General features: G+C 37.3%; 33 protein-coding genes across 33 annotated transcripts; 15 read left to right on the forward strand and 18 right to left on the reverse strand.

Moving 5' to 3' along the window:
• Window positions 1-15833: 15833 nt before the first annotated feature.
• GCK72_013317 (uncharacterized protein) lies at window positions 15834-18703 on the reverse strand (the record flags this gene model as incomplete). The annotated part of the gene is made up of 4 exons (XM_053729793.1): window positions 15834-15962; window positions 16284-16461; window positions 18287-18557; window positions 18607-18703. 4 exons carry the CDS (start codon window positions 18701-18703, stop codon window positions 15834-15836), a joined length of 675 nt encoding a protein of 224 aa, XP_053584565.1.
• Window positions 18704-19506: 803 nt separating this feature from the next.
• GCK72_013318 (uncharacterized protein) lies at window positions 19507-25365 on the forward strand (the record flags this gene model as incomplete). Its single annotated transcript, XM_053729794.1, has 11 exons — window positions 19507-19895; window positions 20192-20427; window positions 20480-20721; window positions 20961-21141; window positions 21363-22263; window positions 22435-23172; window positions 23266-23377; window positions 23847-24057; window positions 24479-24659; window positions 24876-25197; window positions 25243-25365. 11 exons carry the CDS (start codon window positions 19507-19509, stop codon window positions 25363-25365), a joined length of 3636 nt encoding a protein of 1211 aa, XP_053584566.1.
• Window positions 25366-26392: 1027 nt separating this feature from the next.
• Window positions 26393-27118, reverse strand: GCK72_013319 (uncharacterized protein; the record flags this gene model as incomplete). Its single annotated transcript, XM_053729795.1, has 3 exons — window positions 26393-26578; window positions 26771-26830; window positions 26879-27118. 3 exons carry the CDS (start codon window positions 27116-27118, stop codon window positions 26393-26395), a joined length of 486 nt encoding a protein of 161 aa, XP_053584567.1.
• Window positions 27119-28150: 1032 nt separating this feature from the next.
• On the forward strand, window positions 28151-28674 carry GCK72_013320 (uncharacterized protein; the record flags this gene model as incomplete). Its single annotated transcript, XM_003101242.2, has 2 exons — window positions 28151-28311; window positions 28365-28674. 2 exons carry the CDS (start codon window positions 28151-28153, stop codon window positions 28672-28674), a joined length of 471 nt encoding a protein of 156 aa, XP_003101290.2.
• Window positions 28675-28900: 226 nt separating this feature from the next.
• On the forward strand, window positions 28901-29419 carry GCK72_013321 (uncharacterized protein; the record flags this gene model as incomplete). Its single annotated transcript, XM_003101245.2, has 2 exons — window positions 28901-29061; window positions 29113-29419. The coding sequence occupies 2 exons, from the start codon at window positions 28901-28903 to the stop codon at window positions 29417-29419; spliced, it is 468 nt and encodes a 155-aa protein (XP_003101293.2).
• A 280-nt stretch (window positions 29420-29699) lies between these two features.
• Window positions 29700-30222, forward strand: GCK72_013322 (uncharacterized protein; the record flags this gene model as incomplete). The annotated part of the gene is made up of 2 exons (XM_003101173.2): window positions 29700-29860; window positions 29904-30222. The coding sequence occupies 2 exons, from the start codon at window positions 29700-29702 to the stop codon at window positions 30220-30222; spliced, it is 480 nt and encodes a 159-aa protein (XP_003101221.2).
• A 549-nt stretch (window positions 30223-30771) lies between these two features.
• GCK72_013323 (uncharacterized protein) lies at window positions 30772-31167 on the forward strand (the record flags this gene model as incomplete). The annotated part of the gene is made up of 1 exon (XM_053729796.1): window positions 30772-31167. One exon carries the CDS (start codon window positions 30772-30774, stop codon window positions 31165-31167), a length of 396 nt encoding a protein of 131 aa, XP_053584568.1.
• A 604-nt stretch (window positions 31168-31771) lies between these two features.
• On the forward strand, window positions 31772-32340 carry GCK72_013324 (uncharacterized protein; the record flags this gene model as incomplete). Its single annotated transcript, XM_003101180.2, has 3 exons — window positions 31772-31932; window positions 31983-32091; window positions 32143-32340. 3 exons carry the CDS (start codon window positions 31772-31774, stop codon window positions 32338-32340), a joined length of 468 nt encoding a protein of 155 aa, XP_003101228.2.
• Window positions 32341-32571: 231 nt separating this feature from the next.
• On the forward strand, window positions 32572-33130 carry GCK72_013325 (uncharacterized protein; the record flags this gene model as incomplete). Its single annotated transcript, XM_003101162.2, has 3 exons — window positions 32572-32732; window positions 32779-32887; window positions 32933-33130. The coding sequence occupies 3 exons, from the start codon at window positions 32572-32574 to the stop codon at window positions 33128-33130; spliced, it is 468 nt and encodes a 155-aa protein (XP_003101210.2).
• Window positions 33131-35327: 2197 nt separating this feature from the next.
• On the reverse strand, window positions 35328-36537 carry GCK72_013326 (uncharacterized protein; the record flags this gene model as incomplete). The annotated part of the gene is made up of 3 exons (XM_003101225.2): window positions 35328-36185; window positions 36231-36439; window positions 36489-36537. 3 exons carry the CDS (start codon window positions 36535-36537, stop codon window positions 35328-35330), a joined length of 1116 nt encoding a protein of 371 aa, XP_003101273.2.
• Window positions 36538-37468: 931 nt separating this feature from the next.
• On the reverse strand, window positions 37469-38833 carry GCK72_013327 (uncharacterized protein; the record flags this gene model as incomplete). The annotated part of the gene is made up of 3 exons (XM_053729797.1): window positions 37469-38407; window positions 38458-38669; window positions 38785-38833. The coding sequence occupies 3 exons, from the start codon at window positions 38831-38833 to the stop codon at window positions 37469-37471; spliced, it is 1200 nt and encodes a 399-aa protein (XP_053584569.1).
• A 326-nt stretch (window positions 38834-39159) lies between these two features.
• On the reverse strand, window positions 39160-49493 carry GCK72_013328 (uncharacterized protein; the record flags this gene model as incomplete). The annotated part of the gene is made up of 19 exons (XM_053729798.1): window positions 39160-39321; window positions 39370-39730; window positions 40170-40364; window positions 40410-40501; window positions 40697-40835; window positions 41716-41912; window positions 42094-42265; window positions 42464-42630; window positions 42822-42980; window positions 43027-43180; window positions 43234-43694; window positions 43857-43970; window positions 44034-44268; window positions 44511-44676; window positions 44850-45144; window positions 45575-45794; window positions 45850-45970; window positions 46744-46859; window positions 49438-49493. 19 exons carry the CDS (start codon window positions 49491-49493, stop codon window positions 39160-39162), a joined length of 3582 nt encoding a protein of 1193 aa, XP_053584570.1.
• GCK72_013329 (uncharacterized protein) lies at window positions 47247-49253 on the forward strand (the record flags this gene model as incomplete). Its single annotated transcript, XM_003089495.2, has 6 exons — window positions 47247-47300; window positions 47351-47450; window positions 48642-48728; window positions 48774-48893; window positions 49031-49127; window positions 49184-49253. 6 exons carry the CDS (start codon window positions 47247-47249, stop codon window positions 49251-49253), a joined length of 528 nt encoding a protein of 175 aa, XP_003089543.2.
• Window positions 49494-51228: 1735 nt separating the features above from the next.
• Window positions 51229-52092, forward strand: GCK72_013330 (uncharacterized protein; the record flags this gene model as incomplete). Its single annotated transcript, XM_053729799.1, has 3 exons — window positions 51229-51445; window positions 51494-51705; window positions 51841-52092. The coding sequence occupies 3 exons, from the start codon at window positions 51229-51231 to the stop codon at window positions 52090-52092; spliced, it is 681 nt and encodes a 226-aa protein (XP_053584571.1).
• A 583-nt stretch (window positions 52093-52675) lies between these two features.
• GCK72_013331 (uncharacterized protein) lies at window positions 52676-63797 on the reverse strand (the record flags this gene model as incomplete). The annotated part of the gene is made up of 8 exons (XM_053729800.1): window positions 52676-52724; window positions 52901-52982; window positions 53035-53176; window positions 53880-54095; window positions 54513-54608; window positions 55226-55609; window positions 55661-55741; window positions 63012-63797. 8 exons carry the CDS (start codon window positions 63795-63797, stop codon window positions 52676-52678), a joined length of 1836 nt encoding a protein of 611 aa, XP_053584572.1.
• A 1975-nt stretch (window positions 63798-65772) lies between these two features.
• On the reverse strand, window positions 65773-67012 carry GCK72_013332 (uncharacterized protein; the record flags this gene model as incomplete). The annotated part of the gene is made up of 3 exons (XM_003101151.2): window positions 65773-65992; window positions 66110-66189; window positions 66944-67012. The coding sequence occupies 3 exons, from the start codon at window positions 67010-67012 to the stop codon at window positions 65773-65775; spliced, it is 369 nt and encodes a 122-aa protein (XP_003101199.2).
• A 17299-nt stretch (window positions 67013-84311) lies between these two features.
• On the reverse strand, window positions 84312-84963 carry GCK72_013333 (uncharacterized protein; the record flags this gene model as incomplete). Its single annotated transcript, XM_003089111.2, has 2 exons — window positions 84312-84736; window positions 84846-84963. 2 exons carry the CDS (start codon window positions 84961-84963, stop codon window positions 84312-84314), a joined length of 543 nt encoding a protein of 180 aa, XP_003089159.2.
• A 995-nt stretch (window positions 84964-85958) lies between these two features.
• On the forward strand, window positions 85959-87355 carry GCK72_013334 (uncharacterized protein; the record flags this gene model as incomplete). Its single annotated transcript, XM_003089110.2, has 6 exons — window positions 85959-86174; window positions 86234-86364; window positions 86412-86871; window positions 86922-87041; window positions 87088-87162; window positions 87212-87355. 6 exons carry the CDS (start codon window positions 85959-85961, stop codon window positions 87353-87355), a joined length of 1146 nt encoding a protein of 381 aa, XP_003089158.2.
• Window positions 87356-87546: 191 nt separating this feature from the next.
• GCK72_013335 (uncharacterized protein) lies at window positions 87547-89427 on the reverse strand (the record flags this gene model as incomplete). Its single annotated transcript, XM_053729801.1, has 4 exons — window positions 87547-87767; window positions 87846-88016; window positions 88855-89211; window positions 89295-89427. 4 exons carry the CDS (start codon window positions 89425-89427, stop codon window positions 87547-87549), a joined length of 882 nt encoding a protein of 293 aa, XP_053584573.1.
• A 1724-nt stretch (window positions 89428-91151) lies between these two features.
• On the reverse strand, window positions 91152-91908 carry GCK72_013336 (uncharacterized protein; the record flags this gene model as incomplete). The annotated part of the gene is made up of 2 exons (XM_003101160.2): window positions 91152-91642; window positions 91692-91908. The coding sequence occupies 2 exons, from the start codon at window positions 91906-91908 to the stop codon at window positions 91152-91154; spliced, it is 708 nt and encodes a 235-aa protein (XP_003101208.2).
• A 5372-nt stretch (window positions 91909-97280) lies between these two features.
• On the reverse strand, window positions 97281-98942 carry GCK72_013337 (uncharacterized protein; the record flags this gene model as incomplete). The annotated part of the gene is made up of 5 exons (XM_003090392.2): window positions 97281-97534; window positions 97589-98076; window positions 98121-98567; window positions 98739-98828; window positions 98872-98942. The coding sequence occupies 5 exons, from the start codon at window positions 98940-98942 to the stop codon at window positions 97281-97283; spliced, it is 1350 nt and encodes a 449-aa protein (XP_003090440.2).
• A 307-nt stretch (window positions 98943-99249) lies between these two features.
• Window positions 99250-100672, reverse strand: GCK72_013338 (uncharacterized protein; the record flags this gene model as incomplete). Its single annotated transcript, XM_053729802.1, has 4 exons — window positions 99250-99598; window positions 99644-99771; window positions 99823-100069; window positions 100116-100672. The coding sequence occupies 4 exons, from the start codon at window positions 100670-100672 to the stop codon at window positions 99250-99252; spliced, it is 1281 nt and encodes a 426-aa protein (XP_053584574.1).
• Window positions 100673-100747: 75 nt separating this feature from the next.
• GCK72_013339 (uncharacterized protein) lies at window positions 100748-101047 on the reverse strand (the record flags this gene model as incomplete). The annotated part of the gene is made up of 2 exons (XM_053729803.1): window positions 100748-100937; window positions 100986-101047. 2 exons carry the CDS (start codon window positions 101045-101047, stop codon window positions 100748-100750), a joined length of 252 nt encoding a protein of 83 aa, XP_053584575.1.
• Window positions 101048-101715: 668 nt separating this feature from the next.
• GCK72_013340 (uncharacterized protein) lies at window positions 101716-102042 on the forward strand (the record flags this gene model as incomplete). Its single annotated transcript, XM_003090395.2, has 3 exons — window positions 101716-101817; window positions 101868-101944; window positions 101994-102042. 3 exons carry the CDS (start codon window positions 101716-101718, stop codon window positions 102040-102042), a joined length of 228 nt encoding a protein of 75 aa, XP_003090443.1.
• Window positions 102043-102302: 260 nt separating this feature from the next.
• Window positions 102303-103257, forward strand: GCK72_013341 (uncharacterized protein; the record flags this gene model as incomplete). Its single annotated transcript, XM_003101256.2, has 6 exons — window positions 102303-102421; window positions 102473-102612; window positions 102674-102733; window positions 102787-102888; window positions 102935-103098; window positions 103150-103257. The coding sequence occupies 6 exons, from the start codon at window positions 102303-102305 to the stop codon at window positions 103255-103257; spliced, it is 693 nt and encodes a 230-aa protein (XP_003101304.2).
• Window positions 103258-103525: 268 nt separating this feature from the next.
• GCK72_013342 (uncharacterized protein) lies at window positions 103526-103858 on the forward strand (the record flags this gene model as incomplete). Its single annotated transcript, XM_053729804.1, has 2 exons — window positions 103526-103581; window positions 103636-103858. 2 exons carry the CDS (start codon window positions 103526-103528, stop codon window positions 103856-103858), a joined length of 279 nt encoding a protein of 92 aa, XP_053584576.1.
• Window positions 103859-103955: 97 nt separating this feature from the next.
• Window positions 103956-105341, forward strand: GCK72_013343 (uncharacterized protein; the record flags this gene model as incomplete). The annotated part of the gene is made up of 4 exons (XM_053729805.1): window positions 103956-104098; window positions 104148-104452; window positions 104505-104620; window positions 105144-105341. 4 exons carry the CDS (start codon window positions 103956-103958, stop codon window positions 105339-105341), a joined length of 762 nt encoding a protein of 253 aa, XP_053584577.1.
• Window positions 105342-105729: 388 nt separating this feature from the next.
• On the reverse strand, window positions 105730-110791 carry GCK72_013344 (uncharacterized protein; the record flags this gene model as incomplete). The annotated part of the gene is made up of 3 exons (XM_003090397.2): window positions 105730-105915; window positions 108119-108348; window positions 110716-110791. 3 exons carry the CDS (start codon window positions 110789-110791, stop codon window positions 105730-105732), a joined length of 492 nt encoding a protein of 163 aa, XP_003090445.2.
• A 3293-nt stretch (window positions 110792-114084) lies between these two features.
• GCK72_013345 (uncharacterized protein) lies at window positions 114085-115700 on the reverse strand (the record flags this gene model as incomplete). The annotated part of the gene is made up of 4 exons (XM_003089212.2): window positions 114085-114223; window positions 114273-114550; window positions 114676-115362; window positions 115446-115700. The coding sequence occupies 4 exons, from the start codon at window positions 115698-115700 to the stop codon at window positions 114085-114087; spliced, it is 1359 nt and encodes a 452-aa protein (XP_003089260.2).
• A 3073-nt stretch (window positions 115701-118773) lies between these two features.
• On the reverse strand, window positions 118774-124749 carry GCK72_013346 (uncharacterized protein; the record flags this gene model as incomplete). Its single annotated transcript, XM_003101224.2, has 12 exons — window positions 118774-119064; window positions 119878-120042; window positions 120108-120218; window positions 120457-120535; window positions 120599-120708; window positions 121182-121423; window positions 121592-121737; window positions 122020-122739; window positions 123410-123525; window positions 123571-123660; window positions 123939-124037; window positions 124675-124749. 12 exons carry the CDS (start codon window positions 124747-124749, stop codon window positions 118774-118776), a joined length of 2244 nt encoding a protein of 747 aa, XP_003101272.2.
• Window positions 124750-131571: 6822 nt separating this feature from the next.
• GCK72_013347 (uncharacterized protein) lies at window positions 131572-133375 on the forward strand (the record flags this gene model as incomplete). Its single annotated transcript, XM_053729806.1, has 6 exons — window positions 131572-131764; window positions 131820-132005; window positions 132052-132182; window positions 132227-132539; window positions 132587-133187; window positions 133237-133375. The coding sequence occupies 6 exons, from the start codon at window positions 131572-131574 to the stop codon at window positions 133373-133375; spliced, it is 1563 nt and encodes a 520-aa protein (XP_053584578.1).
• A 197-nt stretch (window positions 133376-133572) lies between these two features.
• Window positions 133573-135184, reverse strand: GCK72_013348 (uncharacterized protein; the record flags this gene model as incomplete). Its single annotated transcript, XM_003101202.2, has 6 exons — window positions 133573-133871; window positions 133916-134132; window positions 134179-134799; window positions 134846-134932; window positions 134983-135105; window positions 135152-135184. The coding sequence occupies 6 exons, from the start codon at window positions 135182-135184 to the stop codon at window positions 133573-133575; spliced, it is 1380 nt and encodes a 459-aa protein (XP_003101250.2).
• Window positions 135185-135819: 635 nt separating this feature from the next.
• On the reverse strand, window positions 135820-139866 carry GCK72_013349 (uncharacterized protein; the record flags this gene model as incomplete). The annotated part of the gene is made up of 12 exons (XM_053729807.1): window positions 135820-136056; window positions 136102-136553; window positions 136601-136844; window positions 136890-137072; window positions 137115-137396; window positions 137439-137804; window positions 137849-138178; window positions 138379-138477; window positions 138526-138834; window positions 138885-139094; window positions 139140-139724; window positions 139777-139866. 12 exons carry the CDS (start codon window positions 139864-139866, stop codon window positions 135820-135822), a joined length of 3387 nt encoding a protein of 1128 aa, XP_053584579.1.
• Between the last annotated feature and the right edge of the window lie 225 nt (window positions 139867-140091).

The raw sequence follows: 140091 nt of genomic DNA on the forward strand, positions 1-140091 counted from the left end.
GATTGAATGCGTGCACTTGATCTTTTCACTACTTATATAGATATTTATTGCCTTCTGATCACCTACAGTACACCTTCATATTTTTAGATTTTTTTTCTCATTTTCACCGATCACAGACTACTTGACACAATGAACAAACAACCCACCTGGTTGCTGTTTTGTTGAAAATAGAAATACTACAAATAATCCGATCCGATTCGTTTTCAGTACTTTTCGGGATAATCTGAGACTGAGTCGAAAGACGTCAATGTGTCCGTGGGGGTATTAAAATGCAAAAAGAATTTTGGAATTTGGGGAAAGTGCTCTCAAAAGATCAGTGCGATGTTGGAGAACGGTCTTTGATTCGTTGAAATATTGGATGATGGATTGGAGAACTAGGAGAGAACATTAGTTAAAACCTTATCTATTGCGTGAAACTGAAAGTTTAGAAACTGCTCGCGAGTAAGAATATTCCGACATCATTTAAATTTATTAGACTAAAACTATTCTTTTGTTTTCTGGTTATTGCCCATATTGCTATACATCAGTCAATTAAAAACACAGATCTGGAGTGCAAATTTAAAAGTTATCTAGAACCGTGTAAAAGCTTTTAAAATTTCGAAATAGTTGCAGGTCTAATTATGAGTGACATAAAACTTTACTGTGGTGGCAAAATTTCAAGGATCGAAAAATTGATCATTTCCGTTCATAATAAAATCAGACTTAATTCATAAACACATTGCATCAACTAGAACTACTGAAACTTGAAAAAGGAAACAAATGGCGTTTCAGAAACTGCAAATATTTTTCTTGTTACCGCGTTACTGTGGCTACAGTAGTAGAGTGGTATGAAATATTACAAAGAGGACAGAACAATCCAACCTGTTCCATGCAATTGAAACCATGGCAAGAATAATTCTACATGTTTCTTGAGTTGAAAAGAAACTACCATCAATTTGGAGAAAGTAATCTGAGAAATGGGAATCAAAAAATTTGACATGAAGTCCTGTGTAATGGAAGAAGAAGTTAACTATAGTAGATGAAACTGAAAAATTTTAGCTCTCGCCCGGTCTCAACAACTTTTTATGTATTTGTTGGACGTTAGTGTTTCTCCGATCAGAAAATCGACGGTTTCTGCCTTTTGTGCAAGAAATTGCACCATCAGTATGAAGGGCAAAAAAACCCTCAACTAGGATTCACTTACTCTGTTATTTCTGAAAAAAATACCTTATCTACATAATTCCTCAGTACCGTTCCCATAATGGACACTAAAAAATTGTGCCGTTTCAAAATGTTGTCATCACTAGTCAAGACAACTTTTCGCAATTATAGTTGCCCATGTGTGAAAACCATCAAAATATCAACCGACTACAGTAGGAACTCTCTAAACCCCCAACTACCACAAGACCAAAAACCATGTCATTTTCTTATTCTTGTTCAGAATGACAGATGTTGCGAAGAAGTGAAAAAGAAGAAGAAGAAGTGGAATGCACAACTCCTATGAATACAGGAAACACTATGGGTGAGTATGTCAGAATCCGTTAATCTCGTCATTTCAAATATAAGGCGGAAATCAAAAATAAAAGTCAAGATTTCGGGAACACATCCAGATTAGTCGCCTCAATTTTTCGTCGTCCTAGTTTCTTCGTTTCGCAGAAAAATTGACCTGTCTGCTCAGGGGCGGGAAGTTTTGGAAAAGATGATGAATGGAATGCATATTTTTGGTTAATCCAGTTTCCGAGTCATCTTTAAATTTAGGCCAGGTTATTTATGGAAGATCAAAAAACAAGGAAGACATTTAAAATTTCAATCGCATGTTCAGGAGTAGTAGGAAAAAACTAAGAGATGAAGGGAGCAATAGAGTAGGTTTTGAAACAAAAGCACTTCGCCAATTAGGGAATATGAGTTATTAGGAAGTTATTGAAGTATTGAAACATTGAAGTCCATAATTGGGTATTTGAAATGAAATAAACTTGTAAATTAGCTTTACCGGGCTGAGCTCGGTTTTTTGAGTTTGGATCACAAAGCCAGAATACATTCAAACCATCGCAACTAGACTATGCGAAACGAGTGATCCCGGAATTTCTGATATTCAGGACTAAAACCTCTACCTGGTCAACGATTTTAGAGAAACGGAGCAGCGTTTATTCCAAGAGTCGTTATCTCCGTACAGTACACAAAAAATTTAGAACTTTCAAGGCGTCTAAGAATGCGGGAAACAATATGATGATGATTATCAAGAAAAATTTCGAAAAACATCGGAATTTTTTCAGTACTGAACTTCCGGCATCTCCCGTTGCAACTCCGCTTAAAAGTTACAGAAGTGAATAGCACAATCAAAGGCGATAGTGGAGTAAGTAAAATAGACTCTATATTATCTTGTCTTCACTTTGCAACCGGAGAAAAATATGGAAAGTACTTGATTCATTTTCAGCACGAGACTCACGTCTCAGAAACAGATCATTCACGAAAAATACAGGATGTTCTTGATCTACTGGAATTATCCCGACTGCAGAAAACTATAATCCACTTATTAAAAATGATGAAAAAGAGAAAACAAGGAAATAGAAGAAGAGAAGAAAGCAAAGATCTTTTGAACTCTGTCAAAAAAGGTGTTCCAAAATATGAAATATATAAATAACTTGTTTTCTTCCAACGAGACAAATTTGTATGCAGGGATAACTCAATCATCAAAGATTTGATATCATAGTTATCAGCTCAGGAATCAGTATGTTCTAGGGCTCAGAGATACTTTTCTCAAAATGTGGAAAACTTTTGGAATCCAGATCAAAGTGATCTCTGAAATCGTTTGCAAGAAAACATCGAAACGTTATTTCAACTAATCTGAAAACATTTTTTGAGAACAAAGATGCAATACGGAAATCGAGAGAAATAAGGATTCTCCCTAACACATTTTAATCTTGACGTGAGTGTCTGAAATGAGTGGGAGGTGTGTCGAAAAGGGAGAGAAAACATGAACACGAAAAGAATTTTAGAAAATAAACTACTTGAAAAAATAGAAACAAGTGTCGAAAAATAGACTGGGAGTTTGTTTTTTTTTAGAAGCGGAGAAGGTGATCTGAATGAGATTACCCATTGAAATGACGAGAGAAAAAGAAGGGATTGATCAATGAAAATGTCAAAAAAATATACGATTGGGATAAGAAAACAAAGTGATTGAGTCGAAAAAACGTAGTGAGTTGTTGTTGGAATATTGAATTAAAAAGGAAAAAGAAGCGTTTCACAAGTATACTGTAGTTATAGAAGCAGTGTTCTTGTTACTTTTATCTCAAAATGAGACTTCTCAACTTCATGTGTAAATTTATTTCTAAAACACTGATTGTTGGAAAACACTATTACTCAAATTAGGGGACTCTAGATTTGATAAAAATCGTGAAACATTGTTTTTTTCCAACGTACTGAAATGTTGTCCCTGTGAGAAGAGTGAAATTTCAGTAAAGCTAAAAATGAAATGACGAATTTTATGTTTCAGCAGGTCTTGAAACTACGTTTCACTGATTATTTGCAATAAAATGTGAGCTAATCATCATAAATTCGTCAAGTAATATTACTGAACTATGTTTTTCCATTAAAACATTGAAACTCATAATTCTACGGCATGATTGGAAAAAAATCTACGATGCAGGAATTAACCATGAAGCGACACGATTGGGTCAAACGATGTGATAAAAATCAAATTATACAGATGAAACTGAGAAAAAATGAAAAAAACCTCTCGGGGAGGTGGAATCATTTTCTTATCTTTATGGTGACACTGCATTTAGGATTAATGATTTTATGTTTCACACTCTCGAAATGAAGATGGGAAGTGTGAGGGCTACAGTATGCATTCTTGGCGAAGTAAATATATTTTGGACTATTTTTCTTCATGAAATTGAGGAAATATGTATGTTATTTTTAGAATTTCATGTGATATCCATGTTTTGTATCGATTCAGAAACTAAATTATTATTTCTCAATTCCTAGTTTCTTTGATGTCATGTTTCAGAATCTTTTAAATTTCTAGTTTTTTCAAACTCATAATGCTGAACTGAAAAGCCGTTATAAATTGCTCTATTTCAGCTAATGATACAACTATTCAAAAAGATCTAACTAGGACCAAAATCGACCACACACTTTACTCTTAAAGAATTCCAAATGGCTTTGAGAAAGTTAGGAAACAGGGAAATGATTCAGATGATCGATAAATAATATTTAAGGATCAAATAGTGTTTGAATGATCAAACCTTAACGGTGTGATCAAAATAATTAAGGAAAACAATTAATTTGCGAGGGTGTTACTCGGACTTAGTTGATTGCATTTTGAAACCTTTTCCGGTTTCAAAAGATTTGTGAAACAGGTCTTGTTTGAAATCCACTGATTTTACGATTGTAGTAACAAAGAAATCACACGACGAATTTTATACTTCCAAAATTCTGTTTAAAAACTTTGTTTTCCCAATTCCGGCTGTAAATTTCATAAATTGGTTACATAAAACTACTATTCTAATCATCATAAATTCGTCATGAGTCAGGTCATACTGCTAACTAAACTGTTTTTTTCAGGTTTCCAGTTCGGCGAATTCCTATTTTCGGATTATACAACTATGATGTCATCGACTTTCGAAAATTAAACTTGATCTGAAGAACCGGATATGGATATTTTTGTTAAGGGCAATAGACGCTTTCACTGTTTTGAGGTGATCTGATTAGTTTTAAAGTGGCGGCCAGGGAATTCGATAGAATGGGTGGCAGATCGAGTTCGCTTAAAGTAATGTGACTTGCAGTTTCAAACACAACATATATCCAGAAGAAAAATACAACAAAAAAATTATTCAACAGTCAAACCAGTCTAAAGGAAATAATTCTTCATGCATTCGCGGAAACAGTAATTTTCGTGAATTGTTCAGTGATCCCAGAAAAGCTCAGCGGTCGGGTTACTGTACTGAGTTACAGCCCGTAAAATTGTTTTAGGTCAACGAATAATTTCAAAAAACTTCAATTTTTCTAAATTTGGACTGGAGATCATTTTATTTCAAATAGTTTTTGAGTACGATGATCGATCGTAAACTAACACTGAAAAGATCCAGATTACGGCTTCTCTCAGCAGTCGTAAATGTTTAGAGAACTAGCTCAGAAAATTAATCATATTATTCAGGGGAAAAATGCTTTTAAAAAACATATTGTTGAATAAAAGTGAACTGATTGTGAGCTTGTATCTATATACTGAACTTCGAGAAGACATAAACTTGATATACAGTTTCAAAGAGTGATTGAAGGTGTTATCTGAGAAAAATCGGCTTGGTATAAAAACGTTGTTATTTTCGTTTCACAGTTTTTTCATGAATTCAATACGAGAAACCAAAAATTCACTAGTTATCCGATTTTGTGTTATACTGTCGAATCAACCTTTTTTAGACGCCCACAGCTTTTTTCCTTAACTTTTTCTCCCTATATCAGGTCTAATAGTTATCTAAATGAGTTACAGTTTCAACGAATAAATGAAACTGTACTAGAGAATAACTGAATAATAACTTTGTTAAATTTCTTTTTAAAAAAGACAATGAATTCAAATCGTTCTCTAGATTTCAGGAACATTGCTCCGCCCCCTTCCCCTTCCAAAACATATTTTGTCTCCGTGAACCCAGAACTTGCATCAGTGGGTGTGAATCTCTTTGTCTTTGTCCTCTTCCAAACCTGCGCTTTGAACACTTTCAAGAGGGTCCGACGTCTTCTTTTTCTTATTTTTTTCTTTTTTTGTGGTTATGGTGCACCTCTTTTCCTACTTTCTGTCACTTCTCACCCACACGACACTATCAGAATATGCACACGCACACGCATTTTGTGACGTGCAACACTTGAAAAGTTTCAGGAAGACCAGAAAAAGAAGAAGAAGAAGGAGGAAGAATTGTTGGAAGAAGAAGAAGAGAAAAGCACGGCGAGAAATGGAAAAAGAACGAAAAAACAAGGGAGTGTTGGAGACGAAGAGACGCAGAATTCATTCTGGGGGAAGTCCTTTTTTCGACTTTTTGACTCAAGTCAAGAGCTGTTTAAATAGTGAAAATTGTTATCACTTAGACTATTTATTCTATTTTTCTTCCTGGAAATTTTATCAAAAAATAGAAATTGTTTTGAAAATAACAGAAAAAAAGTTATTTTGCTTAAATTGAACTGAAATTGTCTGGAAAGTTCGGAATCGTATGGCTTGAATATCACATCACTTCATTCTGAGATGGAAATAGGAACACATAAAAACGGGAGATCAGAAAAGTGTTATGGATGGAATATTTCATATGTCGAACAAAGCTTTGAAATATTAGCTGATTTCAAAACTCCAGGAAACATTAAATTTTCAATTTTCGGAAGATGAAAGTTTCAGTGATTGATCTTAAAAAAAAGTGTATCACTGTTACGCGTATAGTACTGAAGGTGACCACATGTTGTTCCATTATTACACTTGTTAAATACTCAATAATGAGAATTTTTCCATCAATAAAAGCTATCTAAGGTTGCGAACCAACTCTGCAACAAAACAGATATCATCGCTTTGATTTCAGTCAAGTAGAACTCAAAAATCGTGCCAAGAAAGAAAATGATCTTTAGTTCTGATAGAAAAAGAATTGAAACGAACGTAGTTATAATAACTTTATGAGTGCGTTGGAACCGATTTTTTTGACAGAAAGCCGTTAGGTTGTTGGTGAAGTTCTCTAAATTCTGATGGTTTCCAGCTTTTTTTGTTTAGGTTTACAAAAATCCAGATTTCCGACTAACTGGCTGTCAGATATCTTATTTTTACCTCTAAGATGAACCTCAGATCATTAACGAAACTGTTGAAACTAGGAATCAATCCAATTTTCACTGAAATTTAAACTTCTTAGTTAATGTCACAAATCAAACAGTTGTTTTTTCCGAAATTGTTTATAAGCTACTTGAAACAGAAATTCACAGAAACTAATAACACAACAATCATCGTCTATAATAAATTGTGAAAACAGATTCTGGCCGTTAACCTAATCTCAAAAACTGAAGAATGAGGAAAATGAAGCACACAGGATTACGGTAGTCTCAATTTTTGACCCGGATGTAGAAAATTGTATATTGCTGCAATCGATGTATTAAACGTTAACCGTTTCTTGATTAAATTGTAACACTATTCGAAAATCAAGCAAGAATAAAAATGATAAAAACATATCATTGGTTTGATTTCAATCAAGTAGAACTCAAAAATCGTCCCACGAAGGAAAATTATTTTTTAGTTAACAATAATCCGACAACTATTGAAACAAACGTAGTTATAATAACACTTTATGAGTGCGTTGGAACAGAAATTTCTAGATAGAGAAATGCCAGGTTCTTTAAATTCAAATGGGCTCCAGTTGTTTTGTTTAAGTTCACAAAAATACAAATTTCCGATTAAATGGTTTTCAGATCTCTTTGAAGATGAAGCTCAGATCAGTAACACAATTTTTGAGACTATGACTAGATCAACGACAACACTCAAACCTTCAGTGAAATTTTAATTAGGAAATACATATCAATTATTTCCATAGAAATAATTGTTTTTGAGCTACTTGTAACAGATATTACATAGACACTAATAACACAAAAATCATCATCTGAACAGTGAAAACAGATTCAAAATTTGAAGAATGAGGAAAATGAAGCATCCAGGATTACAGTATTCTCAATTGTCGAGCCGGCTTTGAAAACAATATGTGGAAAATTATCTATTGCTGTAATCGATGTACGTTAATTGTTAATTGATTAATGAACCCACAGAAACCATTAATGAACCCACAGAAACCGTGTTCTATTTTTCAGAACCCTGCTTTAAAAATAAAATGAAACGAACACTTTAATTGACAAAAAAGGATTCGTATGTGGCCAAAAACCCTTTAGTTCCCAGAAATTCAAATGTAAACTGATCTTCGTGAATCTTCCATTAAATACTAATTAGTTCGGAGCGGGTTGCTTGTTTTTCTCTTTTGTCTCATGACGTGGATCTTCGGTCTATTTGAACGTAAAGTTTGCAAAGAAAAAGAGAAGAGTATTGTTGTTATTCCAGCAAACGAGGCTATATATATTGTGACCTCCAGACAAAATCATCATCATCATTATAATAAACGGAGCAAAAATATATAAAAAATGAGTAAAATGTAGGAAAAACAAAGAGTGGAAAGGACAGACGGGGTGGGTGGAAGCGAGGGAGAGAGTAATCTTTGGATAAAGATTCGCAACGGAAATTTGAGAAGACAAAAAGAAGAGAACTCACTATAGATCTTTTTTGGGTCCCTATTTATTGGAAGAGAATTGAGTTGATTAGGTCAGGTAGGTGGAGCACAGAATAAGAAAGAAAAAAGGTCGAGTGCTCTCTGTGTACTGAAATAATTGAATGTTGTGTTGGTCAGAAGAGGTGCCAGGTTCTTCCCGCCCTTCCTCCCACACTTTTTCATTCAATTGTTCGAATTCTCTTCTGTTGGTCAAGAAGTATTCTTTCTTTTTTGAGCTGTGCTTTGGTTTATGTACTCTTTTTTCGAGGGAGAAAGGTCAGGGGTTATTTTTGGGATTTCGTTTATATGGTAATTTGTTATTATTGAATTGTAGGTGTCAGTGTTATGATGGTTCTCTGAAACAGAAAAAGTAACTGAATAGGAGTTCGAATTGTAGAAGCCGTCAGAGTGTCTATAACCATTTCGATTGAGCATATTTTCATTTATCCTACCGTAAAAACTGAATGACTGTAGTTTTGTGCTTTGGAAAAAATTGCAGAATTGCTAAAATCGTAGAACCTATTTGTTCAAGGTTTTATGTAACAGCACAATATTTTCTTCCAAAATCTTTTCTAGAACTCTAGTGGATAGAATTTCTATCGGTGAGCTTCTATATTAGGAGGGTACGCTTCTTACAACCGCGCCCTACCGAAACCGAAAATTGTGTGCGAAAGAGAGAGAGTCTAAGAAAAAGAGACATTTTTCAAGGTGTATTCGGTGGAGCGCAGTTGTAAGAACTGAGCTAATACAATGGAATTCCCGTAAGCTGAGCGAATTGCGAGCATTATTTGATGCTCCAGAAAAAGAGGGATGAAAAATGTTGTGTTTCGGAATTTTTTTATATAGCATGTGACACGAAACTATTCGTTACTTGAGAAAAACTAACTTTCTTCAAATAAAAAATTCGAATCATGTCATGACCGAAAATAAAAATCAGGGTTTGCCTGATTTTCCGAACGAAATATATTAGCGGCCCACGCCTTCTTACAACTGCGCCCTACCGCAAACGAGAGAGTATCGGCGAGAGACGCAGAGTTTTTTCTGGCGCGAAACAGATTTTCACAAATGTTGACCTATTTTTGTATAATTTTCTCTCGGAAATTGGCAAATTTTTTGTTAAAACTTGTGAAAATAGATCAAAAATTGTAAAAATCCGTTTCGCGCCAGAAAAAACTCTGCGTCTCTCGCCGATACTCTCTCGTTTGCGGCGGGGCGCAGTTGTAACGAAATTGCTCTGCTAATAGTTTGAACTAGTTTTTACCTTAATATCCGTATACTCCTGAAAAACTAACAATGAAAAACCAACCGGTTCCAAAAGAACAACTGAAAATAGAATTACAGAAATAGCTTAGTGGTAACTTTGTAACCGTAAAATATTTCTAGTTTCTTAAAAATTCTACAGAGCAATCAATTCTGTTGAAGTGTTGAGTGGCTCTGAAAACTATCAGTAACACCTAACTCTCCGGGAAACAAATAAAAAATATCCAATCTCAAGAACAGATCAAAAAAGACTTTCATCAAGTTTTCCCCCAAAAAATGATCCAAAAAGTGTATTTTGTTATTGGCGAACATAAAACACGATTTCTAATCCCCCATAGTATCATTTGCAAGTCAGAAGAGGAAGGTGATCCGAACGGTTTCAGGAGGATTTGCTTCTAAAAACAGAGAACGGTAGTCTAGGAGACCTTTTTGTGCAAAAAGACTTCCAGACAATATCAGTTTAGATAATCCCCACACTAAAAGCATTTTTGAGATGATCCTTGAATTATGGTCAGAAACTTGATCGTGAGTACGAATATAACTGAGCACTATCTAAAATACAAACTGATATGTTCAATTTGAAACATTCGAAAATTTTCTTCTCATAGTTTCACAGATCAAGCACATCTCCTGTTATTCATTTTTGTCAAGCTTGAACAACTTTTTTTTTCGATCAAAACTTTCTAGTTGGGAGATCAGAAAGCAAAATTTTTACGCGATCCTTCCGGTCAGTGGAGGTGCAGAAAATGCAAATTAAACGTGTTTTTAACAAAAAATGATACGAAATAAGTGTTTTTAGATTGGTGCTTTAGAAAGTGATCGTTGATGGAAGAGATATCTCAATTTGATTTGTGAATTGAAGTCAGCGGAGTTAAGGGACCGTTAAGAGTATGGGGGGAACAATGTCACAGAAAGTGCGAATCTTGAACACCTCAACATCCTCATTGATAAAATGGTATTGAAACTGCTAATTTTTGAAATTAGATCATGAAACTGATTATTGATTGTTCAACTGGAAATTCCATTGAAAACCGTTATTCTGTGTTTCGGATAACAAAAAATTTGTCCCCAGTTGATTACTACTGCTACTGAAAATTTTAGGCTATTTTTTAGAAGTTTAATGTGATTACAGTTTCGGGAAATCGATTTAAACCGATGCCGTTTGAGTGGACGTTCATCAACATGGATCTACTCCCTTAAGCTTTACGGACGCGTTCAATTTTTATTATGTATTTCAAATGATGAGCTTCCTGAAATATCTTCAGCATATTCAATGCTTTTTTTCTATTTTGACACCTTTTGTTAATAATGGTAATACAGATATTCGAAAATCTAAATTGAAAACTTGAAACAGGTACGCATTAACATATTTTGCAGATAGATTTTTACGAAAATAAACTTAACTTCCGTCAGCACTTTTTTCAGTTTTTAAAAAAATATTTTCAAGTTTGGAAAAGTTTTCCCAACCTCCAGCCAACATTTTTGTCTTTTCCCATCAAAATTCTTGGAAATTCCCGGATCAACATTTTGAAGTTCACTCTTTTCAAGACAGGGAACATAAATTCTTTTTTCCAGAAATCTAGATTTCATCCAGCCCAGACAGAAAACAATTTATGTGAAAACGGAAACAAAAACAGGAAAAAATAACTTTTCGGGGGTTTTTTCCCACAGCGTGTGTTCTGAAACAAAGCACTTTCCCTTGACTTTCCCTTTTTTCGAGTGCCTCAAAACTCAAAAAAGAGGGAGTTTTTGGTTTTGACACCTATTTTTACGACTCGAAGTGCAATGACAAGGGCTATTTTGAAACTTGAAAGGAGAAAAAGTGCAGACGATGGGGGAGTTAATTGATAAGAGAAGAAGAGACTTGAGGACAAGTTCAATTTCAGGACACAGTGTTAAAATTTATTGAACAAATACAACGGAATTCGAATTATGTTTGAAATTCATATCAGCTCTGAAACTGAATTTTCGAAATATGTGTAAGAAATACAGTGAATTACAGGGAAGAAATCTCAATTTCAGGAGGCTGTGATGTTGGTTTAAAAATTAACAAGGAGATTTTTGGGGTGATTTTAATTGAAATAATGCATAGATTGAACAAAACATGTTGAATCAATTAATTCTGTGTTAACTAAAGAATTTTTATACTAGTACTTCATGGGTTACTTGAAACTGAATAAAGGATGAAAATCTCCGAAACAGGAACATTCAGTCCAGAGAACGTCGTCGATGATACAAAAAGACAGTGCATGAAGGAGTTGTTCGTGGTTCTTCAGATTTAACTGAAGCTTCACTAATGGATTGAGCATGCACATCGATAGGATTCTCGCAAATATAAGTATAACTGATTTCTCAAAGAATGATAACGCGGTGGTTACAATGTTTGTCTTTAATTATGTTGGAGCTATTGAACAATGTTGATTTCAAGTTGACTAGGAAAACTGCCGATCCGGTGAAGCTTTCTCAGTCGTTAGTGAATTTATAGAGTTTTCAGAAGTTTCGATTTGAAGTGCAACAAGTTTTAGACACGATGTTTACCTGTGGAATCTTTGTTTTCATTCTTCTTCAACGGACTCCTATACATCAAACAAAAGTGATCTCCAGGTTCGAAAAGTGACTCCAATATGAAAGTCGAAACATTGCAAATAACTCATTTTCCTGAAACTGCAAAATAGTAGAAGTTTAATTTGAAATTATAATAAACACCTTTCTGTGTATGAATAGGAAAATAAGGAAATCCTGAAAGGAATGATTCAGAGAACTTTCATAACCACATATCAATGTCCTCCCCTTCTTCTCTTTTTGACGCCATTTTACGTTCAACCTGTCTGTGCTTCAAACCAATTATCTGACATCATTTCGTGAGCTGAAAATGAAAAGATTAGTTTAATGGATTTTTGAGAGTGCTGAAACCGATAAAATCGGTACTCTTTTCACGTTTTTCGCAACAAATGTTTATTCTTTCTCTTTCTCTTCACTTCCTTCAAAGTCCCTCCTTCTCTTCTTATCATTAACTCCTAAAATTGAAGAAACCTCAAGTATAAAAAGTGGAGGACTGTCCACTGGATTCTGCACAACACTCTTTTTCAACACTTATCAGTTATTTCATACATTTTTGATAAGGAAAAAGTGGTTTCCCTTCGAAAGCGACGAATTCTGTTTGAATGAAACATTAACGGTTTTTACAACTTGATACCGATCAATTTTGATTCTAGTTTACGTTTATTCTAACTTTTTATGTTTACCTTACCGTTTTTCTGCTGAAGGCACACAAAATGTTTTATGAAGGTGTGTAGAGCATGCTCTAACTGTAAGAATATAATTCAAGTTTCTGGTTCAAATTAAACTGGCGTACTGTACAATTTCACTCTGTTTCAGGTTTCTGGTGTAACACATTCATTATCAGTATTTTTACTGAGAGCATTATATTAGTGAAAACTTTCCTACCGTCACCGTCAAATAGGCTTACATGTTTTCAAATACAACAATCAGAAACACTTAAAAACTGTGATCTGAATTGTTTTAATGTTCCAATCAAAAGATATATGTGCTAGTCAGCAGCTCCTTCTAATTAATTTCCACATTGCAGGCGGTAACTTTAAAAAAAAACCGAAGAATTTTCGAATAGTATCACTAAAAACTTTGACTTGTTAACCCATACTGAAACAGAAACCTCTACAGATTTATAATCTTTTCTCGCCTCTTTTCCTTATTTCCTTTGCGTATTAACTTCTTAAACCCTGCATAATATTTCCGAAGATTACGAAACATGAGAAGCTGATTCTTTTATCAGAAACATTTTAAGCCGATGATTCTAGATGGCCTCTGGTGAGAAACAGTTCAGAAAACATTGCATAATTTCTTTAGGATTTACTAGAACACTACCATTTCTAGATTTAAGTTAAGATTATATCGAAAACTGCAAGAACTAGCAGTAATTTCAGTTTTCCCTTAAATAAGAAGTTTGAAACATACAATTTTCTCCAGTTGCAAAATAATCAGGACAGAAAAACAGTTGGGCCATTCCGTGACGTTTTTCTAGTTCTGTTTATTTGCTTCTGATTTCAGATTCCTCCTCTTCTTTTTTTTACTCTTCCTGACAATTCTCGACCAATTATTTTCCTCGAATAGTCACGTAGCTCCTCCTCTCTACCCCTCCCTTTCTTGATTTCATTTGCTCTGGATCTTTCACTGATAACTTTCATTCTTTGTCTCTTTTTGTGGTTGAATCATCGGCAGAAGACCATTTTATTGCAGTTATTCAATTTCACATTATCATCTATACTATAAACTTTTAGTGGCAAACAAACCCCAAAAAGTTGTTATCAGTTCTCTCTAGCTATGCTACTCCCAGTTTTTGAAGTTATGCCATTGAGGGGTGATTTCATTTCAATTAAATTGTGTCATATTTTTCCCAAATAATTTGAATTTTCAATTTTTAATTTCAGGGTAATGCTTCGAAACCTATTTTTGCTTTCCTTTCTGGCGGCAACGGCTTTTTCTATCCTTCCAAATCACTATCACTTCAAAGAATACCTCAACAAAGCCGCCAAAAATTCCCGTGGAAATGATGCCATCTCGGTAACTACTGGATATTTGAGCACTCCATTGGATCAATTCGTTGGAAACGCATCAGGAACTTTCACTCAAAGATACTTCTACACGAGACAGTATGCCCTTCATCAGAAGGTTGCATTCTTGTATGTCTCTGTATCGGGAGACTTTGAAACAAGTGTGATTACTGATGAGAGAAATCCAATTGTCATCACCGCGAAGCAATTCGGAGCAACTGTTTTCTCGTTGGAGCACAGATATTATGGAGGGTCGAAACCAAACTTTGAGTAAGTGAGAAAACGCTTAACATCAGAAACATTAGATACATTTGAGTAGTTGTAACATCAGAAAACTTTATTAGAATCAGATTAAAATATACGATTCAAAATTTTAAAATATTCCACACTCAATCCCGACAAATTCACATAAAATATTTCAGCAAATTCAACGGAACCACCCTCCGCTATCTCAATTCCTACCAAGCCATTATGGACCTCAACGCTTTCATCAAATACGCCAATGTCCAATTCAACATGGACCCTGACTGCAGATGGATACTTTGGGGTGCCGGATACGGAGGAATCATTGCTGCAGAGGCCCGAAAATGGTATCCAGACACTGTTGCTGGAGTCATCGCCAGTTCTGCTCCACTCACTCATCAGTACGACTTCTGGCAGTTCAATGACCACGTGCAGACGGCAATAATGCAAGAGGGAGGCTCATTGTGTTACCAGAAGGTTGCTCAAGGATTTGCTGATATTCGCCAAGCAATGAGAACTCCAGAAGGTAGATCGAACGTGTCTGATTTGTTCCAATTGAATCCACGTCTCGATCAAACAAATCTCAATTACAACGATATTCAACAATTCTACCTTGCCATTATTGCTCCATTCCAAGAAGTGATTCAGTTCAATAATGATGTAAGTCACTTTGAAGAAGTGTCCTTCAACTAATAATTGTTTTCAGTTCAACATCTCCATTATTGACTTGTGTACCTCAATCGACAAGGGCCCTTGGACTCCGATGCAGGTCATCTGGCAAGCATGGGTATACTTCAGTACTACTGTAACTGGGTCTGTTCAACCATTGGTCACTTCTTATCAAGCAGTTATCAACGATCTCGGAGACCAAAGTCCTAATGCTCAATTCAGTAAGTTGGAGAAAATATTTGAATTAAAATAGGTCATCATCACTCCACAAAGACTTTTCCCTATAAAAATATTCAATTTCCAGTCGACCAACGTATGTGGCAATACCAAATGTGCACTGAATTCGCGTGGTTCTACACCACAAACAACAACGAGCAAGGAATGTTCGGAGCAGTTGTCCCATCTAGTATCTTCCTCAATCAGTGCTTTGATTTGTTCCCTGATTCAAATCTTACTCCAACCTCAATCCGTGAACTGGTTATCAACTACAATAACTTCTATGGATCTGCCTATGACTATTCGGGAACAAATGTAGTATTCACTAATGGGTGGTATGATCCATGGAATACTCTTGGAAAGGAAAACACTGCAGATTTCTCTGTGGTCACCTACATGATTCCACAAGGATCATGGGCTAGTGACTTTTTCCCAGGAGACTCTGATAACCAGTTCATCGACGTGGCTCATAGATTGATGATTGAGAATATCAATATCTGGGCGAACGGACCAAGAAATCCAAGGACCTCTGTCAACACCACTGTTCCATGGACTCGTCCATATTGGGGAGAATTTGGAGAAGTCGGAAAGAAACTTGCAGTTGAGAATACTGAATCCAAATTTGCTAAACTCGGAGATGACGTTCCATCGAAGAAGACATTCCCACAACCAAAATACAAGAAGATGCTCTTCGGAAGACCACCACACGGATTCCTTCCAGAACCGGATTACAACAAAGATGCCACATATCCACCTGGATTTGAGCAAGGAACATTCAGACAGAAACAGAATCACTTCAGCAATCAGAACCCAGATACTTTCCAACAAAAGTTCTTCAAAAACGCGCAATGGGCAAAGCCAGGAGGGCCAAACTTCTTGATGATTGGAGGAGAAGGACCAGAGGGTCCCGGATGGGTGTTGAATCAGAATATCACTTATTTGACATGGGCGAAGAAATATGGAGCAACTGTGTACTTGTTAGAACATAGATTCTACGGAGACAGTGTTGTTGGGTAAGTGATTCGATTTTTAGCTTCATAACTGATCTCATTTAACTTTCAGAGACAACACGAACTTCCAACTTCTCAGCTCTCTCCAGATGCTCTACGATCTTGCCGAATTCATCAGAGAAATCAACTACAGAACTGGAACTTCCAACCCATGGATCACATTCGGTGGATCTTATTCTGGAGCTTTGTCCGCTTGGATGAGAGAAGTCTTCCCAGATGTTGTCGTTGGAGCTGTTGCCTCTTCTGGACCAGTCTTTGCTAAGACTGACTTCTACGAGTATTTGATGGTTGTTGAGAACTCAATCCGTACTTATGACCCAACTTGTGCTGATAGAATTCAATCTGGATTCAACACAATGCGTACGAAGTTTTTGACGAAAGAAGGACGCAAGGAACTTTCCGACCTCTTCCAACTCGACCCACCATTCGGAGACAATGTCACTGACACTGACCAACATTACTTCTTCTCGAATGTCTACGGAAACTTCCAAGGAGCAGTTCAATATTCCGGAGACAACGCTGGAGCCTACGCCAATGGATACGGTATTCCAGATATGTGCAAGATCATGACAAATGACGATAACACTCCACTCAACAACATTGTTGCTTTCAACCAATTCATGTCAATCTTCTACAATGGTGGTGGAAACTATACTGGAATGGATAACAGCTACCAAGACTTGGTGAACTATTTGATTAACGCTCAGAGCTTCGGACCGGAATCCGCAGCTGGATTGTTGTGGACATGGCAGACATGCACAGAGTTTGGATACTTCCAATCTGCAGACACTGGAAATGGAATTTTCGGATCACCAACACCTGTCAAGTGAGTTTATTTCAAACTTTGAATAGGAATCTGATATTCTCTTTTCAGCATGTTCGTTCAAATGTGTATGGATGTGTTCAGCTCATTCTACCAAAGAAACACAATCGATAGCAGTATCGCCAACACCAACTACATGTATGGAGAGAGATATCATTTCAGAGGATCAAATGTAGTGTTCCCGAATGGAAACGTTGATCCATGGCATGCTCTTGGACTCTACAACTCTTCCACTGATCCATCAGTTGTCTCTTATTTGATGAATGGAACCGCCCATTGTGCAGATATGTATCCAGCCAGAGATGCTGATGTACCTGACTTGGCAATTGTTCGAAACCGTATTGATCAAAATATTGCTATCTGGCTTGGACAAGCCGCTGCTGCAACTACAACAACTACAACAGGATCAACAGCTTCTCCGGGAACTGGTTCGACTGCATCGCCAGGAACTGGATCAACAGCTTCTCCAGGAACTGTGCCAACTTCCACTGCAACCACTGTTCAAACGACAACGAAATCCGCCACATCATCCACAGTAATCTTGTCATTCATCGCCATTTTTGCTAGATATCTCTTGTAAAAAATTAAGTTTAATACCTCCTTTTCTTGTTTTTGTTTTCTATGAAACATTGTCATATTATTTTGGAAAATTATTTATGTGCTGAAACATTTGAATAAATGTATTGAAAGTTTATAAATAAACTATTAAAAAGTATATTGAAGATATTTATTCCATTTTATAGTTCTGATTGAAACAGGTAATTTTGCCAATAACATCGGGACTACGGCTTCCATTCGGTCCAATTTTTGACAGACCGCCGACCTTCGCAATTTTTTCTGTCTGCATGCGCCATATTCGAAGACAGTTTTTGAAAAAGAAATCAGCTGAAAATTGACACTTTTCCGAGACCCAAAGACATTAATCTGAAATTAATAGTTCAAACTTAGGACGACACGCTACTTACAACCGCGCCCTACCGAAACCGAATAAAATAGTGTGCGAAATCGATAGACTCAGAGAAAAAGAGACATTTTTCAAGGGCATTCCGGTGGAGCGCAGTTGTAAGAACTGTGCCTAGCTAGTATGTACTAACAACAAAAATAACTAAACCAATGTGTCAAGTTTTGTAATTGTAACAGTAACAACTTCTGCAATACTGTCGAATATCCATATTTATCACGGGCCATGGCCGATTTCCAAATGTTCACCAACCTGTATTGAAAACAGTAAAACTGAAAACTTACGTGCAATCTCTCTTCACTTTCTTCGGATTACAAACATATTTCCCTCCGTCTCCCTTCTCACCAATCCGCTCTTTTTGTGAACAATGTGCTTCTACTTTGACGGTTTTGTAGAATTCTTGGTTATTGCCTCTTTTCGAAGCATCGGACACTAGTTTCCTGTCATTTTCAGCATTTAGTAGTGCAGTCTTCCGTAGTTCTTTGATGGATTCTGATTGGAAGAAACTGATGATGTTGGAGGAATCTATATCGATTGATGAGATGACGTGGTATTCTGAAAAAACTTTGACTGTATATGTAATGAAAATAGAGAAAAAACTCACCAATCTTGCTGACAGTGAAATAGTTTGATATCGAAATTACCAGAATTACAAACAGCAACAGAATAGTCAGCGAGCCGGCCTTCGTGTCTCGAGACATTTGTATAGGAGGATATCTGGAAACTGTAACAAGGAAATGGAGTTAGCTGATAATTCTTACCTTTTGAATGACGATAGAGAATGGGCGACAAGATAGGAGTGAAACAGGAATCCAATTGAGTGAAGAGGATGAAAACTTCCACGAGTCATTATGTGTCTTTTTTTTGCTCCTTGACCCTTCCACGTATTTTCGCGTACGTATTTAAATGAATTTAAAAAAGAATAAGAAAAAAGAAAAAAAGAAAAAAGAAAAAAGAAGAGACTCATGCCATGTGGATGTCGTAGAAAAGGTGAGACGGTCTTCAAGGCGTCGGCTCTTCTCTCCTAGCCCCGAACGCGATTTCTCCTGAGCCTCGTGGTGAAAGTCGGTGCGTTGCCGCATCCGATCTGGCATGTTAGGCAACGCTGAGTGTAGTTAGTTGGTTCGAACCCATGTGAGGGCCTGACTTTTTTATTTCATAGGAATCAGAAAATAGAGGATTCCGAGCATGTCGACCGTTTTCTCCAATAATTCTGATTATTAGGATCCATTGTAACACCCAGAAGGGTGGTGTTCTTTCAGCAAAACTTTATTTTCAATGTTTTTGTTCAAAAGTTGGAAGAAGAAAGTGAGTCTTCTCTTCACTCGATGATTCATCAAACACTCTGATTATTCAGAAGATGATTGAAAATGTTCCATTTGTTCATTTTTAACAATTTCAATCTTTTCAACATTTCTCTTTTCTTGTATGAAAATAATTGAATTCGAGAAAACTTAGATATATAAAACCATTCTGTCTCAAAAAATTCACCGAAAAAGTTGAGATGATACTGCATTCAATTTTTCTCTACCTGATATTCTTACTACCAGTGTATTCAGTAATCCCAAATCACTTCCATTTTTCTGATAATTTTCGAAAAGTAGACCCGTCACAACTCAACGAGGACATCAGTGTATCCCTGTCATATCTCATTCAACCTTTGGATCCACTCTCTCCGGAATCAACCAAGAAATTCCAGCAGCGTTATCGGTATTCAGAGCATTTTACATCAAATAAGAAGGCCGCATTTCTTTATGTTTCTGGACCGAATGATTTCGATGAAGCTGTTTTGAAAAGTGACGGAAGTTCACTTGTGAAAGCTGCTGAAAGATTTGGAGCAACTATTTTTGCACTGGAGCACAGATATTATGGAAATTCGACGCCGAAATTTGAGTGAGTCTTTGTCATTTTAACTCTGAAAATTTACACGAATAATAAGAAGTGCGTTACAGTACATAATTTTCAATATTGGATTCTTATTTTTATGATTGACCCGCAAGAACTGTGGCTTTCTGAACCCGTTTATTTTAACAAGCGGTTTTTATTCTCTTGTGCGATTTCATAATGTTAGGGCCTATTCAAGCTTTTTTCGTTACCTACAAATTATAAAGACGACACAATATAAATAAACATATTCAAATACTCTTCAGAACTCACTGAAACAGAAAATTTTTTGTTCAAAATTTCAGAAATTTCACCTCTGAAAGCCTCCAACATCTCGATTCCTATCATGCGATACAAGACGTCATATTCTTCATCGAACACGCAAATACTCAATTCAAAATGGATTCAGATGTGAGATGGGTCCTTTTTGGTTCTGGATACGGAGGAATCATTGCTGCAGAGACTAGAAAATGGGATCCCATCACTGTTTCTGGAGTAGTTGCAGTTTCATCTCCAATTGAAAGAGAGATGGATTTTTGGAGTAAGTTAATGTTATCGCTTGAAAACTTTAAAAAATGTGAAATCAATTTCAGAATACAACAATAAAGTTGAAAAGACCATCATGAAATATGATTCGAGTTGCTATAATAAAATCAAAAAAGGTTTTCGACAGGTTCAAGACCTTATGAACTTTAGCGAAGGTCGTAATGAATTATCAGATTTATTTGAGTTGAATCCGCCGTGGAACGAGAGAGATCTGACTTTGAATGAGATTCAGATGTTCTTTTTGTCGATTATTGCCCCATTCCAACAAGTTGTTCAGTATGATAACCAGGTGAGATTAAAGGGGAAAATAAAAAAAAGTAGAAATTGGATAGAAGATCACAAAATTAAACAGTTCAGAAACAGAAATATTGTTGAAAGTGTTCTAAATTTTGCAGTTACATTCATATATTTTAAAGTGAATGTTTTCTGAACGTGATTCATTTTTTAACGATTCGATACGAAATATAATTATTTTGTTGAATTCTAGTTACTCTCGTTTTGAAACAAACTACAAGTACAAAATTTCAGTTTGAGCTATCGATAAAAGGACTATGTGATGCGATTCATGAGAGTTGGGATTCAGTTGAAGCGATTCATCAAGCTTATGTCTACTTGAGTACTCAATTGACTGGGAGCATGCAACAGATGAATTCAACCTACGAGAAATTTGTAAACGATTTGGGGAGTGTCGACCGGAAAAGTGCATTTAGTGAGTATCGATTATAATCCAGCTGGGGAAAGTCGTCTCGGCACCATTCTCGAAAACTTCGATTATTATTTGCTTAAATAAGAAAGCCCAATTAGCTGAAATGGAAAACATTAAAAAATATTGCATTTTTGAAACAGGAGCATTTTTATTTATTATTTTTTGAAAGCCATAGAAAATTTAAATTTTTTTGAAAAATTACCAACATAAATTTTGTCTTTTAGCCCAAAAACGCTTCTGGCAATACCAAATGTGCACTGAATTCGGATGGTTTCCTACAACGAACGACAATGAAGATAGTCTATTTGGATCAGTTGTGCCTCTTAGTCTATTCTTTAACCAATGCTTTGACATCTTCCCAGATTTATACAAAAACGAGACAGCTATCAAAATAAGAGATGATATCCAAAAAGCTAAGAAGTTCTATGGGAAATATTCTGGAACAAATGCTGTATTTATCAATGGAGGAAATGATCCATGGAGGGTTCTCGGGAGAAATGTGTCTGATAAATTCTCAGTGGTCACACTGACTGTTCCACGTGCTTCGCATCTTGGGATCTACGACCAAAAGGAAATTCAGAAGGTCCAAGAAATTGTTATGGAGAATATCCATGTGTGGGTGAGAGGACCGAAGAATTCTGTGACTTTTATGGATACTGTGGAGCCATGGAGACGACCAGAAACTCATGACGCCAATTCCAAAAATAGTAAGCAGAAAATGTCAAAGCAAGAGAATGATGATCGATTTTCGAAATTTGTTGAAAAGTTTTCATCAGAGAAAGAAGAATCCGAAGACTTTCATTTCTTCGGAATGAAACCAATTGCTCGGATGTTTCGAGGTGATGAGGATGAAGAATTTGACAAGGAAGGAATGGAAATTGGAATGTTTCGACAGAGAATAGATCACTTTAATAACAAAAACACAAAGTTTTTCCAACAAAAGTATTTTAAAAACTCGAGATTTGCTAGGCCAGGAGGACCAAATTTTCTCATGATCGGAGGAGAAGGTCCCGCTCGTGGAAGTCACGTAAAGAATCTGAATTCGTCAATAATGAGAAGAGCAAAAAAATATGGAGCAATTGTTTACTTGTTGGAACACAGATTCTATGGAGATAGTGTAGTGGCGTGAGTTGGTTATACGGAAAAGCTGTAAATTTTCTGGAATTTAAATTCGAAATGATGATAGAACAATTAGATTTTTAATCTCTTGAGCAAAATTCATCAGTTACAAAATAACTACTTTTCATGCAGATTCAAACAATTTTCTCTACGTTAAAGAAAATTTCCAACTTTCAGAAACAACACTGATCTCAGCACACTGAGTTCTCTTCAAATGCTCTATGACCTCGCTGAATTCATCAAATCCGTCAACTTCAAATCCCAAACTTCCAACCCGTGGATTACTTTCGGAGGTTCTTATCCTGGTTCTTTGTCTGCATGGATGAGAGAAATATTCCCGGGTCTTGTCATTGGAGCAATCGCTTCCTCAGCTCCAGTCCTCGCAAAAACTGATTTCTATGAGTATATGATGGTAGTGGAGAACTCATTTCTGAGATACGATCCTGCTTGTTACCAAGAGATTAAGAACGGTTTTGATGAGATTCATGACCTGTTTCAAACGGATTCCGGACGAGAGAAACTTTCGGATCTATTCAAATTGAATCCATCATTCCGGGGCAATATTTCGGAAATTGACAAGCATTTTTTCTTTTTTGACATCATCGGCCCTTTCCAATTTGCTGTCCAATATGCGGGAAGAGGAAGTGGAGGTTTTGTTGAAGACTCTAAAATTGCAATGCTATGTCGTAATATCACAAATGGCACACAGTCAAGTGTTGAAAATGTTGCTAAAGTTGTTCTGGACGATTTTAAAAACAAAAGCATAATTCATTCGTTTTATGACAAGAACGAGTGGAAACAAATGAAGAAAACGAACGAGAATTATCTGTGGGGGTGGCAGACTTGTTCGGAATTCGGATACTTCCAATCCGCGGATTCAGGGAACAGTATTTTTGGAGCAATGAATCCAGTGAGGTGAGTGCGATAAAATAGGATCACGGATTAGTGAGTTAATGTAACAAACAAAAAGTTCATAACATTCTGAAGCCGGGAATTTTTGATTTTCAGCTTTCAAGTTCAACAATGCATGGACATGTTCGGAAAAGAGTATAGGAGAGGGAAAATTGAGGAAAATGTGGAAGCGACGAACTACAGATATGGAGGAGTTGATGACTTTAGAGTGAGTTATTTGAAGAAAAACGTAACAAATTATCTGAAAAGTTAATATTCGCCTTTTCTGATGAATTTGAAACAGAGCCTCCGCGGGTTTTTATTTTTTGCTTCCTGGCATAAAATACCGTAAATACTGTATTATATCGGTACCTGTAAAAGAATTGCACCTGTATTATAACGGCACCCATCTATACTCAGAATTCAAGAAGATGATTATCCCGGTGTTTTTTCTTGGTTCTGATTAGAAGCAGCGTGATTAGTAACGTCTTGATCAGCGAATTGAACGTTCAAAAAAGTTTTTTCGTTTAATTTTAATGAGTTTATGAAACCACAAAACTTCTCTGGGAGGCAGTTGAAAATTAAAATGGCATGTCATTATAATACAGTATTTACGGTAGCTGGCCGGTATGTGATTAGTTAGAAGTAGTCCCCATTGGAACGATATCTAATTCATGTATTGCAATTTTAATTTCCAGGGCACGAATGTTGTATTCATAAACGGTGACGTCGACCCTTGGCACATTCTGGGACTCTACAACTCAACTGAAAAATCAGTTGTTTCATATCTGATAAATGGAACATCACATTGTGTAGACCTGTCTCCTCCTCGGGATAATGATATTGATGGTGTGAAAATTGCAAGAAAATTGGTAGATGATAATATCAAGATTTGGTTGGAACAATCAGGTTGGAAGGCTGAAATAAGGAAAGAGTCTACAACAGAGGGATCGACTACTGAAGTGGTTACTGTAACAGAAAGAGCATCTATTAGAAAATCTTCTGTTTCGAAAACATTTTTTGTTTCCGTGATTGTTTCATTGGCAATTTTGTGTCGTTTATATTCTTAACCGATTTTGTGTCGATTTTATCCATAATTTAGTTTCTAAACCTAAAATTACACAATGTTCGTCTAGAATAATAATTGAATAAAAATTTTGATCTACCTAAATCACAGACTATTTTTTGATCTACCTCCATTTCCACCACTTGATCTACCGCATGAGGTACCAAGTCTCTTCAACCCTATCGATTTCTCATTTCTCATAATTTTTCCTATAGTTTCACTCAATTCCTCCCACTCCGAATCTGTCCAATTCTCCATTTTCAGCCTGTCTTCGCATTTCGACAATGACGAACGCCACTGTCATATGTACCAGTCTAGACGATTGGCTGACAATGGCAGAAGGAAACGGAGATCCGGAGATTCAACTCGGATTGAAGTCGTACCATGGGCTGAAATTCAAGTACCGCATAGGAAATGTCAATCCACAGGCGAGATATGTGATCAGGTTATTGTTCACGAGAGAAAGTGATCACCCGTGAGTTTTTGAATTTTGAATTTTTTTTTGGCTTCTTTATGAAGAGCCGGGATTGGTGTGGGACTACGAAGCACCTATCCGGACTCTAATCTTTTTTGCTACAAGAACACTTTGAAAAACCTGGAAGCGCCTTTACACCTGACTGAAAGCACTTTGGTACTCAATTCAACCCAACTTCATTCTCAGATGGAATCGAAATTCGCAAGGAATTGGATTCTGGAGGGAAACAAAGACATTCCTTCTTCCAGATGGAGAACTATCTTTCCAACATATCGAAGTGAAATCAGGAGAAGAATTGCTAAGAGAAGAGGTCTACTTTGAGAAAATCTTCTTCGAGAACAGGGAGAAATTAGGAAATCGTCCACAGAGGAATCCACCGAACTACATAATCACTTTGACGTGCAGAATCAAGTACTTCGTGTCAGTGGTGATAACAAATGCGGAAAACTATCGAGATACATCTACACATGGGATCCAATTTCAGTACTTTATCGCTGTTAACGCGAATGTAAGTTGTAGCAATTCACCTTGTTTCACCCAGTATTCTCTTCAGGCACCTCTCGTGAAAAACACACGAGAATCACAGAAAATTGAGGATCGACATGACTCAGCGCCACCGAAACGGCGCCCTACTCCAAGAAAAACCGGATTCAAGCATCCGAGACCGACCAAATAAATCACTTGATTGAATACTATGTGATAGTTATATTATTCTGTACCATCAGTTGACTAATATCTCTTCGTATTTATTCATTGTTGTCAGTTTTTATGTTAATTATGTATTCAATAATACTCACTAAATGTTTGAATATTTTCATGAGTTTTTCAGTTGAAATAAAGTTTGCTTTAAAAAAAAACTACGTTTCAATAGAAATTCCCGTTTATCGAAACCATCAAATAACCGATTCTGTGGAAAACTTGCACTCTTGAAGTGACTGGGACCCTTTTGTTTTGTGATTTCGTTTCTCGAAATCTAGATAGAAATTCATTTTCAAAATTAATAACTTTTTAATCAATTACGAAAATGAAAAGCTTCTGTCTCGATCTGTAGTATGAAGAAGAAACAATTTTCCAAACTTGTCACGGGCGGGGGCCTGAAATTCAGAAAACTAAAATCATTCGGTCAAAAAATAGGTATCTTGTCACAAAGCCGACCCGGGCCAGGCCACGCCGAAATTTGACAGGTTTGCAATTTTCGTATCTTGGGCGAGTCATCAACTGCAAACAGGGAACTGTTGTATTTTACAAGTCATTTTACAATCTATACGATTCGAAATTTTTTCTTCCGCTAAGAATCTGCCACGCAACCAAAAAGAAATACAAATAAAGTTGCATACCTGTATTTGATTGAATCATTCTTGGAAACTTTTGTTTTATTTTTCAAAAAATGATGGGTTTCTCTGAAACTTTGTACGTCTTATTGAATCGATACTGTTCAGATATCAGATACTTTTTGTGTGACATAAATAGCATCGTCGATTTCTCAAGTTGGATTGGAGATTTTTGATTACAGGATCCGCCGAAACAACCAGAATAGCTTCTTCCAATGACATTTTTGGAAGCCAATTGAAGCAATAACATCTAACAGTGATCATTTATTAAGGGTGACAGATAGAACGTTTCAGAAGCATTGTTTGAAAATAAGTCAATAATTGAAAAAAGAAAAAAACAAAGAAAAATTGAGAACTGAAAAACTCTGAAATTCATTGCTGAAAATGCAAATCCGAAGTACAGTAACGATGTACTGTAGTATGGTAAGCTCTCGCGTAGTCCGTAAATCCCGTTCTAGGATATCTGCTGAACAGTCGGAATTCCTTTGTGTAGTACCAGATGGATGTTTCGATGGAGAGAAGGTAGAGATAAACGTGAATATAGACATTGGAAGCGGTCTGAAGTTTGGAATTGAAGTTTTTACAGTTTGGGACTATGGTAACGCGCTATAACATACAAATAACTTTCAAACTTACACAATATGGAAACAAAAAATAACCAGTTAAAGCAAAAAACAGAGTGATAAATATCATAGATTTCCAATTGATTCTCAACGGTAACTTTGGTAAAAGTATAGTTTGATACCAAACCATTCGAATAGCTGCATAAATTGAGAAGATCATTGACATGATTCGTGCGTAGTACAGGTTCTGAAATTTATTGTTTTTTGGTCTCAGAAAAAGATCATTGTCACTCACCCATTCAGCCTGAACGTGCAAAATATTCATAATATTACAGATGAAACCACTCTGAACCATTCCGAAAAGAACAGTAATGGTTGCATGACTATTTTCTAGTATCGGGGAGTAAACACCAACAACCAAAGTATTGATTGTGTTTATTTCCCAAGGTAAAAATGGTTTCTTTTCAATGTGAAAAAACTGTGTCATTCCAATAATTGTTATGATTGGAACGGCAGTGATCACGGAGAACACCATTCCTGGCTTGGAAAGAAATTACAGAAAACAAGAACTAATCTGAAGCGTTAGGGGGATTGTGCTAACCTCGCTCAATCTCCAGAATTATTAATTTAAGACCCTTTCTCACGAAACATCCCATAGGCTGACTGACCTTCTCCGCCCGTTTCCCATTCTTCTGTAAGTCTTTCCTAAATAAGTCTTGCCCCTTGACACTAATTCCCTGCTCACACTTGTGAGATAATCTCAAAAAAGTTTATTTCATTATTCTTAAAGCTCCAGTGAGTTTGAAAAAAATAGATGTAAACCAGCTCGTTTTAAATCGGCAAAAATGCAACACAATATAAATTTAAGTGAGATCAATCAGCTTCGATACGAAGCAAAGTTTTCAACCCTTATGTTCAGTGGCCTTCGTCTTCTGCATAATTTTTCTCATCTTATTCCAGAAGTTCATGTTAGGACACGTTTCGGTAAAGGTTTCTCGGTCTCAAGGCAAAAAGTATTTCCCTGTATTTAGAACAATTCATTCTGAGACCTCGGATGTCTCCACCATTATAGAAGCGTCAGAGACACACAAGTGTTGCATGAAAGCTGTATAGTTGCTGCATCAGTGCTGCCGGTGAGCTGCATGCGCTCATTGCTTCTCGTTTCTAATCAGTATGGTTAATATGTGATAACAGAAATAACTAATAATGTTTATTTTGAGAATATTAAATTTAAAAAATAAAAGCAAAAACAAAAAAGCCTATTATCTGTACTCGTACGGTGTCAAGCTCATCGACTCTATAACTGAAGCCAAACTAATTTATCGCAATTGTTGCCCTATTTCAGTGCTAAAAGGAGAGATTTTGAAGCTTCATTATCTGTTATCTGTGATCTCGTCGTCAGATATGATTTCAATTGTCTATTCAATATCCTTCTCTTTTGTCATAATTACAAACTTCACAAATCGGAAACTTCTCCCTGAAAATGGTATTCTAACGTGACCTGCGCTTCTTCCGTAATTATTGTTGTCACGTTTTCTCACTTCTCTCCATTCCACAAATTTCCAAAATGCGTGTATCAACTCTCTTCACTTTCCTACTTCTCCTCAACATCTTCTGCCTTGTCCACTCGACAAACTACTATTTCTCATTCTATGTCACCCTACACTGCAAAATTCCCAATCGACAATTCGGATACAATGCTCAGTTCTTCGATAAAGACGTGGCTTGGTTAGTCTTGAACTAGAGTTGAATTCTCACTGATAGCTTTTTTTTGATTTTAGGTTTAATGGTGACGATGCAATTACTGATCCATATATAAATTATTCTCTTCCGGGAGATGCCTTCTTCAAATCAGAAGGGATGCTCACTGGAGATGAGTTTCTGTCAAAATTTTTCGACCTGAAAATGGTTCTCTTCCACAATTGTAACCTAGCGAACGAAGAAGTTCGAGTTGATATGAATCTTCTTCCACTATTCAAAATTCCCCAAACACTTCCGGATAACAAATATTATCAATTCGAGTTATCGGTGGATATCACAGAAATGAGTGGAGAGATTACTAATACTGGAAAACTGGTTCAGAATAGATGAACAAATAAAGTGTTTTAATAAGACGTTCTTTTCAGACAGTTATGAAGTTTCAGTAGAGCGAAGTTGCAAAAACAATATCGTACAGATAAGTAATGGCATAAAAATGTCCACGTTGGGGCAAGACTGAAACTAACTTTTCAGTTTTACATTTGAACTTTTCATAACTCTCCTACTCTAGTTTCTTACGGTATTCTTCTCTGTTTTTCTTAAATATTTCATTCCCAAAATGCGTGAATCAACGATTCTTACCATCCTTCTTATTCTCAATTCCCTTTGTGCAGTTCTCTCAACAAATTATCACTTCACATTTCATGTGAAATTACACTGTGGGATTCCCTATCGTAAGGTCGGATACAATGCTCAGTTTTTCGATAAAGACTATATGTGGTACGTAAGTTTTTTTTTCTGGATTTGAGTTATGAACTTTCCAATTTTTAGGTTCAACAGTGATGACCCAATTACTGAGCAGTATAAAACCGTTGCTCCGCCGGGTGATATTGCTTTCAAAGCAGAAGGAACGCTCACGGGAGACGAGTGGCTGACTGACTTTTTCGAAGTGAAAATGGTGTTATTCCACACTTGCACACCGAGTGGAAAAGCAATGGCAGTCGATTTGGTTTTATATCCATGGGCATACAATCACTATAATTTGGAGGATGACAAGTATTATCGATACGAATTCACAAGAAATATCACAGAGCTTAGTGGAGACCTTGTTCAGCCCGCTAGATTGGATAAAACTTAATAAAGATATTTTTGAAGGTTTTTAGTTTTGTTAATGGTTGAAGTTTAATATGCTCGCTATCGCTGTAGAAACCATTGAGTTCCACGGAAAAGTTCAACGTCATCGGAGATTACTTCAATTTTTCAATATTCAATACCCTTCTCTCTTGTTATAATTACAAACTTCACAAATCGGAAAGTTCTCCATGAAAATGGTATTGTAACGTGACCTACCCTTCTCCATTCTCCGTAATTATCGTTATCACGTTTTCTCACTTCTCTCCATTCCACGAATTTCCAAAATGGGTGGATCAACTCCCTTCACTCTCCTACTTCTTCTCAACATCTTCTGCCTTGTCCACTCGACAAACTACTATTTCATTTTTGAAGGAAAATTCCACTGTGATATTCTCAATCGACAATTCCAATACAATGTTCAGTTCTTCGATGAAGACTATATGTGGTTAGTTATAATCTACCTAAATTTCAACTATACAATATTTCAGGTGGAACGATGACGATCCAATCACTGAGCCATATAAAGATATTTCTCCCCCGGGAGACTCTTATTTCCGATCAAAAGGAATGTTGGATGGAGATGAGTGGATGGTGGAAGCTTTCGATATTAAAATGGTTTTATATCACACTTGCACTCAAACGGGACAAGAAAATAGAGTGGACATGAGGTTCAGGCCATCTGCCCAAAATTCCTACAATCTGGATGAGAACAAGTATTATCGATATGACTTTGCGACAAATATTACAGAATTGAGTGGAGAGAAAATTCAGATGGCTAGACTTTATAAAAGTGGACAAAATAAGTGAACTGAAGTTTTTCTTCTTTCTAAAGTAAAGATATTATGTTATTCGCTTTTTTTAATTTGGGATTTTGATGCTCCTTGTGACAATTTGGAAATGAAAAGACTCCTGGAGTCCCAGTTATAAAGACATCTCACAAGTCATGACAAAAATTGAACTTGAACTATCCGTAACCTGCCCGACTCCATTTCTTCCTACTCCGTGAACATGTTCTCCTCCTGTCTCCTCAGCGAGCGGTCGTATTCCTTCCCCCTCTCATATTGATTTTTTTCCTCCCCTCGTTAACCCTGTAAATCTATACTCTATCTCTCCACTATATTCTATCAAATATCAGATATTCAATTCTCTATCAAATATCGAACTTATTTGCATACTAACGTTGGAGGTAAGCACATATGAGGAGGAAATTCAGGGTCAAAATCGCGAACGTTGCCAAAAACATACAATTCGCGATTCACCCAATATCGATCGAAAAAGGGCTAAATCTGCTTCCAACTCTATATATATGTAACTGGCGGATTTAGTCTACTGGAAACAACGGGTAACTCTAAATTGATGGATTTCTCTAGAATTTTTAACAATGAATCTACAAATCTTGGAACTCAGAAGGACGCTATCGAAGTGATTAAGGGTATGGCGAGTGCGCTAACCCTTATTCACAACCAAAATCGAACTCTTATATCTCAGAACAAAACATTGAGCGAAAAAGTGGTGTCGTTGGAATTACTGGTGGGAAGTATTGTCGAGAAAATGTCGGCTCCATCCACTTTGAGCAAGATGAATGATGCTCTGCCTATGGTGCAACCCAACAATCCAAAATCATACTCTAATGCTGCCTCGAAAAACCTTCCGAAAAAAATGACTTCAAAATCTGGTCCTACCAAATCGCGAGAAGCAAAACTGTCGGATAACTCCCAAAACAGGACCTCAAATCTTAAAGATCCAAACTAAGACTCCAGCCGATGCATCAAAAATTCGAACTCCGCCGACTAATTAATGATCTTGTATATCTGTACAAAATACTTGTATCTAATGATTTTTACTCCCCTAATCATGTTTATACCTCTTTTACTCACTTTCAGTCCTTAAGACGTCATCCCTATCATATAAAATCCATCTTATCTAACAAAACCAAATTCGGTTCCCAGTATTTGCCCAACCGGTTTTTGTCCTGTTGGAATTCACTCCCCGTGCATGTTTTTCCTGTCAAATTTTCCTCCCTGTGGTTTAAAAATAATGTCAAACGGTTAAACCTGTCTAAGTATCTCACTCTCAACATTTCTACTTACTAGTCTCCCCCTCTCTCTCTTTTGACCTATTCATGAGGTAGCAAAAAAAGGCCAAAAACTATTTTTCTTTTTACTAAATCCAAAGAGAAAAATAGTTTCCTTCCTAATTTTGCGTCCTCCAGAATCAGCCCATCAAATTGTTTCTATATCTTTTTGTAATTCACTTCGGTTGTATCAGTGGCTCTTTGCCCTTCATCTCGAATCAAAAAAATAAAAATAAAAATAAACACTATATTCTCAATTTCACAAATTCCTCCATTCCCAAAATGCGTGGATCAACTGCCTTCACCCTCCTTCTCGTTCTCCATGTCTTCCGTGCAGTCCTCTCAACAAAATATCTCTTCAAGTTTGATGTCACACTGAACTGCTCAATTCCCAATCGACCATTCGGATACAATGTTCAGTTTTACGACAAAGATGAGATGTTGTTAGTTTTGAGCATAATTCCAATTCTCAATTTTTCCTTCATTCTTATAGTTGGAATAAGGACGATCCTATTACTGAGCTATATAAAGGCGTTTCTCCACCGGGAAATGCTTTTTTCAAGACGGAAGGAACTCTCACTGGAGATGAGTGGCTTTCGAAAGTCAGTTGTTTTCTAATCTCTGATTCTTTATCCCATAAAAAAACTTTTCAGTATTTCGACGTGAAAATGGTTCTCTTCCACACTTGCAACTCCCTGGGTGAATCAACTCGTGTCGACATGAGAATAGATCCATTGGCCGCCATTTCCGAGTATTCGGAAGATGAGTGTTATCAGTTCGGACTTGTCGCGGATATCACAGAAATGAGAGGAGATGTTTGGAATGTGGCTAAATCGGTTAAGAATTGCTGACATGTTTAATAAAATGGATCCAGGTGGAACTATTGCTAGTTTTAAGGTTGCGAAACGCCATGGCTGCGAAATGTCGCAGTGGCGAAATGTCGCGAAGCCAATAGAGACAACTCCTCCAAATTTGCAAAAGTGACATCACATTAAAGATATGTAACCTGCTCTACTTAATCTTTCTGCCTCCGTGAATCGTTTTTTTTGTCATTTTCACACTAAATTTCTTCATTTCCGAAAATGAGCAAATCAACTATCTTCATACTCTTTCTTATTCTCAATTCCTTCTGTGCAGTCCTCTCAACTAATTACCACTTCACATTTCATGTGAAACTTCGCTGTAGAATCACCCATGAGAAATTCGGATTCAAAGCTCAATTCTTTGATAAAGATGTGATGTGGTTCGTTTTCATCCTGATTCTCAAATTTCAGAATTTTATTTTTCAGGTGGAACGGTGACGATCCGATCACAGAGGAATATATAGATATTTCTCCCCCGGGAGATGTCACTTTCAAATCAGAAGGAATGCTCACTGGAGATGAGTGGATGTCGGAAGTAAGGTGCTTCTATCTGAACTTTTATGTCAAAAGATAATTCCAGTATTTCGCGGTGAAAATGGTTCTATACCACACTTGTAACTCGATGGACAAAGAAGTTCGAGTTGATATGGATATATTCCCACTTGCATTCATCTCCTATAATTTGGAGGATAACAAATATTATGATTACAAATTTACAGCGAATATCACAGAGTTGAGTGGAGATACCTGGCAGCATGCAAGTTTACTCCAGAATTAATAAAAACTTTGAATGAAGTTTTTTTGTTAAATTTACTAATCGGGGTTTTTGAAAAATAATTATAGTTTTGCTCTTATATAAAATTAGCAAATGTGTAATTCATATTCCTAATATTTGTTCTCTATGTTTCTCCCCTCATCTAGTGCACAATCAGCACACAGATCAATACTTCCGATTGGAAGAACTAAAGTTTCCAGAAACTCTCCAGTACTTTCAGTTGACAATTCAATGTCTACATTCTTTTGATTTTATCAAAAGTTCATGTTGAATTGCACAATCCGTACAAACTCGTCGTTTCTTAATCTTCTTACATTGAGAGCACGCTCCTTTGTTCGTTGTCTGCAGAATTTATTTTCAAAAGATTCGAATTTTCTGAACGGAAAATTCGCACTTTTTGATCGCTGGAAACGCCACACAAATCAGATAGTGATATCGATTCAAAAAGTTGTTTAATCATCTAGTGAGCAGACCAACTGATATTCTTCACAGTGACGTAAGTTGGAAAACGCACCTACCAAAATTAGGAGTGAGGAAGAACATCCGAGTTTACTTACACACTATCACCACTTCTTGCAATCAAAATCATTCATTGACAAGGGAATTGACTTTCCGTACCCGTTCAGAATTTTCTATAAACTTCCACACTGATAGTTTAGAGTCTGCTCTGAACAATGATGATAGTCAAAAAGTGCAAAACTTCCGAAAAAGTGGATTTTTTGCTCCGAAAGTTTGCTCATTTTTCATCATAGAAAACGCGAGTGCCACTTTGGGAGGACTATCGAGTTTGTGAAGGCAACTAGCTGCCCTCTCGGTCAGCAGTTGGATGGCCACGTGGCAGAGTGGGGGACTGGTAGGAGGAAGGTCTAGGGATCGACCCCTTCCCCTTCTTCTTTTTTTTTTGCTTTTTGAAAACCGACTGTGGAAAGTTAATTACAGCTTTTTCGACCTACTCTATGAAGTTTTTATTCCGTTTTGAACTATTTTCTACATTATCTGAACATTTGGAACAAAAATTTTTTTGAGAAAATTTTGTGTTCTCTTGATCATTCGTTCATCTCCTCATGGGATACCCGCTCATTTTTGTAAGCTTGTCAACCAAGTTTTCTCATCTACTCTCGAACCAGATATTTATTTAGAATGAATAAGGCCCTGTACAGCAAGAATCCGGCATACTTACTTAAAAACCATGATTCATTAAAGAATTGGCAAAGAGGAGTGTCCACCATGAACGAATGATCAAGAGAACACAAAATTTTCTCAGAAAAAAATTTAGTTCCAAATGTTCAGATAATGTAGAAAATAGTTCAAAACGGAATAAAAACTTCATAGAGTAGGTCGAAAAAGCTGTAATTAACATTCCACAGTCGGTTTTCAAAAAGCAAAAAAAAAAGAAGAAGGGGAAGGGGTCGATCCCTAGACCTTCCTCCTACCAGTCCCCCACTCTGCCACGTGGCCATCCAACTGCACAGGTAAAGCGCGATGGATCCATTGTGGGTCCATATGCGTCCATATCGAATATGGATCCACATAGGATCCCTAATGCGTCCACATTTAAAACGCGGATCGCGCGCGGATGGAATATGGATGGGGAGGATGGCGGTCGCCCTCGAGTTTCCGTGGATGGATCCATATGGATCCATAATGGATCCATCTGACACGCGTGGATCCATATGGATCCATAATGGATCCATCTGACATACCCACAGCATCCGCGCGATCCGCGTTTCATCCATAATGGATCCATCGCGCTTTACCTGTGTGCTGACCGAGAGGGCAGCTAGTTGCCTTCACAAACCCGATAGTCCTCCCAAAGTGGCACTCGCGTTTTCTATGATGAAAAATGAGCAAACTTTCGGAGAAAAAAATCCACTTTTTCGGAAGTTTTGCACTTTTTGACTATCATCATTGTTCAGAGCAGACTCGAAACTATCAGTGTGGAAGTTTATAGAAAATTCTGAACGGGTATGGAAAGTCAATTCCCTTGTGAGAGAAAGAGTGCAGGCTTAATGTTTTTTTTTTTTCGTTTGCTAATCCGATCACAAACTTTTCTGTACACAAGAAGGACATAAGTACCCGCTTTTCGAGATTATTCCTAAACTTCGACAGACAGAAAAAAGGAAACCACTGATAACTTAATTCGCAGGTTTGTTCCAATCAAAAAATATTGTTCAAAAATAAGAAAATCAAACAAAAATGGTTATATTTCATCAAGCTTCGGTTTTTCCAACTGTTGCTCCTTGTCTCTTTCAGACTGTCCAAATCGAGAGCCAAACATCGGCAGTGTTTTGAATATTAATCTCATACCTTCCACAGAATCGTCAGAACCAAAGCTAGGTTGACCGAATTTCAAGGATGGTCCATGTTTTAAAACACCGTCCATTGGTATGAGACTACTTCCCTCGAAATGGCCCTTTAAGATTATGAAATCGTAAAAACCTTTGATACATTCCAGTTGTTCAATCGTTTTCTTCCATTCCAATTTCTCTTCAGTGCTGCTTTCGATCTCCATATAATTAGATGCTTCTTTTAGGGAATCTTCGACTCGAATTCTAAAATGCCAGACTGATCCATAAACTTGATCCATATATTCAGTTGGTTTTAAAAGTTCGCTATCCGCGGAAGAGTCGTTTTCCAAATGTTCAATAAGTTTTTCTATTATTAAAAAGCATTCGCAATGAAAGTTGTAGAGTTGCAAATCTAATTTCATATATTTGTGTTGATCGCACTCTTTCCAGATGTTATGAAACAAGAATACAAGAGCAGCGTGAGAATCAAGAACTTCTGTAGCATCGTTCATATATTGAACGTCACCCAAAGGTACCATTTGATGTCCATCATGCTTCCGTCCATCCATTACGCAATCAGCACATAAAGCGTTACTTCTGATTCGAAGAATCTTAGCTTCCAGTAGTTCTTCTTCTGAAGAATCTTTTGACAATTTGAGACCTCCATTATCGGATTTCTCTAGAAGATTGTGTTGAATGGCACAATCTGCACATATTCGTAATTTGTTGCTATGACCTTTGCATTCAGAACATAATCCATGGCCAACAGTCTGAAGGAGGTAAACTATTTCAGAGATTTAATTAATAAAGCTCACCGTGTGGTCTGTATTCATATTGCATACACTTGTCAGTGATATGGACTCCAACAGTGTTTTGACCATATCTGGTGCGTGCCAATTAAAACGTTTCTCATCGAATGCATGTTCTGCTTTGCAAATTGAGCACGATCCAGACTGTTTTTCATCAAAACATTTTTCACAAATTGAATGGCCACATGATCCAATACACGTCTTACGGTTTTCATCTACACAAAAATTTATAAATTTGAGACAAGAACAAGTGTTCTCACTTACTATACATCCCCTCGCATTTTAAGCAAAGAACGGAACTTAGCATAGACATCTTCGAGAAGAATTCAAATGAATGAAAATATTGGAGAGAAATCAGTGAAGAGAATGTTGAGGTCAGAATGAATTGTTTATCAATAAAATGGACAGTTATAAATAACAGTGAGCAAGACAGTCAAAGAGCCGTGCTGTATACAATCGTTTCAACATAAAATGTCCTGGCGCACGCGGTCTAATCATTAAAGGAATGTTACAAAATGTGATACTTTAAACCGATAATACACCAGGATTAGTTTCCGCGTTTTTCAATGTTTTTTTCAGTTTTTTTGCATTTGGAACCCATGACCAAACATTTAAGCAGATGAACTCTTTTGGTGTGTCCAAAGTTGCTACAACGACAAATCTGCGGCGTCCAAAGTTGATTTGTAGGTTTGTAGGTTTTGCAGGTTTCGCAGTTGAAAAATTAAGGATGAGCAATAACGCATAACTGCAAACCTGCAAATCTACAAATCAACTTTGGACACCGCAGATTTGTCGTTTTTGCTGTTTTGCAGCAACTTTGGACGCACCATTTCATAGTCATAATGATGCGTCCAAAGTTGCTGCAAAACAGCAAAAACGACAAATCTGCGGTGTCCAAAGTTGATTTGTAGATTTGCAGGTTTGCAGTTATGCGTTATTGCTCATCCTTAATTTTTCAACTGCGAAACCTGCAAAACCTACAAACCTACAAATCAACTTTGGACGCCGCAGATTTGTCGTTGTAGCAACTTTGGACACACCATAATGTTGCCTGTCAGTGAAAACATTAAGAATGAGCAAGGAAAGATTATTATCGATGGACAAGTCAATTACAGAAAAGTTTGCAAACTTATTGGTTGATTCTATTTAGTATAACAGAGAATGGTGATGAATCAAGAAAGCTTCTACAAAAATTTAACAGGACAACAATTCAAACATCACTGACAATTATGTACAAAATATAATTAATCAAGATCCGGTTCTTCGAGTTGATTGGACTTCTCTCTCATGAACAACTGAAGACAACTTCCAGCAAAGTTGGCGTATTTTTCATACCTCGGCGGTAGTTTGATCATTCTTCTCACATCATTTGTTACGTTGAGTCCATCACGGACCGCTTCCTCAATACTTGATTTATCAATCCGGTTGTCATTTGCAAACGTTTTTCCAAGAGTTCCAGATTGATACATGTAAAATAAATCCACAATTTTACTCGTGCGAAGATCAAACTTCTTTCGTGAACCATAAAAGTTTCTGAGCGATTCCAACTTTTCAAGTGTTTTCTTCAACTCTCGTTTTTCGTCGACACTTTCGGCATTATTCATTTCGACACTTAAATCGGCTAAGCACTTTTCGACAACTTCTTTATAAACCCAACTGACACCGTTTAAGATTTCCATGACGGTGTTTATCATTGTGATCACTGCCGAAGAATTCGAAGCATGATCTACTCCGTTGCCTTCTGCTATTTTTTGCTCAAATTCTTCTATAGTTTTCCAACCTTCCGAGACCCAGGCGCACACTGTTGGAGCCAGAGTCATATGTTTACACTCACTCAGCTCCTTTTTGATGTTGTGCAATGCAAATGAAACAATAGATATCGCGCGGAGGTTGTAAGAAGTTTCACTCATCCCTTTGATGTTTATCATGGGAATCAACTTGTGTTGTTTTCCATCTGATCCATCGTGTTTGTTTCCATCAAGTACGCAATTTGCACATAAAGCAAAACTTCGAACCAAAAGCATCTTCGTTTCCAATAGTTCCCCATCTTTAGTTTCAGACGAGAACTCAAAGTCTCCATCTTTTGATTTTGTCAATAGTTCTGATCGCATAGCACATTCAACACAAACTCGGAGCTTTTCGTTGTACTTCTTGCATTCGGAACACTCTCCATCTCCAGAATACTACAAAATAGTCAATTGATGCGGGGACACCAGAAAACAAAAATCCTTACCTTCTGGTTTAACTTTAAATCAACTAAATCAGTCAGCGACACGGATTGCACTACGGTTCCAACCATCTCTTGAGCTTGATAATTGATGTTTTTCAAATCGAAGGAATTCCCTTTTTCACAGATTGGACACGTTCCAGTTAGTTTCTTATCGAAGCATTTCTCACAAATTGAATGATTGCATGTTCCAATACACATCTTACGTGTTTCTAGATCTGCAAAAAAAGTCACTATGTCTAAACGGATTCTGATAAGTTTTTTGTGGTGTCCGAAAAAGTAAAAGCAGAACAACAAAGTTACTTCTTGGACGCATCTGAAACGCATACTCACCATACATATTTTTACATTTCAGACAGAAAACAGAACTCAGCATCGACATTTTAAGTCAAAATAATCAAAAGAAAATATCGAAGGAAACCTCGAAAACGGTGGGCTAGTCAATTCGGATAAGATGATCGTTAGAGAAAGAGGGAGAGAGAGAGAGACGACTAGAGAAAATTAAGAGTGAGGAAGAAATGAAAAGGATAATAACAAGAATTCAGTTGATCTCGGAAGACCTATTTCTATATTTTTCTTGAACCTCGATTTCCGTTAACCTAACATCTTTACTCGCTGTTTCAGATGCGGGGTCCCATAATATGTACTGCAAAACTAAAACAAAAAAGTTGTTAAGAATCAAAATCTTTATTATCACGGCAATGGAAATCACGAAAATCTTGAAAACTGCCCGAAGCTTGGCACATTCGAACTCTCTTCTTCTTCCTCTTCCTCGACGAAAAATGCTTCGTTTCGATCGTAAGAAGTTCTGCAGAACGGACAATGTCCTTTGCGGAGACAAGCCATTTCAAAGTCATCCAGGTCGAACACCTGAAATCAAACATGAATCATAAAACCATTTCCAGAGAACACCTATACCTTATTACACCCTTTACACTGAGCAATAGTGATACTTGGCATGACATTGAACAAGAATTTCGGAGCCAATGGAGGCTGGAAGGTTTGAACAATAACATGTCCTCTTTCGAGTCTCGACAGAGAGTCTCGATTCAATATAATCTCTTTAACTCCTTTCTTGATAGATCTCAATGGGTTATAATCATCATCTGCAAGCGGTGGTTCACTCTCAATCAGTTCTTTCGCTTCGTCAAAAGTGATGTCTTGTTCGATTTTGAATTCAATTAATGGGAGGACGTCGAATGAAACGAAGGAGATGATGAATGGAGTTTCACAATGAATACAGGAAGTTCCGCCGAGGAATGGGTTGTTCAGGCCACATCTGAAATATGGAGTCAGTTCAATCGAAAGAATGTTTCAACACAAAAAATGCCATCTACAGATCATATACGAAACAGTCATTTTTGATACCGTGCAGTAAGATATACAATTTGCCCTTTTTCAGTTGAAAATGACCAACTTTGTGTTACGACACTGATTGTCCCACAAAGTAAATTATGTATAAACCATACAGAACAGAGGTAGAGCTTCATTTTTGTAGTTGACAACTTTTTTGTACGGACATTCTCTAGAGAGTTATGATCATTTTAAAGGGACTGCTCAAAAATCACTATATTTTGCACTGAACTGAGACGACACGGTACTGTACATCAACAACAAAACCAAACAAATTAATTATAATTTCTACAGTTTCAGCTAATACTCATTAAATCACAAAACATGGGAATCTGATTTGAAGATGCCATTTTTTGTGAGCTGACCTATAACACATCGGCTGCATACTGTCCACATCTGTGAACGGTTTCGCTCGAATATTCAACGTCATCGTATCGATTTGTCCATCCAATTCGAAATGAGGTCTAACTCTCAACCGAGTCAGCTGATCCAATGCAGTTCTCGCCGATTTGTAGGCACCCATCTCGCCAGCAAGTTTTGCAATTGTGAAATAGACAAAACTAAAATTTTGGAAATTATGAGGGGAACGTATTCGGACAACTCACACTTTGGAAATGTTATTGATGTAAGGAGTGAAGGTCAGATATCTTGCCATATTGAGGATGTTTTCATTCCTTTCAAATGAGAATGGTTGACTCTGAAAATGTACAAAATTCAGAAAATATCATGTCGTCTGTTCGTGAGGTCTCTTATGTACTTTTGATGTTCTGAGGTTATATTTCTGATTTCATCAGAAGATCTACAGTTTCACCGCTTTTAGATATTAGATTCTACATTATTGAGTCAATTCTCTGTGTATTAACTCATTTTCTTTTACGTTTCTACAACTCACACAAAATATGAAAACTGGGTAATATGCATAGTATGCATCCGCGAATTGTGCTGCCTCTCTCGCTTTGCTCAGCAGTGTCAAATTCTCTTCCGATTGACTTCGATCCAAATATTGTTGACTCAGAAGCCAATAGTAGAAGCTGAAATTAGGGATGTTAAAAATGCGTTTTACGGCAACCTTCGCCTTTTTCATTTTCGCCGACGGCGATATTTGCCGCTTCAATTTCAGGCGAAGGCCGCTTTCGCCTGTTTTTAAAACGCAAATTTTTGACGCGTTTCATTTCCCAGTGGTAAAAAATGCTGTTTTTTTCTAACCAGTCGGTTCACGTCGCCTACCGGCGACTAAACCTCCTTTTCTACACCACCCTTCTACTTGTTACAATGTTTCCCACGCTTTTAAGAAATGAAGTCATTTGCAGAATGAAAAAGTTCTATAAATAATTTTCCCCGTGAACTCCTACTTCCCTATTTCGGAAATGAAAGCCACTGCTAGGCTTGAAAACCACGTTTTTTGACCTAGTGACCTAGTCGAGAGCTATTCTAACTAAAAATAAATAGACGGGCATCAAGTGATGAAAATTTCTGATATTTTGGTCTAAGTTCGAAGAAAAACGGTTCAGTAGGAAGGGCGGTAGGATCGGCGACAGACAGACAAACATACAGCCGTTTGCGTTTGTTAATAGTAAAGGTTTTGTGTAGAAATTAATTTCAAAAAGCGTAAAAAATGCTTGCCGAAAAATGAAAAGCGTTAATGAAAACCTGCGAGAAAAAAACTAAACAGGCGAAAATCGCCTGTCTTGGAAATGGATACGGTATTTTTCGCCTTATTGGGAAATGAAGCAGGCGCAGCGTGAAGGCGAAGGCCGCCCGCAACATCCCTAGCTGAAATACGATTTCATTTAGGTTACTGTATTTTAATCCTGTTATGATAATTTTCAAAAGAGAAATCCCTGTTTCTCCTTAAACATTAAGCTACTCATTATCCTTCTTAACAATTCATCTTTCTTTCCGAAGACTCACCCCGCATCCGCAAATCGGTTCTCATCTACTGCATTCGAGGTGAGTTGCTCCAAAACATTCATAGCTTCTTGCTCTTTTCCAGCTCGATGGAATGCTTTCTGTGCTTCTTCGAATCTATCTCTTTCAGCAAGGAACCTGGCATACGGTAGGTACACGTCTTCCACATATTTCGGATGGCGATCAGCTATTGCGAAGGCCTGAAGATTTTTTATTAAATTTATTTCAAATAAAACAACTTAGACTAACAGCAGACTCTTTTGAAAATTGGTTCTAACAGTAAAAAAATTGAATACTGTTTCACGAGTATGATAGGAGTCTACACAAATTACAGATTTCAATAGGTGATACATTATTTCTTTCATGCCTCCTAAAACTCACATCAGTCCAATGACCTGCATTTACATGCATATCCACTATAGACTTCATATCATTTATACTCTGGAATATTCTCGAAGCGAGTCCAAATTCGTGTTTTCTGATGAAGTACGATGAGAGCTTCTTCATAGTTTCCAAATCTCCCTTGTCGATTTTATGAGAGATTTCGATGGCTCTGGAAATCAGGAAGGCGGTCCAAGGGAAAGTAAAAATGTGAGTGTGATAATTGTAAATTTAATGTATATACATTTAGTTTGAAACTTATCTTCACTGTTTTTGATAATTGAAATAAGTTTCTTAGACCAAATGCGAGCAATTCGAACCAATTTTCTATTGATTCAAATACCTCATTCCCCAAAACTTCCCCACTCACAATTCCAACCAATCATTCTCTATAATCAAGACTGTCGCCTTGTCCAAATCTCCAGATGAGATGAGCATCTCGGCTGCAATTTTCGGTTGATTCGCATCTCTTGCCCAACTTGCTCTCTTCCTCATTAACATTTTCTTGGTTTCTCCAGATGCAGTCGTCATTACTTCCTGGAATTATTTATTGGTATTGAAACGATTTTAGAAATTTTTACGGTTTCGAGAAGTGCTTTTGAGTTTCAGTAAAGCGCATCGTCGCTAGATCAACACTAGTAAAAACTTTTAAATGGAAAGCTGTCTTTAATTTTAGAGGCAATTCAAAAAACTAAAATGAAAAACAATTTCATTTTCAAGATGCCTACCTGAACATCCTCGAACATTCTCATATCCGTGAACAACTCCATCGCCTTATTCTCAAATCCATTCTCCTTATAAATCTTCGACGCCTCACGGAATTTCTTCATGTATGCGCAGATGGTGGCACGAATGATGGCTTCTGTTTCACCATTTTCCTTTAGTTTCTGTAAGTTTTCAGTTATATTCAAAGGTCAATTCAAGAAAAGACACCTTTAACTCAAAAATCATTCTCAACATTGCTCGATCTTTAACTCTTTTATAAGCCTTCATAGCGACGTCAAGTTCCAACGCATTCAATGCTTTTTCAGCCAGATATATCCAATCGTTCTTCACAACTCCAAGACAAGCGATTCGGAAAGCTTCTCTGTGAAAGTAAATTGAATCGTAAAAACTCTATTGAGATTATTTGTCCCTTACTTGAAATCATTCCTATCAATATATTGATACAAAATCACTGTATATGCCACTTCCAACGGAATCAGGCTATACTGTACCAGACAGAATGTCCTATTCTTCACAAATCCCAGCACATAACCAACTCCTCGGGAAGTGTGTCCAGGTGCCATTAGAGTTCTCACGTGTAACATCATATTGGTAGTGTAAGCGAATAGATTCTCATTAACTGTATTGAATACAACACTATAACATCCGGGTTCTTGAAGAAGTGTCTCTCCAGTAGCAATATCCGACCATTTGCAGACTAAAGTGTCCTCAATCGAGGCAAGAATTGTTCGATTCGCGTTGATGTCTACACACTTGATTGGTGTTTTTCGGGTATCCAAAAGAATCGGGTAATCATTGTCAATCAACACTTTGTAGACACATCCATCAACGGTTCCAAGGACAAGAGTTTCACGGTGAGGGGGACCGCCGAGTACCTGGAATTAGTGGAGGGAGTCGAATTGTCGAGGGAGGCAGAGTGTACTGATTTAAACTTGGAGAAACAGTAAAATAACAAAAGGTTTTACGGATTCATCTAAAAATAACTTACATCTTCGTTTCAATCAGAGCTTGCCAAACTTAAAAAGTTTCTAACTTACCCTCAAATACCTGACTACTGACTTCATATTCCATGACCTTTTCTTGATTCCCTTGAAGTCATAACACTCCAGTTTATCCTCATTGCAAACAACCAGATGCCCATGCGTTACAACCTGAAAACACTTTTGCATTACTTTCATTGCACTATAACCTCATATGATTCGAATGTCCCTTACCATCAACGAGAACTCCAAATCTTTTCGAATCGTGTCTTGCAGTGTATACTTCAGATATTTCCTCCGTTCCTGTTTATTCAATCCAGATGATTGCTTGTAGATTTGAATTTTATCGGATAGTTGAATGGCGAGTTTTGTGTCGTACAATGACATTTTCTTAACGAGATCTTGACAACGAATGTTGCTGCTGGTACGGTACTCAAGATTTTGTACGTAGACGTCGGTCATGGATTTTCTGGAAAAAAATTGAATAACGATGCCATGTCGTCAACGAGCGTTTTTGAGAATAAGAGTCTTTGAAAATGCTGGTTACGAAACGGCAACTTTGTACATCTGGAAGAGATTACAAACAATGGAGTACACGCCCATCACCAACACTAAAATAAAAGTATCGAGAAACGGGAAAACCTGAAATAAATAATAATAAAAACATCTTAGGAAGAAAGCACATCTCACTCCTCAAATCCAAATTCTCACCTCACAGCATATCTCGCATGATCAACACAATGAACTGTTGAAAAGATCAAATTGTAGCATGCAATAGTTCCATCTACACATCCCATTGCAATCGTGTTAGTGTTCGGACGAACTGCCACAGACCAAATCCAATGATCCATTTGAGCAACAGTGGAGAGCAGGACGCCTGGAAACAAAGGTTATCAGCATAAAATTTGAATATCTCTCAAATTCGAAACGTTATTGTAACAGTATCCAATCAAAGTTTTCTGTTTTTTATCCGTCATAAGTATGAGGTCAGAATGTTCTCACTGCTTCATGAACTGGTCTACCACTTCTCATCCTTTTCTCCCATCTCACCTGTCCTCGTATAAATCTTCAATTTCCTATCCGACCCTCCAATCAACAAATATTCTCCCTGAATACAGTACTTAATACAGTGTGGTTCGAAGTCCAACTGTCTCGATTCCTTCAATTCTCCCTCCATTGTATAGAAAGAAAGAGTCTTGCTCCAGTCAATCACAGCCATTATCTCATCAATATTCGTCGGATTTCCTTGAGAATCTTTCGGAGCAAATAGTTTGTTTGAGGAGAATGCGATACCCCAGACTGGTTCAGTACTATCACGTTGGATGATCATTGACGCTTCTTCGGTCTGAAAAATACAGAAATTTTGCTGTTTTATGAGTTTCAAATAATCATTGTGCAGCTCAGTTTTTATTACTATTAGAATGTTAAGACTATTTTTCTCACTTTGCTGTTACTACAGTATCGTCATAAAAGTTGTAAACTTTGCGATGCTGGAGTTGAAAATTTATAGAGTATTTAAGGAGTGTCGGAAAATGTTAATAATTCAAGAAGCTTTTTGTTCAGGCCTTTCTAAAAGGTTGTTGCTCACCAAAATTATTTCTGCCACGAATTGGCAAATTTCAATGCTAAATAGAGAGCTGCGAGCTTTACATCGATAAGCTATAAGTCATGCTAATTTCCAAGTTTATAATTTTCTTACTGTTTCAAATCGATGCTCCAACCCGTTACCATGTTTTTAAGTTTCCTAATTTAAATTCTAGACTAAAATTGCTAACCACAATGGTTCCCTTCCTCAACGCAACAGTTCCATCTCCATGTCCAATTGCATAAACAGTTCCATCCGTATTCCACGCACAACTACAACATCTCGTATTACTCCTCTGCTTCACCACATTCTTGTTCGTTGTTGACCACAGGCCGAACTCATTCAAAGCACAAGTTAGAAGGATTAGATTGACTGGATTGAACACCATAGATTGGATTACGTCGGTGTGACTGAAAGCGAACGGATTGATCTACCGAAAATTGGTTTTTATGAAGTTGTATCTACCTGTATCTCAGATATCCCTCATGCTTCTCATTCCATAGAATCACCAGTTTATCGGCTCCTCCAGAAGCGAACATCTCTCCATCATGAGACCAGGCAACTGTGTAGACAAGGTCTTTGTGGCCTGGAAAATATAAGTTTTCATCGAAAGCAATTGCAAAAAAAATAAAAGTGCATTACACATCGGTACTAATCAGTTGCTTAGAACAGGAAAAATTTCAAAACAAGTCATTTTCTCTGATGCATCAATTCCATGTTTTGTTTCAATCAAATTTGAATTTTTGTCACAACTCAATATTTTAAGATCTCTTATGTTGATTTGTTTGAAAGTATCTTCATTTAGTTTGAGGGAATTAGCAATATTTTGAACATAATTTCTGATTTATTTGTGGGAAGAGTGAACATTCTACTGAATAGTTAGTGGCGGTGATCATTCCTATCTCATCATTCCATTGAAAACAGTTTATCTGAAATTTGATGGAATGCTCAAAAGATTGTAGGTCGTAATGAAACCTCTTATTGCTTTATTTTTACCTCGATTTGAAATAGGTAACTGTTTCAGTATTCCTATTATTTTTCTTCATTTTGAAACCACATATTTCGTGTGTGGTATGATTAATTTCCAGATTTTCTCGGTGGTTCATGAATACGAAGCCTCCCGAAATAAGCAATCACAATTTTCCTCGTTTCGCTCTTCAATCAAGAGAATGATTGTTTCATTTTTTTTTTCCTTTCCAGTACGGTCGCGCTCAGCCATCAACTTATCAACCACCTGGATAAGAAGGAGATACCACTTCATAAATTTCAGTCGTTTGACAAAAAATATACTGTTTCCGTCATCTGATTTCCAACTGGCTCATTTCTTTTGAATAATTTTACGAAGCCAAACAATCTCACCTTTCAAAATTTGCATCTGTCCACCTTCCGCCACATCAAACAGAAACAATTTGTTATCCGCCGCCAACAACAACTCGGATCCATCTGGTTTGAATGCCAAGTCATATACACACACTCTGAAAATAAACACATGAATTTATAGAATCCCTGCATTCCAAAAATTGCTCATTCTTCACCAAATTCCCAAAAAAAAGTCTCATCATACTAATCCGGAAGAATAAGGATAGCTCGTATTCACTAATTAAATTAAGCCCCCGCCAAAAGAGATGTCTCTGAAGGGTGCCCATATGGAAGTGAGACAATATGAAAGACGCAAATGATATTAATTTATTTGTGGTAAATATCATCATACTCATCATCTTCTCCCCACTCTATTCATCATCTCCCCCATCATGGGGTTCAAAATTGGATACGGTACTTTTTGGAGAGAAAATCTGGAGAGATGGGCGGTCCGGTCTCTCTTATAAATACGCCGACGAGTCGTTGGTTTTCTTCACTTTATCATGACTCTGCTCTACCAAGTGGGGTTATTACTCCTTGTGGCAGCAACATATAAGGTTCGTTTCACTTTTTCTTTTCTTGTTTGAATGTGGAAAAGAGTTTTTAGGTGTCGGCGGAATGCTGCACACCAGGAGCCACTTCTGACTTCTGCACCGTCTTCTCGATGCTCTCCACTATGGAACAAAATGAAGTGATGAGCTATTTAGGTGAGGGGTTGGTTGGAGTAATGGAATTAAAAAAATATTGGGGAGAAAACTGAGAGTGAGTAGAGAAAGATATTAAGAAACTGTAAATGTTTATATGCTCAAACCAGGAAAAGAGATTCATGACACTCTGAAACTGAAGTTGCTTTATTAGTGTTCGGAACAGTTTATATATTTGGTTTAGATAAAGTCACTAAAATAGGATCTTATAAACTAATCTTGCGAAAGCATCATTACAATCAGTTAGAATTTAAGTTCATCGGAAGGAGCTGAAACAGAACAGCTTATTTGGAGAATTTATTGTATCTCAATGTCCTTATAGCTTATTTAAATTATAGGTATAGAAATAATTTCAGCATCACTGATAGCGATTTTCTGAAACTTCAGTTTTTATACTCTGGAACTAAAAGTGCTTTTTAGTGTTGTGAACTGATATTACTTGCATTTTGTATACAACAAATATGAGCTGAATTCAAATTCCGACGTCCTTTCGGCAGGCCCAGATAATAATAAAGGTGAATAAAATGTCGTTTAACTTACAATCAACTCTTGACACTCGAAAACTGTCGATTTGAAGTCAAATAGAAACGGAAGAATCTTTCAATTTGTGAAAATTTAGAAGTTGGCAATGCCAGGATTAGGTCTAGTAAGCTAATGAGAGCAGTGCTAGAAAGATGGATGGAAAAGCAACGCAGTATGTATTGAGCATATCTATTTCTCTGCTGTCTAAATTACTATTGTGAAACGGAAAGTTGTTTCTCTATTTCTGCAAGGCTGTCATGATTCAGTGTAAACTTCCTGCTTTGCCCGCGAAATTCAAGTAGAAAACCTAGGAACTCGAAATGGAAGATTCCATGGTAGCTGAGAACGGTTGAGTAGAAAATGATCTCATTATGCAGCTGGGTCATTTCACTAAAACAAAATTTTTTTTTGGAAGCTTTGTAATTGTTTTCAAAGCTCAAGGCTGGTTGGGAAGTTTACTAGGAATCTCATTACAAAAACGTAGGATAACCGCATGTTGAAACAGTAGAATATTTCTGCGACGTAATGGTTTTCCTCCTTTAATGAAAGTTAATGAGACATCATAGGAATCAAGTAGGGGCAGACAGAACAATACAATTTAACAATTGATTTAATGCGGAGCTACGTCTTCTACTTCTAGTTCTAATTCTTCAAAAAGTTTTCCAATTCCAGGCGAAAACTGCGAGGCTGACGCCGAGGTTGCACTGCAAAAGATGGAGAAGAGAAAGCCAAACTTTATGAGATACGGTAGATCTGCAGGTGAGTGATACTCTGATAAAAGAGCACAATTTCGTGCTCTTTTAGCCGTTAAGTCGCTGGGAAAGAAAGCCGGTTCAGACCCGAACTTCCTTCGATTCGGACGCTCTCAACCCAACTTCTTGCGCTTCGGAAAGGCCAGTGGTGACCCGAATTTCCTCCGATTCGGTGAGATATTTTAAAGATTTTTCAATAGGAATTTCAGGTTTTTCAGTTCATTTGCAAACAAAGATCCCATTGATAAAGCTAGTCAGTTAGGGATTAAAAACAAGAGGATTCAGAAATGAAGGCGTTCGAAATTTCAGGTAGAAGCGACCCGAACTTCTTGAGATTCGGAAAAGCCGCCGCCGATCCAAACTTTTTGAGATTTGGAAAACGCTCCGCTGATCCCAACTTCTTGAGGTAAACCTATTGCATATTCAATGAAATCGGAAGTTCGCTCTACTGCTAATTTTCAGATTCGGCCGCTCATTTGACAACTTTGACCGTGAATCCCGCAAGCCCAACTTCCTCCGTTTCGGAAAGTAATTCCACCAATCATTTCGACATTCATCAACACCACGACAGAATCAAACAAACAAAAAACTAACAAAGCAGCAAAATCAGGAACAATTTAATTCTATTCTCATGTCTTTTTATCTTTCAGTGTCATTTGTTTTTTGAAAATGAAAAGAACAATTTTAAAACTGTTAATTCTTCTCACAAAACTCACCCAGCTTCGTTCGACTCATCGACTATTTTATCGACCCACAAGAGATTTGGACGCATTTTCAGAAATAAATGAGAAAGTTAAAATTAACGGGGGGGTCATAAGAGAATTGAATGAATGCAAAGGATGCAGAGATGGAAACGACGGTTGCCATGGAGACTCCTCGGCGCGCGCTTTGCTCGTTGTCCCCTGCTCGGCTTCGAAAGCCGAAATGTCACACCTGGCATTGGTTTCGATGGGAAAATAATGATGATGAAGGTTTATTGTTAACGATTGAGTTTTGGAGATTTCTGGAAACATGGGAAAAATAAAATGGATGAAAAAGACGAGGAAAAACATGGGAAAGTTAAAATTCAACGAAATGATACAGGTTGACGGCGACGGGATGATTAGCGGGCGTCGTAGACCATCACTGAAAAAAAAATACAAGAATTGAGAGCTAAAAGGAAGGAATAACTTACGCTTTCTGCATCGCTTTTTGTAAAGAATACGATATCCGCATTCTCGACAACGAATCGCGTCCTTTGGCTTGATCTCGTTCTCGCCGTGGCATTCTGGAAATAAGAAATCAAGTTTTTGGTGGGGTTTTTCAGTTTACTGCATTTGAGGTTTTAACAAGCCAGACTATTTTGAATTGTTTGTTCGAAACAAAAAAGAACCGACTCTTCAATAGTTATTTTTATGCAAGTTATACAAAGCTTTCCAGAGAATTTGCACGAAAAGCTTCAGAAAAACGCTGAAGAGATGATTATAGTATTTTCACAAATAAAATCTCTGATACTGTTGTAAAATTATAGTCCTAATCACACTTACACATCTAATAATCTTTTTTGACTGCTTTCAACGAGAAAATACCATATTTCAGATGAGCTTATTCAAGAGAAACTCATGTCCCTTGTATCTCTTCGATTACAATAGTTTTTAAGTACTAATCGATCGAAACATACCTCCACAAATGTAGATCATGCTGTTCGACTTGACATGACCTTGTCCTGGTCCTGGAGTGGCGCTGCCGTCCATTCTGAAAATCGTAATCAGTTGAAACGCATTTCGAAAATGTTCAAAGCGATAACAGATGTAATTAAGAAGTTTCAAAGCTAAAAAGGCAATGAAATACATCGATAATCTTGTCTAACCTATAATTAATTTGAAATAACTATAAGAAATACATGATAACAGGGTTTTTCAAAGAAAAACCGGAGAAGTTTAAAAATTTAGGCTGATCTTGTATTTTCCTCGTGAACTACACACGCGCTGGCCTAGAATCACAAACGCTAAACAGCAAGCAAGGCGGGATTTCGGAGTATCGTTGGCGGGAAAATGAGTCAGAAACTAGCGCGAAACTTCCGAAATTCTGAGATTTCAACCAGAAGTTGATGAATTTGTTCATTCTTTCAGTTTTGGCTCGTTCACTTCGTCCGCGAGTTATGCATTTTTCTACGAAAAAATTGAGAAAAACGTGTGTTTACTTTGCGAAGAAGACAGATTTCGAAACTTTTCAAATTTTCCCACATGACTTCGTCTTCCCATACGTTTTTCTGCCAGTTCACACTGTGTTTCTGTCTTTTTCCGAAATTTGACAACGAGAATCCGTTTTTGAACATTCGAATGTCATTCTCCACTTGTTATTCATTCACTGGGGATCGCTTTTTCGTCCTTCAAATAATGTTTCCGCTTTTTTCTAGAATCTTTGCTCCTTTCAACGTGAACCTTTTTGTTTTCGCTCTTTTCAAAACGTTTTTTGTGCTTTCCTCGTCCAAATCATCGCTCATTCTGCAATATTTCAGCACGAAAATGGTGAAGGCGACTCCAATCGACATGGCACTCTCCGACATCATCTCGACCAAGAGAAAGACCAAGAAAGGCGTGAAACGTCCAATCAAAAAGTCAGCCGGAGGAATCAAAAAACGAGGAAGTTTCTCAAACGCCGGTACTCCCAGACGTCAGAGTGGAGGTGGTCAGGGCGGTGTACGGAAAGTGATCCGCAAGTCTGTCGGTGGTGGATCAAATGGTACATGCTTTTGTCAAGTCAATGCTGATTAAAACGAGTGGATTTCAGACAACAGACCAGTCAGAATCAACATTTCGAATCTCGCCGGCACTGTTTTGTCGAGCGATTTGCAAGAACTCTTCAACGCATTCAATCTTCGTAAAGTTTCCGTGAATTTCAACGAGGATGGAACTCCAGCTGGAACCGGAGATCTCACGTTGTCCAAGTACAACGCCGATCGTCTTATTCAGAAGTTCGCCGGTGTCGCTCTCGATGGAAAGGTACGTAAAGCTGGTTATTTTTATTTCCCGTTTATGTGTTGGTGCTATTTTTGGAGAAAGAACGAATTGAAAACATTTTCGAAGCGGGAGATATGTTGCGATGTTCAATATTGATTTGAAATCGATAATTTCCAGGTGATGCACTTCGCCGTTATCGAGACAACCAACGTCAAACCAACGAGAAAGCCCGAAATCCGAGGAACCCCGAATCGCAGAAACTCCGCTGGACGACCAAACAACAACAAGAAAATCGTACAGAAATCACCAAGAAATCAGAACGCCGCCCGGCCAGCCAAGAAGACTCAGAAGCCAAAACGTGAGCAGAAACCACAGAAGACTGCGGCGGAGTTGGACGCCGAGCTCGACGCCTACATGTCCCGCTCCTAAATCGACAACGTACCGGTTCTCTCACACACCCATTCATCTCTCTTTTCGTTGTTCTTGCTTCTAAAGAAATCCATTTCTTTCTCTCTCTCTGTCTTCCCATCCTTGTTTTACTTGTCTCATCTAATAAATTATTATAAAGCAGAGAGCTCATCGCTGATAATAACTTCATTGTAAGATAAGTGTATTGCATTATTGCACAACCGACAGAAACTGGAATTAAAGAAAAGGGAAAGGTATAGAATTCACAAGAGAGGAAGGCACATTCGAAAAGAAAACGGGCTGGAAACTGAAGAAAATGGATTGAGTTTTCAGAAAGTAACTGAAATTTTTGTGAGGGAAAAGCAATACATTTACATCTAGTCGGTCAATTTATCACAGGTTGAAATACATAAAATGTGGGGGGAGAAAACTGAAATTCAAATATTTTTATGAGTCATGTTTCGAATTTTTTTGAGAGAAAAGGAGAAAACTACTACTGGGGGGAAGGAATGGTTGTGCGCGGAAATGGAAAATAAATGGAGAAAAGAAGTAGATTTATAAGAAGATGGAAATTAAGAAGACGTCGAATGGACACTCGGATGGTTTACATGTTGCTGACCATTTGGTATTTCTCGTGGAGAGACATCTCGTGCCTGCAAATAAATTATTTAAGAGAGATTTGAGTCATTAGAAGTGAAACTGCGCTCCGCTGAAATAGAAAAACACACAGAAAATGTCGCTAGAGCGCGTTTTCTAAACTTTTTGAAGCGCTAATAGAAGTGAGAGCGAAGAAACGGTATGAGCGCAAAACACCATGAAAAAAACTCACAAATGATTCTTTCGGTTCTTCATGCGAAGACGTTCGCGAGCCTCGCTGGCCGACAAGTGGTAGATGTCATCGTCGTCGTATCCTGAAATTCAAAAATTCATTTGACTATACATATCATAACCCGAATCCCGTACCACTAGTCGAGCTAGCCGCGTATCCATGACTGGATCCATTGCTCAATGGAGACGGCTGTTGTTGACTATGATGGTGGTGGTGATGAGTTTGAGAGTGTTGTTCGTGTTGTTGATGAGATTGAGTTGCGTACGATGGAACGTACTGAAAATAAGAGAATTGAATAAAGAGGCTGTGTGCTGAGTTGATATGTTTTAACAGGTGGGAATTAGGGTTAGTGAAGTTGATGAGTTCATAGTGAGTGATGAATAAAGAAGGACAGAGCAGGTCCAGTTTAGATATCCCAGTAATCTAAAGTTACTGAAACAGCCAAATGTCTCTAGGTTTCTGGATTGCTATTTGGAAATGGTACAAAAATGAAATATCAATCTCTTTCTGTGTCCAAATAAAGATTTAGTAGAACTCATACTGATGCGCAGAAATTGAAGTAAATGCGCTCCACCGGAACTTAAAAGTGAATCAGTGAGAATAGAAGCGACGCAGACCACAAAGGAGCCTTGAGTATCGAGAGAGCGCGTATTCTAAAACTGAGCCCATCAAATTTACGCACTTGAAACTTTCTACAGAATCGGGAAGAATTGGAAAAGTAAAAAATTTTTGACTGTTTCACGTTCTCATGTTAGGAACAATAACGTTGCGAGTGCGATCTAATGTATCTCGATTGTCGAAATAAAAATGTCGGAACTTTTTTCAAAAAATTCTAGCAACCATTTTGTTAATATTACAGGTGTGAGAAGCATACAAAAACTAATTGAAAGTCTAACTGAAGATGTTATCACACATGAATGAACTCAAAAACTTCTGCCAAAACCCAAGACCCAAAAAAGCCAAAAATAAATATAAAAACCTGATGCGAGACTGGCACATCAACGGCACTTTCGCGATGAGAAGAGAGTGAAGAGACGGAAGAAGCGTCTTCTGCAGATGGTAGCTCCTCGGTGTGACTATGGATGGTCACACTATTTCCGACAGTCGGAAGACTGACATTTCCAAAGACTTGATCCATGAGATCTCCGGATTCAGCTGGTGGAGCTGCGTACGCATCGTAGGCTGTGGTGGATTCCTGTATGAGAGAAATGAAACTGAGAAAGAGAAAGAAAGCTGCATGTGAGTTAACAGAAACTTTCGATAAAAAGAAAGAGAACTGAATGGAGACAGAAAGAAAACGCTCTGAAAAACAAACTGAAAGTGATCCGACAGGGAACCGATGAGAAGGGGAATCAAAGGAGCCGGTTTCAGAGAGAAAGGAAAGTTGGATGGCTGGAATTCAGAACCGCTTAGTATCAGATTCCAATCATCCAAACTAACCTTCTCCATGACACCGAAAGAAGTAAAGCAAAGAAAAAGAAAGAAGAGAGAGAGAGGAGTACGGTAGAAGCCCTTTTGATCGGTATAGTTTTGTCGGATCACTCACGTTTAGAAACGAGCAAGTTGTTACAGTTATTGTGTCCATTTGATTCTCTTGATTTTCAGTTGATACCTTGTATTGATAGGAGGCTGTGTTGCTAGAGATGGTCTCCGTCTTCGTCGTGGTTGTCATCTTCGAGATTTCACGTTCCTCGTTGACTTGGATGCTCTGGAAATGGAATGATCAATGTGCAGCAGTTGCATTAAGGTTGTCAAGTTGAAATTTATTTTGTGAGAACTTTGAAACAGCAAGATTACAGAGACAGTTGTAGAAGGAATTGATGTTGAGAAGCGTATGGTTCTGCTATTGTCGTGGGAAACCAGCTCATAGAATAAGATACAAATCATTTTAATTTATATAAAATTTTACGGGTGACTCAGACGACATCAAAACGTGCCAAATGACGAGTTAGCTATTGGAAATTTCGCCTTTCAATCCTCATCCAAATCGGCTAGGACAAGACTTTAAATTTCAGAAAAATCTCTAAAAACGACTTATTCTTTCCACATTCTTATTAGGGCGCCACACGTCTTACAACCGCGCTCTACTGAAACCGATGAAAATTGTGTGCGAAATTGAGAGACTCAGAGAAAAAGAGACAATTCTTAAGGGAATTTCGGTGGAGCGCAGTTGTAAGAACTCTGCGCAGCTGATAACAAATTTGAATTATTTGAAGCGCATTCTGGGGATCTCTATAATTTTTCTGTTTCATGCGTTTGCTTTCATCGTTTCTCCTTTTCAAGCTTCTAATTATTTTCCATTCCAACTATCATCCTTTAACTCACATGTGGATTCAATGGTTGAATATCATATCCATTGGTCTTCGCAACTGGAACTTCCTCATGATAAGTCTCCACATTGATTTCTGGTGCAAATCTCTCCACATTATCCCATGAATACGGGATACTGTGGTCTCTGTGATACTTGTCAACGTCTTCTGAAGCAACCAAAAGTGTCGTTTTCATGTTGTCCTTCTTGATAAGAGACACGACTTCTTTGTGTCCAGTGTTTGGATAGATCAGTTCTCCATTCACTCCGACGATTCTCTGTCCAATCACGAGTCCAGCTGCTTGTCCGATTCCTCCGTTATCGACAGTTCCGATGAAGTGACCACGGTTACGTTCGGCATGAAGATTGAATCCGAACTCTTGGTCAGGAGTGCTCTTTTTCTGTAAGGAAAGAAAATCAGTTTATTCTCACCCTTCTAAACAGTAACTAACCAATTCAGCGAGTCGTGGCAAATAGGGCATTGCGTCGGTTGGTGGCGGTGGTGGTGGCACGAAGACTGGCGTTTCTTTCGACTGAAAAAAGAAATTGAACAATAAATAGAGGAAAGAAAGTCATTTTGTATGGGAACATTTGATCTCAAAAGAGGCAAAAGGTCAAGACTGAAAAACCATTTCTTCTTTTGACTCTCTCTTTTTGCGTGGCTGGCACACACTCAATCGGAGATAAGAAACAGTAAATTGGTTTCAATTTTCTTTTATTATTGTTGGAAAAAGAGTCAGAGAACACAAAGGAAAGTGAGAATGTCAGATTTTTTGCCGAGTTGGTTTAAGAAATAAATTGAAGCTAGTCATATGAAAAAAAGAATGAATAGAACAGAATCCTCTCATATCCTATTTCTAAACACTCTGAAACAGTAACAAGACGAATCCAAGTAAAATACAACATTCTAACGCATGGGGGGAGAAACCTGAAGACGTTGTTGTATTCAGTTGTTGCGCCAATATAATTGGTCGTTTTGGGTGAAAACGATACTTTTGTCGGACAAGGCAGATAGAAGACGAACGGGTAGTTGAGGGAGGGGGGATAGAGGAATGGCAGATGTGAGAATTGAATGTGAATTAGGTGGAACATTTTGGAAAGAAATGTAGAAAAAAGAAGGGGTGGCTATCGGATACTACTTGCTACTTTTGATTCTTCTGGAATAGCGATGAAGTTCAGTTTCTACAAATTTTTATATTTGTAACGGAGGAAAATTAATCTAGTGATATTCCTTTCTCTTTAAAAAAAACTTGAAAAAAAAATTTCCTGTCACAAGGGTACGATTTGTGGTTTCTAAGATAACAAACGGATTGAAAGTGTGTATAGAATGCCCTTCGAATACAGTTTTGGTGAAAGCTGAATACGACTCCAGAAGAATATTTAACTGCTGGGCACCTAATTAAAACTGAAACAAGAAACCGAAACGTGACATCTTCATTTCCTAGCTTTCCATACTCAGAAATATACAAATCTATGAATATCTTTGTTCGTATTACAGATACAGATTAGCACCTAACCCACTCACTTTTCAAAATACCACTCTGAAACAGTATCATATTTTCCCACTCCATCTCCTCCCACCATCTCAAAATTTACCTTGCTGCACGAACTCGAACATCTTTGAATAAGAAAGTTGAATGGGTTAGAGCAACGTCTCATTTTACTGATTTTTTATTCAAAAAATGGCAGGAAGTTCGAAGGGGAAACGAAGTGTGAAAAGATACGGTTGTCATTGGCAACGGGCGAAGTGAAAGAGAGCAAGAGGGTGAGAAGTTATATAGAAAATATTTTGATGAAGTAGTAAACTTTCGAACCGAAAAACTTTTTTAATGGAAAATTGAATCTATAATATCAGGGGATCGAATTTTATCTGCTCTGAACTTATTCGAAACATTTACAAAAAAGTTTTCCCGGTTTCATTAAACCTTTGAAATGGGAAGCATTATCTAGTAACTATTTCATTCGACGAACTTTCCAAATTCTAGAAATCCCTTTCTGATTCCCCTCAGAATCTTCTTAATTCCAACTTTGAACCGGTTGATTCCTCCAACTATCCAATCACTACACAACAGAAAAAAAAGAAAAAAAGAGATTCGGTGCATACCTAATTTCTTCTTCGTCAGTGCATACAAGGAATCCAATTTCGACTATTTTTTTCTCTTTCTAGAAGAGGATCAAAAGTGGACAGGAAGAGAAAATAAAAGCGATGAATATAATAAAAACCGAGTGGGGCCAAGGACATCGTCTCGAGAGAGAAAAAAGGGAAGTGGTGTTGGAAGAATAATAACAATAGGAAGGAGAAGGGAACAAGAGATGAACAGAGTAATAGAAATTGAACATGGATTGAAAATTGAAAAGAAAGAGAAGAAGAAGAGGATTACAAGTATGGGAGTATCAGTGACGAAAGGGGAATTATGACTTTTTGGGTAAACAAGATTCCAGAAGGAATCAGTTACTTCGAAAATTGAAAAAGGTAACATCATCTAGACTTTATTATTAGAATAGGACCTTTTTTCTTTTATGTGGAATTAGAATCCAATAATACCACATCTGGAAAAAGCAGTTTCACGAACCTACTGAAACAGTGAACTTTCAGACGTGTTCGATAATAGAAAGGATAACTCAGAACTGAAGCTTGTTGAAAGAAACGAAAAAAAAAGCTTCAAATAGAAATAAAGCAGATTCTTTCGGTATGTTGAACTATTTGAGACCAATCATTTAAAAAATTCATAAAAGACTAGAGAAAGAGAACAGATAACATATACTTTTCAATGATTTTTCTGAAAAAGAAAGACCAGGCCGTGACGAAAATTGCCACGGCTCAGCCCGCAGGCCCGGCTAAAAAAATTTGAACTAAATTTTTAACTAAATTTTGAACGAAAATTTGAATTTTTACTATCCAATCAAAAGCTAGTTATGCATCAAAACAATTTTACTTTCTAATGCAAAATTTTGTTTTTAATCAAAAAATTTGTTAAAAATAGGTACCTCTTTTGAAGCCGGGATTTCGGGACTGAAAATTGCAAGTATGGACAACAGGACTTAAGATGAATCGAAATTAAGAAGAGTTTTAACATTCAAATAGCATTTTTGAAACAGGTAAAAATCGCGAGCTCATTAAAAGTGGTACTGTTTCAATCAGTTAGGAAGTAAATAGATATCAATCAAAAAGTACTCGATAGTTGATTATTATGATTAAAAACAAAATGACAATTTCAGATTCCAAGACCAAAACGTATTCTTATTGGCATAAGATCAACAATACCGAAAAAAAAATATCACAAATTTTAGAGTGACTGGAACAGAAATGATTTCTCCAAAATGTCGCACCTAGTCGCAACTCAAACGATGTCTCTTACAACAACATAATACAAATCTAAGCAGTGATTCAGGAATAAAGTCACCAAAAGTCATCTTATTCATATGCTCATTGAGCTCTCTCTCTCCCCCTTCACGTCTATTTGTCCACCTTGCCAAACAACCAATCCAACCGACAAACAAGAACAGAACGGTCGTCGGAGAGGAGATAGAAAGGTACACGTTTCTCTCTTGTTTTCAATTGTTTTGGACCCAACATTGACCGGATGGTTGGACATTTCCAATCTTCTTCTTTACTCTCTTTTGGTTCTTTTTAGTAAACGAATTGGTGAAAGATACCGCCGACAAACATATTGACAATGGGGCGAATAGAAGAATTGGGGGAATTCCACTTACCTTGTCAACCAATGACGTCATCTTATTTTCAGATCAAAGGTTCGAATTCAAATTCAGGAATAGTGAATTTATGTGAGGAAAGTGAGACGAATGAAATGGAATAAATTGAGATAAAATCTCGTCTCTAACCGCCTTTGTAAGATTTATGATCGAGATGACTAATAATAATCGGAACGGAATTTCTCTGCGGGCTGGTGTCATTTCTCAGAATCTGGTGTCAATTTTCAACAATTATGAATAATCTGAGAGATTTGATATGCGAAAAGTTTCCAACTGTGGCATGGGAACTGTTAGCGAGGAATATAGAAAGGTAGAGTAAACGTTGGAAAAATTATTTCACATACTTAAATCAGTATTCTGAAACCCAAACGATTTTTCTTTTTGTTCGGAACACAAGTTTTGAAGATCTAAAAAGTTCTGTTTCTGTAGCATGACTTATTGTTAGAAAAGGTGAACGTATCTGATCCGCAGAACTTATGGTTTTTCAGTCTGAAGAACAAGATTTCATTATTCGATTTTCGAGTAAAGCAGGGTCGTCCAAACAACGCAATGCGGTTTATTCCATATAAAAAAGGAATGATTTTGAAAGGGTAAATAGTTTGGAGACTAGAATATAGAGAGCATCAGATTTCCATTTTTCAAAATTTACAGTTTCATAAAAATATCAAAAGATGGAAAAATTTTTGAAATTGTTAGTAACGATCTCTCAAGATTATTTGCTATGAACCAAATTTACTGACGCTGATTCTCAAAAAGCCATGATTGCACAATTATTTATTCATCATGTAAAAATCATGATGGGGACTGCAGAACCCTAATTGAGAATCCATTGGTGAAAAAAGTGTCAGAAAATTTTGATTTCATGTTTTTTCTACATCGATTTTTTAAGTTTTTTGTCACAAGTTAAAAGTTGTTGTTTTCTGTTTCAAAACTGCAACTTGTAGGTTCTTCGCTTTCATTGAACTATTGAACCATTAGAAAATCCCATACAGTTTATTCACACTCTGAACATGAACCTTTTTTCAATTCTTCAACACTAGTTTTGTTCCTGTAATCATCCTGTGGACCCCTCTAACTCCATCATCCCTAAAAAAAATCCAAAAAACATCTGAACCAAAGCAAATACAAAAAGAACCACTCGAATGTCTCAAAAAGAATAAAACGACTAAATATATCCGATTACTAGCTAACAAATTCTTCCAGAGAAAGCGAAGAAAGCAAATACATGAAAAGAAGAAAAGTGTCTGTATATTTTCCGACAAGTTATGAATCGTTTCCCCCCAAAACGTTTTATGTTATTCGTTTTCTTATTTGTCAAGGTATAGAAGTATGATGGATGAAGTACTTATTCAAAAGAAGAAGAGAGAAAAGTTATAAGCAATTAGAACTAAAAAAGAACAGAGGATAACCTTGGAAAGGGTATTCTTATATTCAAGAGAATAACTGTAACACCACAAAATTAGATGAAGAATGTTGTCTTCTTCTGAATCTAGAATATATTCGATGCGTCATGCTTCGATAACTGTGAAGAAGGAGACGAGAGAGTGGATCTTTTAGAAGAGACGCAGATGGAGAAACGGAAAAGAATGAGACAAGAAAAGGGCAGGTGAAGGATAAAAAACAAGAGGAAGGTGTCTAATGGAGGACCAATTATGGTGGAAGGTCGTATTGAAGAGGGGGAGAAGGAAAATGGTGATTGGGTGGAAGTGAAGGGTTTGTTGCAGGAGGAAGTGATATCTGACGGCAATATCTTAGGCAACAAAGGTAGATATAGTTCCGAACCAGGGCTCGGCAAATTATTTGAATTCTTGTTTTGAATTTTTGATATATTTGGTGAAAGTTGACCAATCTATTCAAAACTTTCTAGGACAGTTCCAAACAACTCTCCATCAATATTGAATAGAACAGTAGTTTTGAAGCTATCAGCACGAAACGGAAAAAAAAAACTTTTTTAAATTTCAGGGAAACTTCGTCAAAAATTTTGCATTCTTCAAATATAACTTCAGGAATTTTTTTTTAAGCTATCAATATCTGGGTTTTGTGAATCAGAATAATTGAGTTTTTCGATTATTGATACTTCCAAAATTTAGGATTTATGCTGTTCCATCCAGAAAATTAGTACAGTAATTCACATTCTTTAGATTCCTTTTCTCAAAATTCCGAACTTATGAAATTAACTATTGCAACGTCTCCTTCTTCTCAATTTTCACAGTTTCAACGAAACCATGAATGTCTTCAACAAAACAGAGCAAGTGTTTCCTCGTGTACAAAAAATCATTTTGATTCAAAAAGTTTGAAATCAATGAGACATATATGATTGTTTCAAAACCGTATACTAGAAACGATACTCAAAAATATTGAGTTTCAGAACAAATGAGAGTATTTGAGCTTCTCAATCTAGTTCTTCCAGGGTAACTCGGTTGAGAATGAAAACCATTTCCTAACTGAACTCCTATTTATATAAGTTTTGATTTTGGCTAAAGTGCCAAAACTGCACGAACCGAATGAAAAAACAGGAAAGCGAGTTATGATTTGTCCGAAACTGTAAGTATTCTTTTTGAATAAATTAGCTACTGTTTCACTGACACAATGTAAAAACAATGAAATCTAATGAATTTCGATTCATCTCGGATACTGAAACAATAGGCATCTCACTTCAAATGTTGCATTTAACTATCACAGTTGACTAAATACTTTAAGATTTAAAAAAAAATGCGAGTATTTGAACTTCGCAATCTCGTTTTTTCAGGGTAAGAATAAAAGCCATTTCCTAACTGGAGCTCCTATTTATAACTTTCAATTTTCCTGTAAGTATTCTTTTTGAAGACAAGAGCTACAGTTTCACGGAAGTAATGTAAAAACAGTGAAATCTTATAGATTTTGATGCCTCGAATGTGTTCCAACTAAAAAATATTTATACCGAGTAGAGTGTACCACTGAAACAATGAATATCCCATTTCAAATACTGCATCTAACGATTACGGTAGAATTCGGTTACGGTTTTATTCTTGGGATATTACTCGTAACTATTTTCGAGTTGCGCTGTTCTGCTGTATGCATCTTTACTCATTTCTGAATTGAAAATTTGTGCTCAAAAAAATGAGTGCCCCTCTAATACAGTAATTACAGTACTGCCCAAAAATTGCTTTCTCCATTTCCCCAACTTGCCATGTACCCTATGATATATTTCCACCTTTCGTATTTTTTTCAAATATTTCTCCCTCTATCTAAATCACATTGTTATCATATCTCTTTTCTCTTTCATCTAATAGTTCCTCCTCTTCTCTTTCTCTTTTTGATCATAAATCTTCTTTCTTTTTTCTTCTTCTTCTCGTCTCAAACACAATTCTTCTCGTCTCAATAAAAGAATGATCTACCCCACTGCCACACATTTCTACAAAATACAAACATAAGCTTCAAGAGGGCCAAGAGAGAGAACAAGAGACGAGAAGAGATACAGGACAAACTAACAGTTCTTTCGTTTCTTTTTGGTTTCGTTTGGTGGAGAAAGTGAGAGAATTTTGGAATATTTGGAATGTATGCATGAGAAGAAAAAGACGATGGAAGTGAGTCAGAGGGAAAGAAAAGATACTGGTATAAAAATAAGACATATGGCACGAATTGAGTATGACTAATGATGGAAGTTTCAGAGAGATTCTGAAAAGGTTTAGTAGAGAAAGAGAGACGCAGAGAAGGTAGAGTGTCTGACTTCTCTGCGTCTCCGGTTCGCGTAGTACTTTTCTTTTGAAAGGAGTTATTGGAATTATCAGATTATTGGTGAGTGAAGCGAGCTATTAATATCAGTCACTTTCAAAACTCTTCAAGTCTAAGTTTTGAAACAGATTTTAAAAAGAGATATTTTTCAGAAAAATGATTTTTAAAAATGTGCACCGGGTATTTCTTTTATCGAGTTAAAAAGTTAAAAAGTTTTAATTTGAAGTATTTCAATTTAGACGGACCTGAATCAGTTTTCCACGTCCAGTTCTCACATTCATTATGTTAATGAAACTGTACGAATATGTATATTCGTTGAAACAATTGAAACCAAAAGAGATCTAGTTCTATGGTGACTCCAAAATCATCACTCACTTTACTCCTCCTTGACGATGAAGATGGAATCGACTCAATACTCCTCGTCGAGCCATAATGTTGCTTCAGAATTCCTTTCTTTCCTCTCGACGACGTCTTCTGATCCTCGGCCTCCTCTTCTATCCTAATAACCTCATCGAACTGTCTCATCACATCTCTCTGCTCTGCATCCAACCAATCACTCATCCTCGTTCTTTTGATTCGAATCGATTCAGTTTTCCAATCGAGTTTCGGAACACGTACCAACACGTGGCTTCCAGATGGAACGACGGCGATCACTTTTTTCGGAGAGATGGTGGATTCAGATGATACTGAAGACGTTGACGATGAGCGAGATGGTGTATGGAACGAGACAGTTGAAGAAGATGTCGAAGAGGGTTTCTTTTTTGACGACGATGAGGACGATCGAAGTCGAAGTGAGAGATTGGAGACGTAGGTTGGGGAACAAGTCTTCTGAGACGAATGAGGTGTTAGACAGTTGTTGCAATCGAACGACGACGGCGGCGTCAACGACAATAATGATGAATCCTTTGGCGCTGGGAGGCTTGCGACGAGGCCCGCTACTTGTCTAACCGTCTGCGTTTCGTCTGAAGTACGCGATATCTGCGCACGTGGCGTGTCTGCGTCTCGTCTGATCTGCTCTTCCGTTGATTTGTCATCGGTAATCCGTTGTGGTAAACGGGCGTAGATCAGCCAGAAATAGTACAAGAAAGATGTGTAGAGGTAGGAGATCCATGTGATTGGTTGAGGGCTTTCCCCTCCTGAAGGATTACGATTGGAATCCATGGCAAGGAGGCTTGGAGGGATTCAGAAGACTTTCAGAATACTGATTCGGAAGACGATGCTCTTTCCGAATAAAAGAAAGAAGAATGACGAAGAAGAAGGGCAAAGTGACTATTGTTTGTCAAGATATATAACTTTTTTGCCTCTCAATGCATAGTATATGGTTTTCTTCCGCATCGTCCATTTCTTTGCCCCGCGAAGCGAGCTGCCCCATAAATTCCCTTCTTCTTCATATTTTTATCGACATGGAATATTAACATATATGACAAATACACTTTCTTCGAATGCTTTCTTAGTCAATGGAGGAGACGAAGAATAGGATGTGTGTGAAATGTAGAGGAGAATGTAAAGGCCATTCGGTTGAAAAAGTACAAGTGGATTGGTCGGTCATTGAACTATTAAAAAGTGAACAAGGAGAAGCCCAGATGTTCTTTTTGCGAGAAGAGAGGTCACCAAGCGTCTACGAAACAGCTGCAATACCTGATGACGTTTCAAGAAGAACCATTCGGCATTTGGAAGGAGAAAATGCATTTTTTAGCATGTGTTCGCCGAAAGGGGAACCGATATAAATCTATTGAAACAGCAACAAAAATCTTGGTAAATTAGTCCTATTGAAGGAACAAAATAGTTGAGATCATCTAAACCTGGCAGAAAATTATATCCAGCTCAACTAAAGAAGGAATTTCAATCTTTAGGAGAATAAGAAATTACACGGTTTCAATGAAATCTTAAACTGATGAACGATTATTAACAAAGGTTATTTCTGACTGAATGTTTTTATTGGGTAGCAAGTTGAATTGCTTTCGGATTTCCAAATTAGGCCTACGACAACGTTGGTTTATCATGTGGTATTAGTGCCAAAAAATCATTTTCTTATTTTACTAATATTCAGAAACAGTTGAACTTACTGTTTCTGTTAAAGGTTATAAGAGTAACGCCGTGAGAGCTGCATTAACGCATAGTTTTTAATAAAATCTACTTCTCCTATCAAAAGACCAATCAACAATGACGTGCATGCTTTTTAGATCTATAAATTGAAACTGTAGCTATCTATTACCTTTTTGAATTCTCAGGAATCTTGAAGTTGGATGGGTGAGTTCAACAGAAGTACGCTCAAACTCAAACATATTGCCAAGTCATGTTTTCGAACAGTAAACGCAAATATATCGGGTGGAAATGAATGAAAAAACCTTTCAGAACTAGTAGTAAGAAAAACATGAATACTTCACAGTTTCAACGAGCCCTATTACCATGTGGCTGAAACTTGGTTTGATAAGCTTTCGAAAAATTAAGGTACCGTTTCAGAAAGTGTTCGAAAAATGCCCATTTTATTATTTACTGATTATACTCTTCAATTACTCCACGGTTGATTTTTTGTAGTTCCCTCGATTAGCAAGATCATTTTCAGACCCCACCATCTCAATCAGCTCCCTCCAACTCCCATCAAGCTTCTCCCCTGCTCCCATTTTTCCTAATGACGTCATTCATAAACTCTTTCTCTCTCGCACCTCCAACTATTATTTGTTTATCCCTTTTTAGTGTGTGAACATGACTCAGATTGATGGTTCAATATGACTCAAACATACACACATTCCACCTCCAAATATCAAAACAATACACATTCTTTCTCGAAAGAAGTTCAGTTGATCAAGTGGTTGCAAGTGCAAAACGACGGTGTGAAAACATAAACAAATGATTGCTCAACTCAACACTATATGACATTTGATACTGTTCTTGATGAGGAATAAACAGAGAAAATGGGGAAGGACTAACCTGTGAATATGTGGTTGGAGCATACCACGAGCTGGGTGGAGGAGAGTTGTTGGACGGACGTTGGTTCTGACAGAAGGATAGGATTTTTGTATGGACAAGGGGAACTGGACACGGGGAACATAGGGGAAAATCTATTGAGACAATTAATGTTTCAGCGAGAGCACATACTCCAATGATATTATCTTTGTCCATTCTATTTCATTCATCACGAACTAACCTTTTGAGAAACTCGTTCCACATTTGGAAGATCCAAAGTGATTGGAATATTGTGCTCTTGATACAACTTTGCTCCTTCCTCTGAGATGACGAGCATCTCGCAACGATTCGGGTTTGCCTTGATACGTTCGACCACTTTCTTGTGGTTCTCACCGATGATTGAGTGACCGTTGACGGCGAAAATACGATCTCCGGTGATCAATCCTCCTCTGAAAAATGGAAAACGGTTACAGTTGGAACATAAGTCCAGAAAGTCTTTCAAATTATTGATTAATGATAAGAACAATGGAAATACGACTCAAAGTAACAGTAACGCCCCAACTAACCTCTCAGCCGGACTGTTCGCATCGACAATTCCTACGAATTGTCCACGTCCCTTCTCGGCGTGCAAGTTGTAGCCGTATTCCTGAAATCAAATGATTTTTCAATTTTTAAGACGTGCGACATAATAGCAAAATATTGGTTGTATGTTTCAGTTTCGATGAAAATAGTGAGCATTTTTTGTAGGATAGTCTGAGTCCAGAACCATTCTCAGAATCAGTAATAATTTTTTGACATTTAACAAAGCGTCTAGAACAGCTAAAGCAAAATACTTCTAGAGATTTGAAATTTTGAAATCATTTTTCCCAAAGGTTTAATGTTTCACTACAGTCTAATAAAAGGATGCACCATCTAGTGGAATTCATCCAAAAATTAGATTTATCAAAAGAATAAGCTCAAAGATTCACTGATGCATAGGACTAAAAATGCAATAAATGAAAATTTTAAGAACATCGTTATCAGAATTTAAAAAAAAATCCGTAAGTTCTGAAAGTTTGACTCTTTCTGTAACATTGCTGTTTCATCATCATATTTTTTGGATCATATTGTTCAGAAAACACTCCTCTTGGCTGTGACGTGTTTAACGAAAATCTAGAAGCTCCAAAAACACTTGGTAACTTTACTGTGTGAAACAAGTTTGCAATTTCGAATATCCGCGTTTTTTGGCTCCGTATCTGGAGTTGATACTCAGGGAATTAGAATAAATGCAAAACAAAGTATCCGACACGTTACAAGGTGAGTCGGTAGGTGTTCTAGTCTAACAAATATGGAAAAATCACAGTAGAAAGTAAATGTAAACCAATAAAAGCTTATTGAAACCGAAAAAAATCCAAACTAACCGTCTCGCCGTTCAACTTCTCAATGACACAAAGTCGCGGTGGGACCGCGCCGCTCGGAATTTTTACCATGGCTCTGGAAAATTTCTAATTTTTAACAACAACAATGAAAACAACATGAATATATGGAAGGAAGTGGTCAAAGTAGACTCTCAGAAACAGGAAAAAAATCTGAAAAAAGTGAGAAAAGACGAAAGTTTGCAAGTTGGTTTCTGTGCCAAAATCGACATGTAAAACATGAAATTTTTGACAGTGAAGAACAAGAAAAAGAGAGAAAAGTGATTATGCCGTTGGAGTGAGAAGAGGACACAACTCTCTCTTATCAGTACGGACGGTCTTTTCGGCGCCTGGCATACAACTGTCCGGCTCCGAAATTTTTTGTGTTTGAAGAAAAAAAGAATAAGAAGGGTGAGAATTGAGTGGCGGGAGAAGAAGAAGAGGCTGTGAGTACAAGTGTTCTGGTGGATTCCACGTGAAACATAGAAACACGTGGAAAAGTTTGAACAGTGGCAAAACGGGGAAGAAGAAATGGAAAAAGGAGAGAGACGGAAGAACGGAAAAGAGTTAGAGACGGAGAGAACGAGGTGCATGAAAAATGCTTGACACTGTTTGCTCTTTGTGCTCTATTCACCAGAGACAGTTGAAAAGCGAGAATAAAAAAAACGTCTTGTAAAAGAACAGTAGTAGCCTATAGTCAGTTTGAGGAAAGAAGTGAGAGGGGATGGGAGTTCAAGAATCAGAAAGGTGAGTTGATGGTTCCACAAAATTTGGCACACTACAAATATTTACTGATTCAAATTCAAATTGTTTAGTTACCTTTCAACTATCTTTTCATTATGTAGGAAGCTAGTAAAACTTTCAAACACATTTAGTTCATCAAAATAAATGAGCGAATTGTAGCAAAATAATATCATTTCTACTAACTGGCAATTCATATCCCAATCAGCTACATGGTCAATTCGGAATAGAAAGTTTATCAGAATGGAATTCATAAAAATTAACCATAGGTAGTGGAACGACGAGAACGAATTTAAAAAATAACTGCGGTTTCACAATTATTACAGAAGACTATAGAAATATATATCATTTGATATTGAGCAGGGTTTGTCGAAATAAAAAAACAAAATCTTGTTGTGTGAAAAATTAGCGTCTCACTCTCATTTTAAGGTAAAATATGCAATGCAGCATGACTTCAATTGATGACCATAAAAAGTTACGGTAATTAGAGCGTGGTTCTATCATTTGCTCACAAGAGAACTACTTTTAGAAAATGTTTGAGAATTTGCTGAAAATTGGTTCATAGGTAGCTTCGACCATTTCGGAGCAGGAAAGGGGACACAATTTTGTGATCATCGTATTCAGAATGGTCTAAGCAACCTATGAACCAATATTCAGCAAATTCTCAAACATTTTCTAAAAGTAGTTCCCTTGTCAGTGCCAAACTTGACAGAATGACAACCAACACTGAATCGAAATTGGTAGTACTGTATTCGTAAGCTAAATTTACTGCTTCATTTGGTTACTGAACTTAGCCCTGATATTTAAGAGGCGTTGTCTGTAAGATGAGGATTCCTCTTGGCACAGTTGCAAAAAGTTGTTTCAATCCGAACTCTTTTCACAGCATATGTACCCCTATGGTAGTGATTTACAAAAAATATGTCACCAGTCCTCTATGACGTCATCATAGGAAAATATGACCAATAATTGACTTTTCACCCAAAAATTCATAAAAATTTCAATTTTTCAAATAACTTTAGGAAACTTTGGCAACATGTTAGGAGTGATTTTGACTACCTCTACACAAATTTTCAGCCCCTCAGACACCCCAGAAACCGTTCAAGTTAATTCCATTTTCATGTTTTTCCAACTTTTCTCGAAAAATCCCTCTAGAAGTACTCAAATTTCAAATCGTATTCGTATTCTCCGCAAAAAGTTTTATTAGGTCCAGTAAAAATCATCAAAAAACCATTGCACCATTTTGAGATTTTTTGATTTTTTCAAAAATCACATAAGGGTCCCCCCTTATGAAAAAAAAATTTTCACGAAAAATTCAAAGAAAAAATTTGTTCCGAAAATAATCAGAATATTGAGAAAAGACTTAGAATAAACCAATTCCAAGATTATACATCTCAGAAATTGGTTTGAACCGATTTCGTTTTTTTCTTCATCGAAATTTTTTCCCATTTTTTGACGTTTTCATCAATATTTTGTACTGAAGTACACAAATTTCAAGTAATGTACTTGATACTCGCTAAATTTAACAAATAATCAAAATAAGACAAATGAAAAACCATTGGACCATTTTGAGATATTTTCATTTATTTCGAAAATCACATAAGGGTCCCCCCCATGGAACAAAATTTTTATCGAAAAAATATTTAAACATTATTTTGATTTAAAAACGTTCAAAACTCTTTTACTAAACGTCTTGTAATATTGCATCAATGTTCTGAACGTTTTTGAATCAAAATAATGTTTAAATAATTTTTCGATAAAAATTTTGTTCCATGGGGGGGACCCTTATGTGATTTTCGAAATAAATAAAAATATCTCAAAATGGTCCAATGGTTTTTCATTTGTCTTATTTTGATTATTTGTTAAATTTAGCGAGTATCAAGTACATTACTTGAAATTTGTGTACTTCAGTACAAAATATTGATGAAAACGTCAAAAAATGGGAAAAAATTTCGATGAAGAAAAAAACGAAATCGGTTCAAACCAATTTCTGAGATGTATAATCTTGGAATTGGTTTATTCTAAGTCTTTTCTCAATATTCTGATTATTTTCGGAACAAATTTTTTCTTTGAATTTTTCGTGAAAATTTTTTTTTCATAAGGGGGGACCCTTATGTGATTTTTGAAAAAACCAAAAAATCTCAAAATGGTGCAATGGTTTTTTGATGATTTTAATTGGACCTAATAGAACTTTTTGCGGAGAATACGAATACGATTTGAAATTTGAGTACTTCTAGAGGGATTTTTCGAGAAAAGTTGGAAAAACATGAAAATGGAATTAACTTGAATGGTGTCTGGGGTGTCTGAGGGGCTGAAAATTTGTGTAGAGGTAGTCAAAATCACTCCTAACATGTTGCCAAAGTTTCCTAAAGTTATTTGAAAAATTGAAATTTTTATGAATTTTTGGGTGAAAAGTCGATTATTGGGCATATTTTCCTATGATGACGTCATAGAGGACTGGTGACATATTTTTTGTAAATCACTACCATAGGGGTACATATGCTGTAAAAAGAGTTCGGATTGAAACAACTTTTTGCAACTGTGCCAAGGCCCAACACAAACATTCTCACTCTTACAGATAGTGCCTCTTAATTAATTGATATACGTGATGTATGTATTGAAATACTCGCATCAACTTTTTACATCCACTGTTCCAAAACTATCATATTAGGTTCTACGAATAAGGTTTTAATCGTTACGAGCCTTATTATCTAAAGTAACTTAAAAATAACTCAACCTGGCCCATTCTGAACCTATCAATATCACCAGTACCCCACCATTCAATAAACCGGCTCCGCGACAATTCGCAACTGCGACATTCCGCAACTCACGTAGGTTTCGCAACCGCGACACTTCGCAACAGCGACATTTCGCAACTAGTCATTTCGCAACTGCGACGTTTCGCAACTACGACATTTCGCAACTACGACGTTTCGCAACCACTGGGCATTTGCATATTTGGGTCAGCTAAAAATTTTGAGTGTACCAAAGTGCTTGGGAGCATATTTGAAAATAATTGAATAGAAGAAAAAGTTATCTGACCCACTTTTAAACAAAACTAGGTTAAACTATTGCTAGTTTAATGGTTGCGAAACGTCGTGGTTGCGAAATGTCCTAGTTGCGAAACGTCGCAGTTGCGAAATGACTAGTTGCGAAATGTCGCAGTTGCGAAGTGTCGCAGTTGCGAAACCTACGTTAGTTGCGGAATGTCGCAGTTGCGAAATGTCGCAGTTGTGAATTGTCGCGGAGCCAATAAACCAGTTCACTCTCCTCCAGTTCAAAAAATTTCTCCTTTTCTCTCTGAAATAATCTCCTCATAAAAATGTACATTCGAGATCGGAAACAGGGTAACAAAAACCGAAAAGAGATAGAGTGACAGAGAGAGAAAAGTAAAAAGATTTGGGTGAAAATATGTGAAATGAAAATGTGAAAAAGAGAGTGAGAGAGGAGTAGAATACAACTATAATACAAACGAACAATAATGAGAAACATATGAAATTTTCACTGGTTTTATGTATTTGTGTGCAAAGAGACGAGTAAAAAGGGATGAGAGGAGTAGGGGGGAATGGGGGGACAGTACGTACATAACTTGTGGGTGATAAATAGTGATAAGAGGGTGTGAGTGATGAGAGGAAAAGAGAGAGAAAAGAAACAAAATGGTGATTGGAGTAGAGAGAGAAGACTCTTCACTTGTTTCGCACCCCTTTGGCATTTTGAAACATTTGTGCAAATAGATAGAAGAAAATTACAGATAGAGTGGGCATGGGTTTGAGTTCGAAGTACTGATGGAAATCAGATTCTCGACGTTCTTCTCCTAGTGAATCGTAGAGAATTCAACACAAAAAACCTTTTTTGGAAACAGTGAAACCTCCTAGCTCCGGTAACCAAAATGAGAGTCTGAGATTTTACAAAGAGGAAACTTTTTCAAAAATTTTGATCACTTCCCATCATCATGCTTGTGAACATATCATCCCTCCCAGGTCAACTCAACTCAAATAGCCAAAAACGAAATCAAATTTCCAGCTTCAAATCGGGTTTAAGTTCTATGAGAAACAGTGAACAGGAAAAAATCCAATTCGTATTGTGATAAGTTAACCGGAAGATCATGGGACATTTCAGAAGAATTGAAGAGTTGAAAATGAATACCAATGATTAAGACTGCTTTTTGAGACTACCATGAAACGGAGAAAACACAGCAAACACCAATACTTGGTGTTTTTTTTTAGATTGTCAGTTCAAGCTCAGACAAAAGAAAAAAGTATGAGCTATGATGATAAAAGCATCAGATGATAGAAACCCACAGAAAATCATCCCAGCTGAGAAAATAGAAGGCAGCTGCATCTCACGCAATAAATTTATAATTTCAAGAGGGATTTGATATTATTTTGAAACTGTTCATAAGTACAACACTGTGGGAGTGTAGAACTCTTAATGAAAGTTGTCACAGTCTTTGAAAAATCATGATTCTGTTAGAGCGATTATAAACAATTTTTCAAGATTCTGAAATCGAGTAAAAGTGTGTGTCTGAAATTAGCGATATAAAAAGTAGCAGTACAATATTGTTCTACTGATGATACATGAGATTTGTGTTATTGATGAAACAGGAATTGTTGAATATCATTGAAAGGCGAAAATAATGGTTTTTCTAGTAATTCAAATGAGATGTCGGTTTCAAACTACTACCAAGATTAATCAAGAAATTGCCACTGTACTGTACAGTTAGATTGCACTCCGAAATGCAAAATATTGAAAAATATGTGTTGTTTTTAAAAAACAGCTAGTTTTTAGATTTGAAGAAGAGCATTTCCAATAGGACGAACGTTCTAATTGAAGATTTATAGCGTCTCCTTATTAAGTAGAAGATTTGAAACATTAAAAAACCGAAAAACTTCTAAAAATCCATATTAGCATACAGTTCCAAACAGTGAAATGACCAACAACAGTTGTTTGTTGTGATCATGTTCATACTCTGTGTCTGTTTGAATGTAAATCCATTCAAGTAGAATAAGAAGTAGATATGGAAAAGAAGAGAACGAAAGAAAGAACAAATTGGTACTATTCGTCTCTCTCTCTCAATACTTTTTGCTTCTTTCGACAGGAAGGACAACAATTCTGAGGGAAAGAAAGTGAAAAGTGTGGAAAAGAAGAAGAAAAAGCCAGGCGGATGGTTGGAAAAAACGATTGGAAAATGAGGGGAAAGGGTAATTTAAGAACTGTTTTGGGTATTGAGGCAGGAATAATTGGTGGGAGGACAGGAGGTAAAGAGGAGTTTTAAAGTTCATTGACTTTCAGAAAACGATTGAAGAAACTAATGGAAACTTGTAAAAGATGGAAAAACCACGTAACAATTTTCAAAGTTCTTGTTATTAAAGGTTTCAGGAGTGACATTTGAATATGAACTAACTGTTTTATTTAATTAGTGATGGGTTTCTTGTTCTAAAAACTGATTTTCCTATTTATAACAGCTAGGTATTTTTAAACTCCAATCATCCGATCGAGGAAAATGACTTGAAACTTAATATTAGACCTGGACATAAGCTACTGGCCATACCAATCTCCATTCACATTCATATTTTTTCAGTTGTCCCAATTCCTTCAGAAAAACACTTGCTAGTTAGGTGATGTGCCGCACTATTAGATTACTTTACTTACTGTTCCCTCAACGTCTTATCTATTTTTGCGTTATTCTAATTGGAATCCTTCGTCATAATGGAGTGGTTCTAGTCTCAACATCCAATGAAATTTTATCAGGAATTCAGCCGCTTTTTCTACGGAATATTATTCTGTTTCAAAAAACGAGTTTAAGGGTTCCGTATTATCCCAAGCGATATTCCGTGTGGATTATTAGGACTTACTCTCATGAACCAAATTTATATTTTCCAAACGACAAGATACTGTTTCAATTAGGTCATAAACTTTTCTTACTGAATCAGACTATGATAAGACTTTACCAAAAGGTTCACTTATACAATAATTGCCTAAACTAAAAAAAGGAACTAACTTCAAATCATTTTTAAAAACAGATAAAACTACAAAGTTGCTCTCTTTCCAAAACACATTACAGTTATACAACTGAGAAGTGATGTCAAGTGATTGATAAAACAGAATCAGACTGCAATAATCACTGATAACTGACTAAATTTGCACGTTGCCATTGTGTAAAATTGATGAATCATTTGGTAATTGGAGACAAAATCAGGGAGATAGAAATGTACAGAATACGTTCATCAAACTTTGAAAACAACCTACCGCTACTTGAAGTCATGCTGAAACAGAAGAGAGCCACTGCAATCCTAAAGTTTTTTAAACGCTTTTTCAAAATCTTCCGTTTCGGAATCTTCTAAAAAAGATCTCAAAGTTCAGTTTTTCATTAGTCTTAGAGAAAGATAAAAAATATAAATTCTTAGACACCACAAAATGGAAAACAACTTAACTCACATCAGAGAGCTCTGGAAGTTATATGGAAGACATACATATTAAGATTGTAACAAAAGTGTACACCGACAACCATCTTAACACCCGCATGAAAAAGTGAAAACATTCCAAATGAAACTTAACAATGAGACAGTGTTACAGAAAGAACGCCGACAAGGGAATGAGCCGAAGAAGGAGGGATGAGTAATGGAAGAATAGATGAATCATCCAACTCTTTTTCTTATTATTTGTTGACGTGTTGTGAGAAGAAAATGGGAAAGTTTGGAGCTTTTGGAGAGACCATCCGTGGGAAAAGTGTATCATAAGGTGATAGGTAAGCAGAGTGGAAACTGGACAGTCAATAGGAAGGTAGACAATGAGTCAGTGTGGAATGATAGGAATTTCAAAGAGTATTATGCAAATGAGTGACAGAGGGGACTGGTTCACTGCAAAACTGTTTCACTAGCGTCCTAAAACGTTGCTGAAGATACATTAGCGATGAGCAGCGAAAGAAAGAAAAAAAAACAAATCCTGGTGACCAACCGGCTCAATTGTGGAGCCTTGTGCAAACTTTATTCATTTTAGAATCGCACATTTCCGTGACTTGAAGTTATGATCTAATATTGTTTACAAATATACCAATTTCCAAATCAAAATGTCAGTTTCACAAATCTCTCAAAATGGAAGTAATAATAGTAGATTCGATTATAATCCGTTTTCAAATTTACCACCTCCTATTATTACCAAATAGAAACATATTAATTACAATAAAATGTGATATTCATCTTTTGGAGATATATAATCTTTTAACACTGCTGCCAAAACTAAAGCTCAAGTGAGTAGTGAATATTTATTCAGAGTGATAGCAGTTTGACTTTAACTTTGAAACGTAGATATGTATTATGAAACGGAGTGACAACGACAGTTTGTTGGTAGGGTTGACATTAAATAAAACGGACTATCTAAAAACTAAAAGGCTACAGTCTCCCATGCAGAAAGTACTTTTATGAAACAGTAACCAGGTATGAAGTGTATTTTTTGAATATCAGCTTACTTGAGATTATATACTGAGTTTGATCATCTCCGCTATGAAATGTTTGTGCGATCGAATTGAACCCAGCGTATTTGAAAACAGTTTGAAACAAAAAAGTAGTAAAGAAAAGACAAGAAATTGAAAAAAAATTTTGAAGCACTTGACTGGAACCAACTTCTATAAATTATTTAAATCTGTGGAACGGGAATTTTAAAAAGTTTCAACATGGATTGGTCAGCCCCTCCATGAGTAAAAAAAAAAGTTAGGTGAATATCGTAATTTATCTAGGAATATATTAAAAGTTGAGCGACCGATTCGCATCAATTATGAGCTGACGATGACAGTGATGTGAACTTCTTGAAACAGTGGAAGTGTTCATTGAAAGCGGTTAACTTCGAATTGAAAAGAATTAAAATTTGAATTTGCCGCCAATGTCTAGTGGAGCGCATACGATTTCACTATTCACCCCTAGACCCTGTGTGCAATAGAAGCTATCTACTCATCTCTCTGACAAATCTGGCGTTGTTTGAAAACATGATAACTGAAGTGAAACAAAAAAACAACTAATAAGGAAATACATATTGCCACGTCATCACAATCTTCTTCTCCTCCAAACTAGGCAATGAATAAAGAAAAAGACGACGGCACGCACGAAAACAAGCATACAAACACTATCAGTTATACGTCTAGATAAACACACACAAACTATGTTCGAAAATTATTTCGAAAAAAAGTGTATGAAAGGAAAAAGGATAGGTACGAAAAAGATATGAAAAAGCAAAGGGAATTCAAAATGCGGTCAATTGGTTTTTTTTTTGCTGCAATCATTCGGTTGCATTCTTTTCTTTCGACAAAAACGAATACATTCTTCAAAAAAATTCGCGGAAAAGGGAGATAAAAATGATAAAGATGGATGTTATATCATTTATGCCCTATCAGGTTTTTTGCCCATCGAACCTTTTTTCGAGGACGACAAATAGGATTCGGAAGTGACAGAGAGAAGGGGAGAAATTAAACCGATTTGAGATTTACATCGATAAAAAACCAGGTTTCTCTCTCTGAAAATGAAAATGAAATGGTGGAAGACACGTACGGTTGAGTGCACAATATACGGGGGTGAAGATGAAAATGAATTTGCATAAATTTGAGAGAAAAGAAGGAGAAGGAGAAGAAAGAAGAAGAACGGAAGAGATGATGGGCAAAACGAGATAGGGATGTGCAAATATTGTAAAGTTCCGTTTTAGGACACCTGGTTTTATTACTTTGGTTGAGGTGTGGCACATGGTCAGAAGCATTCGAAAACACAGGTAGAAAAGTTGGGACGGCAAGAATATAGTCCAAGGGAAAGACTTAAAAAAGATGAACAAGATTTCAGAAAATTATAACCATTCTTGCAAACCGGAACGGGCCGACCCGGGCCGGCTCGTAACTCGCTTCAAACACAATGTTATGAGCTGAAAAATATACCAAAATGTAGATCTCGACGAGCTCTATGTCCGTGACCTACTACGGGCCGGATGGGTATTCGTTAATGTGCCGCGGGCCGGGAAAAAGTGCCAAAAAACGCGAAAACGGCCAAAAAAGCCATTCTAGCCCGGCCCGCGGCACATTAACGAAGAGAAAAACAATTATTTGAGTATTTCAGATTATCAAGTAGTCCACACCAGTTCAGCTTGCTTCGCCGTTGTTGTGATGTTTCAAGGCACAGGAGTATAATGTGCATAATACCATGGATACTATGGATACTAGCTGACAGCCCTTTTTATGGGCAACAAGAGGAAATAAATACATTGCAAGAGAAGCACAAGAACAGTGCACTTCTTGAAAAATCTACTTTGTGAAACGGAAAAAGGACACTGTAAATGAGTATTCACAACGGAAATGGCAATATCAGAACGTAGAGGATGGCATGATTTAGGCGTCTTGAAACAGAAAGTCAACAGCATTCTAAAAAATAGTGGTATCTCTTATTTATCCGATCATTCAATTTTTAGAAAAAACGAATCATTTGAAGTTACGAATATTTCTTAACTCAGTTCAGCAAAATTTTATTTTTCTAGCTATCATCTCAACTGAATACAGTAAGAAACACTTCGTATACTGGTGGAATTCCTACTCCTTGCAAAATTTCAGTAACTATAAAACAACAAAAACTTTACATAAAAACTTTCGGTAACAGAAAAATTTGATTGACTGGAAAACTACACACTGTCAGAATATTGAAGTACCGTTTCAAATTTTCTGAATTTGGAAAGAGGGGAAATAACAATGCTACATTCGCTGTAGGTTTCAGGTTTCCCAAAAATGTAGAAATTTATATTTCCATGATTCGCACCCTAACTTTACAACAGATTAGAACACTTTCCTCTCTTCTGATAAACATAACATTTTTAATCAAACTGTGACACTTATCAGAATGTCATATCATTATAATCATTTCATGCCATTCCTCTCTTTTTTTCTCCAAAAAGAACTTTTTATCATCTTTTTGCCATCGAATGCAACTCGTTTCATTTTCAACCAGAATTCGATCCGAAAGAGAAAGTGAGGTGACGGAGGAGGAATTGATAAACGATTGTGTGATGTAATCAGACGAGACGAGTGAAGAAAAAGAAGGGATTAAGCGAACATTGATAACGAATTGATAATCGGAGGAGAGAAAAGGAAACATATGAATTGCCTCGCTGTCATTAATTATACTGTTTTGATAATTTCATATAATTAAAGTAAGAGTCACAAAAAAGTAATAATGTAAACAAATATAGAACAATTTTTACAAAAAGACCTTCAATTCATAACTAAGGACAGGGGAACTCTACGATATCAAACTATTAATTTCTTAAAAACAGAGCTCATTTTACAGTGTCTCGAAACAGTAAAACAAAGTGGAGATGCTGTAAAACCTGAGTGGGTTCGGGGTAATTAGGCTCTCTGATTATAACAAAAATAAAATTTCGAAACATCTGACTGAGAAGGCTGAAGATCTGACTATGAGAAGAGTGAGCTCGGAGCATCTAGAGGTGCCGTTCTATTAGAGGGGCGGTCTTCTATGTAATAAAAGCATACTTACAACGGGCCGGGCCGGGCCGTGACGAGAATTTCCAAAAATGTCGAATTTTTTACTATACTTCAGAATTCAATCAAAAGATAGTTATGCGTCAAAAAATAGAAATTTTTAATGTAAAATTTCAAAAATGCCCGGCCCGTGAATTTGCAAGTATGAATAAAAGAGTCCTTCCATAACAGCATAACAGTGTTATAAATGCATCGGTTAAAAAAAAACAAAACTCGAGTCTAACGAAAAGAAACAGATAAAAAATGGATTCTGGTAGGGTGCGGTTGTAAGAATATTATCACAGTACGTTTGTCACATTTGTACTTTAAAAAACAGAAAAGAACACGCTTCAAGTTGCAGATAAATTATTTCACTGTTTCTGAAACTCTAAAAGTTGACAGTAAATCTATATTTTCAATAATCTCCACACAAACACAAATCCAAAAGTTTTATCTAAATTGTTTTCTATTCGAACAAGTGAAATTTCAAAAACTGAAGAAACAGAGTAAATTCTCAAAACAGTTCACAAATAAAATCCAAAAAGTAAAATGTTGAAAGTTGTACAACAGTTTCCAAACCATAGTCGTTTCCCTGCCTCTTTTGAATGCAAATTCGAGTGCATTGAATTCAGAATTTATAATATTCACTTGTATGGGAAGGTGAGAAAACAGTTTGAACATTATCAATAGAGCGAACATTCCAAAGCTTAAAACCTTGATACCAAAAAGTAATCAAAACGGAGGGAAAAAATACATACTTGTCAACGGGCCGAAACGGGCCGACACGGGCCGGCTCGTAACTCGCTTCAAACTCAATATTATGATCTGAAAAATATACCAAAATGTAGATCTCGACGAGTTCTATGTCCGTGACCCACTACGGGCCGGATGGATATTCGTTAATGTGCCGCGGGCCGGGAAAAAGTGCCAAAAAACGCGAAAATGGTCAAAAAAGCCATTCTAGCCCGGCCCGCGGCATATTAACGAATAGACATCCGGCCCGTAGTAGGTCACGGGCATAGAACTCGTCGAGATCTACATTTTGGTATATTTTTCAGCTCATAACATTGTGTTTGAAGCGAGTTACGAGCCGGCCCGTGTCGGCCCGTTTCGGCCCGTTGACAAGTATGAAAAAATAGAAGAGGAAGATGTAATCGTGTATGTAAATATGTACAATGTTATCAATCGTTTTCCCTTTTTTGTTATCATCAATCACTCGACACGTCTATCATGTCTCCTTTTCATGACTAAATACAACAAGGTTTACATCACAAATTGTCATCAAGGCTTATTCTTTTTCAGATTTGGAGAATTATTGGTGTGGAACAAATGCACTAGAGAAGTCGATAGGTTACAATTTTAGGAAAGAATTTGAAACAGGTACCTTTTTTGGAAGATAATTTGATTCCAGAAATTTGAAAATTGCATTTAGTTGGAGTGTTCAATTATTATCTCAGCACAGTTCTTACAACTGTGCTCCACTGAAATAAGAATCTTTCAACGTTTGAAACTATTCATTGTAAGCTGGGAAAAATACGAATTCTGGCCCCTACTGTGATTTTCATTAAATGTGTGGTAAAAAAGATAAACTGAAACCGTATTTATCAGGAACTTCGAGAAAGTAGTAGTCTGAGAAGACGTGAGGAGACTTACTAACTGTTTACAGGTACCGTCTAGAATCCACTAAACTTCCAGCCAACTCATCTTCCGGAACCAACTTTTAAAAACTTTACATGTTTCAGTTCAAAAATGTATTTTTGCTCTATGTGAATTTTCCGATGCGTTGAAAATTTTCCGATGCGAAAAAAAATCAACTTGAAAATGACGGAATATGAAGACTCTTGGTTTATAACTTCACTATTACAGAGCCAATTTTCTCTGTTTCAGAGTGTTCCCAAATCCGGAAGCTCCAGCACCTAGCAATCCTTCAGTGGATGAATCCTCAAAATCAGAAAAAAAGAGAAAAATTAAAAACTCGAAAAAAGAGCGTAGAGTGTATTTTGATGATTGATTATGGGTCAAGTGGATTTGGCGGGGCGGTGACCAGAAAAGAACGAGGAGGAGGCAGAAACGAATTGATGAAGAAACAAAAATTTCTCACAAGAAATGGAAGAAAACGGCTCTGTTTGTGTTTTGGTAAACAATAAAATTAAGGGGAGAGAAGGAGAAAATGACTACACGGAATCAAGAAGAAGCATCGAGAGAGACAGAAAAAGGCGGGGTAATAACAATAATCACATTTGAAATGGACAGAATGGAACGGAAAAGAAAACACGCACACAAGTTTTATGGGCACCGGGGGAGGGATGAAAGAACGTTCGCATGGCTAATTGGCACTTCTTCTCAGTGTCTCTGTTTGATCACACCGAAACTATTCTGTCAAAGTGATGATATGGGCAGAGGAATTGGAAAAATAGAGAGATGGGTGCGCCCACATCGGCACCCATTTCAACACCAATATTTTATGGATTATGGGACATAGAGGAGCCGTTTCCCTACAATTTTTGGGGGAATAATATTGGATTCCAGGGAATGGGAGTTTGAAGAAAAAGCCTGAAAGAGTGAATGTAGAATAAACTATGCGACTTCCACAATACCATTGAACATCAATGATTTTACATGGAGTTATTTTTGGAAAAAGTGAAACCGAAAAAAATAAACAGAGAGATCATGAACTTTCTGAAAATTTTTGAAAATTTGAGAATACTTACAGTTTCAAAAAGAAAGGAAGATCGGAAATTGTAAAAGCAAAATATCGGAATGCAATCTAATGGATCCATTAACAAGGTAGCAAGAAATCGAAATACATTTTTTTGCTAGTGGTGAAATAGTTTTTTGCTTTCTTTGCTATTTTGTGAATAGGTCCATAAAAAACCAAATGAAAAACAAAACAACAAAACTTCGTGGAACAAATTCGATAATTAACGGGAAGAATGATGAATGGACATGTGCCAGATCCTTTTCAACAAGATTATTTAGCGGCTCGCGAGACTTTCATAGTTTCGGAAATACCTGCTTGAAAAGATCTGAACTGAATGGATCACGAATATTGTGTTAGAGTAAGATATACAATTTTTTCAAAACAGGTTGAAACAGTTGAATTTTTAAATATGTGTCATTCGCGGCAATAATTCTGAGCCCTGAAATCCTGAAAAATCCTCTCAAAAGGTTATGATGGGTGCGCCCAAATCGGCACCCTTTTCAACACCAATATTTTATGGAGTATGGGGTGAGCGGTTTTCCTATAGGTTTAGGTGAATTGAATTCGAGGGGAATGGAAGAGTAAAGAAAAAGTAGATATAAATTATGAGTTTTCCACCATACCATTGAACATTAATGATTTTACATAAAGTTATTTTTGAAAAAGGTGAAACCGAAATAAAAATAAACAGGAAGGTCTTGAACTTTTTGAAAATTTTCGGAAAATTCAAGACTTGAACTTTCTGAACATATTTGAAAATTCAAGAAAACTTACATTATCAGAAAGAAGGGAACATCAGATACCGAAAAAAAATTAACGGGGAGAATAATTAAACATGAATGTCATATCCAACATATCCAACAAAGAATGTTTAGCGGCTCGCGAGACTTTCAGAGTTTCGAAAATAGCTGCATGAAACATTTAATGGAAACCAAGTATTGAGTTAGAGTAAGATAAACAATTTTCGAAGAAATGTTGAAACTGTAGACGCACTCTCTGACTCGTTCGATCACCCATGTTCACCCGAAAAAAGTTGACCATCTCCGATTTGCCTATAATTTTGATCAATGATAGTATCAAGTGTTCTCAGCAAATTGGGGTACTTTTTGGCCGGGTCCGTCATCTGGGTACCTAGAAAAATAAAAAAATCGATATTTTTCGAAAATTTTTCCTGAAGTAGTTAGCTATGAAATCTCAACGGGAAATTAATGTAGACACTATTTTAAGCATTTTTTGTGTTTAGAACAAAATTCCAGCTCAACACCTTCATAGTGAAAATTTTGAAAATTCATGAAATTTTCGGGTTTTTTTCATGAAATCGTTTTTATCTCGACAGCGACACGAGAAGACAGCGTTTTTTATTTAATATTCGAAATCTACATAAAATTTGGTATCGGAAACATATTGTCCCTACTCGTAACTCGGGGACCAAAGAACGGTTTTTGAGGGAAGAATGAGAAAAACTTGGATTTTAATTTTCGAAGTCCTCCGGTAAATCATTTTTGATGTTCCAAAACAAAGGTTTTTTGAATTTTTTTATTCAGTCATGTCAGTTTACTTTATTCCAAACACGATTTTCGATCATACCACAAAAAATTTTTCGAAAAAATTGGATTTTTTGAATTTTTGAAATTTTTTCCTGAAATGAATCATTTGAACTGAAATATGAAGGATAACAATATAAAATTAAGATGATATGATTGAAACATAATTTAGGTTTATGAAAAAATTAATTTCCATCATCGGGTCATCTGCAACGTACAATTTCATGATGAAATTTAGAGAAATGTTCAACTACGGTAGTTGATGCATAGGAACTTTGTACTTGCAACGTTATTTGGAAAAGGACTGTGTTGAAAATGACAGAAAACATAAAAAAAACTGCAAAAATTGATTAATATAGCGAGAATTTAGAAAAAAAAATTGAAAAAAAGAGACTCATACATGTTCAATGGTCTGACCTTTTTTGGAAGTCAGAAAAGGTTTTTTTTCAATTTTTTTTCGAAAGTCTCGCTACATTAATCAATTTTTGCAGTTTTTTTTATGTTTTCTGTCATTTTCAACACAGTCCTTTGCCAAATAACGTTGCAAGTACAAAGATCCTATGCATCAACTACCCTAGTTAAACATTTCGCCAAATTTCACCCTGAAAGCGTAAGTTTCAGATGACCCGATGATGGAAATTAATTTTTTCATAAACCTAAATTATGTTTCAATCATATCCTCTTAATTTTATATTGTTATCCTTTATATTTCAGTTCAAATGATTCATTTCAGGAAAAAATTTCAAAAATTCAAAAAATCCAATTTTTTCGAAAAATTTTTTGTGGTATGATCGAAAATCGTGTTTGGAATAAAGTAAACTGACATGACTGAATAAAAAATTCAAAAAACCTTTGTTTTGGAACATCAAAAATGATTTACCGGAGGACTTCGAAAATTAAAATCCAAGTTTTTCTCATTCTTCCCTCAAAAACCGTTCTTTGGTCCCCGAGTTACGAGTAGGGACAATATGTTTCCGATACCAAATTTTATGTAGATTTCGAATATTAAATGAAAAACGCTTTCTTCTCGTGTCGCTGTCGAGATAAAAACGATTTCATGAAAAAAACCCGAAAATTTCATGAATTTTCAAAATTTTCACTATGAAGGTGTTGAGCTGGAATTTTGTTCTAAACACAAAAAATGCTTAAAATAGTGTCTACATTAATTTCCCGTTGAGATTTCATAGCTAACTACTTCAGGAAAAATTTTCGAAAAATATCGATTTTTTTATTTTTCTAGGTACCCAGATGACGGACCCGGCCAAAAAGTACCCCAATTTGCTGAGAACACTTGATACTATCTTTGATCAAAATTATAGGCAAATCGGAGATGGTCAACTTTTTTCGGGTGAACATGGTCTGTTGATCGATGCTCGATCGACACGGAGAGTGCGTCTGTAACACTTTTCAAATTCGCGGCAAAAGTCCGGAGCATTGATTTCATAAAGTTCTCCTTACTAAGAATTTCTGACGATTGAACTATTTATTTCTTAATGTCTTCTAAAAACCTGATATAATTTTGTGCTCATTTACCAAAATGTTCATGTGGTGAATTTATGATTCTCAAAACTTAAAAACCCTTACAAAAATGGGCTTTATGAATTTAAATTATTTTATGAATATGAGAATGAGATTATAGCTTTGCAAATACAAAGCATGGAAAAAACAAATGATCAATTTGTAAGTAACCATAAGACATACATAATTGCAACAAATATATTGGAAGATAGAAAACGTTTTTTGTTGAAACAGTGGATGAATAGAACATCATTAGTTTTTTGAAAGTTTTTAAATAATTATGAAAAAATTGAACAGAAAAGAAAAAAATGCACATGGCTTCTTTTTAGAAACAGGCGCTCAGTGTCACAGAAAAGGGAAAAAAATTGAAAATCAGACAGACAAGTTATTAAAAGTGAAAGAGAGTACTTCATCACTCAAATTTCTTGCACTCAACTTCTTCACTAATTTCTCTGTTCTGTTGAGAGAAGGGTTTGACTTCCGAGGTGCCGCCAAAATATTCTTCGAGGGGAAAGTTGCATTCTCATCATTGAATCTCACTCTCTTGCCGATTTTTGGCTTTTCAGTCAACTTGAATCCTAGCTCTTTCCCTTTCAGAACCATTCCAGAACACTTTTGAATTAGTCGTGTAGCTTGATTTTTTGAAATAGCTAAACTTCCAGTTCCAATTGATTTTCCGTTTTGGTTGCAATTAATTGATACATCTTTGATTTGAAATTCAGATAACTGCACACGAAGGCCACTGGAGGTGGTAGATGGAGCCAGATTGAAAAGAGTTACGGTGGCATCATGAGTATCTGAAAACAGGGGAATATCGACAATATCAACAAAAAAAATTGGCTGCTCCAATAATATGAAAATTAAGAAACAGTTTTCGATAGGACTCTAGATTAAAAATTGTCTTACCATTCTTTCCACTTTTTTTGATTTTTTGTTCCAAAGTCGTTTTTTTCCTTCTGACTCTTCTATCAGTTGCCTTCTTCTGAGTATTGAGTTTTTTGATTCTCTCGGAGAGTTGAGCCATTACAAGTGAGGTTTTCTGGAAAAAAGAAGTTTGAAAAAAAGGAATGCCAGAACGATAAAAATACGAATCAAGATCACCCAATTTGACATCTGTCAGGATTGATTCACACAAAGTTAAAAAAATCTAATCAGGTGAAATTGGAACAGAAAAAAATGGAAATTGGGATGAGAAAAATAGAGCACCACATTTCCCTCGGTCTAATCTTATCTTATCCTCAAAGCATGATTTTTACAACTGCGTATTTAGATTCAACGACCTCAGTATATGTAAATAAGATAGTGAGCTTTCTAGAACAAGTTTGTCCCATCAGAATCAAAAAATAAATGAGAAAGAAAAAGAGAAGAGAAAAATTATTCAACGGCCCAACTCTAATCTGTTCGAAAATTTACGATGATTCAATTCAGGCAATAAGAGCTGTTCATGAAATGAGTATTAAAAACCATCCGAAATAGAATAAAATTTGAATTCTATAAAAAGATTTCAGTGACACTGTGAGTATCGAAAACCTGGCTAACTGTTTATGGAAAATTTGTATTTTGTATTTCATGGTAAAAATGAGAAGATCGGGTTAGTGAGTATAATGCATTCAAAATATGGAAGTTCTGAAACAGAAAATCTGATGAATTTCAAGTTCAAGTACACTTATTAGGAATTGCTCAAAATCTTTATAGAACAAACTCATATAAAAAACACGACGATCGATAGCAATTTCCTCCGTGACCCCTTCCCACATCTCTTTTTCTCCATTATTGTTTTCAACGTGGCAACCACGTAAACCCTCATCCACTCCGTCCAGTCCCCCCGTCAGTTTGAAAATCAATCAATCAATAAATCTATTCCCACGATTTGATAACATCGCCTCGTTTCTTCTAAAGACTACCGTTTTTACTGATCCATTTTGAGTGAGCGGAGAGCAATGTGTTTCTCTAAAAAGTAAGTTTCTGAGAGGACACTAGCAAGAAGGTCAATTTGAAAACCTCTGCTGCCGCAATCTAATGGAGCGCGGTTGCCGACCTCCCGATAGAGCGCACTTCCAAATTTTCAGAGCAAAGAACTCATTTCGTGACCAAAAGAGCAAGCTTCCTGCTGCCAATGAAAGTTGCGAGAGTTCCAAAGAGACTTCTCGTCTGGAGAGCAAGAAACAAGCGGATCCAAAGGCTCCTCAGACTCCAGGTGGACAACCGAAAGTTAATCAAAAAGCGATGATTGTGGTGAGTTTCATTTATCTGATTTGATATTTACGCTGTACCTTATCGTTATTGAATTTCAGGTGAAACCATGGGTCCAACGCGCTTTGGATATGGGCGTGCCGGCGTTGGTTGAAGAGTTCCGTGCACTTGCCAAGTACACTCCGGAAGGAATGACAACCGAGGCATTTAATGCGAATAAAGACAAGAATAGGTAGGACATCTGGAAAAACATACAGTGAAACAGAAATACATTATCAGATACCAAGACGTCCCGTGTCAGGACAAGGGTCGTATCGTCATCAAGTTTCCCGGTCTCCAATCAGACTACATTCATGCCAACTACCTTGGTACTGCCAATAATCCGAAGAAGTTCATCTGTGCCCAGGGACCACTCGAAAACACTCAATACTCATTCTGGGCGATGGCGATTCAGGAGAAAGTGGAATGCATCATTATGCTGTGCAATTGTATCGAGATGGCAAAGATCAAATGTCATCAGTATTGGCCGTTGGAGAAAGATCAGAAGATCTCGTTCGGGGATGCTCCAAATCAAATTTTTGTCACGAAACTTGACGAAAAAAAGATGTCGCCAGAGGAGCAATGCATCAATGTGACAACTCTGAAAGTCGACTGTAATGAGGGATCCAGAACAATTCAGCACTTGCAATGGGAGAACTGGCCGGATCGTGGAGTTCCACAGACTAATCTGACTGCAATTGTAAATCATTATTTGCTTGTTTGAATTACTTTTCATATATCTATTTTCAGAATCTTCTCTCCGCCACCCGTGGAAACCAGAATCCGATTCTTGTCCACTGTTCCGCAGGAATCGGTCGTACTGGTACTATTGTGGCCATTGCTTATGTTCAAGACAAGATGATGGCTGGGGTAATCATCTGAACATTCACTCTGGAATCATAATTTATTATTTTAGGAAGACTGCATGGCGATGAACGAGTTGCTCAAAGAGTTGAGATCCCATCGTCCATGGTCGATTCAGAATGAATTCGTGAGTTGTCTTCTTTCTTTCCCCTACACTTAATCCTTTCCTTTTCCAGCAATACCTCTACCTTCATCGCGTCCTTCTGGCATATTTCCTTGAGCGTCATAAGGAAGCGTACGGCGAGTTGTTGGTTGGAGACAATGCTACCAAGTATCAAAAGTGGATTGAGGATTATGCGAAGGCAACGAATTCCAAGTGATAGAATAGTAGATATTCGGTTTTGAATAAAGAGAGCCTTGATTATTGCTGGCAATATTTAGTGAAAAGACAATAACCTAACAATCACCATCTGAAACAGTATTTTCTCAAACTGAACTTTAAGCAAAACTTGGATTATTTTTAACAGGTTTTATTAGAGAAAAATTACATTAGAAATTAATAAGAACAGAGTTAGATAGACAAATTGGTGAATGTAGAGGCAAGGATGTTTGGGTTCAAACTGTTGGAGTTCATCTTCAAGAATCCTCGCACCTTCTGGTGTTGTCTCAATGGATTTCTCTTCGCTGGTCCATTCTCATCTTGTTTGTCAGCGAACCGCACACGCTTCTCAATATTGGAAGCAGCAATCAACTTGAACTGAATATCAGATGAACCGATAACAACAGGATTGTCTGGAAAAATAAATTATTTTAGAAATGAATGAATGAAACAGCAAGTTTCGATTCTTCAAAACGAATTTTTCAACTAACCGATATCTGATGCACTCATCATGTTCCCAGGCTTTGATCTATCCGATCCAACAGATTTATCTTTCTGAGAACTCTTCTTCTGCTCCCAGTCCTGGTGATTGATTCTTTTAATCTTTTCAATGCGTTGGTTACAGGCGTCAACGATTGGAGCCATTTCAAGAGTTGGGTATTCTGAAATTATGGAAGAATTTGGTAACAGAGTGAAGATGTACACACGGAAATGGGAAGGTTAAGAAATAAAACATGAGAAAATGAAAAGACGGGGAGAGAGTGAGAAGACTGGCCTCACACGGAAAGGTGAGGACGAAGAGTTAATGATCTGAAATGACTGGGATGGGAATGATTGGAAAAAGACGGTGCAAACAGTTGCGTCCAATGAGCGTGTTCATGCTGTTGGGAAGACTGAAATATGCGATTGTAGGGATATGGGATTAAATTCTGTAATGGCTAGGGGCCACTGGAAAGGTACCCTTTAGAAGAACAGAATGGTGACCTCATTAGAATAGGAGTCAATAAAAATAGAATAAAATTGATGGGGCGTTGAAATGGGAAGATATGGAAGTGGAAGCTTTTCTTTGGACAAGTGAACTCGACATTACGGTTTCAACTAGAAACAATAAAAGGTTCGAACTAGATACAATAATAAATGTAGGCTCAATCCAAAAAGTCAACACCGAGATTCGCGAACTGAACCCTCTGTCTGGAACGGAAATGATTGAAAAGGAAAGCACAACCCGATCAGGACAAATTTTAGCACGGCACCACGTTTCTTACTCAACATTTCAAGATTCTCAAACACGACTTACTGCAGTTTCTTCTGTGTTAACACCACTGTCTCTCTAATAAATCTTCAGCCTTTTTGCATATCAAGGTGCAGAAAATAAACACAAAATAATCTAATGACCAAATTTATTCAGAACATGAAACAGTAATCACTTATATAAGGACGGAATTCAAATTGACAAGTTGCTAAAAGTTGAAAGAAGTGCATTATGATTTAAGTTATTACTGTCAATCTTCTTTAGAAATTCCTTCGCCTTCTCGTTCGCTTTCGGCTTTGTTGAGGTTCTCACTGACTCATTCTCCTCTGGTCCCTCAGAAAATCTCACTCGCTTTTCAATATTTGAAATAGCGATCAATCTGAACTTCATCTCTGTCGATCCTATCAGTTTTCCAGTAAACTGTTGGATCAGACTTATAGCTTCATTCTTTGGGAGTACAATAGTTCCGTTTCCAACATCTTTTCTATGATCATCAGAATTAACTAATACTGTTTTCAAGTTGAATTCCGAGAAGATTTCTTGAAGACAGTTGGTAGTCACTGTTGGACAAATATTGGAGAGTAGGATGCGAACGTCCGGATTACCTGGAATTACATAGAACTTTTTTAGATACAGACTGGCCTAATGAAACACTGAGAATCTATCCTACTAACATCCAAAAACTTACCAAGGGTTGTACTTCCAGGACTATCTGATCCCAAACGTCTTCCTTTCTGGGCTGTACTCTTCTGCTTCCAATCCTGGCTCAATCTTCGAGTTCTCTCGGTGAGTTGGGCACGGAAGTCAGGAGATGGAACCATTGTGTAGATGTGACTTCTAAAAATAACATTTGTGAGACTAGAAAACAAGCAAAAAATGAATAGCAGAAAATTTGAGGAAAAGATATGAAAATGCCGAGAAAAAGAGAAAAAATGATGCGTGTATCTGGGCTCACAAACAGTTCGACAAGAAAATTATTTCATGACTCCAATGGAATAACTCGATCTTGCTTACTATCGACTGGTCAGGATTCCATTTCAAGTACAAAAATCAATAAAAGGGTCATGTGAGATAAGTTATGGGCCCGAAAACTTCTTACATGAAATCGTTTTATGGGAAATAATGACATGTCATTGGTACATAAGGTTTTCCCAGAACGCTCAGGAATTATGTAGGTTTTCATCAAACGTTCCCCGTTGTCAAGGTGTGAGTGCATTCTACACAGTATTCTCAAAGATGAAAGGAGTACACTCGCCGTTGTCGGGATTAAATGTGACGATTGAGAAACTCAATGTGAAGAAAATTATTTCAGCGGTTTCTTTTGTTCTATAAAAATAATGAAAAAACCAAAAATTTCAGTTCTCTGATTCTGAGCAAACATCGAAAAAGTAATGTAAAAAGCACAAGACAACAATTCTAGAGGTTATTCTACACAAAAAGTGTTCACTTCCTTTAGAAGAATTTACTGTAGCTTACAGTGGGATTACTGTAGCTGATAGTAAGCTAACAAATTACACGAAATACTGGAAATATACCGTTTCGTGTTTTATTGCTGGGCTCGTCATGGACTTGCAGACATTGGATACGACACTCATTATTTTTCGTTCGGATCACCGAAAGATTTAGATTGTCAGCTTAATTTAAATTATTGACAAGAAAAAAATCAGCCTTCTTTTCTATCAACTTTTGAGTCTTTGTCATAGTATCTGGTTGTTATGAAACATAAAAGTAGTGGTTTCTCAAAATAGACCAGAATAATCGCCTGTTTTTACAGTTGAGATTCCATATAAAAACTTCATGTTACAAAAAAGATCTCTCTAAATTTATACGATTAACAAAGACTGAACAAATGAGTGATACTGACAAAGTTAAATTCATAAAACTGAAACGGTGAATAACAATCCAGAAAAACTATGTATCACATTTTCTCTGAAAATCTGAAAGCTAAATAATATTTTGCACTTTCAGGTGAATGTGTTAAACTCAGCGGCGGTAAGATGATAATTACATCCAGTCTTTGAATCTGGAACGAAAATCGGGAAGAAATGAATACGATTTGGAAGAAATGCGAAAAATTTCATGTCACCCGTGCACAGTTTTCCTCGAATTTTATAGCCTCATTTCCCACGCTTTCCCCTTATGGGGGTCTAGAAAAAGTTTATGGAATTTTGTTTCGTTTTACAATTTAAAAGGAATCAATTGATAGCGTGGGCAGCAGAAACTGTTTCAATGAAGAGAACGGTATACACATCAATCCATACCTCAAGAGTTTAAGAAAATGTATGTGTTATCGATCTGCATCGAAGAGAAATTCGGAAATAATGTCTTCCCTGTTGCTAACCGCACAAAGTGTTAATCTTCAAGTCTGTTATTCTTCTAGTAGGGTGCTATAGAGACTTATGTATATCATTTGTCCAATCCTTTCAGTTTCTAATCCAACCCTTCTAAAACTTTCCTGAAACAGTGTAAAACTTTTAGATTTCAGATATTTATTGTGCGAAATTTGAATAAATTAGAAAGACAAGAGAGTGATGGAGATCAATTATCAAAGAGCGTGTCCCATGTAAGCATCGAGTTCAGCATCCATCTCCTCGACGGTTTTCTTTGGTTGAGCAACCTTCTTTGGCTTCTTTCCTTTCGCCGCCTTCTGACCTCCGGCAGCCTTCACATTCTGCTTCTTTGGTGTACGTTGTTGGTTTGGTTTTCCAGACTGTGGCCTTCTCGATTGCGGTCTTCCAGATCCAGCTGGAACCCTTTGTGGTGCCTCTGGGAACTTGACACGATTGGCGATGTTTGACGTGTCAATGATGGCAAACTTCATCTCCTTTCCATCGAGAGCAACTCCAGCAAACTTCTGAACAAGACGGTCAGCGTGTCGTTTTGAGAGAGTGATGTCTCCGGTTCCGACTGGATTTCCCTTCTCATTGAAGTTGACGGAAACATTCTTGATTCTGAATTCAGCAAAGAGTTGTTGAAGATCTCCAGCGAGGACTGTTGGGGCGAGATTCGAGATGTTGATGCGGACTTCACGGTTATCTTAAAAAGAAAGAAATTGATCATCCAGTCGAGTTGGTTACCAACTCACCATTAGATGGAATAATTCTATCCAACTTCTGGAATCCACCAGATTGACGTCTTGGTGCTCCTCCACTCATACGTCTTGGTCCTCCAGATGGCTTTCCAGCACCAGAGAATCTCTTCTTGATTCCCATTGTGGACTTCTTGACTGATGTCTTTTTGAAACTTTTTCCTCTTCTTATTCCAGCAGAGAGTGGTGCGTCGACAGCGATAGCACGGGCCATTTTTAGTGAGTTGGGTGTTCTGGAAGATGGAAGAATTGAGGATGGATTGGGTAAGGGAAGAAATATGAGAATAAGGGAAAGGACAGAGATGGAGAGAGAAAGAAGACCGACTGCTCACGATGAGAGAAGGATGAGTGAATGATCGGTAAATGACTCGGATAGGGTAACTCGACTGAAGACAGATGGACGGTACGCGGGAAACGGGAGTCTGTGGAAAAAATAGTAGGCGGAGAGAACATCTAGTAAGAAAAGTGAATGTGAAAACAAAGGTCGTGTGCTAACTCTTTATAGTGAAGAGCAGGGATCGTAAAGATTCGGAAAAGAGGAATATAACTTTATCGAATCAACCTAGTGAATTTGGTTTAGAAAACTGAAACTCAGGAACTTTAAAATAGGAAACCGTTCGTTGATAATGTTCAAAAGAGACTATAATCAAAATCTAGAAGCTCGTGACACCATATTGAACCACGAGGAGGGCGAACGCGGTAATCAATTTCTATTGAAGTAGACATAACTGAAAATTTCTGTTCCAACTTCCTGTGAAAAGTAGTTCACATTTGATTTTAAACTAATCAGTCGTATTAGAAATTTCTGATATCTACTGAAGTTAAAACTGCAATAGAGTGGTTCAAAGCTGAAAATCTTCAAGAACCCAAAAAAAGAAACAGTTTCAAGAAGATTGTAAACTCTTTACTCTTCAGAATCCAACAATCGAATCTTATGAAATATTACATTGTGAGACCCGACAGATACAGATCTACGAGCTCTTACACTCCCAGCAATTAGTGAATACCTATTCAAACAATATGTAGGTTATGGAATTTCACAATCTGTCACTTTTAGAAATGAAACAATAGGTAGTTAATCATGATGTGGAGAAACAGTGTACTAGTCATGTGAGGAAGAATAACATCTGGAGAGGTGAGATTGGGACAAAAAGAATGATGAACTCAGGTTGGCATAAACTAAGTGCAGTCCTATCATTTCGATAATTAACAAGAAAATAGTTTTTAAGCTCACATGAGGGTCCTGTGAAACGGAAAATTTTCGGAATATTGTAAGTTTTCAAAAGTGGAGAAAAATAGAATAAAACTTCCACTTAACCAAAAGAAAGCCTTGAGAAACATAAGAAAATAACAATTTCCACCAAGAAAATCAATATGATTTCAATCTCTACCACCTAAAACTAATTTCCGTTTCGTCTACTCTTCGAATCATATTCGATTCTTTTCGAAACATTATCAAACCGATCGGAGATAGAAAGTAAAAAGGAGGCCATCATAAAATAAACATAAACCTCCTTCCAATGCACATCTATTCGAATGGATTCGAATATACATCTGCTGCTGACCTTTACACTGTTTGGATGCGCACTCACCAACTGCGCACTCCGAGAAGGAGAGTCGAGTGGCTTGCTGTGGCAAGTCTAGCAAAGCGCGTTTGCACTGTCGTCATTGGTTCTGGGTGTGATGATACAAACCGTTTATTATCAAGAGTGAGAAGGCAAAATCAATAGAAAAAATGACAAAAAAGATTAAAAAATTGGGGAACACCAGAGGGTATAAGACACAGGGAGGAAATGACACAATAGTGGGGTTATAAGACGTGGATAATGATATAAATGCGATATATAAATTATATTTCGAATTGAAAAAAAGACACTTTCATCGACCTCTGGCACAGATTTTTCGTAACCACTCCCCGGTTAGTTCACTGAAATTGAAGTGCATCTTCACTAAACAAGATTTGTAGTCCTCGAATTCCATTAGTCGGTAGAAAGGCGTAGGATCCCGAGGAGTTCTTCGAACTTTTTGGTATGCTGTATTCACAGGAGGAGGGTTTGTACCATAGTCAATGTCCAAGTCAAACAAGGGATCATCTGGAAATAATGATATTGAGATCAGACAGGCTTTGGGACACTTACTTTCATCGGCAAGTGCTTTGTGGTAACTATCAAGAACTGGAAATGATCCATCGTTATATTCCTCTTCATGCCATCGTATAGTTTTGTACACTATCTGTAAATTTCTTCTTCACAATTCAACCTGACCTCTTCAAGCTCGCCTGATTCATAATAAGTACTCCAAACCAATCCAAAATCATGATAATTTCTGAATCAAGCGGGGGGCAACCAAGTGCTTCATGAAAGCGTTTCGCATAAAATCTCGAGAAATAATGCTCTCCTGGTTGGGTGAATGAAATTTTCAGTGCATGTCTGAAGAGTGGAAGCTCTTCAATTCCTCCATACTTCGCACGTACAGTATCATAGATATAATTGGCTTGTGCAGTTTCCTTGGCAATAAAAGATTGATTGGAATAGATGGTTTCCAGACCGCCCGGATTTTTGTTATATTCTTCATGAAGATATTTAAAAAACCTGTTGTTGTATTCAGTGTATTCCATTCCTCTGCCGATCTGAAACAATAATTATTTAGGTTTTTTTTAAATAACTCTCTGATTCAATAAAAACCCACCAGAAACTTTTGAAGATATTGATGAAATCGAAACTCATCTCGATTTATTAGTTCTTGAATTTCCTTATGAGTTATATGACTGAAATGTATCCATTAGTCTCATCTCATCTGGTCACAAAATTTACCGTCGGTTATTCCGTTTTGCTGCTTCAAACAACCAGTTACAGTACGTCGAAAGAACTTTCATTGTTCTCCGGAGAACGAACGATGTAATATTGAGATCTTCAACACACCCCGCTCCGAAACTGAATAATTTTTGTTTCGTGACACACAGAAGCCAAGTATCACTGAATCTATTGATGGGATAGCGTGTGTCATCTGAAAACGGAGGAGAGTGGATTTTTATAAATTATTCCAGACTTTAAAAATTTCAGGTTTGAATTTATGAACTTTTTTCATTACAATTTTTTTGCAAACATTTATTTTCTGAAAATTTTTCATATTTTTCACAAGTAACATTTGGCCCGTTGCAAGTCTGAATTTTTCTCGTGGAAACTTGTTTCCCATCTGGTTGAAAGTAAATCATAACATACCATAAACAAATGAAATTCCAGCGACTCTTCCTTTCTGTAATGACCTTCCTCGTATTAATGGCCAATCAATGTCATCCACAGATAGTCCAGTGGTTCTGCTATACAAGTCAAATCTCTGCATTCTTTCCCGGAAATACTTTGCTTCTCTGAAAATTTAATATTCATTTTGAATTGTCTTCTTTTTCTTCTTCTTCTTTCCGTAATTCTTGTTAAAAATGTTACTAAAGAGTGTCATGAAGTCTGTTCTTGGATCTCAAAGTTTGTCGGGTACTCATAACATGTCTACATTTTTGATTTTGTAGTTAAGTATTCATAAAAGTTTGATTAAAAATAGGGAGTTCCCCCATACAGTACCGGTCAAAAGGTTGTAAACTATGGTCATTTTCCGTTGAAATGGCCCAACTTTGAGAGTGTGTCATGGTAATAAGGATTGTCCCATCAAGAAAGATTTTAATAGATCATACAGATCAAAAATAGAGCTCCATTTTTTTAGTTGACAACTTTTTTGTACGGGCACTCCCTAGAGAATTATGGTCATTTTCATACGACAGCTCAAAAATCGCACTATTTCTCACTGAAATTGGCCGATTTGAGGGAAAATTTACTTTGTCGATACGTAACTTGCTAGAGACTGCTTGTACAAAAAAGTTGTCAACTACAAAAATTAAGCTCTACTTGTGATCTACACAGAAATAAACAATCGATATCGTGATACAATCAGGGAGGCCGTGTCTAAAACTATATGTGTCGCGTTCTTTGTGGCCACTCCGGGAGTTTTCATCAAATATAGGAAACATCTGATTTTTCATAAAAATTAAGATAATCATATCAACAGTACCGCTTCGAAATTAAAATTACGATTAGGACATCGCACCGGATCGCAGATTACAACTGGTTTCGTGTCTTTAACTATATATTCCTTCTTCAACATAATTATTATTTCTTTTTTAATTCGCTCTTTTTCGATTTAATATAATTTTGAAATTTTGAAATACTCACCTTTGATCTTGCAATGGATCTAATATCGGTGGATATTCTGCTTCGAAGACCTCCATCGAAGATTCCGCATCATCTACTCTTTCTCTAACTGTTTCATCATCATCATCATCATCATTCGCTTTTCTCTTCAGCCTCCGACGTCGTTCATCGACCTCAATCGGTTGCTCATCTTCTGCTCGAAAATCGTCGCAAGTCATTTTCATTGCGCCCATTTCAGTTGAATAGAAGCGTGTCGTTGAAGAAACAATCGATGGACTCTTTCATCGGAATGCAATCCATTCAATGCACCGTAGTTCTCTGACTAGGAGGTCTCCGACCCGTTCCTTTCGCTGTCTGCACTCTCCGAAGGCGAGAGACTGTGGAACGAGAGAAGCCTCTCCTTGAATTGAACACTCTCTCGTCGGGTTAAATGACTCTGTTGACGACGACAAACCGCCACCGATAGAACTTCAATCTGCTTCAAATTTAAAACATTTTCTTTTCTTTTTTCTTTACGAAGAAGACGGAGGCACGGAGGTGGGAAGAAAAGAAGAGAAAGGAGCAGATTTATTGGGGGTCACAAGAAGAGAAAAAAGAACGATTGGAGAGAAATTTCTGATGAAAAGTGTAAAGAAAAGGATTGAGGAGATTCTTATAAAAAATTCCAACCATGTCAAAAGTTTCTGATAAATTTGTTTCCGATAACTTCCCTCCAACTCCCAATAAGGCAGATGCACCATTTCCAAAACCGCCTGATGCTGAAACTCTGCTCAAAAATCAAACCAATTGAAATTATCAGTTTCTAGTCTTAACAATCGCAGAAAAAAGTGAACATTCAGCAGTATTACAGCCTCAGAAAAAGGCATTGCGCCGCGAAAAAAGAACTAACGATAAGAGTGAAACAGACGCAGACATTCCGAGGGGAGGCAAAAAAAGAAACGAAAAAGCGAAGAGCGACGGGAAGAACTTTTTTATGGGAAAAGTAGAAAGGGCTTGACGTCAAGAATCTAGCTGGATAATTTATGTATTCTCGGGAATTTCTAGTACTTTTTGCAGTCGAATTTAGGCATTGCTTTCAAATCTAGCGGTATGTATCGCCCGAGATCAGGCAACTGCGCTCTAGTGAAGTGTACATATACGTACAGGCTTATCAGTAAGTTACTAGAAAACTGACTTGTACATGGTTGGATGTTGAGAAGTTTCTAGAAGCGTCTTCAAGGTTGTTACACGAACAATTTTTCAAGTAGACAAAAAGCTTTGTAACTTGGTTCAAGCAGACTCCAAAAGCATTTTGAAACATATTCAGAATCCTCTGTCAAAACTAAACAAGCTGAAAATCATTCAGAAACTTCAACCAACTTTTATTCTACATCAAAACAAGAAACTCTTAATCAAAACGGAAAATATTAATCAAGTAGTCGTGTAATCCAGCCGGCAAATCAATTGAAACTTCAAAAGTGGTGACTCCAGTTCTTTTCATCGGAATATTCATATTCCATCCAAAAAATGAACCAGTCAAAGTGACAGTGTCAATGGTATTCGGGCACTCGTCGGTCCAGCGGAACAATACTTTTTGTTGGCCTTCTTGGACAAGAATACTCCCGCCACACTCGTTTTCCTTATCAGTGTACAAGCTGTTATCTGGAAAGTTTTCCGAAATTTAGTTTCAGCAACTTTCAATGGAGAAAGACTAACCATCAATAACAATGTCAACATCATCATTCTCACACACAGAGCTTACTGTAGCCATCGCTCTTGCTGTACTCTGTTTGAATGTTGGTTTCTCATTAGTTACTTCAGATAATGGAGAATTGCTCTGAGTCTCTTCAAACGATGGCTCAATTTCTATCAGACTTGAAATAATACTTTCCATCGACAAAACTGAATTTGAACTATCCTCCAGACAGCTCGATTGCTCAAGTTGTGCCTCAATCAACTGTTGAATCTTCTCTATAAATCCGTTGGAAACCATTTGAGCTCCCGTCTCCTCAAAATCAATTTCCTCTCCAGCATTTGCTCTTTCAGCAATCAATTTCTCACATCCGGCTACCTGCTTTGTCAACCACTCATCCATGCGACCTCCCTCGGAAACTGATGCTTCCGGAGCGGCTTCCTTCTCCTCTGATCCTGTTGATTTTCGGTTGGATTTCTTACTTGAAACTGATGGGGACGGCACCATTGTTCTGAAAATCGATAGAATATTTCATAACTTCAGAAAACTGCTCACGGAATAATATTGACATTCGACGACGCATCAAACTTGACTTCCTCCAATTTCATCGACGGCGGACTCTTCGTTTTATCCCTCTTCTCCTTGTCTTTTTCATTTTTTGAAGTCATCACTCTATCCGCATCAACCATCGTATCTTCTTCCGAATTCATATTCGGAATAGGTACAGTACCCTCAGCACTCAATTTCGGAATAGCTGGTCTTATAAAAACACAATTGACCGGCTCATTCATCGGAACTTTTTGACGTGGTGCTTCTGAAGTTATCGGTATTTGAGGAGACGTCTTCTTGCTAGATGGAGTAGTTGGTGAGAGGCATCGAGGAGTGGAAACAGTGCTTTGCGGTGGCTCACGGAGCACCGAGTACATGAACTTTCGAACAGCACGGACGCCAGCTTCGAGTGTGTAGTAGAGGCTGAGAACAGCGACGAGGACAGCCGTGATTCTGTAAAAACCTGTATTTCTATCAGAATTCCTTTCCAAAAAACAACAAAAAAGAATTGGCACCACCAAGAATCGAACCCTGGTCTCTCTCGCGAGAGCCAAAAGCGTAGCTAACTGCGCCAAACGAGAAACCAAAGAATATGTTGGCAAGCGGTACAAAAACTAAACTTACATTCCGACCATCCAATACCACGGGCGTTCCTCACTTCTCTCGTAGACAACAATGTGTGGAGCATCGGCGAAATGAAACATTTCAGCCATTCTAAAATCTCATTCATCTTAAAAATTGTCTTATTCCAGCTAACCTTGTTCTAAAAGTCTTCTTCGCATAAGTGCATCCAAGAATCCATTGAAAGAAGCGTTTCACCTCAACCATGCTTCCACCTGCTTCCGTTTCTTCTTGCTTTTCAAACATAATTTCAACCGTTTATTGGGAATGAGCAAAATGAGTATACAACAATCCAACGGATACCGATAAGTGAGAAATAAGTTGGGGCTCAGGATTAGTTGAGGGGAGAAATTAGTGATAACCCGTGATAACAAAAATTAAATGGGCTAGTGGGTTACGTAGATAAAGTGAGCTTTTACGGGGAATTCGAATAAAGAATTTCGAGAAAAAGATAAAATAAAAATGCAACAGAAATACAGATTCTAAATACAAGCTTTTCAAGCAAATATACATATTATTGAGGATTAAAATGAAACATTCGTTTCCATTGAGTCATCTGAACGGGTATCATAGCCAACGCATCAGAAGATTCCAGTTCAGAAGCCTCCACAAATGTGTAGTTCTGACGGACAAGGAGCCGTCCATCCGAGTGTTTCAGTGTCAATTTCTCCAGATTTCTCATCGGACTGTGATCTCGATCTTGTCCAACTCCGACAGCAACTATACTCATCGGATGAGCAGATGCATCAACGACCGCATCTATCGTTCGTTTCATATTCAATGCGTTAGCGGGTCCGCCATCCGAATAGATCAAAAGTATGAAGTAGAGACCCACATGACGACGAGATTCTGCTTTGGCAAATCTGAAACCACATTTTTTAGAAGAGAAATATAATATTTCGACCCACTTTGACACAAAATATATAACTTCCGAAAAATCCGTGGGCGCGAAAGGCTGTACACCCATTGTGGCGGTTCTATAGGCACTGATCAATCCGGCCAGCCCTTCAACACGTGGATCTGTTGGCGCACCGTTCTGAAACGTTTTTCATTGACTCGTGAACCTCAAAACTAAAATTAAACCTACCAAACAGAAGCAATGAGACAACTGAAGAGCGCCTCCAGGTCCCTGAACTTTCGCTCCGAATCCCAGAGCTCCAATGTAAGGGTTTTGTGGGTTCGGAAGGTAGCCGAGTAGCGGTGGTGTAGTGTGAAGAAGAGATTCAAGATAGGCAGATGGATGATGTGGGTGAATGTAGTGAAGGGAACCAGCGTTGACTGGGTTACCATTGGAAGCTGTGAGATCGATGGCGGTGTTCAGCTGGAGTTTGACGCTGAAAAATAATGTTGCAATTGTGATGAATCTATAGAAAAACTCACTTATCATCCAGCATTTTAAAGAAAGTTGGTCCATTCTCCAACACCATTTCCTTCAATTCCACACACGTCTTCTCGTGAATACGTTTTCCATTCGCTTCCATCAACATATACGAATTGAAATGACCGACTCCTTGCTGCAACTGTGTCAGTGTAGTTGTACAGTGACCAACCAGCTGATCGTCATGATTCGGTGTGTAATTGTAAACGAACACTTGAATCGATGACTCATTGAAATAATTGAGCAGGAATAGAGGGACACTGAACGCGGCCCATTCTGGATTCTTGGTTTCTTTCAACATTTCCGATTTGTGAAGCATAATTGTTCGATCTTCAGCAGGAATCGATAAAATATAATAAAGTTGAAGAGGAAGACCATCCGGACTATGAATATAACTCCCTGAGAATCGTAAACGGAGGAATTGTGAATAATACTCGGGTACTTTTCCACTAATTTCCAGAGTAATAGTGGAAAGAGAGGAAGTTATTGGGAGAGTGAGACGTCCACCACATGCAAACATCATTGACAAATCAAAGTCACCGGCACCCATTGAGCCCATTACAGTATTTGTAGAGGAATTCAGGACATATCTGAATGAAAAATAACAATTTTTGATTAAAACTAAGGAATAAAATTACATTATCGCTCGAAACCTTTGCAACTTCTCAAATCTAAAATTCAAGTTCAGTTTTTCTTGAAAACACGAGTCGGCTTGTCCATAAATCGTTTCCGTTTCGGCCACTTGTTCAACAATTTCCGATTCCTTATCCAAACTGAACACTCCGATGCGTACGCCATCTGCCGACGGGTAAAATCGAGCATTTCTAGAAAAAATTAAAATATTTATCAATATTCAAAAAGGAGAAACGAACCTGATGGCTAATGTAATCTCGACTCCGTAGGCCGCCATTTTTTCGGGTGCGACGAGCAGCATACACACACTTGAGAGCACGTTTTTACACTTTTATATGCTTTCTGATCAATGACTCATCGGAGTTTTCCTGTCAAAATATCGAAATCAATTGATTCTTCTTCGGGAACGGAAAGATTGAGAAATTAAGAATTGCTCATCAAAAATTAATAAGTACCGTAACTTCATTATAATCGTGAAGAGACTCGGGAGAAAATTTTTGCTATGCGCCTTTAGTTGTAGCAGTCGTGGTGAAACCTTTTCACATAAATGTGTGTTCCTTTAAACTAATTCACAATCTTTCATTGTTTTTTTTTTCATTTTCTTCTCTTTGAAACAAGTAAAGTGTCCCTTTTGTTCGTTCTTTTCTACTAATTTGGTGTTTTTCATAAAGCTTTGCCCTAAAATTCTCCTAAAAAACGAAATAATCGATAAACTGATGAATCATTTGAAACGAAAGCCATCTCGAGTGTATTCTCAGCAAACATTGTCTCCATTTTCTTCAAAACCAGTTCAATTTTGCCATCTCTTGCTATTTCTTGAACGCCGAGGTGCGAGTGTATGCACTTTGCCGTCGCGGTGTTTGCGGCCACTCGTGAGCATTTTGCCTTTCGAAATTTCCTGGCTTTTCCCATTTTTCACCCAATTTTTATGTTTTTGAAATAAAATTCATCAAATTTTGTTTTTCAGTGATGGCCCGCGGACAACAAAAGATCCAGTCTCAACAGAAGAATCAAAAGAAGGCCGATGCCGCTAGAAAGGCCGGAATCGACCAGAAAGCCGCTGCTGCTAAGGTAAAATTTGAAATTTCCTCAAGAAATCAACAAACTCTTTGTATTCTCAGGCTCTCAATCACAAATGCTCTGTCTGCCTTGCTATGATGCCGGATCCAAAGACATACAAGCAGCATTTCGAGAATAAGTGAGTTGAACTTGTTCAAAACGCATTTTTATGTTCAAAAGTTATTCAGACATCCAAAAAGTCCACTCCCAGCTGAGCTCGTGGATGTCGCCGCCTAAACTCTTCCGGATATTCTTCGAAAATGCACTCCATGTCAACTCTTCCTCTCCCAAAAACACTTTATTCTTCTGTATCGCACCATCGGCGCACCCCATCCTTTTTGACTGTAAGATGGTTGCAGTTAATAAAATTATTTGGTTTTTTTGAAGACTTTGTTGATTGTTGTAATATGCAGAACGTTGAAACCGTGAAACTTTATCTTTATTGTCTCTTTATGTTGAACTTTCCTTTTCTAAATTGCTCTTTCCCAGAAATCAAAATGGTTATTCTGAAAGAAGTCAGCCAGCCAACCGAAGGCATCAAGCTTGCCGCCGAAAACGTTCAAGCTTTCTACAAAACCGATTCTCTTGGAAACGGAACTCTTTATATCACTGACAGGTAATTTCAAATCAAACAATTGAACATTTACAATAAAAATATCAATTTCAGCGCAGTAACCTGGATAAGCAGAGCCGATTCAAAAGGCTTCTCAGTTGCCTATCCGGCTATCGTTCTTCACGCCATTTCCACAGATGTTACCGTCTTCCCATCAGAGCACGTCTTCGTGATGGTTGATCAACGGAAGTCTGGTAAGTTTTTTTCGCGCTGTCGTTGCTGAAATGAAATTCGAAAACTAAAGTTTTGTTTTAGTGAAAAGACGAAGACGTGCGCCTATCCTTAGGACAATTCAGGAAGCTGACGAGCAGAGAGGTACACGTCTTCGCCTTCAACACAACTGGTTAACCAATTCTGTCATTTTTCAGGTCTCGAACTCGCCGCCGCTGAATTGGAAGACGAGGAAAGCGACGACGATGAAGAGGGACCGGGACTCGAGATTCGGTTCGTGCCGGATAATAAGGATTGCTGTAAGTAATGAAATCGAAAAATGTATCTTTAAAATATCTGTTTTAGTGCCCGATATCTACCATCAAATTCTGAAAGGACAAGAAGAGAACCCAGAGGAAGACGATCCAATGTACGATGACGACCTAGAAGACGAGGAAGAAGAAGAGTACGGAGAGATGGATCAGAGTGAAGATGGAATGCCACCCGGGCAATGGATCACTGCTGACAATGTAAGTTTCATACGGAATCTTTCAATATCAAAACATAATTGTTAATTTCAGATCGACCAATTCCAGGGAGGAGATGGAATGCAAATGACCGAGGAAGGACTCGCCACAATGAAGAGAATCTTCGGAAATCGTGAGCATCACGACGATTCAATGGAATAATTGCATTAGCTTGTTTCATAATATTTATACACCCCGTTCTTCAATTCCAATCGATCTTTTTTCCTACCTTTCTTACCCTTTCCCCGTTGATGTGTTGTTACTCGTTCGTTTTAACGCATTGTGATTATTTTGCCAATTAAAAAATCATTTTCCTCTACTCGTGTTTCTTTCAAGTTTTGTTATTTATCTCAATGTTCTACTTCAGGCAAAGTATCTTTTCTATTACAAAGAAAAACAAAAAAAGTTTAAAATTCAGATCTATGTGGAGATGCTGAGAAATCTCTTCAGTGTCTGTCGTAGATTCGCTTCCTCCGATTCTCCGAGGTAATAAAACAGCTGCAAAGTAAGAAAACCAGTTGAAACTGTCAAAACTTTCAGAAAAGTGGTAGTTTGTGCAAACGGAACGATCGCCGCGTGGCATCCACCTCAAGAGTTCCCATACGAGCACACGAAACCAATCGATCTGAGTGCGTTGACGAAAAAAGATCAGAGCTCTCGTTTATCAGCAGCCGCGAAAGCTTCTGCAGTACCACGTGAACCAATCAACGCTGAATTGAAGGAGATCTTCTACACAAGCAAACACGAGTGGTACACGAGGTAATTGATACTCAAACTGCCTTCAGAATGTCAGTATTTTATTTCAGAACCCGCGAAGAACGCCTTCGAAACGTCGCCGCACCTATTCCACGTCGAAAATAATGCGTCTTTCCGCACTTCTCCGTCATCAAAAATCCACTGTAAACGTCGTCGATTTGGGTCTAATTTCATATGGTGCCGCTTTGAAAGAACAACAGAAATTTGTAGATTTGGTAAAAGGCAATAAATCTGAAACACACTCTTTGTAAGAATGCGATTTGTGAATTCTCGTTATTAGTTTTCTTGAATTTCAGAAATTTTATATTGGCTCTGGAACACAAACCGGTTTATACAGTGGGAATTCGAAGTAAAGGGTATACAAAAGAGGAGGAAGAGCGATTGAAGGGATTAGGCGCAGAGTTTCACAGAACATCTCGAGGCGGTCTCATCACATTTCATGGTCCCGGCCAACTTGTTCTTTATCCGATTTGTGATGTCAGAAGAGTGTCGACACGACAACTAGGTGTTAGAAATTTCGTCGATAAACTTGAGCAGACAATCATTGATTCGGCTTCGCAGGGATTTGGGATTCAAAATGTGGGGAGAACTGAAAATACAGGTAATTTGATTTTGCGCGCTTCTGATTTCATGGTTTGACCTTTCGTCTTCAGGTGTGTGGGTATCGGGCGAACGAAAACTCGCTGCCATCGGTATTGCCGTGTCCGGCGGAGTCTCTTATCATGGTATCGCAATCAATTGTAACACTGATTTGACGTGGTTTGATAATGTGAGTAGTTCGTGGTCATAAGTCGAGAGAAAGTTTCGAGAAATGAAGAGAATCGGGGACTGTCGGAGAAAATCAGAAGGCTGAAATCGACTCAGATAGGCTGAAATCGACTCAGAACGGTTTTGAACAGATCTAGTTGAATGAGAGCGGAATTCTACCTGTAAATCACTTTTTTTTCAAACTTTCAAAAAAAATTCTCAGAAATTTTGAAGACTTCGCTCATTTTCTTTAAACTTGCGGGCACTTCAAATATAGAATCAAATGTGTCACTTTAAGAAATTATTTGATAACGCGAAAATGCGAATTTAGGTCGACTTATCACTTTCTTGAAACTCAAAGTTAATTTTAGTAAAATTTCGTGTTTCAAAAGTGACATTTGTTGATCAAAAAATCAAAAAAAATAAAGATTTTATAAAAATTCCGGTTTTTAATTTCTATAAAAATGAGGAATCCAGCTCAATAATTCGTTGTTTCTAGCTGCCTCTCTGCCCACAGTCAGACATCCTCAATTCCCCATTTCCAGATCGTCGGCTGTGGTATCGAAGGTGTCTCCACGACCTCTCTCTCCCGTGAAACCAATCGTACTGTAACTGTTTCTGAAGCCCGTCCCGTCCTTCTGAATCACTTCGCCAAGAACTTCGAGTGCCTTCTCGACTCTTCTTCCTCCAATAATTACAGTTTTCCTCATTCCAAACTTTCTAGTGCTGTTTCTAATTCATAGTCCCTCTTTCCCTCTCTTCTAGTTGTTGTTGTTCCAGTTAGGTAGTTCATTTTATTAGTCAATTTTCTTTAGTGACCCCCGTTGTTTTTGTACCCTTCTTCACCCCAAATAGTTTGTTGTTGTGTGGTGTCTCATCCAGAAATGCAACTTTTTTGAAACATCCACTATCTTTTTGTCCCTCCATTTCCCGCCCCAAGAGACTTCCTAATGAGAAGAAGAAGAAGACGAAGAAGCGACGTGTTTATTTGATTTATTTATTTACTTACAGAAGAGAAAAAGGAAACTTTTTTTAGAGAGCTAAAAAGTATAAGATGTAAGGGGAGGAGGAGGCGAAGCAAGGCGAGAAAAAAAGAAGAATGTATTCCAAGAAGATTCGATTTAAATAAATTTAGCGAACGAAGATCATGTAGAAGATTGGAGCAAGGGCAGCGGAGATGAACGAAGACGGAGCAGAGTTCTGGAGACCGAGGAGCTTGACGACGTTGTTGAGACCTCCCTTATCGAAGATATCAGTCACCATTTGTTGCCATTTGCCCTTGTTCTCCTCGAATTTGGCGGCTCCTTCTTCCTTGACCTGAAAAAAAGAAATTGGTGGGGAAGGAATCGAACCATGGTCGGAAGATCGGTGGCCAACTGTGTTAACCGTTACACCATCCGAGCCGAAACTTTATTAATTCCATCAAGTGTTCACTTGTTCACAACCCCTCTAAAAGAGCGACAAGCTTATTTTTTTCATCGAAGCAGCTATTATTCTGTCATGAATATATATATTGTTTCCCGTTGTTTCCCCATCGGACAATTACCTCCATTCGAGACTAAGTTGTTTTGTTTTTTTCATGTTCTCCCCCAACCCATTGAACCAAAAAAACATCAATAATTGAGAGAAAACTGGTTTCAAAATCGTTTTTTCCTTCCATTTTCATTCGGTTTTCAAACGGAAACAAAAGAGAAAAGAGGTTGAAAAGTTTTAAGTTGAAGGACAACAACATGATGGATGGAAGGGAAAGAAAGAGAGATTTCAGATGAGATCAAGGTGAAAAATAGGTATTTTCGGTATACTTGTAAGAGATAGATATGTATCTTCTGAAGGTCAAAAACCAAATGGAGGGAACTTGAGTTGGGGAAAATATATACTGTTTCAGTTCCAGGTCATAGTTGTTTCGTTGAATTAATATCCGATTCATGATACATATAAAATCCATAACATTCAACCGTTATTTTCAATCAACTTAGGAACAAGAACTTGTGCTATTTATTAGATTTTTTATGTCCATTTAATACCATAAAATGAATTAAATAGCACAAGTTCGTAAAAAGGTCCTTAGAAAACGAGTGCGCTGGCCGAAACTGGAGTTAATCACGAGCAGATTTCTCGAAATTGAGATATCAAAACAATTAGCTAGTGCTCTGACAATGAGACGAGGATCAGGTTCATTTCCTTTTTTCAAAATCATGTTAAGATACTGAAACAGTACTTTTCTGTGAATTTGTTGAGAGCATCTCACTAATCGAGTACATGTTTCCGTCTCGTATTTAAATCTACTATCTGCAACAGTATCTGATAGAACTCTGATCCGTTAAATAAAAGTCCAAACTCTCACTCCTCTCTTATCAAATCTTCTACAGTAACCCCATTGTTTTCTTGAACTTTCCATTGTTGATAGCATGTTCCATTGCCCGAACACTCCCTTCTTTTTTTCTTCTCCTTATTTCGAAATTCTCCTTTCTTCCCCTAACCAACAACATCTGTGTCCATTCCTCTCCTCAGCCACATTCACGTGACCTTATCCATTTCGTTTCGACCTTCCCTCAACCAGTTCTCTCTTTTTGTACCCCCGTCAAGGTACTCTCTCCTGATGACAAAAATACATACGTCAGGATAAAGAAGGACAATAAAAATAATTGGAGTGGAGGGAAGGAATTCGAATGGCATGGAGAGGTTAAATCACCAAAAATTGTTGGTGGTCGAATGGAAAATAATGGAGTTTTGTAATTGAAGGTTCAAGTATCCGAGTGTTTATGAGTCATTGGATTTTACTGTTTTAAGGCGGTGACATTTTAGGAGGAATAGGTTTTTTTATTGATTGATCTTTGCGATGCGACTGAAACTGACTAGCAACAGTGAAAACTTAGGAGAGCACTCATTATATCCTGAATGAACTACTTTAAGAGAAAACGCCATTATCTGTGGCACTAACAGGTGTACTGAAAGACTCGAGTTGTAAACATGGTGAAACAGTTTCGAATTTCCCGCGTTCCGGCCGGGCTAGATCCCAACTAGAAAATTACAGTTAAAAACACACATTATTCTGTCAAGCCTTTCAATCCTTTCACGAAACCCGCCAATTATATTTTCCGTACTCTCAGTAGGCTTTTGATATCGCTGATCAGAAAATTAAAAAAAAAAATCATAGAAATTTACCGTTTTAGAAACATTTCATTTTGATACGAATAGAAATATTTTGGTTATCGATCAAACTGAAAATGACTATGACTTTAGCAGCCCCCCTCGAGGCTCAATGGTCGGAAGTTAAGCTTCAGAGCACTTTTAACAAACATCAACCAGAAAATCCTAATATTGGCATCATCAAATATCTGATAAATTGTCTTGAGAGATTGAACACTCACAAGTGTTCTTACTGAAACGGGTTTTATTTCCGTTATTCCTTTCACTACCCAACTAGATAGCAAAATTCCAAAAAACCGTCTGCAAGACACCCAACCCTTTTCCCAAATCTCCGATCCCGTGTCTTCCATTATCCTGAATTAGTACATACCTCGCTCTGGAACTCGGTGACCTTAGCCAAATACTCATCAACCTTCTTCAATGTCTCCTTCTGTGCATCATTGGCCAATGGCTCCAAACTCTTGACCTTCTCCTTCAATCCAGTCAACAACTCCTTGACTCTCTCCACATTTTTGTCCAATTCACTCTGATTGTTTGAGAACAAATCCTTCGCATTTTGGAATTGGTTGGAGAAGAAGTTGCCGACATCCGATGAGACTCCTGCAAAGAATAAAACTGGGGAGAGCTCATTTGAAATTCATTGGACATTGCGGACAGTTGTTTGATTGATTGGACAACTAAATTAGATGAAGGCAAAGAGGGTTTTTGATGAATTAGAAGATGAAGAATTTTGGATTAGAATGTCTTTTGGTCGAGAGACCTTATCTATTTACAGAATCTATTTTGTAGAGGGGAACGTAGAGAAGAAGGGAAGAAGCTCATAAATCTTTTTGGAGTGAATAGAGAGGAAGGAAAGCACTAGTCAAGATTGATGGCTCTTTGTGGACTCTTCTTACTTGTCATTTCGAGAAAGAAGACAAGGATTTCAAGGAAGAAGAAGAAGAAGAATCTATCTGAGAGACAGGAGACAGTTGGTCAGGAATCGACTACAAGCTGAGACTTCAATGTTTCGTACTGAAAAGAGTAACTTTCTCATAACCATGAAACTGAAAATATTGTTCAAACTTTAATCATTTAAATTATAACAATCACATTTTTAATGTAAGCTACACAACGAAATTATTGGAAACCTAAATCGGTCATGGACGTTATGAAACTGTGAACTTTTTCTAATTGTGAAAATTTGTAAAACGAAATGTTGGATTTCAAATCGGTGATTGTATTTTAGCAGACTTGCAAGATTCCGGGCCGGCCCGGCCCGATCGGGCTGGATTTGAATTTTTGAACTTTTTCCACTACAATTTTTTGTCGAAAAATTTATTTTCTGAAAATTTTTCATATTTTTCCTCAAGTATATTTTTCAACAACCTTCGAAACCTACAAAAAGTTGTTCTTAAGAAATATTTTTCAAAAAAAATCGGGAAATTTTCGAAAAAAAAAATTGAATTTTTTTCTAGAAATTTTGATTCCGGCCAGGCCCGGCCCGTTGCAAGTCTGTATTTTAGATTTCCTACAATACATTGCGCATATGAGCTGGTGAGGCCTATGGAAAGTCTCTTTAAACGGGTTATAAAGATAAGATGGATCAAACAACTACGATTTCTCAGTTTCATAAATATCATTTTCATGAAACCGATTGTTTTCAAGTAGTCCCCTTATCTGAAAGTCATCTTATAGTAGCCTTCTAAAACATAACAATGCCCGATTGTATTGCTCTTTTGTTTAAACAAAACTTAAAATTCCTTCTTGAAACTGTAAGTTTTCAAACATTCAACGCGTTGTTTCCAGAATTTTCAGTTCTCAAATTACGGTTTTTCAACACTCAAAAACACGATGTATAGAAATTTCTGGAACTTCCATCCGATCTCTTCCGAAATAAACAATTCAATTGTCCTTGACCACACATTCATATATTCCATCCCTTTTTTCCATGAACAAGTGATCAGAGTTCATCGAAAACATCTCCAGGATGTGAGGAAAGAAGAAACCCATTTCTGCTCACCTTGAGAATTTGAAAGAAAAAGGAGAAGAAGAAGTCAAGAGACCATTGATCAGGTATTACGTGCACCCTTCTGAGTCCCCCTACTTATCCTATCCATATTCCAAGAAAAGAGAGGCGAAAACAACATCGACTTATCTTCTTTTGATTATCCCACGGAATCTTTGAGAAAAAAATCTTTTTGTGAGGATAAGAGGACTAAAGACCATTACGCATTTTCCGGATGGCACGGATGAAATATGAAACCGATCGGTCGGGGAAAAAGAGAACAGTGAGGAGGAGAGGAAGGAATAAGGGAAAGTGCTCTCATGGACAAGATAATGGGAGGAAGAAAAAAGGAGAAGTTCCTGAAGAAATAAGGATTTGATGATGATTGGTCAATGATTCATAGGACTCATTCAGTAGCTGATGATAGCCGAGCTCTAATAGAAATGAATGAAGCACATAGTTTTTCAGACTTTCACGAAACAGGTTTTCATTTGAATTCTGCAGTCACTTGTCCGAGCGCACTGATTCCAAATATAATTAGTTATAGATCTAATAGTTTTGTAACCGGAAGGGATTGTTCAGTCTTGTTTGACAGATTTCAATATAACTGATGGTGATAATTATTCTTGTTTATTTGTGGATGACGTGAAACAGAAAGTTTTTGGAAAAATCTTCAGAACAGATTAGAAAATCGGAGAACTAGCTGAGGCCTCAAATGAATACTGAATGATGAGCTTCGGACAGACTGAAGTAAACTTCATGAAACACATTTCCTTTTAATTTTGCCGTGAATTCAGTCTGATGGCTTCGGTAACCCGAATTCACTACTGACTTACGAAAGTTTTATCTCCAAAAAACTCAAAATCTATAATCATCAAGGTTTGATCAATCACTCAAATTCACCTACATTTTTCTTATGTATTTTGTAAATAATCATCCTAACTTTTATTCCCCATTCATAATCTCAACCCATAACTCACCTTGAATATCATCGAAGAATCCGGCGTGGGCGGAGACGGCGAGAAGCACAAGAACAGCAGAGACTTTCACGAACATGACTACTGACTGAATTGCCATTTCCATCTCTTTTTGCCATGTCCCAAAAGTGGGCGGAGCCTCCCTCACAAGGCTCCACCCATTTCTGTTTTTTCTCTGCACACTCTCTCTCTTCAGAGAGATCGAATGATGAAATGAACGGAGAGAAGGAGAGGAAACGATAAACAACAACAAAATACCTGCTGGGAGGACAGTGAGAGAGAGGAAGAGAGTGTATTTTGAATGAATCAGTTGAAAAATGAATGAACAAAACGTACTAGATCCTGTCGGCAAACAACTTTAACCTTGCCGACAGATCGGATAAATTTTCAGAGAAAACGAGTTTCAGACAATCCTCTCGGGTGACGATCCATTTACTTTAACTGTTTGTTTATTTTAAAAATGAAAAGTGTTTTTTCGTTGAAAAATCGACGATCAGAAGAGGGAAAACACACTCTTCTGCATGACCAATGTTCAACAGTGAGCATGTTTTTGTATATTTTGGTATTCTGGAAAAAGGGAAACAGATGATGTTTCATAATAGTTCAAACGCTTATTATTAGTTTTTGGTGTACGAGAGGAGATCATAATAGAAGCGATCGGGTTGAAATTGAATGATTAATCGATCAGATGATGGTGATTCATGAGCTTCAAACTGTTTCAATGACGTGATAAATATTCAACTGTTTCTATATTTGATCAGAATTTTAGAATAATTTGAATGTTTCGACAATTATATGTCTTCACGAAATGCGGTAAGTGACAATTGGTGAAGTAATCTTTGTCCCTGTAAAATAAATCACTTTTAATGAGAGGAAATATCTCAGTGTACCAGCAAAAGTGTTCGATCTTGAATACATTTTCTTAATCAGAAATATTATTCTGGTCCTGCAACGAATCAGAACCGCCTAAACGCGAGTTAATTGTTATATTTATGCCACTAGATTTGATGATTTTGATTCGTAGCAGTTCTTATCCGAGCGGTTCTATTCCGGGTAGTTCTGATTCGGGACAGCACCAAGATTCCTTCTTATTACTTTCGGTCATGATGCAGTTTTCAACTTTCAAAGTGCAGGCCTTCATCCTACTCAATCGAACGTTAAATTCAATAGAATAATGATTTGTGATTATTGATTGTCGAAGCCCGTGTATTTTTCAAGAAACTGCACAATGCAGTGCACATTGCAAAAAAGCTATTTTGGAACTTTGTTATCAATGTAACAAAACCCTTTCAAATTTTTAGTTGAATAGTTCCACGACTTCTGAATTTTTACTGTATCTGAATAATGATATCACAGAGTTTGTATCGTTCATTCATTGCTTTCAGCTAACGATAAAATCTGAAAACTTCTATTCTTGTCAGCATGAAAGTTTGAAATGTTTCGTTTGCTGAGATCAGAAAATTTGCGAGTAACAAAAAATAAAAAGAACGATAATTTTAACTTAGAATTCAACAACACATGTTGTCTGTTTCTTGTATAGGATAATACAAGTTTTGAATTATTTTTGTCGCTTATGCTGATTTTTTCACTTGAATAAATTCAATTGTTCACGTTCTGCCAAAACTGGTACAAAAGCTTGGATATCATGAGTTATCAAACAAATAACTGACCTTCCACATGGTCAATAAAGTTGTGAAGTTGTCAAGGTAAAACAGTATCTGTCTCGCAAATTTATTTCACTGCTTCATCTTCTCCATGAATTTCATTTTCAGCAATTAAGCCCTGCTAGAAGTTTCAGACACAGAACCTATATCAACTCCACAACATTTCATACTCTTGCATGAAACTTTGAACACGTTTCGTTTGCACAGCTTATAAAATAACGAATCTGTGAATCTTCTATTTGTATGTGAACTTCCTGTTTTTAGCAGAACTGGACAATATATACAGTCAAATACCAAAAGCTCAATAATGTTGCTACAGAAAATCAATTTAAGACATGTCATGTTATCATTATTTTCTCATTGCTTTCATTCGATTCATTTATCTTCTTTATTAAATTCCCGTCTCCCACAAAAAACATTCAAATAAATTGATCTGCAAAAAATATAGGCGCATATTATTGTGCATCCTCTAGAGGAAGTGTTTGATTGAAAACAAGCAGAACAAACCGCACTCAAAAGTGAATGACTATTTCTCATAGTTGAATGCAAAAAACCGATGAAACTTTCAGAACTCTCTCTGAAATTCGCTCAGAACTCATATATGGATCTTCTCTAGGAAACTTACGAAAATATATTTACAGTTTCATCGAGACGATCAATCCTTTGTAATTCTTGCCTTTCCAATCTTTATAAGTTTCTTAAACTTTTATGAACCCTGTTTTATTAATAGCAACGCTATGAAAAAACTTTCAAAAAAGTATATAAGTTTTACAAGTATCGGGTAAATAGAATGACCCCACTAGCAACCATTTTGTGAGTGAATTCAATAAACAATTGTAATGATTGTTTTTAAACATCAAATTAACTCGATCTGATTCTGAAACTCTCCTGGGCACGGGTGTCTTTTGCTATTTAGCCATTCTAATTTAAGACATACACTTAAGATTAGGTTTTCAATAATCTCAGTTACATTCAAACTTTTGAACCTTTTAACTTTGACTTCTGTTCAACGAGAACTATTACAAACTGAGACAGAGAATTCGAACGATGTTTCGGAAAATATGAGTTGAAATAATCTAAACCGTAGCTGCTATGAATTTGCTGTACACATTATTGCTTGAATTTTTTATTTTGGTTTTTGAATGCTGATTTGAAGTATTCATAACAACTGGAAACAACCCGAAACAATCAATCTTGCATTTTTTCAAGATTTTTTATGACTGGGCTGAAACAGTAGCTGTTCCAATTTCCGTTTTTGAATACTTGCGCCTAACGATGAAATTTTACAACTTTTTTTCACGTTCTAAAATTTAATTTATAAAACTTTATGATAAACATTTAACTCGAACTGGAACATTACTCCTCAATCAAATATTTGTGATACTTCTTCTTTATTTGTTTTTTTGATTTGGAGACGAGAAAGAATGAAAAAAAGAAAGTTGATAGGGAAGTAAAAAGACAAAAACACGTTTATAAAATTGTCGCGGCACCACAATAATAAAGAAAAAGTTGAAACTTTTTTTAAATGAAAATTGAGAAGGGAATCTGATGTCTGTCGAGAAGATCGCAGTTGTTCGAATGATCCTAGACCAATGTCATTGTATCATATCATGTTTCTCAAAAACAGTGATTTATTGTTTCCGATACATGAATTTACGAACTTTTATTCAGAAATCAATGTGAGATACCAGTATTTAAAAAAAAAGATTTAACCCATCACCACAAGCATCTTCGGTGCCTTCCCGGCCATCGCATCTTTCTGAATGTTTCCGAACATTTCCATCGCTTTTCCATTGAAAACTTCAACTGTCCTCTCATCACTGTAGTCACTAATTTGGTCCATTACACTGAATATGAAAGTTTAAAGTTCACTAATCCACGTACTTTCCAACTCACTCTCCGCCTGCCTTCCTCACACTATTCCTTCCCATCTGCTCCAGTTGGGACCCACTCGCCAGGATTTGTTTGATCATGTCATTCGGATTGAAAGCATCTTGAATTGCAGAATGTACACTTCCATTGAGAATCTTCTTCGGGAGATCTGGTTCAGCAGTAACCGGGCGTCCCAGTCCGATTCCTTGTGTTGTATTCCGTTGAACTGCGTCAACCATTGCTCCAACTGTACGGAATCCGCCGGTCAGATAGACAACTGTGTTCTTGAATACTGGACGGATCTGAAAATAGTGCAACTTTGGACAACTGTCCTTCCAATATTACTGTTTAGAGAAGATTAGTTATTTTCTTAGAATTTTTAAAATCAGTGCGTTTTCCTTTTGAAATTTACTTCCAAACGACTTACCGCCTCAGCAAACTCCACAAAGAACGCTTCTCGAATCTTCGTTGATTCTCTCTCATGAGCAAACACAAACTTCTCGGCAGTTCCTCCAGTCAACTCAACAAAATCGAATTTTCTCTTCTCATAAGCTTCACACAAAAACTTGGCATCTTCTACAGTAGTTCCCTTCTCTTGGAATTCCTTTGAGTTTGACTTAATACCAATCAAGAAACCAGTAGAACTTGGGATCTCATTTTTGATTTTGTCATAGATCTCAATGATAACGCGATTGCGGTTCAGCAATGATCCTCCATATCTGTCAGTTCTCGTATTTGTAGTTGGGGAGGTGAATTGAGTGAGAAGATATCCGTGAGCAGCATGAAGTTGAACTCCATCAAATCCACATTCATACGCGAACTTGGCAGCATACACGAATCTATCAATCACTTCGGTTCTTATTTGTTCAGTGGTCAATGCAATTGGTTTTCCGTACATTGTTCCAGGTGGATCAGTTTTCAATTCAACATCGGAAGCTCCGAAAGGAGTACGGTTCGCCCAAATGGATGATTGTCTTCCTCCGTGAGACAGTTGAATCACAGCGAGTCCTCCATCTTGTTTCATTTTTTGAGCCCATTGAGTGAAGAGAGCTCTTCTTTCAGAACTGTCGCCTTCTTTGAAGATGATCGCATTTCCGATTGCTTCGAGATTTGTCTGGAAAAAATACTTTTCTAACAAAGAGTTCAGTTACAAAAACAGAAACTCTTTTCTCGGGAAAACGAAACAGTAAAACTTACCGGATCAACAGCCACATTACCCGTGAGAATCATTCCGAACTGTCCATGACCCCATTTGTCATAAATATTCAGAATTTGCTCCGTCGGAAGTCCATGTTTCTTTGGATTTTCAGGTGAATAAGTAGAGAATCTCTCAGTCATTGCAGCTTTCAGAAATCGATTCGGAGCAGTTCTTCCATTCGGAAATTTCAGTTTTTCTCCGAGAATTTCGGAGGAGACAACAGTAGCATTAGGGAATCTTTTAGGGAAACTCATTGTCAAATGAATGATGAAAAATCTAAGATTTCTTCTTTGCTTATATAAGATCCCGATGCTGACAATTCCCAGTTCATCTCCCCCTTTTTCTGTCTCTTGTACAGATCAAAGTCACTACAAATCACTAGACATTTGTCAGCGGAGAGAAGAGACATACACACTCTCTCTCTGTTTATCGTGTCCGCCCGTGTCCTCTAGCCTTTTGTATTTTGTGACTTGTGAAACTGACCGTGATCATTTGTGTTAGACTTTCTAGAAAGTTCATTGAAGCAAAACGAGGTATCATCAGAATTTTTCGAAAATTTTCTGTTTCAGAGCAATAGTATTTCACGAACATTTTCTGTCGTGTCGATACCGCATAGTTGCATAGTTGCAAATGTCTCTGTCCCAAACGATGAGTTTGTTCCTTCCCATCAGTGAGTGTCATCAGTGACTTTCAATAAACTCATCATTATAAAAATAAAACTGATGAAAGTTCCAAATTATTTTTCGTCTTTCACTGGAATAGCATCAGGATTCTTTTTTTCACGAATCATACATGAAACTTAGAAATATTTCACCTTGTTTCACAATCTGAGCGATTTGGATCTGGGCGATCCTTCTCCGATTCTCGGCTCCTACTCGGGTCCTGGGCTCCTCGGGGGTTCCTCCTCCGAGTCTGTGGTTCTCGCTGGCTCCTCCTCCGAGTTTGGGCTCCTTATGGACTCCTCCGGGTTCTACGCTCCTCGTTGGCTCCTCCTCCTATGTTCGGCTCTTCGTGTACTCCTCCTCGAGTTCTGGGTTTGTTGTGGGCTCCTCCTTTGGAGGAGGAGTCCACGAAGAGCCCGAAGTCCGAGGAGGATCCGACGTAGAGCCCGGAGTCCGAGGAGGAGCCGACGAGGATCTTAGACTAGGAGGAATCCGTGAGAAGTCGAGCCCTTTTTCATCTTTTTCACAACCTTTTTTTCAGTGAAACGAACTTTTCTGAATGTTGTTAAATAAGAAAACGTGAAGTTGATCAAAATCTGAATACACGATCTAGGTGGTTATTCATCAAAAATTGACATTTTTGTCAGATTATCCTCTCGTTGAACATCAAACTTGAATCCACGTAAGAGAAAATAATCATAAATAAAGTGTGACGGTGTCAAATTGACGCATCGAAACTGTGGATATCCAATTTTTCCTTACAATGTTGTTGTTAGACACAGAATCGGTATGCATTCCGAATCTGGAGGAATTTCTTGGTACAGAATCGTTATCGAAGTTTACTGCAAAATCTTTCAAATTCACTGAAAATTTGTACTTTCACTACAAATTATTCACAGGAATCCATTTTTTATTTCGCTAGCTAACATTTTAAGAGTGCATCTGTCAAAAACAATGAAATCATGTGGTTCAATTCTGTGAACTATAATTCTGATATGAAACCGTATTGAATTGGTAAGAAAACATGTTTATGTAAAGTGTCGAAGTGGCACAATAAATAGAAAAAAGAATAAAAATTCCCAATTTTCGAGAAATTAATTGAAAATCAAAACAAAACAAAGAAAGAAAATGTATGAGGAGCCCGCAAGAGAAATGAAGAAATGAAAGGATTTGAGAGAGGGCGAGATCTTCGAAGTGGAGAGAGAGAGGTGACGTCTTCTGGGTTGATGACGGGATGACAGTAGGTGACGGTGGATGACTCCTACTCGGATTTGTTTCGGGACCTCGAATTCTCTCGTTTTTTATTGAACGACGAGTATTTTCTTCTGCAAAAACAATGCCAACGCATGCGGAGACGGACAAGATTGGATAGAGGTTGGGTGGATGCGATACAATAGGGAGTTCATTTGCAACAACTTGGGGAGAGAGGGAGGGACTTTTATCCGATTGAGATTATTTTATTTCAGATTTTAGATTTCATTCTACGATGAATCACTGATTTGGTTTAGCACGGGTATTATGATTTTCGTGAAACTGAACAATTTTCAGATTCTCGATCTGACCAGATAACGAATTTAATATACCTTGTCGGTTTTGATTCTGACCTGGTTTGTGAAAAATCTGAACCGAATGGAATATCTTTTGGCCTGATTAAGGGTTTTTGGTATCCGTTTCGGTCTGAATAACTCTTTTCCCTATTTATTCAAAAAGTTACAGTTTCAAGTAGTGTAAAAAATAGTGTTGGTGAAGATGCATATGTTTCTGTAGTAATAGATGTTGAGAATGACTATCAGATCTGCTACATTTTTAATGAATACACTGTTTTTTGCATACTTGTCAAATGAGGGGCCGGGCCTGAAAAGCTTAGGCCCAGGCCCGGCCCCTCAGGCCCCTCTTTTCAGGGATATGGGATTTTTGAGAAAAATTTTCAAATTTTTCCCAAAAATTCAATTTTTCATGGGGAAAAATTTTCCAATTTACTCGTTTTTTATACTTTTTTCATGATGATTTAGTATATTTTTCGAAAGATTGACTGAATTTTTCAGCCTTTACTCAAATTCGAAAAAAAAATTTGAAAAAAATTCCTTCCAAAAGACGGGCCTGAGGGGCCGGGCCGGGCCTGAAGTTTTGGAAAAAAAGCCCGGCCCTTGACAAGTATGGTTTTTTGCACATGATTGATGAGTTACGCTAGGACACACTACAGGAAAACTGACGTAGTGCTCACAAGTTTTTCATAAAAAGAACAGAGTTCCAATCAGTACACGGGAAGAATGAAATGCTAACTAACAACGTTCAAATGATCTCTTGCTAAAACAGTTGCCAATAAAATACATATACTATTAGTACGACACGCTTCTTACAACCGCGCTCAACAAAAACCGAAGAAAATATTGTGCGAAATTGAGAGACTCGAGAAAAATACATTTTTCAAGAGCATACTTTTTTTCACGAGAGTACAAGGTGGAGCCCAGTTGTAAGAACTGCGCCAAGCTAATAAGGTCCTCTAAATTTCAATATTTAAGGATCAGATCTATTTATCAAACATTTGAGACTTTCAGAATCTGCTAATATACTTTTTGTAAATCCCCCCAATCGGATAAAACATGCTTATTCATCATCATTCTCATCATTCTCATCATCATCCTCATTCCATACTCTCACAAACTCACTCTAATTTCCTTTGTCCCTTTGGCGAATCGAACATTGCTTTTAACTTCTTCACGGGCAACTGTTTCTCAGCATGCATTCCATCAACTGGATCCCAATGAAGTGATTCAACTGATCCGATTTCTTCTTCCTCTTCATCCACCGCCGTCTCACTCTCCTCTACATCTTTCCAGTCACTCATCACTGGATGCTCCAAACTGCTTCGGCTTGGTTTCGATTTGCCGGCGAAAGCTCGACGGAGTCTTTTCTTCGCCGACGACATTTTTGACGGAGATTTTCGGTCTTCTTGCTGAAAAAGGGAGACGTTCTGAAGAAAGAGAAAGTAGTGTTAGCAATCTCCGATTTCTTGATATGCAGTTTTTGAAACAGGAGCTTCAGAAGTTACTGTTTCGAGTAAGAAATGTTTGAAATGTAGAATATTTCTGTTTAATATTCCATAGGACTGTAAATCTTCGACAAAACTGATTATCTAGTAGTCGTTGATAACAACGTAAAAACAGATTTCCAGTGTCGGGAGCTGCTAGGAAAATTTCACGAATTTTGCTTTCATCATACTTGTCAACTGGGCCGAGACGAGCCGACGGTTTTCTTGAAAAACTTTTTTCAAAACAATTGTACGTTGGTTGATAGCTCAAAAGATAGGTATTTTGAATAGTCATCAACTGAATATAAAACCAATTTCCCAAAAAAACCACACAAGCCAATACAGCCTTTGGTCCGTCCGGGCCGGACCGAGCCGGACCGAGAGCGGTTGAAGCTGGTTAGATTTTTTTGGGAAATTGTTTTTATATTCAGTTGATGACTATTCAAAATACCTATCTTTTGAGCTATCAACAAACTTGGTACGATTTGTTTGAAAAAAGTTATTCAAGAAAAACCGTCGGCTCGTCTCGGCCCGGTTGACAAGTATGGCACTCATAGTAATCAGTTTTTTTTTGAAAATCTATGTTTCAGTTACTTGCTTTAATTTATAATAGTATCGAACTTAACTTTTTGCGCATAGCAGTGATTTACAATTTTTTAAAGCAAAATCTCAAAGTGTATTCACAGTATTCAGTATTCACTGTTCAATACAGATCCCCTATTAAAAAGAGAAACTGACCAAGTCCTCCGTCTGCACACACTTCTGCTCGATGACCGGTTGCGGTGTCTGAATCCTGACATTCTTCGTCTCAATCTCCGTCAACGTCTCCATATCATTCGTATCAATGTACGTTTGCAACTCCTCCTCCTTGGTCTGCACATATTCCGTCTGACTATCAGACTCCTATAATTGAAAATCGGGTGCCATGCAGAGACTATATCTATGGTGCAAGTGCTGAAAAAACTTACGTTTACAATGACTGGTTGTGTCATTGTATCTGAATCCGTGTAGTCGAGGATGACTGTTTGCGTTTCAGCAATCGAGTTGAGAATCATCTCCGTTTGGGTTTCACATTCGAGCTGGAAATGGAAAAGTTGGTTGTTAAGTAATCGTTAATCTAATTAATTAAAAAATCAACTTTTTTGAAACAGTATCAAAATAAAGTAATCAGATAAGAGCAACACTTTGTGGCAGAACTGGATAACGCCTTTAAAGAGTATTAAGTTTCCTAAATTTCCAGTTTCAAATTTTCAACTTATATTTTTTAAATCTCACATGATTAATTGGAACGCTTTTTCAATATCCGAATCAACTCACATTATCTGCCTGTAACACTTCTGTCTGTGTTCCTCCCTCTCCGTATTGTTTCTCATCGGTTTGATGTCCTTTTTCTTCCCTGGAATATCGAAAAACAAATCAAGTGTACTTGAAATGAAAACAGAAATTAATGAGGTCTTACTGAAGAAGAATATCCGTTTGAGTATTCGCGTCGTGAGCTACGAAAAGCACCGCATTCTCTGCAGCCGCTTCTTCGATGTCGATTTGTTTTTGGACAAGTTCTTCGAGGATCTGCAAGGATTGGTATTGGGAACTTTTCGTTTTTCTGATAGGGTGTTATTGGTTAAGAATGGGAAATTTTGCTAGATCATTGGAGTAATTGTACTGAAAATGATATTTCAATGTAGGGAAAATATGTTGTATTAGCACGGCACGATTTTTACAACCGCGCTCCACCGAAACCGAAGAAAATTGTGTGCCAAATTGAGATACTCAGTGAAAAAGAGAATTTTTCAGGGGCATTTCGGTGGAGTGTAGTTGTAAGAACTGTGCCGAGCTGATAGTTGACACCTTTTTGTTCACTTCTCTAATCGAAAGATGCTCCATGATAAGAAAAATCTAGAATAAATTAATTTTCCCAGCTCAAGGAATGCTACGAACTTCTATCTGCTTTTTAACTTATTCTATTTATTAATCGAATGATAATTTCTATTAATTTCACCAAACATCGAAACAGTAACATATGTAATTCCTCTCAAACCTACTTTCGGTGGTTCCTCTCCCTCCGCCTGTTCCTCAATGTGAAACAACTTTGGCATTCCAGATTTCTCATCCAAATCAGTCAAAATCGCTGGAATCTCGAATCCATTATTCTTCGCCTTCACTTCAACCTTCTCCATTGCCATCTTCTTCTTCTCTTTACTCAATAAAGGCATCAGAAATTTCGCCGTCTTATTGTTTCCCCACATTCTCATCATTCCGACTGATGCGCCCATTTGATCACCGCCTGGAAGATTTGGAGTATTGTAAGTAAAATGTTATTTGCTGATTCGAGTAAAATCTGGACGATGAATTTATTTTCTGGAGTTGTAAAAACAGGAAAATACTGTTTCTCATATTTAACATCAGTAACATCCGATTGATTGAACTGATTACAGCGAGTTTGACACCTTACCTGCAGCCATTTTCTCCTGATAATCCAAAATGAGTTTCATGATCAAATTGACGTAGAAATCCTCGAGAGCCACTTGAATCACATTGATTGTCATACTGACAAGCGATAGACCAACGATGACAAATACAAAACAGAGTACCATCATACTGAAAGAAAACAATTGATTCTCGTGGAAATATTTTCGTGTTTCAGGAAAGTTTCTTTTTTTGGTTCAAAATTCAAATATTAGTTAACCTTAATAAGGTTTCGAATTCTGTCCTAGTGGTAGAAAAATGATTGTATATCACTTGGCAAGCTACAAAAATCACTTTCAGTAGTTTTTTTCCTGTTTTGACAACTGTATAACTTGCATGTACTGTTTCCAAATCTATTCTCAATCGTTTAATTTCCTTTCAATATCTTAATTTAGCATCGTCCCAACAACTCACTCTCTCCTCTGCACAGAAACATCTCCCAATCCGATGGTTGACAACGAGATGAACATGAAATAGCAACTCTCTCCATAAGTCCAATCTTCCCAAAGTTTAAAGAGTCCAGAACAGAAGAAAATCCATCCGACAGTGATACCAAGTGCAACCTTCACACTCATCCGAGGCATCGCTCTCTCCTCTTCGTCTTCTATATCTTCATAATCACTTTCATTCCGTTCACTTCCCAATTCTGATGCCACGGAGGACACTTCAATATGAATATCTGGATTTGCAGTTCCAGCTTCTACATTCACTAGGTCATCTCCTTTCGGAAAGTTTCCATTTCCTCTCCGACACAGACGAAATGCTCCAAGATAAGTAGTAAAGTCCTCGAATCCTTTGACACATCCATTAATATTATTATAGAGAAATTTTCCCAAATCATTCAAAGTGATCAACATGAATGGGATACCAACACAAGAGTAGATTACTGTAGCAATCCTTCCAGCAGATGTTGTGCATGCAATATCTCCGTATCCAATAGTTGTAAAAAGAGTTCCAGCGAAGTACATTGCAGACATAAACGTCCATTGAGACTCGTTTTTCACAGAGAAATCTAGTTTCTGTTCGTAGTTATCGATGGCTTCTTCAAGTGCTTTCTTTCGATAAACACGTCGTTTACTCGCAGGTTCTTGAATGAGTTCTTCCATTCGGAGCAGTAATAGTCGACGTTCTCGTCTGCAAATATTGATGATGATCATATTATGGAGGAAGCTTCACAAGTATTAGAAATAATCATACTTGTCAAAAATCGGGCCGGCCCGAAATTTCTCTTGGCCCGGCCCGGCCCGGCCCGGATTCAAAAATGGGTACCCATTTTTACCAATTTTTTTTTGAAATTTTTCGAAAAAAAAACAGTAAAAATTCTTAAATTATCATACATATTCACATTTTGATTCAATTTTAAATGTTTATTCGAAAACTATACTTTTTTCAAAAAATTTCAAAAAAAAGTTCAAAAACTCAAAATGTTTTGAAAAAATGTTTCAAAACGGGCCGGGCCGAGATTTTTCCTGATTTCGGCCTGGCCCGGCCCGGCCCGTGACAAGTATGGAAATAATTAAGTAGCATTGTTTATGAAAATTATTCGGAACACTTGTAAATTGCGACTGTGTTAACAAGAGTAGGCCACCTATTGAAAGAACATGCTCAAATAGCAAATGTGATTTATCTGAAACAGTTTTTTTTTTGAAAAAGTTAATCTGATCTCCACCAAATACAGCGGAAAATGAAGGTATACATATTTCTAGAAGTTTTCGTTAGAGTGAGATTTGGAAAAAACAATTTCATAAAAATCATTTAAAACGATAATTTTATTTCAATTTTAGTCCATGTCTGTCAAACTCACTTATACTTATAATCCTCTTCACTAGCCACTTCTTCAGCTGCTCCACTCTCCAGAAAATAGAATATAAGTGCTCCAATAAGCATGTAAAACATGATGAATATCAATGGGAATAGGTACTGAAATGATTACATCTATTTAAAACCATTCGACTACCTACTCACTTTAATATGATATTCTTTGTAAGCTCGATGAAACCGTTGTCCCCATGTCTCTTTCTCTTTCTCTTCTCCTTCTGTTTCATGGATTCGACTCTGAAAAATGGAACAAGATTAGTGTCAAGTAAAAGTTTACTACTGGTGCTCAACTATTCTACAAGACTATCAGGATAGAGGGAAACAGAAAATGGTTAGGGATGGGAGAATCAGAATGAAAAAAGCGGTGAAGTGAATGCATATAGTGGGATACCCTTTTGAACTCTAGATACTGAGATGCTCCGTAGAAATCGGTCGACAGCTTATGCTACAATCGGATACATTTCATTAGTAGCTTGTCGTGGAATTTGTGAAAACTGAAAGAGCTAGAGACTTACTTGTACCACTTTATCTCTATCTGGATTGGAGTGCCGGGTGGCTGATGACTGAGCGCCAGCTGAGATTTGAGATGGTCTACGGAGACGGTCGCCGGATGCCTGAAATGGAAGGGTTGTTATGAATGAAAGAATTGAGGGATGATGAAAAATTTAACATCAAATGAATGTAACCCGAAAATTTAAGTACTGACTGAAACAGTCATTTTTTCAAAAAATTGAGTAAGACACTCATACAACAAATATCAATAAAATTGTATTGTAATAGTGAATTTGTAATAGTAAACCCCAGAAGAATCAACACAGCTTTTTTTTCCAGTTTCAACAAATATGTTCAAAAAATCAGAAACGTGGCACTTCAATAAAAATTGTGTAGAAGAACTTAACTTTCAACTTTACTTTTCCAAAAGGTTTTTTTTTTAATTTTCATAAGAATCATATTGTCTGTATTGTAATTCAAAAATAATATATGTTTCAACAGTGCCAGATGACGAAAAATGCATTTTCTATTTCGTTAACACTCCCGTTCTAAGTTGTCTTATAAAAAATAGTCGAATTAATCTTAATCACTTTCCTCATCAATTTTTCGTTTTCAGAACTCTAAACTGGAAAAGTATGTAGATGTTTCCACAATTGCTCTGTTTCAAACATTCGATTTTATGTGCCTCCAGATTTCGAATGCTAATTGGTTACTTCTGATCACCTTCTTCTTATAATTGAAATACTTCTAAACACTCACCCCCGAGTTGGGCCTCAGATTCCGGTTGTTATTGGACGATCTGCCAAATCCGACAGCTCGTAGAAGCACCGGCATGGCTGGAAACAATTGGATTGCGAGTTTTTAGAATGATTCGATTGGGTGAGAAAAGAAGTAGCAGATAAAAGGAGAAGTTGAAAGAGAAAAATTAAAATCTAACTATCAACAAAAATTCGTATTTAATTCACTAGCATGAGAACGGTTCAGCATAACTTCTTTGAAAGACATGAAAGAATAGAAACAGAGAAAAACACAGGATTGTGATTGTGAATATCAAATGCAGTACTAAAAGTCTGACATGGAATATCTGAAACAGAATTCGTTTTCATTGCACCGTAGACGTAATTTTTCTCATTTGTTGGGTGAGAGATCTAAATAGGGTTTAAGATAGCTCAACAAACTAAACGGTCTTGAAGCTTCACAAGATGATGCCGTGGTTTTCGACAATAATTTGAAATATGAAAAATGCGCTGTTTGAAGACATTTGGAAAAATTTTAGCGATTCACATTGTTGAAACTCGTTATTTCGACTGTTCAAAACAGAGAAAAATGAACCAATCAGTTGACTAGATCGGAATAAAGAAATTTGTCTTCAAATCCCAACTCTTCTATTCTCAAAGAGAACCTCAAAAACTAATTTTCATTGCTTGTTTGAACTGACTGCTGGAATCTCGTAAAACATGTCTATGTCGCCCTCTGAGATGTTATCTCCTTTCAAACGTCCATTCACTTATCACTTCTATTCATTACCCCTTCCTTCTCTTGTCATTTTGTCTAGTCGTACAGCTCATCAATAGAAAGAAAAAAGATGATGAGAAGGAAGGAAAAAAACAAATGAACACCAAAGAATTTGAAGGAGAAAAAAGTGTCGTCGAGTCGATTAGTCGAATCGAAAAGAGAGGTGGGATGAAAACGAAAAGGAGAATGAGAGAGGTGATTTTACACATTTGAAATGAAATTAAATGAATCCGAATGGATCGGAAAAGAGTCGTGGAGTCAAAAGATTGATAGTAGGGAAACGAGGCAAAAGAACAATTGATACAAATCGGTGTGAGAAGTTGGAAAAAAGAGAAAGGAAACGACGGAGGAGACGAACATGTGACCTAGGGGAAATCAAGTGCTGCTCGGACACGGATGAGGAATGAAATAGGTGTTTTGAGGGATAGAGATGTCTGGAAGAAATTGGTGGTAGGGAGGACAAAACAATTTTCGAATTGGTACTCAGAGATATTAAATCGTCATTGTGAACAGAGCAATGTCATTTATCTTCGCTTTAAAAAGAAGTGCAAGTATTGAAACATTAAAAACTTTAAAACTATTCTTCACTGAAACCTCATAACTTGATATCAGTTGAAATCCTAGCTGATTGTATCGGTGATTCTTCGGTGTCTTGATTCTGACAGAACCAGAAAAATGGGACGCCCGGTTATGGGGCATTTTAAATACGGTTTTAAGAGAATGTTTGATAACTGTGTGCTCCACAGCGTTTGAGATGAATAGCTTCGGAAATAGAGTAATACGAAGAAAACGGATGATGACTTCATCTTTTACCACTTTAGAGCTTTTGACACACTGGTGAAAAAGTTTAAAAATACCCGAGACTACTACAAAGATCCAATGGATTTGAGAATGTTTTCCGAGCTTAAGACTCTCTCGAAACAGAAAATATTGTAATACTCTGTCGAAACAGTTTGAAAACGCTTTTAGATTGGTAGCCACCTAGTTTTATATGAAAATTCACTACAATTTAAATTTTTACCGTTTCGAGTTGCTAATGTTTAACACTACGTAGAACTTCAAATAGTTCGTTGTCTTTGGACACTAAACTATTCTGAAAAGGAAGATTGTTTTCAGTTTACGACTCTTCGAATAGCCCTGAAGGGATTATAGGGAAATTCAAGAAACTACGGAATTCATTTTTACGGTTTCAAAATTCACACTGCTTTGGAATGGAAGAAATACCACCACTCGTGAAATTATTTGTTCAAAACCTACAGATTTTTTCTGTTTCAGTTTGGAATCTTCATGATCGATTGGGTCTGGAACTTGATAATCTTATAAAACAATTTTAAATAACATATTATGTAGATCTTCGATTAGAATAATTTTATTGTGAAAAGAAGAAAGGCTCTATTTGAAAGCCATCTGTGATTCACGATTCGCTGCTTGAATTAGGGTTACAATTGATCGAAACAAGCCAACAAGCCAGTAATCTCACGAGTTATAGAAAAATGTTCAATACGTCGTGAAAGGAAATCAGATATGGTGTTTCCTAGTTTTTGAAGTTTTTGTCAGTTAGACTCGGCTCGTTGTCTTCTTTCCCTACTGATGAATTCACTAGCTTCCTGAAGATTAACATAGAAAAAAGTTTCACATAATCTTGGGATGCGACCAGTAATGGTCCACCTTAGCTTAATGAGTTTCTAAAACTATTTGAAACAGGGGTTGGTTGTCATGAAAAACCGAATATTTACTTGGTAGTAATGTTTTAGCTTCAAGTTTTTGGATATGTTGTTTCAACTGTTCAAGAACCTTGCAAAATAACAACGTGTTACGGGCAACATCAGATTAAAGAAAATTGTCTCGACTGTTATTTTTACAAGTATTGAAACATTATCTTTTTTGACTACTTATGTTTTCAAATCGTTTCTGGATAATTTGAGAATTGATTGTACACATTTTCTTAAAAATATTTTTTTTTGAGTTTTAAAACCCAAAGCCCGACACTGAATAAGGTGAAGAGCTATTTTCATACTTTTTTGAAGCACAAAACTTATTTATCCCAAGAAACTAAAACTTTAAGGACAAAATTTCCAATAGTGTTGTACAGTTCTGCCGGAACCCAGGCAATAATTCCACGTAAAAATCCATGGTTACTGTCTCATTAATTTATTAAAAGTGTTTATAGAAAAAGTTAAATTTAATCTTTGGCTATTTCCAGATAATTAGAATACTACTTAAAATCCCTAAAAGAGTCCTCGTTATGAACACTTTTTGAACTATCCCCAAACACTTTTTGCTCTCTCCAAAACAGTGTAATATAATAGTCGTCTCAATTCCGCACCAACAATAAATTATCTATCAAAACATTATTTTTGAAATGACACTCTCTCTCACTCTTCCATCTGATATTTTTCTCTCTATTTCATATATCTTTTTCTGATATCTGGTAGGGAGAGTCTGGGCTCTTTCTTCCCTTTTCATCCCACGCGTTGATCATCATCATCTGAATTCTCAGAGATCACACAAATCAGAGAGACGTTAGAGATAGAAGACGGTCACCGGGAGCTCCTCCGCTCGTCCGGGGACGCATCGCGTTTCATGTGGTACCCGCACTTCGTTTTCGACATGTCTCACTTCATAAACAACAAATCTTTTTTTCGATAGACGCAGACGTGTTAAGATGAACGATTCGTGCTTATGAGACAAATGAGAGAGAGAAATTGGAACGGCTGGAACCGAAATAGCCAAATAGGTTCATTTGACAGCGTTTGGGAGATTCATTATTAAAATTTATAAAACACACGTACGGAACTAACTTCATTAGATTTAGAGATGAAAGATGAATCTATGGAACTTCAGAAACAGAATACCAGAGTTGCAACGGGCCGGGCCGGGCCGGGCCGGGCCGGGCCGAAACCAGAATTTCTCCGGCCCGGCCCGGCCCGCGGCCCGGCCCGGCCCGGTTCGGCCCGGCCCGGCCCGAGCCCGGCCCGGCCCGGTTCGGCCCGGATTTTCAGTACTAAAAAAATTCAATGTTTTTTTTCGAAAATTTTTCAAATTTTTTGGCAAAAAATTTTAAAGGGGGACACAACTAGTTCTAAATTGAGGGTTTTTGATATGAATCGATTCAGAAAGCCAGGAAAAAGATACATTTCTTTTGGTTTCATGTCTGAAAATGCGTCTAATGCGAGTTATGAGACCTCAAAATGTCAAAAATCGATGCGATTTTTGGAATTTTGAGGTCTCGTAACTCGCTTAAAACTGATTTTTTATATTCTTGAGAAAAAATTTGGAAAATTTTCAGACAAAAAAATTATTGAAAAAAAAATTATAGTGAAAAAAAATTCAAAAATTCAAATCCGGCCCGATCCGGGCCGGGCCGGGCCGGGCTGAAACCGGGCCGGGCCGGGCCGGCCCGGCGGGCCAGCCCGGAATTTTGCAAGTATGCAGAATACAATGTGTTTTTCTCAAAAACTGGACAGCATGAATAATTTTTTTATGAAATGTGTGAAAAATCTGTGAACCTCACTCAACCATTTTCTGTGAGACAAAAAAGTGAGATAGTGAGGTGAGAGTGATAAACCATGGCTTAAGGGGTTTTCCAGATTGTACTGTTTCATCAGAATGATAAAATAATTAGCCATAATTGAATGACTAGTTGCCCCCAGATGTGTTCAATTGGAAACACAGTTCTAATTTCTATCTTTGATAGATGTCCTTTCGAAGAAGGTGTATGGAAAACTTCAACCAGGTATAAAAATCTTTGAAACTATTCAGACCCTCATTTAGACACAGTCTGATTCTTGAATAAATTTTCCGTTTCTCTTGCGAGATAGTTTTGATTGCACAGTTGAAAATTGTTTCTCCTATTTTTTACGTTGAAATTCTACTTTTCAAGAAATTAGTAGAGTCCCGCTGTTTAAAAACGAGCAATCTATCTTAATGGAATCTTACAGGTCTTGGCTGTATCCTTTCACATAAAATAATATTGTCTAAAAAGGCTTTGAGCAGATTCCAGAAAATGATAAATGTTAAAATCCAAAGGCAATTGAATAGTCGTGGAAAATCTATACGAACAATGAAGATTATAAACCCAATAATTATAAGCAGATACCAAATGGTTCGGAAACTAACAAAATATCACCGTTTCATGGAACCGACGAAATTTGTATTCTCGTTTGTTCTGGAGTGAGAGGAATTTACAATCCCCAATAAGGAAACAACGAAATTGCTATAACAAGAAATACTTTTTAAATAATCATATCATAAATATAGAATGGTTTTTTATCGAATAAGAGTTACAATGTTCACCAATTCGTCAAAACGCAACGATTGATAGACTACAGTTTTCAGATCAATAAGTTAATTTGCTGTAACAGGAACTTCGTATAAATGTGGGATCATCTGACGAAGTCAGTCCCTTACTTATTTCAAACATAGTTGAGAATGGGAACGAAATCATACAGCAACACGAAATTGAATAAAATTCTATTCGAAAAATATATGTGGGGTTGCTGAAACTGCAGAATTGTGATACAGTTAAAAAGCTTTGAATCCAATGTAATGTCCAGCACAAGTCCATCAACGGATCATCTAAACAAGCAGGCTACAAGTTTATAGAAGTCATGAAACTGCTTCTTGGAGTTTCAAAGGAAAATAATCAATTTTGACTGTTCTGAAAAGGTTGAGTATTCAATTATTGTTGGTAACGAAAGGAAATGATAATCATCTACAAAAGTTATTCAATAGATGCCGAATTTTGTACAAATTTTAGTGGATTACCATCAATAAACCACGTAAAAATTGTTCTAGAAATTTATGAGAATGTTGAAACCGTAAGATTAGAATGCAAGTAGGATCAGAACTCCCTAGCAAAGTTCGAAAGAAGTCTTAGAACTGTACTATTCAAAACTGAAAACTGAAGATAGCCATCTCTGAAGTTTCTAAATCCCTTGTTGACATGTCAAGTTTCAGATTCGTCAAAACTCATCAAGAACCATCTACGATAGTCCTTAAACCAACTTTTAAAACCAATTAATCTATCAATTCAACAAAAAGAAAAAGAACAACTAATTGTTGTCTTTAGCACAAAAGACACGATGGATCAATGTCGCAATTACGAAAAAGCAAAACATTGTTGAAACAAAAAAAGGTTGTGAGAGAGTGTTTGAGACGAAGAGACGCAGACACACTGATGTTATCCGAAGTCTTAACAGTTGGCGTCTCGAAATGAAGAGCAGAAGAGGAGAAAGAGAGCGATTTGTACGGATCATGGAGAAGAAGGTGGGGGAGAGAAGGAGGAGGAGAAAGGAATAGTTAGGAAGTGGGTTCATGATGTGAAACCGGGTGAGAAGTGAGTCACTGTCATGGGTATAGTATCCGACTCTGGAACCTATTATCTGGAAATTACCTAGAATAAGTGCAAACACAGAAACAGAGAATCCATTAATTCTAATTTAGAGAATCCGGTTGATTTCGTGAGATTGACAAATTGAGTTCAGACTTTCTCTTATCACCAGAGCGCGCTTACGCCGTCTCAAATTTCAAATTATGTTTTACAAAAAGAAAACATCAGTTGAAGCATCAAACAAGATCAACTCGACTCATTTCTATTTCGTTCAGCTCTTTTTTCTTCGATTCATTTTTCGGAAACAAAACGGATAGAAATCGGAGGATCGGTGAACTTTTCCTAGCTTCCGCACGTCTTTTGCTTCTTTTCTCAATTCTTTTTTCGATGATTCGATCTTTGTCTTTTTCGAAAAACAGGGATGCAAAAACTGTCGAATTTACCACTCAAAACCATGCGGCGCTCCAGCGAAAAGTGGGCGTGGCCTAGTTTTTAAATTCTTTTTCGGATTTTTTTCGCGTTGAAATTCGTAAAAATTACCACGATTTTTCTTTTTTCTTCTTCAAAATCCACGTTTCTTCCACGTGTAAAAACTGTATTTTGTATTTAAGTACAGCCCGTTTCTCTTGTGTTTTTTCTCGGAATTCTTGCAAATCGGCGACATTTTTGTAACAACAAGAAAGTAACAAAACTACTATCAATGGTTTATATAAAACTTAATCGAACAAGTTCGTTTTCTCTCAGTTTTTCTTTTAAATCAAGTGTTAAAACATTAATTTTCAGCTTTTTTCCTCATCGGCATCGTCTACATGCAACTACTCGCTTTTCTCTACTTCTACTTGAATTTTATCGAATTATCTGAGTCATTGAATCCAAAAAGACAGAAATTCTTTGGGAAATCGTCGGAACAAGTACAAATTCGTCACAATTTAACGGAGAATTGCTCGGGTTGTTTGCCGGTTTCGAACACGAAGTTGAAGAGAGCGCCGCCCATATTTCAAGGTTTTTTCATTGAATTTTTTGTTTTTTTAAAATAAAAATCAATTTTAATTTCCAGGTCCTACAAACGATCGTCAACAAGCAATTGTGAAAGCATTCCAGCATGCATGGAGTGGCTATAAGAAGTATGCATGGGGACACGACGAGTTGCGACCAGTTTCACAGCGATTCGACAATCCGTTCGAGCTCGGATTGACGATTGTAGACAGTCTTGATACAGCGATTATAATGGGATTAGAGATAGGTTAGTTTCAGTTAATTGAGCTTCATTTTTAATCAAAATAATTCAGAAACAAGAGAAGGTTTGGAATGGATTCGTAACAGTTTGAATGTGTCACCTTCGAGAAGTGTGAATTTATTCGAAACGACGATTCGAGTACTTGGGGGTCTATTGAGTGGATTTCATTTGACTGGCGAAGATGTTTGTATTTAGAATAATGAAATGAAAACATCTTTTTTTCCCAGATTCTCCTGGAAAAAGCGACAAAACTCGGTGATAATCTGCTCAAAGCATTCGAAAAATCCAAATCACCAATTCCAAAAAGTGATGTAAACCTTCAAACCGGCGATGCGTTCAGCCCGAATCGTGACTTCTCCTCTCTTGCCGAAGTCACCACGTTGCAATTGGAATTCAGAGATTTGTCGGATTTAACAGGCAATAAAAAGTATGAAGAAGTCACTTTCAATGCATCAAAACATATCCACAAAACGAAATGCTTAGAGTACGATGGTTTGTGTCCGTATCACATTGATTCGAAAGGAGAATTCAGGAAAACTTGTGAGTTTTCGAAAAGATTTTATTGAATTTCAAGCGGTATATTTCAGCGATTACTCTCGGAGCTCGTGCCGATAGTTACTACGAATATCTCATCAAACAATGGCTTCAGACGAAGAAATCAATCGATTGGCTTCGTGACGACTTCATTCAATCGATGACAGCAGTCAAGAAGCATTTGTACTGTCAGTCTCAGCCGAATGGTCTCTGGTTTATCGGAGAAATCACTGAATACAAAGATTTCTATCCGAAAATGGATCATCTCGTCTGTTTTCTCTCCGGATCTCTTGTTCTTTCACATTTTAACTCTCTCGATGAAAACAACGAACATCTGGAAATGGCGAAGCAAATCGGGGATATTTGTCATAAAATGTACGATAATCCGACTGGATTGGGTCCAGAAATTATGCATTTCAATATGGAAAACAGTTCGGATATATCGAAAGAAGATACCTATGTGAAGAGTCTTGATGCTCATTCTCTTCTTCGTCCGGAAGCAATTGAAGCATGGTTTTATCTGTATCGTGTTACGAAAGACAAGAAGTATCAAGAGTGGGGATGGTCCGCATTTGAGGCGATCGAAAAGTACGCGAAGATTGAAACTGGAGGATACAGCTCAATTGATAATGTTTTGCGAAAGAAGATTAGAAGGTTTGTAAACGATTGAACAATCTGTTGATAAGTTTCTCTTGTTTTTTAGACGCGACAAAATGGAATCATTCTTCCCTGCCGAAACTCTCAAATACCTATATCTGCTTTTATCCGACGATCAAGAGGTTCTCCCATTAGATCGATGGGTGTTCAACACTGAAGCACATCCACTCCCGATTTACAATTAACATCACTATCATTTGTTTTGTTACGGGTTTTCATAATTTTTGACGGGTTCGCGTAGCGAAGAACGATTAACGAATGAACAATGAATTAACTGGCTAGTGGCTCAAAATCATCAGCTTCTTTCATGAAGTTTATAATAAAAAACAATTTACAAATAGAGCAATGAACTAAAAGTAACAAAAAACAAAAACTACACAATCTATCTAGTCATTCTGATAAGTCTTCCATGAATTTCTTCTCTACTTGGCCAATATTTTGTCTCTCCAACAACCGCAGATGAGATTTTTCCTTCAAGGAATACACGTTGACAAACTTCACGTAGCTGTTCAATTGTAATCGATTCAATACGAGCAGTCAATTCTGGTGTAGGTATCCGGCGGCCGTAGCAGAGAAGTTGACGTCCGATATCTTCACAAACTGGAGTAGAACCATCAAGCATCAAGATGAGATTTGTGAGGAGAGATCTCTTTGCTCGCCGAACTGCTGCTTCGTCAATTGCTGGAAAACGAACATTTCGCAGAATTCTCAAGGAAAACACTTACCACTAGCCAACCATACCCACTGCTCTAAAACTGAGTTAATGAGATTATCGACTGATTTAGGAGCAGCGACGAAATATGTTCCAACGAGACCCGTCTCTTTGTAGCATGTATTGAATGACTGGAAACATTCAATTCCCTCGTCTGTCGACAATTTTTGAGCTAATTTTGTAGGTGTGTTCACTCCAAATCCACGCATTCGATCGTATTCTCCCATTAACTGAAAAAAATATGAGATTCAGAAATCTATTTCAGAAAGATCTTACGGTATTAGCAACCATCAGAGCCAAATTATCCTCATGAGTCCACGAAACACCTTCTACAACGATTGCACCGAAAAGCTGTGGCAGACCTCTGATTTCTCCGCGAACATCACACGGTTTATAGATAGCTGGAATAAAATCTGCCGACGAGTCTCCATGTTTCAATCCGCCGAAATATTTCTCTGCCATTTTGACAACTTCATCATGGTTGACACCTCCAGCAGCTGCCAAAACCATTCTTCCGCTTCGATAATAAGAATCAACATAAGATCGGAGATCATTTCGATCGATGGTTTGAACGAGCTCAATCGGTCCAAGAATTGTGTATGAAAGTGGATTTCCCTCGAAGACAAACATGTGAAGGTTATCGAATACAACTTCTTGGAAATTCTGAGCAACTTCGTCCATTTCACGAATGATAACACTTCTTTCTGCATCGACATCCTTCTTTGTGTAATTACTATTGAGAAGAATATCCGAGAGAATATCCACTGACTGATCGAGTTTCTCAGTGAAACATTTGGCATAATACGTCGTGCTTTCTCTGGATGTGTAAGCATTCAAATGGGCTCCAATGTTCTCAACTTCGAGTTCTAATCCCATTCTTGTTCGACGAGGTGTTCCCTGTAAAATTATGCTGCTTGATTTGTTAGCAAAAACAGTGACCGACTTTGAAAGACATATGCTCCAAAAAATGGGCGGTTCCATTGTTCTTCGCATTCTCGTAACGACTTCCAGCATCAATAAATACTCCGATCTGTAAAAATTCATTTTTCAGCGACTATTTCTCCTATTATTCTCAATTACCGTTGCTGTGCTTCCGCCAGTATTCTCTGTTGCCACTCTGAATCCGCTAGGTAATGTCGTTACGATAGTTTCTGGCACAAAAACTGATTTCGCTTGAGCTTGAGCGATTTTTCGCTGGGAAGTCTGAAACTATACAATGAATATTTAGTTTTCGAACAGAAAGTGTTGCCTGATATAATCCGGATGCTAGTCTTCTGTACATTTCTCTGAAAATAACAAGGTTGATGATGGTTTGGCAATAATGACGATAAGAGTATAAATTGTGAAGAAAAAAATCGATAAGATTTCTTTATTGCAAATTTTAAATGATAGATTATAATATTCACATTAGATTTGGAGCAGAATTTCAGAAAATTCTGAATCACGAATGGTGTAATAATTGTCCCCGTGAAGTTCACGGCAGATGGAAGAGTAGCAGACCTCGGCCAGAAAATTACGAAAAATGCGGTTTTTCAAATAAATAAACAAGCAAAATCGTCATTCACATTTTTGATTTTTATTTCGGTTAATTCAGAACTATTTATTTTAATTAATTATTGTGCAATATCGATTGATGGTAACCGTAGTAACCAAAATAATGGAAATTCAAGAACAACAAGCAAATAGTGTTTATGGTTCACAAAAAGTTGCTCACAAAAGTTGAAGTTCCCTAGCGAAGAAGAAAAGACATCTACAAAAATATGTATGTTAACACCGAAAATAATTTGAGAAATAGGGGAGGGAAGCGATTAAATGAAAAAGAATACAATATCAGACCTATAAGAGGACCCGAATAGGGAAGGAGGAGTGAGAAACAAAAATAAATAATGGAGAATGAAACAACAAATAGAGATTCTGTTAGAGTTTTCCCGAAGACGAAGTAGTTGTGTCAATGCTTTTGAGAGAAGTCGTCGACACTCCAGATGGACGTCCTCCAGATATTGACATGTCGGTAGACACTCTGCGATTAGAGATACTAGTTCTTTCTATTGTTTGAAAGTGATTGATTCTTGATTGGACGAGTCCACACGCTGAGCTACGAAGAGCGGTCACAGATGGACGTGCTTCAACGGGTTGGTGCAAAAGTGGGAATTTCTGAAAATAAAAAGATAGTTGTTGTTTTTATAATTCAGTTGATACCGTATCTTCCGTCGAGTTCTTTATAATTTCATTGAAATCTCCAAATCCCAATTCAGTGCTGCTATCTGCAGTCTGCGCAGAAATTCTCGGTGTTCGTGGAGTAGAAGAATGTCGATTAATCGATGAAGAAGTCGAAGTATTCTTCTTTCTCTCTTTCGACTCGTGAGATTTCATCGGTGGCAAGAATGGGCATTTGAATGTTTGAGAATCGTCAGTATTATTCGACTGAACCAATGGCGACAGAGCCAAGTGAGCCTGTTGTCGATATCCAGTCATTATGCATGGAGAGCAACTCGTCATCATCGAAGATGATCTGGTTAACAGGGGTGAAGTAGAAGTTAGATGATCAGTTGGTTTCATTTTCGGAGACGAGTAGATGAGATTCGATTGCGGAAGACGAGCTGGACGACTCTGAATTCTTCTCTCACGTGGTGGCGTAGCAAGTGCGGCGTCTGAAATATAACGGTTATTCGATTGACTACATGAACCGAACTCCTACATTCTTGATTGCTGAAAATACGATCTTCTGTCAAATGAGACTTTGATCTGAATCCGAAGAATGGAGATGCTCTCCCTTCTGAATTGGTCGGAGTTGCAGTGGATGGTGATCGAAATAGCGGCGAACGTGCCAGAATAGGTGAAACTTTCTCAGCTTCCTTCGCTTTCTCCACTTGATTTCTTTGAATCGGGGAAGACACGACTGTTTGACTCTTTCCGACCCAAGCATGACCATGCTGGTGGACCTCAAAAAACAAAGTTTGTGTTCTGGATGAAATCATCAATCTCACCCCAATGCTATCCAACTTTCTTAAAGGAATAGCTGTAAGTGGTTCTTGTTGAGTAATTTGAACTCGATGCGCCACTGATTCAGATGCAGTCCGTCGACTGAGCATCGGTGTCGCCACTACATCTAACCGTTGCTTCATTTCTCTTTCCAATTGTTGACCGATTTTCGATTTCGCAGACGTCATCTAAAATTAGGATAGACGATTGTATATTTTGAAGTCTCTTACAGATTTCACTCTCAATTCCTCTTTTCCTCTAATCGGTGTTTCGAAGACAGTCGGATATTCTTGCTGACTTTTCGATGGCGATTTCCCAATAATTGGACCTGGAAATCCTTTCTTTCCAATCGTAACTTTCATGCTTTGTGGTGTAGGTGGAAGCTTTTCGAATGCTGCCATCGATCCATTCAGAACCATCATACTATCCGATGGTCCCGAGTTCGCGTTAGCTATACGGCGCTGACGTCGCTCTGCGACACCAACTCGTCGCAATCTAGCTTGGCTGTTCATCTGAAATTAATTGGTTTATGTGTCATTAGCTCATTTACCCACCAGTTCCAAAACAGACTCTTCGTTTTCAAAAGTTCCTTCCATCATACTTTTCTCTTTTGGGTCTTCCTCTTCACTTTGTAGATCATCAATAGTAATAACACTTCTTCTATTCTCTTTCTCCTCCGTAATCGTATCGACTCCCCAATATGTTGGTCGACGTGTCGGACGACGGTCCCGATTATGATGATTATGATCTTTACGTAGACCATCGGCAGTATTCCGTCGAGTCAAAGCAGTGCCTGAACCAGATTTCTTCTTTTTCGGCGGAGTCGCATCGCCACGAGTAAAACTATTCTGATCGGACTGTGATATGCGGCGAAGAGATCGATTAGTGATCGTTGATGAGGTTGAAGAGATTGATGTTCTCTGAAAATGAAAGACAAATTATTTGGAAATATGCATTATGCCACCTTTTCCATTGGATTCGGTGACATTTGGAACGACTTCTGACTGTCCGAATCAAATTGATTTCCCTTCATCGCTGAATTTATGTTTCCTTTCTTCGTGTGTGTTCGCGATTTCCTCCCAGATGATGTCGAACCATGCTTCTGAATGCTTCGAATCGAGTCTCCGGCTCTTCTGTTATCATCTACGTCACTGTCAACTCCAGAAGCATGTCTTCTAGCAATCGGAGTCGAGTGATCCGGTGGAAGTGGCGGCGGAGGAAGACTTGCAGAAGACGTCGGATTCATATGTGGTGTATCAGCAGAAGTTTGTGGCTTGAAAAGTTGACGGCGTAACTGTAAATTCATTCTTGTTATCCCCCCAAAATTGCTCCTATTGCCATGTCTAAACTTGCAGAACACGATCATTTGTGCTAATAAAAATTTATACAAGCCATGATTAGGACAAAAATTAAATATAGGTAAATTATTAAGGATTAGCTATCAAAACATGCATTTCTAGGCGAACGGAAATAAATCAAATCGGGAAATTCTACCTTATCGGGACTCGGACTCTTATTCCTTTTGAGAAACTGATTGGATACTCTGTCACGAAGACCACGGAGTGATGGTATTGGCAGGAATGAGGAGGATCTCTACAATTTACAGAATAAAAATAAATTCTTCATTTTAATTTTAAATACTTTTGTTCCTACTGGCTCTCTCGGTTTCATCGCTTTCATATGAGTCAAATCGGAATCTCGTCTCGTGAGTTGGTTCCTTGAAGTCTTTTGTGAGTCAGAATTCGGATGAATCTGATGCATCATTGATGCTTTTGCCATATTGAAAACTTTTGGTGTGTTAGATGATGTGGGTGTTTGTTCATTATCGGAAAGGCTTGTACATCGGACAGTTGGCATTGCTGATGTGCTTCGAACATTCAAATGATGATTGTTCAGATGAAGACGATTGCTAGAAACGTAGTGACCGTGCGGAAGTCCGATAAGGTTAGCCTGTAATCATAGAGTTCACTTGGCTGTTGCAATCCTGTCAGATCACATACATTGACTATTAGCAGCTTTACAGCGGCTACTTGCACCCCCATGTCTTCTTTTTTGGCCATGAGATCCGCTTCGGTGCACTTTTTCACTTGTTGCATCTTCTTCCGTGATTCTGTCCCACCACTTGTCATGAAATCTCCGAAAACGGAGCCAACTAGCACAACGGCCAGGTTATCCGTTGTCATTTTGTGTGTATCCGAGTGCTTCGCAATCTTAAATTAACGATAGTTTAAAAATATTCACTGAATCGAAACTACCCGACTCAGCAATCTCATCACATAGCCTAGTGTTCCGAGATGTGATGGTGACAAATGTCGACCCGTCGATTCAAATATTTCAACCATTTCCAGATGTGATAGTTCAAATTCTCCAGTTTCTCGTGCCATCTTTGCCTTTCGAAGTATGTTCATACGGACGTTGTCCGAGTTCAGGAGCGTCGGTTTCAAGTCTTTCAGAAACCGCTTCACCATCGTACACACGTCCCAAACAGTGAAATCATCAGGAATCGGTCGCATACCGCGGTAAATTTCGAGGATTTCGGGTTTATTCAGTCGAACCGAACTTCCCTCTTTGCGAAAAATTCCATCAACATCGAGTCCTTTAGCCATGACACGATCGAGCGCGTCGACGAGAAACCGTGGAATTTCTCGCAATGTGATCCGTGTCCAACCGTTCCCCACGATTACATCGAGATCGATGTTCCATGAGAGTACTTCACCGAGTGAAAACCGATAGCGTGCCATTCCGTTCGTCGCATCGAATGCCATCGAGTTCTTCTTGCTCCCGGACGGACATCGCGTCGCTAAAATGCGGAAGTCCGCGTAATCTTCAGGCTCCGACACCTAAAATCGATGATTTTTGAGTTCTTCTTTCGAAAAAATGCATAAAACATACCATAAAACAGCTGGAAATTTGCTGAAAATCGGAAAAAGTTAGAGAGTGTCGATTCGGTTCAAAATTGCCGGCAAAATGTGGCAGATGCATTTACGCGTGAGTTGTGGCGCATCTGCGTACAATGCGCATCTCAATTGTCTACCGTAGTAGTTTATTAATTTTAATGACATTTTGAACATTTTTTTTTGAAATCGCACAACTGAAGAACTCACAACTGAATTAACAAATTTAAGTCAATTTTAAAACGAATTGCTCGAAAAATTATCTGTTCTTTTCAATTTAATCAAACGAACAGTATAAAAATAAAAATTTTAT

This window comes from Caenorhabditis remanei, chromosome IV, assembly GCF_010183535.1.
Source record: "Caenorhabditis remanei strain PX506 chromosome IV, whole genome shotgun sequence".
Taxonomy (NCBI): Eukaryota; Metazoa; Nematoda; class Chromadorea; order Rhabditida; family Rhabditidae; genus Caenorhabditis; species Caenorhabditis remanei.